Source organism: Bombina bombina, chromosome 2, assembly GCF_027579735.1.
Source record: "Bombina bombina isolate aBomBom1 chromosome 2, aBomBom1.pri, whole genome shotgun sequence".
NCBI lineage: Eukaryota > Metazoa > Chordata > Amphibia > Anura > Bombinatoridae > Bombina > Bombina bombina.
In genome coordinates this window covers 618,958,879-619,103,057 of record NC_069500.1, presented here as the reverse complement: position 1 = coordinate 619,103,057, position 144,179 = coordinate 618,958,879, and positions in this window count along the sequence as shown.

Sequence of the window (144,179 nt, the reverse complement as noted above, 5' to 3'; positions counted from 1 at the left end):
GTGCTGTTGTGGTGCTGCTCCTTGCGCTAGGACGCCAATCCCACCGCTGCCGCCAAATGTTACGGTTGCCTCCCGGCTGGCTGGAAGTTGGACCGTAGAAAAGGATGCTCCTAGCGCTCACCAAAGGAGCAGCAGCACCGTGGACACTCTATAACTGCTGCGTAGCCACCATAAGTAATGCAGACTCTATGAACCAACCGCTGCTGGGCTGGGTATCTCGCCGTCTGCTCTGCGCCCTGGACCTATGACCAGGCTCCAGTAGGCGAACCTCTTCCTTCTGTAGCAATCCCTGTAGTGATTATAAGCTGTCCCCTACAAACATGAGTCAAAGCTGCAAGTTAGAGGGTCAAAAATAGGTCTGATGTGCTGGAGCACACAGCCTGCTTTTTATTCAGGTTACATGCAAACAGGACACTCTCAGGGGGAGGCATAAAATCCCCCATCACACATTTGATATTAGATAGAGAGACACTCCCTTTGACAGGCCACAACATTACTTCAGCAGATAACATTTTACACACAATAAAACAATGCAGTCCACCTTATCACTACTAGAAGTCTGATTAGACAATGGGAATGTTTTATCACTAAACTTAATTAGAGCTGATCCCAGCAAACTTGTATTTAGAGTGCTTCTTGAAGCTGAACAAAGTTATCTCTGTAGTTCTGACCGAAGGGTCTGTCACATAGCACTTAATGGCACACAATGAAACTGAACCAAGTGGGAGAAAGCCAGGGACAAGTCATTTCACAGGTCTGGGGACATAGTCTTAAAGGGGCATTGTTCACAAAAGTCACAATATGTCCCCCAGACGGTTCTTAAAGGGCCACACACACCCAATAAAAGTTAATAGGTTTTCAGCGGCACAATCTTCCAGGGGCCATAGTCATGTGGAAGGAGGCTGGCAAATAGGCTTCTCCAAAATCCAGGGAAGCAGTGGCAAATTTTCCATTTAATAGGGCCAGTTACAAACAGCAGTTTGTAACAGTCTTCTTCCAGGTGGCTCAACATATTCTATCTTCACCCGGAACGAAGGCGGGCGCAGAGCAGAGGCGTGGAGTATGTCTTTTCCCGATGCGTGGATCCTCAGTGGCGGTCCTCAACGACATAGAGGCTACTCTTCATCCGATGTCCATCGTACACTGAAGATTGAATGCAAGGTACCGCAATCAATTTTGGGGACCTTGCATTCCTAGTTGGCTGAAATTTTGAAACCAGCCAATCAAGATTAGAGCTACTGAAATCCTATTAGCTGTTCAAATCAGCCAATAAGATTTCAGTAGCTCTCATCCTATTGGCTGATTTCAAAATTTCAGCCAAAAGGAATACAAGGTACCCCAATAATTATGTGGTATCTTGCATTTAATCTTCAGTGTGCGACGGACGATCGCATGAAGTGGAGTCTCCCCCACTTCGGGGGACGACCACTCCGCACCTCTGCTCCACGCCGCCTTCGCTCTGGATGAAGATAGAAGATGATGGAGCCGCCTGGAAGAAGACCTCTGCCGGACTTTAGGAACAGTGAGTACCTATTTGGGGCTTAGTGTTAGGATTTATTTTTATTTTTAAAGTAAATGTAAAGTCAGCTCTTCGCGTAAATACTGCATTAAAACTTATCTAATAATAAGTGTACTTTAATTCATCATTAATTTACTAACCATTTTATTGCCTTGTATTTTACCTTTCTCTCCCCTTCGCTAGAAATACAATTCGTCCGCCTGCCATCTTTAAGTTTTGATATACAGTTAACCAATCATATAATCCCCCCCAGGGGGGACTAACCCATTTTCATGACGTCACTCGTGCAGATTACGCATGCGTTAGATGACGATTATTGCACTGAGCTCGGACGCGCATTCACGCTTTTGAGCATGCGCTGTAGCTTTATTTTCGGTCTTTCATTTTCTACACAATCATCATACCGCCAGGTAAGTTGCGATCGTACCGGGTCTTATTTTAAACTATTTTGAATGACTTCGTAATTATACTCGCAAATAGTGAACCTTATTGAGCTGTATTTAAAACGTAAATATGATGAAAATATGTTTAAATAGCTTATTGTATTAACGATCAAAGGATTTTATTTCTTACAAGAATTTGATATTACAATTATTTTCCTAAATAGAATTGAGATATTTATTTTATGTTATAAAATTGCAAACATCGATTTTAGCAATTATGTATGCACATATTATATAGTACAATAAGAAATATCTAATTATTTGAAATATTTGCAATTTTTATTTTTTTAAATTTTGCTTTTTTATTTTCATAGGGATTAGGTTTCATTTTTTTAATTTTTTATAATTTTGTTAATTTTGTTCAGTAATAATTAGAGTATTTTGTACTTTTAGATAATTCTTTTTGTAATTTAATGTTAGGTTTTATTTAAGTGTAACTTAGTATTGGTGTTAGGTTAGGGGGGCTCTAGTAATTAAATTAGTTATTTGCGTTGTGGGGGGTTGGCAGTTTAGGAGTTAATAGGTTAATTAGGTTTATTGTGATGTGGGGGTTTAGGGGTTAATAGGTTAATTAGATTTCTTGCGATGTGGGGGTTGGTGGTTTAGGAGTTAATAAGTTAATTAGGTTTATTGCGCTGTGGGGGGTTGGCGGTTAAGGGGTTAATATTTTAATTATGTTATTTGCGGAATTAGGGGTTAGTTTCTTTATTATTTGGCAATGTGGGGGTTGGCAGTTTAAGTGTTTGTTAATACTTCACGTGCGTGAGCTCAATGTTATCTATATGGCACAAATGAACTAATACCCTCTAGTGGTGAAAACTTTCAAAATGCATTCAGATTAGAGGCGGCCTTCAAGGTCTAAGAAATTAGCATATGAGCCTCCTAGATTAGCTTTTCAACTAAGAATACCAAGAGAACAAAGCAAAATTGGTGATAAAAGTAAATTGGCAAGTTGTTTAAAATTACATAACCAGCAAAAGAAGAGTGGGTGGATTCCACACTAAAAAATGAATAAATAAGTAAATAAAGTCCTGGCTCTCGGACTATGGGTATATGTTTACCCTAATAGTGCACACTGAAGAGAGGGGGTGGCTTTCCTTAAAGTGGATAGGAAGTTAATTGGGGACCGACCATTATATATGTAATTTCCCATTTCTCAGAAAGGTAGACAGTAGTAACTCTTTACAGCAGAAAAAGGTATCTCACCACCTAAGCAAGAGTCCGCATAAACTTACTGCAAGTTCCGGACACTCCGTACCTCTGTCTTGTAAGAATCCACAGGACCAGGCTGTGTAGCAGCGGTGACCTTCGATCGGCTCCCAAACCAGGTCGGGAGGCGTGTTGTCTACACGCTGACGTCAATACGTCACGGATCGATCTCTCACGCTGCTCCGATCAGAGGGCCAATCCAGGTGGCAAGGGGTGTATCACTTGCATGCAGTAAGGATGACGGGCTTGATTCGCTGTGTTGTGATGTCACAGGGTATCCTTCCCGAACAGATGAATTGCTGTGAGTTATAATGGTCAAAGTCTTATAATCCGATTCTCACAGGTGGAGGCAAATCCAAGTTCCATATATAGCGTATAGCATATTATGTATTATAGGAAACTTACCCAACATTCTCTCAGATCCAGGAGCCTATTCATCACAGTGGAGAAGGGACTTGGCAGGGAGCCGTTCCGCTAGTATCAGGCTATAGAAAACACATACCATAGTGAAAAAACAAAAGCGGACGGCTGAAATTCAGTGAAATAAAAGTCCTTTATTTGAAAAAAAAAATCTTTAAATCATAAAGATTTTATGGAGGCCTGGAATGACATATTGTCGGACTGCTCTTTAAGACTTATGGCTTTATTATGTGATTTTAAACCAAGCTCCTTAGTCTGGTTAGAGAAGAGATAGGTTTGTTACAATTAGAGTTGAACTCTAGACAAAATGAGGTTGATTTATGGCAAATTGATGTTTGTACTAAGAGATGTGATGATTAGTATCAAGAAACAGGTAATTGATATCAAACATGCTAAGTACATACGTGATCAAACTGATTATAACACCAACTCAGTATACATATGGAATAAAAGTAAACGTTTCCCTCAATAGGAGAGCACAAAATAGAATAGGGGAAATAGGGGCCGTAGAAATAGAAGGGGATCAGGGTAGACAACAACAGGTTAGATTCTCAGACACAGAGGCTGAAATCAGGGGATGATGGGTCAGGTACCAGTGGAGATGAGTGCAGCCTCCACTAGTGGGGTAAAAAGTATACTTAAGAGTACCCCCTTAACACACCCTGTCGCCAAGTAATCAGCCATGGGGAGATTGTTAGATCCGATACTACACCTATACAGACATCTAACATAAATGTGGCAAGTAAATATTGTCCTAGTAATGTACCGACCACCACAATAGAACCAATGGCCACTAATGGTAGTGGCCTACCCCCCAGACTTGAAGGGGAACAATCACAGTTGGAGCAGGTTTTTTCCTTGCCCCAGACCAACCCCGGACAGAGGAGGGAAGACAAGACCGGGGAGGCAGGGGTACACAGCTAAGGGACAACAGACAAACAAAATACAAATGAGTTGATGTTATTAATCTTTCAGACTGTGAGTTGATCTGAAGCCAAATTACGGGTGCTTGGACTACGGATTGGGATTTGTTCCTACAACCTGACTTCAATTTATTTAAAACTATCAAAGATGTTAGACCGGCTTATCGAAACATCACTTTGAAGGTCTTTTTTCCCAGACACTAATACTACCACACTAGAGAACCCCACTCCTAAGAAATGGGTGAACACTGACCTTAACACTGATCTTCCATTTGTGGAATCTTGTGATCTTATTTCTCTCAACAGCCCTAATGAAAGAAAGCACTAGGTCAAATTATCAGGAAAGTGTTATCCGTGTAAAAGGGCTAAAGAGGCCCTCTAAGTTCTACCCCATTACATAGTTGGGGTGGTATCTTGGAGGGCTTCTTTGGAAGGGTTGAAAGAGATCTAACAGCTCTAGCCAGATCAGTACAAGAAATGAACCAAAATTTGAGCAAAGTGAAAAAACAGCACTTGAACAACTGTCTATACAATAGAGATATTGTAGTGCGTAATGCTGACAAGGTGGCTCAGTGGTGATATTAAATAAGATTGATTATATAAATGAAGCTCTAAGACAACTAAACGATGCTGATTCTTATATGATACTCTCCAGTAATCCCACTAAACGTTTTCAAAGGGAGTTGAAAGACCTTCTGGATGATGGGGTGGAACAAGGTTTCTTGGATCAGGAAACAGCAGCATACATTTCCGTGGAATGCCCGGTGATTCCGGTGTTCCACCACCTCCCGAAGGTCCACAAGTCCCTTGAAAATGTTCAAGGCCGCCCTATAGTCAGCGGGATTGGGTCTCTTTTTGAGCACCTCTCCCAGTGGTTGGATATGGTACTCAATCCCTTTGTTGAAGCTTTGCCTAGCTTTTTGAGAGACACTAAACACTTGATCAATTTGATTGATGATGTAAAGTGGGATAGTGACTTGTATAGCTGGGTGACTATTGATGTCACGGCCCTATACTCCTCTATCCCTCATGATAGAGGAGTAGAGGCCATTGCATTTTTCCTACAGGAGTGGTCTGACCTCTCTGAAGATTTTCAGGCCTTTGTGTTGAGAGTTACTCGCTTCCTTTTGACCCATAATTTCTTTGAATTTGAGGGCACGTTCTATCTCCAGAGGCGGGGGACAGCTATGGGGGCTAAGTTTGCCCCCTCCTATGCCAACCTGTTCATGGGTTGGTGGGAGCTGTCCCACGTCTTTGGAGATAGAAATGTCCACAAGTCCCAGATTATATTCTTTCGTCGTTTTATCGACGATTTGATTTTTATCTGGAGCGGAAGTGAGACTGCTATGACAGATTTTATACTAAACATTAACTCCAACACGATAGGCCTCAAATTTACGTATGAGATCCAAAAGATTAAGATTAATTTCCTGGACATAACCCTAAGGGGTAGTAGGGAAGGTAGAATCTATTCTAGCCTGTACAGGAAACCAATCTCCGGCAACTCCTTGTTACACGCAAGTAGTTGCCACCCCAGACATGTTCCATACGCTATTGCCAAAGGTCAGCTCATCAGGGCAAAAAGAAACTGCACTGATGAAATGGAGGGCCAAGTCCAGATGAAGGAGGTTCACAAGCGCCTCTTGCAGAGAGGATACCAACGAAAAACTGTGAACAGGGCCTTTAATGATGTTTCCAAAATACATAGATCAGATCTACTACAAAATAGATCTAAAACTGTAGAGACACATAAAGGTGTCACTTTTGTAACTGATTACAGTTCACAATATGTTGATGTATGTAAAATTGTGAAACATCATTTTAAGATGCTCATAGCAGATGAGAGACTATTAGGATGTGTACAGGAAGGTGTGAGATGCTCCTATCGGAGGAACCGCACATTAGGCAATATATTGTCACCTACAGTCCTTAAGAAATCACCGTCCCAGGCTAGCTCATGGCTCACAAGCAAAGGCTCCTACAGATGTGGCAGCTCCAGATGTGGTGCATGTGACTATTTGATTATATCAGATACCTTTAGGTCCTCTGTTACAGGGAAGGTATATGACATTAATTTCTGTCTCAATTGTACATCTACATATGTTGTGTACTGCATCACTTGCACTCGATGCAGTAAGCAATATGTAGGACTCACAACCAGGGATGTTAGATCACGAATGAGGGAACATCTTTCCACTATACGTGTTGGCAAAGCTAGCACCCCGTTGGTGAATCACTTTGCAGTAGTACACAATCAAGATCTTACCTGCTTCTCCTGGCAACCCATTGACATGATCCCATACCCCAAGAGAGGAGGAGATAGGGATGTGATGTTAGGGAAAAGGGAGATGCTGTGGATCTTCAAACTAGGGACTAGAGTCCCCTATGGACTTAACTCCGAATTTGATCTTATCAATTATTGGGAGTAGGGGTTAGACTGTCCTAGATGAGGGGAACCACAGCACCTTAAACCCTTAAATAACAACATAATATTAATATCACTATTAATATTAACATGTGTCATGATGTCTGTGTTCACACTGTAATATGTTCGTACACACATGTACATCAACATTCCCTTTAACTATATAACTACACTACTAACTACATTTGGTGTTGTATATATGAGTATGTACTTTTCGTTATTAAGGTATTATATTGTTTGATTGAGGTTAAGATAGTTGAATATACAACTCTATATATATACATTTTTTCCTTGGATTAAGGTATCCATGGGAACACATGTAGGAGTATTGCTTAGCAGTTTACGATTCCTTATCATCATGTATGTACTATATATACCCCTATTTGCTATGGTCTGCCCATTTACCATTCTTTAAACCTGATTTATATCATTGACATGTAGTATATATTTTGTTTACTTGATCACTGCATTGTACTTTACATTCCTTGTACAGGACTGTGGCCAGTAACAAGCACTTCAAAATTTAGTTAGCACTTTAAGAGGAGTGACTTTGTTTTAAACTCCCCTTGGTTTTACTGACGTCACTTTAATCAATATGTGTATAAATTGCACCTGGAGTAGGCTCACCTATGCTATGATTACGGCTTACAGCCGAAACGCGTAAGCAAGCCTATCCCTTGGTGCTTATGTGTGCGCTCTGAACATGCACTTTCTGCTCTTTGACCATCTGTTTTTAAAGATTTTTTTTTCAAATAAAGGACTTTTATTTCACTGAATTTCAGCCGTCCGCTTTTGTTTTTTCACTATGGTAAGGTTTTCTATAGCCTGATACTAGCGGAACGGCTCCCTGCCAAGTCCCTTCTCCACTGTGATGAATAGGCTCCTGGACTGAGAGGAATGTTGGTAGTTTCCTATAATACATAATATGCTATACGCTATATATGGAACTTGGATTTGCTCCACCTGTGAGAATCGGATTATAAGACTTTGACCATTATAACTCACAGCAATTCATCTGTTCGGGAAGGATACCCTGTGACATCACAACACAGCGAATCAAGCCGTCATCCTTACTGCATGCAAGTGATACACCCCTTGCCACCTGGATTCGCCCTCTGATCGGAGCAGCGTGAGAGATCGATCCGTGACGTATTGACGTCAGCGTGTAGACAACACGCCTCCCGACCTGGTTTGGGAGCCGATCAAAGTCACCGCTGCTACACAGCCTGGTCCTGTGGATTCTTACAAGACAGAGGTACGGAGTGTCCGGAACTTGCAGTAAGTTTATGCGGACTCTTGCTTAGGTGGTGAGACACCTTTTTCTGCTGTAAAGAGTTACTACTGTCTACCTTTCTGAGAAATGGGAAATTACATATATATGGTCGGTCCCAATTAACATCCTATCCACTTTAAGGAAAGCCACCCCTCTCTTCAGTGTGCACTATAGGGTAAACATATACCCATAGTCCGAGAGCCAGGACTTTATTTACTTATTTATTCATTTTTTAGTGTGGAATCCACCCACTCTCTCTTTGCTGGTTTTGTAATTTTAGGTGTAATCAGGCTACACCTGTGGGGAGATTCCATCATGCAGGGAAACCAAGGTGGTCAATTAGTACAGTTTTACTCGTTACTACCTTCAGAGACTGTTACTGATCCAGGTCCTGAACTATCAAGGATTTTTTCAACAGACAAGTCCTTCTCTACCTTGAGTGAGCTATTTGATGACATTGAAAGACTCAAAATAAAGGAAATTAAACTGCAGTGGGATATCTGGTCTTTGAGCAAATACATTGAAATACAGATCATACCACGTGGCCTGAGGGTTAATAAGTTCCCTACTTTTGACACAGAAGATAAAGATTTTATGGAGGCCTGGAATGACATATTGTCGGACTGCTCTTTAAGACTTATGGCTTTATTATGTGATTTTAAAACCAAGCTCCTTAGTCTGGTTAGAGAAGAGATAGGTTTGTTACAATTAGAGTTGAACTCTAGACAAAATGAGGTTGATTATGGCAAATTTGATGTTGTACTAAGAGATGTGATGATTAGTATCAAGAAACAGGTAATTGATATCAAACATGCTAAGTACATACGTGATCAAACTGATTATAACACCAACTCAGTATACATATGGAATAAAAGTAAACGTTCCCTCAATAGGAGAGCACAAAATAGAAATAGGGGAAATAGGGGCCGTAGAAATAGAAGGGGATCAGGTAGACAACAACAGGTTAGATTCTCAGACACAGAGGCTGAATCAGGGGATGATGGGTCAGGTACCAGTGGAGATGAGGCAGCCTCCACTAGTGGGGTAAAAAGTATACTTAAGAGTACCCCTATAACACACCCTGTCGCCCAAGTAATCAGCCATGGGGAGATTGTTAGATCCGATACTACACCTATACAGACATCTAACATAAATGTGGCAAGTAAATATTGTCCTAGTAATGTACCGACCACCACAATAGAACCAATGGCCACTAATGGTAGTGGCCTACCCCCCAGACTTGAAGGGGAACAATCACAGTTGGAGCAGGTTTTTTCCTTGCCCCAGACCAACCCGGACAGAGGAGGGAAGACAAGACCGGGGAGGCAGGGGTACAAGCTAAGGGACAACAGACAAACAAAATACAAATGAGTTGTGTTATTAATCTTTCAGACTGTGAGTTGTCTGAAGCCCAATTATGGGTGCTTGGACTCGGATTGGGATTTGTTCCTACAACTGACTTCAATTTATTTAAAACTATCATAGATGTAAACCGGCTTATCCGAAACATCACTTTGAAAGGTCATTTTTCAGACACTAACACTACCACACTAGAGAACCCCACTCCTAAGAAATGGGTGAACACTGACCTTAACACTGATCTTCCATTTGTGGAATCTTGTGATCTTATTTCTCTCAACAGCCTAATGAAAGAAAGCACTAGGTCAAATGATCAGGAAAGTGTTACCCGTGTAAAAGGGCTAAAGAGGCCCTCTAAGTTCTACCCCATACATAGTAGGGGTGGTATCTTGGAGGGCTTCTTTGGAAGGGTTGAAAGAGATCTAACAGCTCTAGCCAGATCCAGTAAAAGAAATGAACAAAATTTGAGCAAAGTAGAAAAAACAGCACTTGAACAACTGTCTAACAATAGAGATATTGTAGTGCGTAATGCTGACAAGGGTGGCTCAGTGGTGATATTAAATAAGATTGATTATATAAATGAAGCTCTAAGACAACTAAACGATGCTGATTCTTATATGATACTCTCCAGTAATCCCACTAAACTTTTTCAAAGGGAGTTGAAAGACCTTCTGGATGATGGGGTGGAACAAGGTTTCTTGGATCAGGAAACAGCAGCATACATTTCCGTGGAATGCCCGGTGATTCCGGTGTTCCACCACCTCCCGAAGGTCCACAAGTCCCTTGAAAATGTTCAAGGCCGCCCTATAGTCAGCGGGATTGGGTCTCTTTTTGAGCACCTCTCCCAGTGGTTGGATATGGTACTCAATCCCTTTGTTGAAGCTTTGCCTAGCTTTTTGAGAGACACTAAATGTCATGAGCGCTTCCGTTCATCGCCGTGTCGCCGCGGCTCCCGGAACTCCTCTGTGTCTCTGACGTCATGTTGCTTAGCAACATGACGCTTTCTCTCACACCCCTCTGATGACGGTTACGCTCTGCCCTTTAAATCTCGGCGGGAGATCTGAATCTGGGCCCGTTTGTTGTTTCCCTGGATTGTGAGTACCATATCAGTTTTGTTCTTCTGTGTACCGACTTCTGCCTGCCTGACCAAGCCTCTTGCCTAATCCCTACTTGCTGATATTTGGACATTGACTTCTGCCTGCCTGACCTTGCCTGTAGCTATTACCCTTTTGCTGATACTTTGATGCCGACTTCTGCTTGCCTGACCCTGTCTTTTGCCTATACCTTTTGCTGATATTTGGATGCTGACTTCTGCCTGCCTGACCTTGCTTTGGCCTTTACCTTTAAACCTATTCTTTGTTAAACAACACCTGCTTAAAAGGGACATTTACTTTTACAAGCTGCAAAAGAGAACTTTGCCTTTCTGTTTGTTATACACCTGCTTAAAAGAGACATTTACTTTTACAAGCTGCAAAAGAGAACTTTGCCTTTCTGTTTGTTATACACCTGCTTAAAAGGGACATTTACTTTTACAAGCTGCAAAAGAGAATTTTGCCTTTCTGTTTGTTATACACCTGCTTAAAAGGGACATTTACTTTTACAAGCTGCAAAAGAGAACTTTGCCTTTCTGTTTGTTATAAACCTGCTTAAAGGGACATTATACTTTTACAAGCTGCAAAAGAGAACTTTTCCTTTGTTTTACTAGCCTGCTAAGAGGACCTTTTTCAGAAGCTTCAAGTAAGAGCATTTCCTTTTGTTCTTTGTACTACTTAAAGGGACGTTTTATCCTTTGTGGCTTCTCCTGCATTCTGGAACAATATTCATTTTTGTTATCTTCTAATCTGCTTCCTGAGTGGGTCACGTCCTGGATATTTCTCAGTGTGCTAAGCGTGTGCTTTCAATTCACGCTAGCCAGTTGGGTTACATCCCGGATTGATTCCTGAGGCGGCCTGACATTACAAACGGGCCATAAAAATGACCCCACTGAATTATCTATGGCCGTGGCTCACCAGGGACAGCTCTTGGGTTCTCATGCCACTCACTTGCAGTCTCTGGACACTAAACTTGATCAAATTACTGCTCTATTACAAAATTTGGTTGCTACCACACCCCTCCCAATCCTAATCCCAATTCCAAATCCGATTGAGGCATTACCCTCCTCCGATTCCTAACAATCAGTCCTCAGGTACAACTAAGTCCCAGGATTCCTCTTCCGGATAAATATGATGGGAATTCCTGAAGAATGTAGAGGCTTTTTGAATCAATGCCGTCTTCATTTCCGAAATAGCCCTACTCCTCTTTGCTACTGCCCCTCTTCTAGAATCACGTTTCTTATTTCCTTAATGAAAGGAAAAGCCTTGGCTTGTGGGTGTCACCTTGCTAGAAAAGAATGATCCTATACTGTTGGATGTTGATACATTTCTATCTACATTCTCAAACGTATTCGATAAAACCTGGAAGGTCATCCGCTGCTGAAGCAACTCTCCTGGATTTACGTCAAGGAAATCAACCAGTCTCTCAATATGCAATTGAGTTCCGCACCCTTGCCTCTGAAACCACTTGGAATCAGGGAGCACTCAGAGCCGCTTTCCGTAAAGGACTTTCTGAGCGTCTCAAGGATGAATTGGTGTATCGTGAACTTCCAGAGTCCTTAGAAGCTTTAATAAATCTCTGTATCAGTCTCGACGGCCAGGTGTTCGTGAACGCCAACAAGAAAGGATAGAACACAGAGGACTTCCACTCGAACTCCTTTTCGTTTAGCTCCTCGTTTTCTAATCCAGTCCACTCCAGCCTCTCCTACTACTGATCAGGCTGAACCCATGGAAGTAGGAAGTATAAAATTAACTGAGACTGAACGCTTAAGAAGACGGACTCTTGGCTTATGTCTGTACTGTGGCCTTAAAGGACATTTATTAAGGGATTGTCCTACTAGGCCAGTAAAAGCCAGGGGCTTAACTCTAGTCCAGGGAACTGAGTTAAGCCAAAAATAGTGGTCATTTCCCTATACAAGAAACTCTTTGTTCCAGTAACTCTTCTAATTGGACATAAGAAGATCTATACCCAAGCTCTAATTGATTCTGGTGCTGGAGGTGTGTTCATTGACTCTACATTTGTTTCTACTCATTCTATACCCTTACTAAAGAAGGAGGTATTCCATTTCAGTCTCTACGGTCAGTGGAGATCCTTTGGGTTCTGGATACATTCAGTTTTCTACTCAACCCTTAATCCTCACCGTAGGAATACTTCATTCTGAGGACAATTTGTTTTGATGTCATTCCCACTCCGCAATTTCCCATTATCTTGGGATTACCCTGGCTCCAGATCACAATCCCATTTTTTCTTGGACTTTCGGTGAACTCACTTCCTGGGGATCTACATGCCAGACTAAATGTCTTCAAAAGATTACTAAGTTACCACTCACTATTGCTCTCACAGTTGAAACTCCGGGAATCCTTACCTATGCATTACCATGACTTTGTGGATGTCTTCTCCAAAAAAGAAGCAGAACGTCTTCCTCCTCATCGCCCTTTTGATTGTCCCATTGACCTCCTTCCTGGGGCTGCCTATCCTCGAGGCAAGACATATCCACTTTCTAAACCAGAAAACATGGCTCTGGAAGAATATATAAAAGACAATCTGGCTAGAGGATTTATTCGACCCTCCTCTTCCCCTGTAGGGGCTGGTTTCTTTTTTGTGGGAAAAAAGGATGGCGGATTAAGACCCTGTATTGATTATCGTGGATTGAATCAGATTACCATCAAGAACAGTTATCCTCTGCCCCTTATTCCTGAACTTTTTACTTATCTTCAGGAGCCACCATTTTCACCAAACTCGACCTACGTGGTGCATACAACTTGATCCGTATACGCAAAGGAGATGAGTGGAAGACTGCCTTTAACACTCGATTTGGGCATTATGAATATTTGGTCATGCCCTTCGGGCTATGCAATGCTCCGGCGGTTTTCCAGCATTTTGTAAATGAGATCTTTCGTGATTTTTTGAATATTTTTGTTATCATATATCTGGACGACATCTTAATTTTTCTCAGAACCACCAAGATCATGTGCACCACGTCAAGAAAGTACTTCAACGTCTAAGAGAATTCCATCTGTTTGCTAAACTGGAGAAATGTTCTTTCCCATCAAAAATCCATACCCTTTCTGGGTTATGTAATATCGGCATCTGGATTCGAAATGGACCCTACTAAACTTTCTGCCATTTTGGATTGGCCTAGACCTGATTCTTTGAAGGCTTTACAACGTTTCCTAGGCTTCGCCAATTATTACAGAAAGTTCATCAAGAATTTTGCTACTATTACTTCTCCTCTTACTTCTCTCACAAGAAAAGGACAAAACTGTAAAGTATGGCCGTCTGAGGCTATAGAAGCTTTTGAATCTCTCAAAGAAGCTTTTTCCTCAGCTCCTATCCTTCGTCATCCAAATCCTGAGTTTCAATTTATTCTGGAGGTGGATGCTTCCTCTGTTGCTGCTGGAGCGGTTCTGTCTCAACGAATACCAGAGACTGGAAGGATTCATCCTGTTGCTTTTTTCTCTAAAAAATTCACTCCTTCCGAATTTAACTATGACGTAGGGAATAAAGAGTTGCTTGCCATCAAGATGGCATTGGATGAATGGAGACATTGGCTGGAAGGTACTCTTTGCCATTTACTATACTTACTGATCATAAGAACCTTCTGTATCTCCAAACAGCCAAACGACTAAATTCCAGGCAAGCACGCTGGTCCTTATTCTTCTCTCGGTTTCACTATAATTTGTCTTACATACCTGGATCAAAAAATATTAAAGCAGACGCACTTTCCAGACAATTTCAAGATACCCCAGTTCCTGAGTCTGGTACCATTCTCCAACCTCATGAAGTCATTGCCCAGTTAACAACTTCTTGGTTACAAGAATTACAGTCCGCTCAAGAGCATCTTCCTTTGTCCTGTAAACCTCCCAATGGTTTACTCTTTGTTCCTGAACGCCTTCGTTCCAAGATTTTATTTTGGGCTCATGATAGTCCCCTTTCTGGACATCCTGGCATCAGTATTACCACTCGAAACCTCAAACAACATGTCTGGTGGCCTACACTCTCTCAAGATGTGAAGGATTACGTCTCAGTATGCACACAATGTGCCATGAACAAAACCCCACGCCAACTTCCTTCAGGATTACTCCAACCATTGCCTATACCTCACCAGCCTTGGACTCATGTATCCATGGACTTTATTACCAGATCTTCCCTTGTCCACTGGGAACAATACTATCTGGGTGGTGGTCGACAGGTTCACTAAGACGGCTCATTTTGTACCCTTGCCAGGATTACCATCTGCCAAAAGACTCTCTGAACTTTTTATTCTACATATTGTAAGAATCCATGGATTTCCTCTAGATATTGTTCAGATAGAGGGGTACAATTCGTTTCTCGATTTTTGGAGGTCACTTTGTAAACATTTTGGTACTACTATATCTCTCTCTACTTCTCACCACCCACAATCGAATGGTCAGACTGAAAGAGTAAACCAGTGTCTTGAAACATATCTTAGACATTATGTGGATCATTATCATTCAAACTGGACTTCTTACCTTCCTTTGGCTGAATTGGCCCATAATGCCCGGTACAATTCCTCCCTTCAGACTTCTCCTTTTCATGCAGCTTATGGATATCAGCCTAGGACATTCCCTTTGCATACTTCCTCCACAGTGAATCCTGCTTCTGATCTTACAGCCCGAAGATTAACTCGACATTGGCAGAAGATACATCGTATTCTTTCTGTAACTTCTAGACGTTACAAGTTCTTTTCCGGATCTTCGACGGAAAAAGGCTCCCAAATATCGCCCTGGTGATAAAGTTTGGATTTCCTCTCGATTTCTTCGGCCTGAAACAACCTTCTAACAAATTGGGACCACGATATGTGGGTCCTTTCCGAATACTGGGTCAGGTATGTTCCACTGCTTATCGGGTAGCTTTACCCAAGTCTCTCAAAGTCCATCCGGTATTTCATGTTTCTCTTTTAAAACCTGTGATGTTTAACAGGTATTCTAAGCCTTTTTCTAAACCTCCACCGTTATTGGTGCATGGACATCCTGAGTTTGAGATCAGCCATATTCTAGATTCCAAATTGCGGGGCAAGAAATTGTATTATCTCATTCATTGGAAGGGTTATCCAGTCACGGAACGTTCTTGGGAACCTGCTCATCAAGTAAATGCTCCTATATTGGTCAAGTCCTTCCACAAGACTCATCCTGATAGACCTGGTCCTGTCCCCCGGAGGGGTCCTTGAGGAGGGGGGTGCTGTCATGAGCGCTTCCGTTCATCGCCGTGGCTCCCGGAACTCCTCTGTGTCTCTGACGTCATGTTGCTTAGCAACATGACGCTTTCTCTCACACCCCTCTGATGACGGTTACGCTCTGCCCTTTAAATCTCGGCGGGAGATCTGAATCTGGGCCCGTTTGTTGTTTCCCTGGATTGTGAGTACCATATCAGTTTTCTTCTTCTGTGTACCGACTTCTGCCTGCCTGACCAAGCCTCTTGCCTAATCCCTACTTGCTGATATTTGGACATTGACTTCTGCCTGCCTGACCTTGCCTGTAGCTATTACCCTTTTGCTGATACTTTGATGCCGACTTCTGCTTGCCTGACCCTGTCTTTTGCCTATACCTTTTGCTGATATTTGGATGCCGACTTCTGCCTGCCTGACCTTGCTTTGGCCTTTACCTTTAAACCTATTCTTTGTTAAACAACACCTGCTTAAAAGGGACATTTACTTTTACAAGCTGCAAAAGAGAACTTTGCCTTTCTGTTTGTTATACACCTGCTTAAAAGGGACATTTACTTTTACAAGCTGCAAAAGAGAACTTTGCCTTTCTGTTTGTTATACACCTGCTTAAAAGGGACATTTACTTTTACAAGCTGCAAAAGAGAATTTTGCCTTTCTGTTTGTTATACACCTGCTTAAAAGGGACATTTACTTTTACAAGCTGCAAAAGAGAACTTTGCCTTTCTGTTTGTTATAAACCTGCTTAAAGGGACATTATACTTTTACAAGCTGCAAAAGAGAACTTTTCCTTTGTTTTACTAGCCTGCTAAAGAGGACCTTTTTCAGAAGCTTCAAGTAAGAGCATTTCCTTTTTGTTCTTTGTACTACTTAAAGGGACGTTTTATCCTTTGTGGCTTTCCTGCATTCTGGAACAATATTCATTTTTGTTATCTTCTAATCTGCTTCCTGAGTGGGTCACGTCCTGGATATTTCTCAGTGTGCTAGCGTGTGCTTTCAATTCACGCTAGCAGTTGGGTTACATCCCGGATTGATTCCTGAGCGGCTGACACTAAACACTTGATCAATTTGATTGATGATGTAAAGTGGGATAGTGACTTGTATAGCTGGGTGACTATTGATGTCACGGCCCTATACTCCTCTATCCCTCATGATAGAGGAGTAGAGGCCATTGCATGTTTCCTACAGGAGTGGTCTGACCTCTCTGAAGATTTTCAGGCCTTTGTTTTGAGAGTTACCCGCTTCCTTTTGACCCATAATTTCTTTGAATTTGAGGGCACGTTCTATCTCCAGAGGCGGGGGACAGCTATGGGGGCTAAGTTTGCCCCCTCCTATGCCAACCTGTTCATGGGTTGGTGGGAGCTGTCCCACGTCTTTGGAGATAGAAATGTCCACAAGTCCCAGATTATATTCTTTCGTCGTTTTATCGACGATTTGATTTTTATCTGGAGCGGAAGTGAGACTGCTATGACAGATTTTATACTAAACATTAACTCCAACACGATAGGCCTCAAATTTACGTATGAGATCCAAAAGATTAAGATTAATTTCCTGGACATAACCCTAAGGGGTAGTAGGGAAGGTAGAATCTATTCTAGCCTGTACAGGAAACCAATCTCCGGCAACTCCTTGTTACACGCAAGTAGTTGCCACCCCAGACATGTTCCATACGCTATTGCCAAAGGTCAGCTCATCAGGGCAAAAAGAAACTGCACTGATGAAATGGAGGGCCAAGTCCAGATGAAGAAGGTTCACAAGCGCCTCTTGCAGAGAGGATACCAACGAAAAACTGTGAACAGGGCCTTTAATGATGTTTCCAAAATACATAGATCAGATCTACTACAAAATAGATCTAAAACTGTAGAGACACAAAAAGGTGTCACTTTTGTAACTGATTACAGTTCACAATATGTTGATGTATGTAAAATTGTGAAACATCATTTTAAGATGCTCATAGCAGATGAGAGACTATTAGGATGTGTACAGGAAGGTGTGAGATGCTCCTATCGGAGGAACCGCACATTAGGCAATATATTGTCACCTACAGTCCTTAAGAAATCACCGTCCCAGGCTAGCTCATGGCTCACAAGCAAAGGCTCCTACAGATGTGGCAGCTCCAGATGTGGTGCATGTGACTATTTGATTATATCAGATACCTTTAGGTCCTCTGTTACAGGGAAGGTATATGACATTAATTTCTGTCTCAATTGTACATCTACATATGTTGTGTACTGCATCACTTGCACTCGATGCGGTAAGCAATATGTAGGACTCACAACCAGGGATGTTAGATCACGAATGAGGGAACATCTTTCCACTATACGTGTTGGCAAAGCTAGCACCCCATTGGTGAATCACTTTGCAGTAGTACACAATCAAGATCTTACCTGCTTCTCCTGGCAACCCCATTGACATGATCCCATACCCCAAGAGAGGAGGAGATAGGGATGTGATGTTAGGGAAAAGGGAGATGCTGTGGATCTTCAAACTAGGGACTAGAGTCCCCTATGGACTTAACTCCGAATTTGATCTTATCAATTATTGGGAGTAGGGGTTAGACTGTCCTAGATGAGGGGACCACAGCACCTTAAACCCTTAAATAACAACATAATATTAATATCACTATTAATATTAACATGTGTCATGATGTCTGTGTTCACACTGTAATATGTTCGTACACACATGTACATCAACATTCCCTTTAACTATATAACTACACTACTAACTACATTTGGTGTTGTATATATGAGTATGTACTTTTCGTTATTAAGGTATTATATTGTTTGATTGAGGTTAAGATAGTTGAATATACAACTCTATATATATACATTTTTTCCTTGGATTAAGGTATCCATGGGAACACATGTAGGAGTATTGCTTAGCAGTTTACGATTCCTTATCATCATGTATGTACTATATATACCCCTATTTGCTATGGTCTGCCCATTTACCATTCTTTAAACCTGATTTATATCATTGACATGTAGTATATATTTTGTTTACTTGATCACTGCATTGTACTTTACATTCCTTGTACAGGACTGTGGCCAGTAACAAGCACTTCAAAATTTAGTTAGCACTTTAAGAGGAGTGACTTTGTTTTAAACTCCCCTTGGTTTTACTGACGTCACTTTAATCAATATGTGTATAAATTGCACCTGGAGTAGGCTCACCTATGCTATGATTACGGCTTACAGCCGAAACGCGTAAGCAAGCCTATCCCTTGGTGCTTATGTGTGCGCTCTGAACATGCACTTTCTGCTCTTTGACCATCTGTTTTTAAAGATTTTTTTTTCAAATAAAGGACTTTTATTCACTGAATTTCAGCCGTCCGCTTTTGTTTTTTCACTATGGTAAGGTTTTCTATAGCCTGATACTAGCGGAACGGCTCCCTGCCAAGTCCCTTCTCCACTGTGATGAATAGGCTCCTGGACTGAGAGGAATGTTGGTAGTTTCCTATAATACATAATATGCTATACGCTATATATGGAACTTGGATTTGCTCCACCTGTGAGAATCGGATTATAAGACTTTGACCATTATAACTCACAGCAATTCATACTGTTCGGGAAGGATACCCTGTGACATCACAACACAGCGAATCAAGCCGTCATCCTTACTGCATGCAAGTGATACACCCCTTGCCACCTGGATTGGCCCTCTGATCGGAGCAGCGTGAGAGATCGATCCGTGACGTATTGACGTCAGCGTGTAGACAACACGCCTCCCGACCTGGTTTGGGAGCCGATCGAAGTCACCGCTGCTACACAGCCTGGTCCTGTGGATTCTTACAAGACAGAGGTACGGAGTGTCCGGAACTTGCAGTAAGTTTATGCGGACTCTTGCTTAGGTGGTGAGACACCTTTTTCTGCTGTAAAGAGTTACTACTGTCTACCTTTCTGAGAAATGGGAAATTACATATATATGGTCGGTCCCAATTAACATCCTATCCACTTTAAGGAAAGCCACCCTCTCTTCAGTGTGCACTATAGGGTAAACATATACCCATAGTCCGAGAGCCAGGACTTTATTTACTTATTTATTCATTTTTTAGTGTGGAATCCACCCACTCTCTCTTTGCTGGTTTTGTAATTTTAGGTGTAATCAGGCTACACCTGTGGGGAGATTCCATCATGCAGGGAAACCAAGGTGGTCAATTAGTACAGTTTTACTCGTTACTACCTTCAGAGACTGTTACTGATCCAGGTCCTGAACTATCAAGGATTTTTTTCAACAGACAAGTCATTCTCTACCTTGAGTGAGCTATTTGATGACATTGAAAGACTCAAAATAAAGGAAATTAAACTGCAGTGGGGATATCTGGTCTTTGAGCAAATACATTGAAATACAGATCATACCACGTGGCCTGAGGGTTAATAAGTTCCCTACTTTTGACACAGAAGATAAAGATTTTATGGAGGCCTGGAATGACATATTGTCGGACTGCTCTTTAAGACTTATGGCTTTATTATGTGATTTTTAAAACCAAGCTCCTTAGTCTGGTTAGAGAAGAGATAGGTTTGTTACAATTAGAGTTGAACTCTAGACAAAATGAGGTTGATTATGGCAAATTTGATGTTGTACTAAGAGATGTGATGATTAGTATCAAGAAACAGGTAATTGATATCAAACATGCTAAGTACATACGTGATCAAACTGATTATAACACCAACTCAGTATACATATGGAATAAAAGTAAACGTTCCCTCAATAGGAGAGCACAAAATAGAAATAGGGGAAATAGGGGCCGTAGAAATAGAAGGGGATCAGGTAGACAACAACAGGTTAGATTCTCAGACACAGAGGCTGAATCAGGGGATGATGGGTCAGGTACCAGTGGAGATGAGGCAGCCTCCACTAGTGGGGTAAAAAGTATACTTAAGAGTACCCCTATAACACACCCTGTCGCCCAAGTAATCAGCCATGGGGAGATTGTTAGATCCGATACTACACCTATACAGACATCTAACATAAATGTGGCAAGTAAATATTGTCCTAGTAATGTACCGACCACCACAATAGAACCAATGGGCCACTAATGGTAGTGGCCTACCCCCCAGACTTGAAGGGGAACAATCACAGTTGGAGCAGGTTTTTTCCTTGCCCCAGACCAACCCGGACAGAGGAGGGAAGACAAGACCGGGGAGGCAGGGGTACAAGCTAAGGGACAACAGACAAACAAAATACAAATGAGTTGTGTTATTAATCTTTCAGACTGTGAGTTGTCTGAAGCCCAATTACGGGTGCTTGGACTCGGATTGGGATTTGTTCCTACAACTGACTTCAATTTATTTAAAACTATCATAGATGTAAACCGGCTTATCCGAAACATCACTTTGAAAGGTCATTTTTCAGACACTAACACTACCACACTAGAGAACCCCACTCCTAAGAAATGGGTGAACACTGACCTTAACACTGATCTTCCATTTGTGGAATCTTGTGATCTTATTTCTCTCAACAGCCTAATGAAAGAAAGCACTAGGTCAAATGATCAGGAAAGTGTTACCCGTGTAAAAGGGCTAAAGAGGCCCTCTAAGTTCTACCCCATACATAGTAGGGGTGGTATCTTGGAGGGCTTCTTTGGAAGGGTTGAAAGAGATCTAACAGCTCTAGCCAGATCCAGTAAAAGAAATGAACAAAATTTGAGCAAAGTAGAAAAAACAGCACTTGAACAACTGTCTAACAATAGAGATATTGTAGTGCGTAATGCTGACAAGGGTGGCTCAGTGGTGATATTAAATAAGATTGATTATATAAATGAAGCTCTAAGACAACTAAACGATGCTGATTCTTATATGATACTCTCCAGTAATCCCACTAAACTTTTTCAAAGGGAGTTGAAAGACCTTCTGGATGATGGGGTGGAACAAGGTTTCTTGGATCAGGAAACAGCAGCATACATTTCCGTGGAATGCCCGTGATTCCGGTGTTCCACCACCTCCCGAAGGTCCACAAGTCCCTTGAAAATGTTCAAGGCCGCCCTATAGTCAGCGGGATTGGGTCTCTTTTTGAGCACCTCTCCCAGTGGTTGGATATGGTACTCAATCCCTTTGTTGAAGCTTTGCCTAGCTTTTTGAGAGACACTAAACACTTGATCAATTTGATTGATGATGTAAAGTGGGATAGTGACTTGTATAGCTGGGTGACTATTGATGTCACGGCCCTATACTCCTCTATCCCTCATGATAGAGGAGTAGAGGCCATTGCATTTTTCCTACAGGAGTGGTCTGACCTCTCTGAAGATTTTCAGGCCTTTGTGTTGAGAGTTACCCGCTTCCTTTTGACCCATAATTTCTTTGAATTTGAGGGCACGTTCTATCTCCAGAGGCGGGGGACAGCTATGGGGGCTAAGTTTGCCCCCTCCTATGCCAACCTGTTCATGGGTTGGTGGGAGCTGTCCCACGTCTTTGGAGATAGAAATGTCCACAAGTCCCCAGATTATATTCTTTCGTCGTTTTATCGACGATTTGATTTTTATCTGGAGCGGAAGTGAGACTGCTATGACAGATTTTATACTAAACATTAACTCCAACACGATAGGCCTCAAATTTACGTATGAGATCCAAAAGATTAAGATTAATTTCCTGGACATAACCCTAAGGGGTAGTAGGGAAGGTAGAATCTATTCTAGCCTGTACAGGAAACCAATCTCCGGCAACTCCTTGTTACACGCAAGTAGTTGCCACCCCAGACATGTTCCATACGCTATTGCCAAAGGTCAGCTCATCAGGGCATAAAGAAACTGCACTGATGAAATGGAGGGCCAAGTCCAGATGAAGGAGGTTCACAAGCGCCTCTTGCAGAGAGGATACCAACGAAAAACTGTGAACAGGGCCTTTAATGATGTTTCCAAAATACATAGATCAGATCTACTACAAAATAGATCTAAAACTGTAGAGACACATAAAGGTGTCACTTTTGTAACTGATTACAGTTCACAATATGTTGATGTATGTAAAATTGTGAAACATCATTTTAAGATGCTCATAGCAGATGAGAGACTATTAGGATGTGTACAGGAAGGTGTGAGATGCTCCTATCGGAGGAACCGCACATTAGGCAATATATTGTCACCTACAGTCCTTTAGAAATCACCGTCCCAGGCTAGCTCATGGCTCACAAGCAAAGGCTCCTACAGATGTGGCAGCTCCAGATGTGGTGCATGTGACTATTTGATTATATCAGATACCTTTAGGTCCTCTGTTACAGGGAAGGTATATGACATTAATTTCTGTCTCAATTGTACATCTACATATGTTGTGTACTGCATCACTTGCACTCGATGCAGTAAGCAATATGTAGGACTCACAACCAGGGATGTTAGATCACGAATGAGGGAACATCTTTCCACTATACGTGTTGGCAAAGCTAGCACCCCCGTTGGTGAATCACTTTGCAGTAGTACACAATCAAGATCTTACCTGCTTCTCCTGGCAACCCATTGACATGATCCCATACCCCAAGAGAGGAGGAGATAGGGATGTGATGTTAGGGAAAAGGGAGATGCTGTGGATCTTCAAACTAGGGACTAGAGTCCCCTATGGACTTAACTCCGAATTTGATCTTATCAATTATTGGGAGTAGGGGTTAGACTGTCCTAGATGAGGGGAACCACAGCACCTTAAACCCTTAAATAACAACATAATATTAATATCACTATTAATATTAACATGTGTCATGATGTCTGTGTTCACACTGTAATATGTTCGTACACACATGTACATCAACATTCCCTTTAACTATATAACTACACTACTAACTACATTTGGTGTTGTATATATGAGTATGTACTTTTCGTTATTAAGGTATTATATTGTTTGATTGAGGTTAAGATAGTTGAATATACAACTCTATATATATACATTTTTTCCTTGGATTAAGGTATCCATGGGAACACATGTAGGAGTATTGCTTAGCAGTTTACGATTCCTTATCATCATGTATGTACTATATATACCCCTATTTGCTATGGTCTGCCCATTTACCATTCTTTAAACCTGATTTATATCATTGACATGTAGTATATATTTTGTTTACTTGATCACTGCATTGTACTTTACATTCCTTGTACAGGACTGTGGCCAGTAACAAGCACTTCAAAATTTAGTTAGCACTTTAAGAGGAGTGACTTTGTTTTAAACTCCCCTTGGTTTTACTGACGTCACTTTAATCAATATGTGTATAAATTGCACCTGGAGTAGGCTCACCTATGCTATGATTACGGCTTACAGCCGAAACGCGTAAGCAAGCCTATCCCTTGGTGCTTATGTGTGCGCTCTGAACATGCACTTTCTGCTCTTTGACCATCTGTTTTTAAAGATTTTTTTTTCAAATAAAGGACTTTTATTTCACTGAATTTCAGCCGTTCCGCTTTTGTTTTTTCACTATGGTAAGGTTTTCTATAGCCTGATACTAGCGGAACGGCTCCCTGCCAAGTCCCTTCTCCACTGTGATGAATAGGCTCCTGGACTGAGAGGAATGTTGGTAGTTTCCTATAATACATAATATGCTATACGCTATATATGGAACTTGGATTTGCTCCACCTGTGAGAATCGGATTATAAGACTTTGACCATTATAACTCACAGCAATTCATCTGTTCGGGAAGGATACCCTGTGACATCACAACACAGCGAATCAAGCCGTCATCCTTACTGCATGCAAGTGATACACCCCTTGCCACCTGGATTGGCCCTCTGATCGGAGCAGCGTGAGAGATCGATCCGTGACGTATTGACGTCAGCGTGTAGACAACACGCCTCCCGACCTGGTTTGGGAGCCGATCAAAGTCACCGCTGCTACACAGCCTGGTCCTGTGGATTCTTACAAGACAGAGGTACGGAGTGTCCGGAACTTGCAGTAAGTTTATGCGGACTCTTGCTTAGGTGGTGAGACACCTTTTTCTGCTGTAAAGAGTTACTACTGTCTACCTTTCTGAGAAATGGGAAATTACATATATATGGTCGGTCCCAATTAACATCCTATCCACTTTAAGGAAAGCCACCCCTCTCTTCAGTGTGCACTATAGGGTAAACATATACCCATAGTCCGAGAGCCAGGACTTTATTTACTTATTTATTCATTTTTTAGTGTGGAATCCACCCACTCTCTCTTTGCTGGTTTTGTAATTTTAGGTGTAATCAGGCTACACCTGTGGGGAGATTCCATCATGCAGGGAAACCAAGGTGGTCAATTAGTACAGTTTTACTCGTTACTACCTTCAGAGACTGTTACTGATCCAGGTCCTGAACTATCAAGGATTTTTTCAACAGACAAGTCCTTCTCTACCTTGAGTGAGCTATTTGATGACATTGAAAGACTCAAAATAAAGGAAATTAAACTGCAGTGGGATATCTGGTCTTTGAGCAAATACATTGAAATACAGATCATACCACGTGGCCTGAGGGTTAATAAGTTCCCTACTTTTGACACAGAAGATAAAGATTTTATGGAGGCCTGGAATGACATATTGTCGGACTGCTCTTTAAGACTTATGGATTTATTATGTGATTTTAAAACCAAGCTCCTTAGTCTGGTTAGAGAAGAGATAGGTTTGTTACAATTAGAGTTGAACTCTAGACAAAATGAGGTTGATTATGGCAAATTTGATGTTGTACTAAGAGATGTGTTGATTAGTATCAAGAAACAGGTAATTGATATCAAACATGCTAAGTACATACGTGATCAAACTGATTATAACACCAACTCAGTATACATATGGAATAAAAGTAAACGTTCCCTCAATAGGAGAGCACAAAATAGAAATAGGGGAAATAGGGGCCGTAGAAATAGAAGGGGATCAGGTAGACAACAACAGGTTAGATTCTCAGACACAGAGGCTGAATCAGGGGATGATGGGTCAGGTACCAGTGGAGATGAGGCAGCCTCCACTAGTGGGGTAAAAAGTATACTTAAGAGTACCCCTATAACACACCCTGTCGCCCAAGTAATCAGCCATGGGGAGATTGTTAGATCCGATACTACACCTATACAGACATCTAACATAAATGTGGCAAGTAAATATTGTCCTAGTAATGTACCGACCACCACAATAGAACCAATGGCCACTAATGGTAGTGGCCTACCCCCCAGACTTGAAGGGGAACAATCACAGTTGGAGCAGGTTTTTTCCTTGCCCCAGACCAACCCGGACAGAGGAGGGAAGACAAGACCGGGGAGGCAGGGGTACAAGCTAAGGGACAACAGACAAACAAAATACAAATGAGTTGTGTTATTAATCTTTCAGACTGTGAGTTGTCTGAAGCCAAATTACGGGTGCTTGGACTCGGATTGGGATTTGTTCCTACAACTGACTTCAATTTATTTAAAACTATCAAAGATGTAGACCGGCTTATCCGAAACATCACTTTGAAAGGTCATTTTTCAGACACTAACACTACCACACTAGAGAACCCCACTCCTAAGAAATGGGTGAACACTGACCTTAACACTGATCTTCCATTTGTGGAATCTTGTGATCTTATTTCTCTCAACAGCCTAATGAAAGAAAGCACTAGGTCAAATGATCAGGAAAGTGTTACCCGTGTAAAAGGGCTAAAGAGGCCCTCTAAGTTCTACCCCATACATAGTAGGGGTGGTATCTTGGAGGGCTTCTTTGGAAGGGTTGAAAGAGATCTAACAGCTCTAGCCAGATCCAGTAAAAGAAATGAACAAAATTTGAGCAAAGTAGAAAAAACAGCACTTGAACAACTGTCTAACAATAGAGATATTGTAGTGCGTAATGCTGACAAGGGTGGCTCAGTGGTGATATTAAATAAGATTGATTATATAAATGAAGCTCTAAGACAACTAAACGATGCTGATTCTTATATGATACTCTCCAGTAATCCCACTAAACGTTTTCAAAGGGAGTTGAAAGACCTTCTGGATGATGGGGTGGAACAAGGTTTCTTGGATCAGGAAACAGCAGCATACATTTCCGTGGAATGCCCGGTGATTCCGGTGTTCCACCACCTCCCGAAGGTCCACAAGTCCCTTGAAAATGTTCAAGGCCGCCCTATAGTCAGCGGGATTGGGTCTCTTTTTGAGCACCTCTCCCAGTGGTTGGATATGGTACTCAATCCCTTTGTTGAAGCTTTGCCTAGCTTTTTGAGAGACACTAAACACTTGATCAATTTGATTGATGATGTAAAGTGGGATAGTGACTTGTATAGCTGGGTGACTATTGATGTCACGGCCCTATACTCCTCTATCCCTCATGATAGAGGAGTAGAGGCCATTGCATTTTCCTACAGGAGTGGTCTGACCTCTCTGAAGATTTTCAGGCCTTTGTTTTGAGAGTTACCCGCTTCCTTTTGACCCATAATTTCTTTGAATTTGAGGGCACGTTCTATCTCCAGAGGCGGGGGACAGCTATGGGGGCTAAGTTTGCCCCCTCCTATGCCAACCTGTTCATGGGTTGGTGGGAGCTGTCCCACGTCTTTGGAGATAGAAATGTCCACAAGTCCCAGATTATATTCTTTCGTCGTTTTATCGACGATTTGATTTTTATCTGGAGCGGAAGTGAGACTGCTATGACAGATTTTATACTAAACATTAACTCCAACACGATAGGCCTCAAATTTACGTATGAGATCCAAAAGATTAAGATTCATTTCCTGGACATAACCCTAAGGGGTAGTAGGGAAGGTAGAATCTATTCTAGCCTGTACAGGAAACCAATCTCCGGCAACTCCTTGTTACACGCAAGTAGTTGCCACCCCAGACATGTTCCATACGCTATTGCCAAAGGTCAGCTCATCAGGGCAAAAAGAAACTGCACTGATGAAATGGAGGGCCAAGTCCAGATGAAGAAGGTTCACAAGCGCCTCTTGCAGAGAGGATACCAACGAAAAACTGTGAACAGGGCCTTTAATGATGTTTCCAAAATACATAGATCAGATCTACTACAAAATAGATCTAAAACTGTAGAGACACATAAAGGTGTCACTTTTGTAACTGATTACAGTTCACAATATGTTGATGTATGTAAAATTGTGAAACATCATTTTAAGATGCTCATAGCAGATGAGAGACTATTAGGATGTGTACAGGAAGGTGTGAGATGCTCCTATCGGAGGAACCGCACATTAGGCAATATATTGTCACCTACAGTCCTTAAGAAATCACCGTCCCAGGCTAGCTCATGGCTCACAAGCAAAGGCTCCTACAGATGTGGCAGCTCCAGATGTGGTGCATGTGACTATTTGATTATATCAGATACCTTTAGGTCCTCTGTTACAGGGAAGGTATATGACATTAATTTCTGTCTCAATTGTACATCTACATATGTTGTGTACTGCATCACTTGCACTCGATGCGGTAAGCAATATGTAGGACTCACAACCAGGGATGTTAGATCACGAATGAGGGAACATCTTTCCACTATACGTGTTGGCAAAGCTAGCACCCCGTTGGTGAATCACTTTGCAGTAGTACACAATCAAGATCTTACCTGCTTCTCCTGGCAACCCATTGACATGATCCCATACCCCAAGAGAGGAGGAGATAGGGATGTGATGTTAGGGAAAAGGGAGATGCTGTGGATCTTCAAACTAGGGACTAGAGTCCCCTATGGACTTAACTCCGAATTTGATCTTATCAATTATTGGGAGTAGGGGTTAGACTGTCCTAGATGAGGGGAACCACAGCACCTTAAACCCTTAAATAACAACATAATATTAATATCACTATTAATATTAACATGTGTCATGATGTCTGTGTTCACACTGTAATATGTTCGTACACACATGTACATCAACATTCCCTTTAACTATATAACTACACTACTAACTACATTTGGTGTTGTATATATGAGTATGTACTTTTCGTTATTAAGGTATTATATTGTTTGATTGAGGTTAAGATAGTTGAATATACAACTCTATATATATACATTTTTTCCTTGGATTAAGGTATCCATGGGAACACATGTAGGAGTATTGCTTAGCAGTTTACGATTCCTTATCATCATGTATGTACTATATATATACCCCTATTTGCTATGGTCTGCCCATTTACCATTCTTTAAACCTGATTTATATCATTGACATGTAGTATATATTTTGTTTACTTGATCACTGCATTGTACTTTACATTCCTTGTACAGGACTGTGGCCAGTAACAAGCACTTCAAAATTTAGTTAGCACTTTAAGAGGAGTGACTTTGTTTTAAACTCCCCTTGGTTTTACTGACGTCACTTTAATCAATATGTGTATAAATTGCACCTGGAGTAGGCTCACCTATGCTATGATTACGGCTTACAGCCGAAACGCGTAAGCAAGCCTATCCCTTGGTGCTTATGTGTGCGCTCTGAACATGCACTTTCTGCTCTTTGACCATCTGTTTTTAAAGATTTTTTTTTCAAATAAAGGACTTTTATTTCACTGAATTTCAGCCGTCCGCTTTTGTTTTTTCACTATGGTAAGGTTTAAAATTACATGCCCTATTTAAATCACAAAAGTTTATTTTGGACTTGACTGTCCCTTTAAACTTTAATGATTCAGATAGAGCATGCAATTTTAGGCAACTTTCTAATTTACTCCTATTATCAACTTTTCTTCGTTCTCTTATTATCTTTATCTGAATATAAGCTTAGGAGGCGGCCCATTTAGACACCAATCAGAAAACTCTACCCAGGTGCTGAACCAAAAATGGGCCAGTTCCTATGCTTACATTCCTACTTTTTCAAATAAAGATATCAAGAGAACGAGGAAAATTGATAATAGGAGTAAAATTGCATGCTCTATCTAAATCATGAAAGTTTAATTTTGACTAGACTGTTCCTCTAAGTTAAAATTAAGTAGTTTTTTTTTGTTTTGTTTTTTTGTTGCTCAAGTTATCCTTAAATCAATTTATAGTAAATTATGCAAGCTTTGAATAAATGAAATAACAGAAAATGTTATCATTTTGCAAGGTATTACACCGGCTATTATAATGCTCACCTCCTAGTGGCAATATTTTCTGGGGAGAACACTAAAATGAAAAAACTTACAACATGATAAAAACACATTTTCTGAAATGTTGTTATGATCCTCGTCAGATTTTATAATATTTAGCGCCATTTTCAATTAATTAATTTACTCAACGTTTTGACAGTTAACAATTCCTACAATTACACTTTTAATTTTAAGTCCAAAATTATTCTACCTGCCAGAAAATGAGCTCACTCTGCAAATGTGGAACTTAAAGGGACACTAAACTCAAAAATTTTCTTTCATGATTCAGGTAGAGAATACAATTTTAAACAACCTTCCAATTTACTTCTATTATCTAATTTGCTTCATTCTTTAGATATCCTTTGTTGAAAAAATAGCAATGCACACGGGTGAGCAAAATTACACGAGGCAAGTATGTGCAGCCACCAATCAGCAGTTACTTAGCCTATTTAGATATGCTTTTCATCAAATTATATCAAGATAATGAAGCAAATTAGATAATATAAGTAAATTAGAAAGTTGTTTAAAATTGCATGCTCTTTCTAATTCATTTAAGAACAAATTTGGGTTTTTATGTCCCTTTAACAGAAAATGTATTTTTTTTAACCTTGCATTAACAGTAAAAATGTCTAAACATAGTGTGCTCAATACAACAATGAGGGCTTACTGACAGGAGTTTGCATGTATAGTGGTGCTATGTGTCAGCAGTGTTTGTAGGGAGACCAAAGGAAGACACTATAATAAAAAAACAACAACTCTGACTCGTAAAAAATTATGGCATTTGTTATTTTGTATTTAATTATGCAAATCTTAAAGGGACATGAACACCACATTTTTGTCTTTCATAATTGTATAGAGCATACAATTTTAAACAACTTTCCAGTTTACTTATATTATCAAATTTGTTTCATTGTTTTTGTATCCTTTGTTAAAGAGACATTAAACCCAAAATTTGTCTTTCATGATTCAGATAGAGAATACAATTTTAGACAACATTCCAATTTACTTCTATTATCTAATTTGCTTTATTTTTTTAGATATCCTTTGTTGAAGAAATATCAATGCACATGGGTGAGCCAATCACACAAGGCATCTATGTACAGCCACCAATCAGCAGCTACTGAGCCTATTTATATATGCTTTTCAACAAAGAATATCAAGAGAATGAAGCAAATTATATAATAGAAGTAAAATGGAAAGTTGTTTAAAAAATTGGATGCTCTTTCGAAATCATGAAAGAAAAAAAATTGGGTTTCATATCCCGTTAAAGGAGCAGCAATTCACTACTTGGAGCTAGCTCAACACAGTGGGTGAGATGATGACAAGAGGAACATATGTGCACAGTAGTGCACTGCTGCCCTACGCCTACCCACTTCATCAAAGGATACTAACTAAACAAAGCAAGTTAGGTAAAATTATGGAAGTTTACTTTTGGCTTTACTGTCCCTGTGAGATGGTAAACACATACAGAGAGAAGTGCACTCACAGGAACAAACAACTGGCTCAATACTATTGTTAGCCTGTTCTATGGTGATTTACCACCTGGGTGCAGCTTTTTAGCCCAGTAATGCTTTTCTACATTTCCTATAGCATATCAGTCTGATCCTGCCTATTACGGTCAGTCCAGCGCCGAAATACCAGGCAATTCCTCTCTGAGCAAGGAACACAGCAACCCCAGACGATCGTTTCGGCCTTCATTGGGCCTCGTCAGTGAGGTGTAGCCATATTCCTCTAAGCACATTGAGCAAGGAGTCCACGTCTGGTTTCCTCTTTGACTGATCAATTATTATACCATCATAGTGTAACATTCACCTTAATAGGATGCGCAAAGAAGCTACATTCTGCTACTTTAAAATCAATCAAGGTTGTAATGTGTTCGATTAACATTACCTAAAAGGCATGGGACAATGTTGAAATTTAAAAACAAAAGTACCTATCCAATACTTAGTGATAGCACTAACCCAATCTGTTTTACCCTTGACCCCTGCATAGGGGTGGTAGATTGCTTAGTGGGTGCACATAAAGGTGGTAGTGAACTGGGGAGGGGTGACAAGTTCCCCTATGGTTTAAAAAAAAAATTCACATGAACTTTATTATTTTTGAATTTTTATTATGCTCTTACCCTTACATTTTGTATACTATTTTGTCCTCTGGGGTACTTACCATATCCTTAGAGAGCTCTCTGCGAGATAGGGGTCACCAGTGTGTAAGCATCTCCGCCCTGGGAAGCAGTTTGTGCAGCATAAGCATCTTATTATCTGTCTTATTTTTTCCACCTAGTATTAAAGCTGTTCTGGTCGTCGTCCCTTACTGTCACATTGTCCCTTTGTGGCCCTCCACGGACAGATTAAGGTCATAGGGGTTAGGTCTAGTATACAGCAGGGATAGATATAAAACTTCTTTTTATTTTTTTAACTGAAGGATATGGTCAGGACATATCTGCTAGTCCACTAGTTTCAGCTAGAAAGTTATTTCAGTTGATAATTAATGGGACAGTCAAGTCCAAAATAAAGGTTCATGATTCAAATAGGGCATGTAATTTTAAACAACTTTCCAATTTACTTTTATCACCAATTTTGCTTTGTTCTTTTGGTATTCTTAGTTGAATAAACCTAGGTAGGCTCATATGCTAATTTCTTAGACCATGAAGGCTGCCTCTAATCTGAATGCATTTTGACTACTAGAGGGAGTTAGTTCATGTGTGTCATATAGATAACATTAAGCTCACACACATAAAGTTACCTAGGAGTCAGCACTGATTGGCTAAAATGCAAGTATGTCAAAAGAACTGAAATAAGAGGGCAGTCTGCAAAGGCATAAATAATTAATTACATATAAAACATTACAAATAAAACATGTATTATTATAACTGTGTTGGTTATGCAAAACTGGGGAATAGGTAATAAAAGGATTATCTATCTTTTTAAACAACAACAATTCTGGTGTTAACTTTCCCTTTAAGCAATTTTGCTTTTTCTCAACTGAAGTATAGGTATTTCACCACCCCTGTGTATGGAAGTTTTCCTCTACACTACCTCATTAAAGGATCCTAGAGGTTATTTCTCCCTAGGGTTAACCCCTCCCCACACAAAAAAATCCCCACTACCATAAATCTACACAAATATGTCTCAGGTTTTTGTAAATTCCACACCTGTCCCTTATGCAGGTGGCCTCTATCAGTTGCAAGGGTCTAATTATAGAATTACTACTGGCGATATTATCGGATATCTGTTTATGGCAAATATATTCCACATCTTGAATGTTTCTATTCATATTGATTGTAAAGAATGACCCTCACCTCCAACATTCTCAAATAGGTTATTTTGCGTAAATCTATAACAACATTTGGCACTGGCAATAACTGAAATTACTTGTTCTAGTTCAGAGTGAAGTCTGAACTTCAGAATAACTGGATTCATAGACCACAAGACAAATTAGGTAATCACATCCTCAGTTGTATTTGTGGAGTTGTTTAGCAATGCATTATCCAATTCCAGCTGTGGTAGCTTTAAAGAGACATAAAACCCTATTTTCGTTCTTTCATGATTCAGATAAAGAATACAATCTAAAAAAACTTTCCAACAAACTATCTAATTTTCTTTTACAAGATATGACGAGTCCACGGATTTCATCCTTACTTGTGGGATTAAACCTCCTGCTAGCAGGAAGTGGCAAAGAGCACCACAGCAGAGCTGTATATATAGCTCCCCCTCCAGTCATTCTCTTTGCCTGTGTTAGTGATAGGAAGAGGTAATGTGAGGTGTTAGTTTTAGATTCTTCAATCAAGAAGATTTTTATTTTAAAATGGTGCCAGTGAGTACTATTTTCCTCAGGGAGAAATTGTCAGCTATAACTTCCCAAGAGGAGTGGAGACATCTTATTTTCTGCCCTGATGTTGACGATCTTAGCAAATGTTATCTAAGATTCATGCTGGTTCCCACAGAGCAGTTGAAGGTAGTGTAAAAGAAATATCTTCAGTGTGGAGAACCGTGTCATGCTACAAGCAGCATTGGGGTATGTTCAGTCATTTGTTTCTGGGGAGACTTGATGCAACAGAACAGGCTGACATTATTCCCTATCTGGGGAGGGTAAATCAGTATGCACTACATGTATAGTAATGGTGTACCTGGAATTCCCTGTATACTAACTGCTAAATGTGTCTAATATCATTTGTGATAAATTGTTTCGTATGGGCTGAACGCTGGGAGATGCGGTTGCTGGCTAACGTTTTTTAAATTTAGATCTCAATATTTTAAGTAAAGAACGACTATTATTGCTAGTCTTTTTAACATGTCTGAACTTGAGGAAACTACTTGTTCTATGTGTTTAGATGCCATTGTGGAACCCCCTCTTACTTTTTGTCCCTCATGTACTGAAAGGGCCTTACAATGTAAGAAGCAAATTTTAGGTACAGAGAGTGTGTCTAAGGATGATTCTCTGTCTGAGGAGAATCAGGGTATGCCGCTAAATTCTCCCCAAGCGTCACAACCTTTAATGCCCACTCAAGCGACGCCGGCCTCTTCCACCGCGTCTAATTTACTCTGCAGGATATGGCTGCAGTTATGTCAACTACCCTTACAGAGGTATTATCTAAGTTGCAGTGTTACAGGGCAATCGCAGCAGGACAGAAGTCAATGTGAATACTGAGTCCTCTGATGCTTTGTTAGCAATTTCTGATGTACCCTCACAGGGATCTGATTTGGGGGTCAGGGAATTTCTGATTCAGGAAGTGTGTTACCTCAGACGGAATCGGACGTCATGTCCTTTAGATTTAAGCTTGAACACCTCCGCCTGTTACTTCGGGAGGTTTTAGCGACTCTGGATGACTGTGACTCTATTGTGGTACCACCAGAGAATTTGTGTAAGATGGACAAATACTTAGAGGTACCTGCTTACACTGATGTCTTTCTGGTTCCTAAGAGAATTTCAGAGATTATTAAGAGGGAATAGGACAGACCGGGTATCCCGTTCTCACCTTCTCCTAATTTTAAGAAAATGTATCCCATATCTGACACTGTTCGGGACTCTTGGCAAACAGTCCCTAAGGTGGAGGGAGCTATATCTACCCTAGCTAAGCGTACAACTATTCCTATTGAGGACAGTTGTGCTTTCAAAGACCCTATAGATAAGAAATTGGAGGGTCTTCTAAAGAAACTGTTTATTCACCAGGGTTTCCTGTTACAACCGACGGCCTGCATTGTACCAGTTACCACTGCGGCGGCCTTCTGGTTTGATGCATTAGAAGAGTCTCTTAAGACTGAGACTCCTTTAGAGGTTATTTTAGATAGAATTAAGGCTCTTAAGCTGGCTAATTCTTTTATTACAGATGCCGCCTTTCAGATTGCCAAATTGGTGTTTAAGAATGCTGGATTTGCCATTTTAGCGCGTAGAGCGTTATGGTTAAAATCTTGGCCTGACTTGAAAGAAATCATTTCTGACATTACGGTAGGTAAGGGTCATCTCCTACCTCAGGATAAAACTGCTAAGCTGAGGGCTAAACAAAATAATTTTCGTTCCTTTCGGAACTTTAAAGGAGTCCCCTCTTCTTCCTCTTCTTCCACCAAACAGGAAGGGAATTTTGCTCAGGCCAAGTCCGTCTGGAGACCCAACCAGGCTTGGAACAAGGGTAAACAACCCAAAAAGCCTGCTGCTGCTACCAAGACAGTATGAAGGGGCGGCCCTCGATCCAGGACCGGATCTAGTAGAGGCAGACTTTCTCTCTTTGCCCAGGCTTGGGTAAAAGATGTTCAGGATCCTTGGACACTGGAAATTGTGTCCCAAGGGTATCAACTGGAATTCAAAAATTCCCTCCCAAGGGGGAGGTTTCTTCTTTCAAGATTGTCTTAGACCAGATAAAAAGAGCAACATTCTTAAGTTGTGTAAAAGACCTCTCTACTATGGGAGTAATTCGTCCCATTCCAATACTGGAACAGGGGCAGGGGTTTTTCTCAAATCTCTTTGTGGTCCCCAAGAAAGAGGGCACGTTTCATCCTATTTTGGATCTAAAAAGTCTAGATGGAGACTATTCGAACAATTCTGCCATTGATCCAGGAGGGTCAATATATGACTACCGTGGACTTGAAGGATGCATATCTTCATATTCCCATCCACAAGGATCATCACCAGTTCCTAAGGTTTGCCTTTCTGGACAAACATTTTCAGTTTGTGGCTGTTCCCTTCGGGTTCGCCACAGCACCCAGGATCTTCACGAAGGTTCTAGGGTCTCTTCTGGCGGTTCTCAGGCCGCGGGGCATTGCAGTGGCGCCTTATCTGGATGATATTCTGATCCAGGCGTTGTCTTACCATCTGACAAAAGTCTCATACAGACATGGTTCTGTCTTTTCTGAGGACTTACGGGTGGAAGGTGAATCTAGAAAAGAGTTTGTTAGTTCCACAGACAAGGGTTCCCTTCCTGGGAACTCTAATAGATTCCATATCTATGAAAATTTCCTTGACGGAGGTCAGAAAGTTAACGATTCTAAATACATGCCAAGCTCTTCAGTCCAATCCTCGGCCATCAGTGGCTCAGTGTATGGAGGTAATTGGATTGATGGTGGCGGCAATGGACATCATTCCGTTTGCTCGTTTTCATCTCAGGCCACTACAACTGAGCATGCTCAGGCAGTGGAATGGAGATTATGCAAATTTGTTTCCTCAGATAGATCTGGATCAGGAGACGAGACTCTCTTCTTTGGTGGTTGTCGCCAGATCATCTGTCCTAAGGGACATGCTTCCGCAGACCCTCATGGGTGATAGTGACAACGGACGCCAGCCTACTAGGCTGGGGTGCAGTCTGGAATTCCCTGAAGTCTCAGGGTGCGTGGACTCAGCCGGAATCTCTTCTTCCAATCAATATTCTGGAATTGAGAGCAATATTCAATGCGCTTCAGGCATGGCCTCAGTTGGCTTCGGCCAAAGACATCCGCTTTCAGTCGGACAACATCACGACTGTAGCTTACATCAATCATCAGGGAGGAACAAGGAGTTCCTTAGCGATGATGGAAGTATCAAAGATTATTCGGTGGGCGGAAGCTCACTCTTGTTATCTGTCAGCAATCTACATCCCAGGAGTGGACAACTGGGAAGCAGACTTTTTAAGCAGACATACGTTTCATCCGGGGGAGTGGGAACTCCATCCGGAGGTCTTTGCCACTCTGATCCTCAGATGGGGCAGACAGGAATTGGATTTGATGGCGTCTCGTCAGAATGCCAAGCTTCCAAGATATGGATCCAGGTCAAGGGATCCTCAGGCCGAACTGATAGATGCCTTGGCAGTGCCTTGGTCGTTCAACCTAGCTTATGTGTTTCCACCGTTTGCTCTCCTTCCCCGGGTGATTGTTCAAATAAAACAGGAGAGGGCTTCAGTGATTCTAATCGCGCCTGCATGGCCTCGCAGGACTTGGTATGCTGATCTAGTGAACATGTCCTCTCTGCCGCCGTGGAAGCTTCCATTGAGGCAGGACCTTCTCATTCAGGGACCCTTACATCATCCGAATCTAGTTTCTCTGCAGCTGACTGCTTGGAGATTGAACGCTTGATTTTATCTAAGCGGAGGCTCTCTGATTCGATCATTGATACTTTGATTCCGGCACGTAAGCCTGTTACTAGAAAGATCTAATAAGATATGGCATAAATATCTTCATTGGTGCAACTCCAAGGGCTACTCATGGAGTAGAGTTAGGATTCCCAGGATTCTGTCTTTTCTCCAAGAAGGATTGGAGAAAGGGTTATGAGCAAGTTCATTAAAGGGACAAATCTCTGCTTTGTCAATTTTACTACACAAACGTTTGGCAGATGTTCCAGACGTTCAATCTTTTTGTCAGGCTCTGACCAGAATCAAGCCTGTGTTTAGACCAATTGCTCCACCCTGGAGTTTGAATTTAGTTCTTAATGTTCTTCAAGGGGTTCCGTTTGAACCCATGCATTACATAGATATTAAGTTGTTATCTTGGAAAGTTTTATTTTTGGTTGCTATTTCTTCTGCTCGTAGAGTTTCTGAGCTTTCAGCATTACAATGTTACTCACCTTATCTTATCTTCCATTCTGATAAGGTGGTTTTACGTACCAAACCTGGGTTCCTTCCTAAGGTTGTTTCAAATAAGAATATTAATCAGGAAATTGTTATTCCTTCATTATGTCCTAATCCTTCTTCTAAGAAGGAGCGTCTGTTGCATAACTTGGACGTGGTCCGTGCCCTGAAGTTTTACTTGCAGTCGACTAAGGAATTCCGTCAATCATCTTCATTATTCATTGTTTTTTCTGGAAAGCGTAGGGGCCAGAAAGCTACGGCTACCTCTCTTTCTTTTTCGCTGAAGAGTATCATCCTTCTGGCATATGAGACTGCTGGACAGCAGCCTCCTGAAAGAATTATGGCTCATTCTACTAGGGCTGTGGCTTCCTCATGGGCATTTAAAAACGATGTTTCTGTTGAACAGATTTGCAAGGCTGCAACTTGATCGTCTCTTCACACTTTTTCCAAATTTTACAAATATGATACTTTTACTTTTTCTGAAGCTGTTTTTGGGAGAAAGGTTCTTCAAGCAATGGTGCCTTCCGTTTAGGTTCCTGTCTTGTCCTTCCCTTTCATCCGTGTCCTGTAGCTTTGGTATTGTATCCCACAAGTAAGGATGAAATCTGTGGACTCGTCATATCGTAAAAGAAATACATTTATCAGGTAAGCATAAATTTCCTTTTCTTCATTATTTTGGTATCCTTTACTGAAGAAATAGCAATGCACATGAGTGACCCAAAAACACAAGGTATCTATGTACAGCCACCAAATAGGCAGCTACTGAGGATATTTAAATATGCTTCTCAACAAAGAGATTTGAACAAATTAGATAATAGAAGTAAACTGGAAAGTTATTTAAAATTGCTGTGAAGATTAAAAGGTACGTTTTTTTTCTCAACAGGAGTGAAATGTAAATTTTGATGAATTAAAGTGCCCCTGTTTTTAATCGAATCAAAATTAAACTTGCATGTCATTTTAAGACACTTTTAAATTCACTTCTATTTTCAAATGCAGTTTGTTCTCTTAGTATCCCTAGTTAAAAAAACAAAATGTATGCTTACCTGATAAATGTATTTCTTTCCAGATATGGTGAGTCCATGGCTTGAGCTCTTACTTTTGGGAATATGTCTCCTGGCCAGCAGGAGGAGGCAAAGAGCACCACAGTTAAACTGCTAAGTATCACTCCCTTACCCACAACCCCCAGTAATTCGACCGAAGGGAAATGGAGAAAAAGGAGTAACACAAGGTGTAGAGGTGCCTTAGGTTATAGTCAAAAGAACATCTGTCTTAAAATAAAGGTGGGGCCATGGACTCCCCATATCCGGGAATAAATAAATTTATCAGGTAAGCATTAATTTAGTTTTTTCCCCCTAAGATATGGTGAGTCCACGGCTTGAGTAATTACTGTTGGGAACTAATACCCAAGCTAGAGGACACGGATAAATAGGGAGGGACAAGACAGGCAGTCCTAAACAGAAGGCACCATTATTTGAAGAACCTTTCTCCCAAAAGAAGCCCCAGCCTATGCAAAAGTATAACATTTGGAAAATTTTGAAAAAGTATGTAGAGAAGACCAAATTGCAAATTTGTTCCACAGAAGCTTCATTTTCGAAAGCCCAAGAAGAGGAAACAGCTCTTAACCCCTTAACGACACACGTCGTACAGGGTACGTCTTGCACAAACTGATCTTTAAAGACCAGCGACGTATCCTGTACGACATTCTGGGTTTATCTAGGCATCCTACAATAACCCTTCTTACCCCTCAGGTGCAGAGAGAGCCACTCTGTGGCCCTCTCTGCACCAGACATTGATGGCCGCAATCGTTGGTGGGTGGGAGCCAACGTGGGAGGTGGGTGGGCGGCCATCAATGGCTTCTTGTCGGTAGAGGTGGGCAGGGTAGCCGGGGGTGTGCATGGACGCGGGCACGTGCATGGGGGGGCGACGGGCGGGCGCGTGTACACGGGGAGGGAGTGGGTGGAACCATTACACTATGGAACAATTTATTTAAATTAAGTGAGGAGAGAGGGGGAAATACATTTTTAAAATTCACATCTAAGGGATCTGGGAGGATGTGGGTATTTAGTCTTGGGGGGAAGCTACACTACAGAAAAGTGTAAAATGAAATAAAAGAAATATATTTTTTTGTAAACTGGGTACTGGCAGACAGCTGCCAGTACCCAAGATGGCTCCCAATAATGTAGAGGGGGAGGGTTAGAAAGCTGTTTGGGGGGGATCAGGGATCCTACACAGCAGCATATGTAAAAATGCTTAAAAAAAAAGATACCTTTTATTTTAGTACTGGCAGACTTTCTGCTAGTACTTAAGATGGCAGGGACAATTGTGGGGCGGGGGAGGGAAGAGAGCTGTTTAGGAGGGATCAGGGGGTCTGATGTGTAAAGTGGGAGGCTGATCTCTACACTAAAGCTAAAATTAACCCTGCAAGCTCCCTAATTAACCCCTTCACTGCTAGACATAATACTTGTGCGATGCGCAGCGACATTTTGCGGCCTTCTAATTACCATAAAGCAATGCCAAAGCCATATATGTCTGCTATTTCTGAACAAACGGGATCCCAGAGAAGCATTTACAAGCATTTGTGCCATAATTGCACAAGCTGTTTGTAAATAATTTCAGTGAGAAACCTAAAATTGCGAAAAATTTAACGTATTTTTTAAATTTGATCGCATTTGGCAGTGAAATAGTGGCATGAAATATTCCAAAATGGGCCTAGATCAATACTTGTGGTTGTCTATTACACTAAAGCTAAAATTAACTCTTCAAGCTCCCTACATGCTCCCTAATTAACCTCTTCACTGCTGAGCATAATACACGTGTGGTGCACAGTGGCATTTAGCAGCCTTCTAATTACCAAAAAGCAACACCAAAGCCATATAAGTTTGCTATTTCTGAACAAAGGGGATACCAGAGAAGCATTTACAACCATTTATGCCATAATTGCACAAGTTGTTTGTAAATAATTTCTGTGAGAAACCTAAAGTTTGTGAAAATATTTGTGAAAAAGTGAACAATTTTTTATTTGATTGCATTTGGCTGTGAAATGGTGGCATGAAATATACAAAAATGGGCCTAGATCAATACTTTGGGATTCTTCTAAAATATATATATATATATATATATATATATATATATATATATATATATATATATATATATATACATATCAAGGAATATACAGGGATTCCTGAAAGATATCAGTGTTCCAATGCAACTAGCGCTAATTTTGGGAAAAAAAAGTAGTTTGGAAATAGCAAAGTGCTACTTGTATTTATTGCCCTATAACTTGCAAAAAAAGCAAAGAACATGTTAACATTGGGTATTTCTAAACTCAGAACAAAATTTAGAAACTATTTAGCATGGGTGTTTTTTGGTGGTTGTAGATGTGTAACAGATTTTGGGGGTCAAAGTTAGAAAAAGTGTGTTTTTTTTCCATTTTTTCCTCATTTTTTTATAGTAAATTATAAGATATGATTAAAATAATGGTATCTTTAGAAAGTCCATTTAATGGCGAGAAAAACGGTATATAATATGTGTGGGTACTTTAAATGAGTAAGAGGAAAATTACAGCTAAACACAAACACTGCAGAAATGTAAAAATAGTCTTGGTCCTTAAGAGAAGGAAATTGAAAAATGGCCTTGTCCTTAAGGGGTTAAGGAATTAACCATAATTCTCTCTGCTGTCCAGCAGTCTCATAAGCGAAACGAATTATACTTTGTAACCAAAAAGAAAGAGTAGTAGCAGTAGCTTTCTGACCTTTACGTTTCCCAGAGAAACAGATAAAGAGGGCAGAGGACTGGTGAAAATCCTTAGTCGCCTTTAAGTAGAATTTAAGAGCATGTACAACATCCAAATTGCGTAACAAAAGTTCTTTGAAAAAAGAAGGATTAGGACACAGAGAGGGAACAACAATTTCCTGATTGATATTTCTATTAGAAACAACCTTAGGAAGGAAACCTAACTTAGTACGAAGAACCACCTTATCGGCATGAAAAATAAGATAAGGGGAATCACATTGCAGAAGAGATAGCAACAAGAAAAAAAAACCTTCCAAGATAACAACTTAATGTCTATGGAATGCAACAGCTCAAATGGAGCCAGCTTTAAAACTTTAAGAACAAGGTTAAGGCTCCAAGTAGGAGCAACAGAAAAAAAGATTGCACATCTAGCACATCCGCAAAACGTTTATGTAGTAAAACAGATAAAGCAGAAATCTGACCCTTCAGGGTACTGACTGACAATCCCTTCTCCAGGCCTTCCTGAAGAAAAGATACAATTCTAGGAATACTAATTCTACTCCAAAAGTAGCCCTTGGATTCACACCAATAAAGATATTTATGCCATATCTTATGGTAAATCTTTCTAGCTTGCAAGTCTGAATAATAGTCTCAATGACAGACTCAGAAAAACCACGCTTAGACAGAATTAAGCGTTCAATCTCCAAGCAGTCATCTTCAGAGAAACGAGATTTGGATGAAGGAAGGGACCCTGAATCAGGAGGTCCTTCCTCAGAGGTAGTCTCCAAGGTGGGAGAGATGACATCTCCACTAGGTCTGCAAACTAGATCCTGTGAGGCCACGCAGGGGCTATTAGAATCATAGACGCCCTCTCCTGTTTGACACGAGCAATGACTCGTGGAAGGAGAGTAAACCGAGAAAACAGGTATGCCAACCTGAAAACCCAAGGAACCACCAGAGCATCTATCAGAAAGGCCTGCAGATCTCTTAACCTTGAACCATACCTTGGAAGCTTGGCTTTCTGACGGGATGCCATCAGATCTAACTCTGGCGCCCCCCATTTGAGGAATAAGCTGGAAAACACCTCCGGATGGAGTTCCCACTCCTCGGGATTAAAAGTCTGCTCAGATAATCCGCTTCCCAGTTGTCTACTCCTGGAATGTGGATGGCAGATAGACAGCAATAGTGGGTCTCTGCCCACTGAAGAATCCAAGTAACCTCCTTCATGGCTAAGGAACTCAGAGTTCCTCTCTGGTGAGTGATGTAAGCCACAGAGGTTATGTTGTCTGACTGGAACCTAATAAACTGGGCTAAAGATAACTGAGGCCAAGTCAATAGAGCATTGTAAATCGCCCTCAACTCCAAGATGTTGATGGGAAGAGCAGACTCCTCCCGAGTCCAAAGGCCCTGAGCTTTTAACGAGTTCCAGACTGCTCCCCAGCAGGCTGGCGTCCGTGGTCACGATCACCCAGGAAGGTTTACGACAGCTTGTGCCCTGAGATAGATGTTCCTGAGAAATCCACCATTGGAGAGTACCTTGACGACTGATCTAACTCTATTCTCTGAGATAGATCCGCATGGTCACCATTCCATTGTCTGAGCATGCACAACTGGAGAGCTCTCAAATGGAATCGAGCAAAATGAATCATGTCCATGAAAGCCACCATCATACCGATTACCTCCATACATTGAGCCACTGAAGGATGAGCAGTAGCCTGAAGAGAGAGGCAAGAGGAAATTATTTGTTTTTCCTGACCTTTGTCAGAAAAATCTTCATCAATAGAGAATCTATTATGGTCCCTAAGAACACTACTCTTGCAGCAGGGGAAAGGGAGCTTTTTTCCAGATTCACATTCCATCCGTGGGAACGAAGAAAAGACAACAATATCTCTGTGTGAGATTTTGCTTGTTGAAAAGATGGCACCTGAACCAATATGTCTCCCAGGTAGGGTGCCACAGTAATTCCACGAGAACAGATCACTGCCAAAAGAGCCCCCAGAACCTTTGAAAAAATTCTAGGAGCCGTGGCTAGACCAAATGGAAGGGCCACAAACTGGAAATGTTTGTCCAGAAAGGCAAATCTCAGGAATCTGTGATGGTCCCTTTGAATAGGAACATGAAGATATGCATCCTTTATGTCTAGGTTGGAGTAGAACCCGAGACCCTGTTCATGCACTGGAACTATCACTCCCAGGGAGGAAAGATGTTGTAGATGTTGTAGATGGAATCTGCCTCTGGGAGGAAAAGTCTTGAATTCCATTTTGTAACCCTGGGATACTATATCCACAGTCCAGGGATCTGGGACATCTCATATCCAGACTTGAGAGAACTGAGAACATCTGCCCCCACCTGATCCGATCTTGGATCGGGGCAATCCCTTCATGCTGATTTAGAATCAGCTATGGGTTTCTTTGTTTGTTTCCCCTTGTTCCAAGACTGATTGGGTTTCCAAGAAAACATACATTGTTCCTGCTTGGAAGAAGAAGGGGAAGGCTTTCCTCTGAAGTTACGAAAGGAACGAAAATTACTCTGACATCCTTTAGGCCTATTCTTCTTATCTTGAGGTAGAAAAGACCCTTTTCCACCCGTAATATCAAAGATTATTTCTGCCAAACCGGGTCCAAACAAGGTTTTGCCCTTATAAGGAATCGCCACAAGCTTGACTTTAGAGGAAGCGTCCGCAGACCAGGATTTCAACCATAACGCCCTGCGGGCTAGGACAGCAAAACTAGAAGTTTTAGTCCTTAGTCTAACAACCTGTAAAATGGCATCTGCAATAAAGGAATTGGCCAATTTAAGAGCATTAATCCTATCTTGAATTTCATGCAAGGAAGTCTCTACTTGAAGAGAATCAGACAAGGCGTTGAACCAATAAGATGCCGCACTAGTCATGGTGGCAATACACACCGCAGGTTGCCATTGGAGATCTTGATGAACATAAATCTTTTTCAAATGAGCCTCCAGCTTCTTGTCCATCAGATCCTTAAAAGAGCAGCTATCCTCAATAGGAATAGTGGTTCTCTTAGCCAGAGTGGAAATGGCCCCTTCAACTTAGGGTACAGTATACTAAGGGTCTTTAATTGAGTCCTTGACAGGAAACATTTTCTTAAAAATGGGAGATGGGGAAAAAGACACCCCTATTTTCTCCCATTCCTGTGAGATAATCTCCCTAGCTTGGTTCGGCACAGAAAAAACCTCCAAAGTGGAAGGTTCATCAACTAAACTATTAAGTTTACTAGATTTATTAGGAGGGACAACGACAGGGGTATCGGAGTCATCTAAGGTAACTAAATCCTCCTTAAACAAAATACAAAGGTGTTTAAGCTTAAATCTGAAGGATACCACCTCAGTCTCAGAAGAAGGAATTATACTGTCCAAATCTGAGATTTCACCCTCAGAAAGTCCCGATGTATCTTCTTCATCAGAAGTCTGAGAAAGGGAAGAAGAACTGAGGACAGGGACCTTACTTTCTGAATTTCTAGATTTCCTCTTGCATTTTCCCTGTAAGCCGGGAATGGCAGCTAATGCCTCAGATCCCGCTGAAGATACCTGGGCAGCAGTTTTTGCTTTTAAATAAACTCCACTAGGAGTTATAGAGGAACCGCAGGGCACTGCATGTGAGGCTATTGAGGCTTGGGATGTAGCAGGAGGAAGCTGAAGTATTATTTTAACAGCATCATCCTGAGAGACATTAGACTCGAATAATAGTCTCAATGACAGACTCAGAAAAACCACGCTTAGACAGAATTAAGCGTTCAATCTCCAAGCAGTCATCTTCAGAGAAACGAGATTTGGATGAAGGAAGGGACCCTGAATCAGGAGGTCTTTCCTTAGAGGTAGTCTCCAAGGTGGGAGAGATGACATCTCCACTAGGTCTGCAAACCAGATCCTGTGAGGCCACGCAGGGGCTATTAGAATCATAGACGCCCTCTCCTGTTTGACACGAGCAATGACTCGTGGAAGGAGAGTAAACCGAGAAAACAGGTATGCCAACCTGAAAACCCAAGGAACCACCAGAGCATCTATCAGAAAGGCCTGCAGATCTCTTAGCCTTGAACCGTACCTTGGAAGCTTGGCTTTCTGACGGGATGCCATCAGATCTAACTCTGGCACCCCCCATTTGAGGAATAAGCTGGAAAACACCTCCGGATGGAGTTCCCACTCCTCGGGATGAAAAGTCTGCTCAGATAATCCGCTTCCCAGTTGTCTACTCCTGGAATGTGGATGACAGATAGACAGCAATAGTGGGTCTCTGCCCACTGAAGAATCCAAGTAACCTCCTTCATGGCTAAGGAACTCAGAGTTCCTCTCTGGTGATTGATGTAAGCCACAGAGGTTATGTTGTCTGACTGGAACCTAATAAACTGGGCTAAAGATAACTGAGGCCAAGTCAATAGAGCATTGTAAATCGCCCTCAACTCCAAGATGTTGATGGGAAGAGCAGACTTCTCCCGAGTCCAAAGGCCCTGAGCTTTTAACGAGTTCCAGACTGCTCCCCAGCAGTCTGGCGTCCGTGGTCACGATCACCCAGGAAGGTTTACGACAGCTTGTGCCCTGAGATAGATGTTCCTGAGAAATACACCATTGGAGAGTACCTTGACGACTGATCTAACTCTATTCTCTGAGATAGATCCACATGGTCACCATTCCATTGTCTGAGCATGCACAACTGGAGAGCTCTCAAATGGAATCGAGCAAAATGAATCATGTCCATGAAAGCCACCATCATACCGATTACCTCCATACATTGAGCCACTGAAGGATGAGCAGTAGCCTGAAGAGAGAGGCAAGAGGAAATTATTTGTTTTTCCTGACCTTTGTCAGAAAAATCTTCATCAATAGAGAATCTATTATGGTCCCTAAGAACACTACTCTTGCAGCAGGGGAAAGGGAGCTTTTTTCCAGATTCACATTCCATCCGTGGGAACGAAGAAAAGACAACAATATCTCTGTGTGAGATTTTGCTTGTTGAAAAGATGGCACCTGAACCAATATGTCTCCCAGGTAGGGTGCCACAGTAATTCCACGAGAACAGATCACTGCCAAAAGAGCCCCCAGAACCTTTGAAAAAATTCTAGGAGCCGTGGCTAGACCAAATGGAAGGGCCACAAACTGGAAATGTTTGTCCAGAAAGGCAAATCTCAGGAATCTGTGATGGTCCCTTTGAATAGAAACATGAAGATATGCATCCTTTATGTCTAGGTTGGAGTAGAACCCGAGATCCTGTTCATGCACTGGAACTATCACTCCCAGGGAGGAAAGATGTTGTAGATGTTGTAGATGGAATCTGCCTCTGGGAGGAAAAGTCTTGAATTCCATTTTGTAACCCTGGGATACTATATCCACAGTCCAGGGATCTGGGACATCTCATATCCAGACTTGAGAGAACTGAGAACATCTGCCCCCACCTGATCCGATCTTGGATCGGGGGCAATCCCTTCATGCTGATTTAGAATCAGCTATGGGTTTCTTTGATTGTTTCCCCTTGTTCCAAGACTGATTGGGTTTCCAAGAAAACATACATTGTTCCTGCTTGGAAGAAGAAGGGGAAGGCTTTCCTCTGAAGTTACGAAAGGAACGAAAATTACTCCGACATCCTTTAGGCCTATTCTTCTTATCTTGAGGTAGAAAAGACCCTTTTCCACCCGTAATATCAGAGATTATTTCTGCCAAACCTGGTCCAAACAAGGTTTTGCCCTTATAAGGAATCGCCAGAAGCTTGACTTTAGAGGAAGCGTCCGCAGACCAGGATTTCAACCATAACGCCCTGCGGGCTAGGACAGCAAAACTAGAAGTTTTAGTCCTTAGTCTAACAACCTGTAAAATGGCATCTGCAATAAAGGAATTGGCCAATTTAAGAGCATTAATCCTATCTTGAATTTCATGCAAGGAAGTCTCTACTTGAAGAGAATCAGACAAGGCGTTGAACCAATAAGATGCCGCACTAGTCATGGTGGCAATACACACCGCAGGTTGCCATTGGAGATCTTGATGAACATAAATCTTTTTCAAATGAGCCTCCAGCTTCTTGTCCATCAGATCCTTAAAAGAGCAGCTATCCTCAATAGGAATAGTGGTTCTCTTAGCCAGAGTGGAAATGGCCCCTTCAACTTAGGGTACAGTATACCAAGGGTCTTTAATTGAGTCCTTGACAGGAAACATTTTCTTAAAAATGGGAGATGGGGAAAAAGACACCCCTGGTTTCTCCCATTCCTGTGAGATAATCTCCCTAGCTTGGTTCGGCACAGAAAAAACCTCCAAAGTGGAAGGTTCATCAACTAAACTATTAAGTTTACTAGATTTATTAGGAGGGACAACGACAGGGGTATCGGAGTCATCTAAAGTAACTAAATCCTCCTTAAACAAAATCCAAAGGTGTTTAAGCTTAAATCTGAAGGATACCACCTCAGTCTCAGAAGAAGGAATTATACTGTCCAAATCTGAGATTTCGCCCTCAGAAAGTCCCGATGTATCTTCTTCATCAGAAGTCTGAGAAAGGGCAACTTGGGAAGAAGAACTGAGGACAGGGACCTTACTTTCTGAATTTCTAGATTTCCTCTTGTGTTTTCCCTGTAATCCGGGAATGGCAGCTAATGCCTCAGATCCCGCTGAAGATACCTGGGCAGCAGTTTTTGCTTTTAAATAAACTCCACTAGGAGTTATAGAGGAACCACAGAGCACTGCATGTGAGGCTATTGAGGCTTGGGATGTAGCAGGAGGAAGCTGAAGTATTATTTTAACAGCATCATCCTGAGAGACATTAGATTCAAAAAGTTTACCTTTATTTTGCAAGGTTTTCTTGACACATGAAGAACAAAATTGCATAGGAGCTGCAATTTGTGCATCTAAACATAATAAGCATGAATTCATGAGAGCAGGCTCTTGCTCCATATCAGACATGTTGTGAAACAGTAAATAAACGTGTACAGATAAGTTTAAAATATTTTAAAATTCAATTAAAATAAGCTAAGGAAAAAATACACTTTAAATTTTATCCCAAATTAGGATCGATCCCCAGCTAAAATTATGTGAGAAAAGTTAAGAAAAAACATTTAATAAACATCGAATAAACTTCTAAAATACCCCTCAGGCAACTCCACATCTCAATTACTGAAGTGCCTTACCGCTACCAATTAAGACCAGATCACCCAGAAATGGAGAAAAACTACTTTTTCCTCAGAAACGTTATGAAGTAAAGCCGGTCATGTGACTGCAACCACCAAGCTCAAATTACTGCTGCGACACAGAGAGGTACCACTTCCTGGTACACTGAGTACCAGAAATATCCATTTTTTTCCAAACCTGACAGTTTAAAATGTTGCATCGTTTTATTTTAAAGCAATGGGGAAATTAATAAATTCAGCCTTACTTTCAGTTTAAACTTTTATTGTTTTATCAAGCAAATATGTGTCAGACAATAAAGCCTAATAAAAACATTTTACCCTTTCTTTAAGAAGTGTAAATGTTAGTCTCACACATGCTACAGTGCCTGCTTCATGCCCCAGTGTAACCCATACAACAGGATTATCTATGTCTCAATAAAAAAGCAGTTGGCTAGATTACGAGTTGTGCGTTAGGGTAAAAAAGCAGCGTTAAGAGGTCCTAACGCTGCTTTTTTTTACGCCCGCTGGTATTACAAGTCTTGAAGGTTTATGGTCACCGCACACTTCTTTGACCTTACCGCAAAAATACTTACGTAAACTTCGTTAAGTCTTTTTTCTATGGGACTTCCATAGCGCCGGTATTATGAGTAGTACACCCTACCCCGTCAAGAGTCCTAACGCATTTAAAAGTCAGTAGTTATGAGTTTTATGGTACAACGCCGTAACATAAAATTCATAACTAAAGTGCTAAAAAGTACACTAACACCCATAAACTACCTATTAACCCCTAAACCGAGGCCCTCCCGCATCGCAAACACTATAATAAAAATGTTAACCCCTAATTTGCCACTCCGGACACCGCCGCCACCTACATTATATTTATGAACCCCTAATCTGCTGCCCCCAACATCGCCGACACCTACATTATATTTATTAACCCCTAATCTGTTGTCCCCAATGTCGTTGCAACCTACCTACATTTATTAACCCCTAATCTGCCGCCCCAACGTTGCCGCCACTATATTAAAGTTATTAACCTCTAAACCTAAGTCTAACCCTAACCCTAACACCCCCTAACTTAAATATAATTACAATAAATCTAAATAAATATTACTATCATTAACTAAATTATTCCTATTTAAAACTAAATACTTACCTATAAAATAAACCCTAAGCTAGCTACAATGTAACTAATAGTTACATTGTATCTAGCTTAGGGTTTATTTTTATTTTACAGGCAACTTTGTATTTATTTTAACTAGGTAGAATAGTTATTAATAGTTATTAACTATTTAATAGCTACCTAGCTAAAATAAATACAAATTTACCTGTAAAATAAAACCTAACCTAAGTTACACTAACACATAACACTACACTATAATTAAATAAATAAACTAAATTAAATACAATTCCCTAAAATAAATTAAATTAGCTAAAGTACAAAAACCCCCCACTAAATTACAGAAAATAATAAACAAATTACAGATATTTAAACTAATTACACCTAATCTAATAGCCCTATTAAAATAAAAAGCCCCCTCAAAATAAAAAAAAAACCCCTAGCCTAAACTAAACTACCAATAGCCATTAAAAGGGCCTTTTGCGGGGCATTGCCACAGAGGAATCAGCTCTTTTACCTGTAAAAAAAAATACAAACACCCCCCCAACAGTAAAACCCACCACCCACACAACCAACCCCCCAAATAAAAAACTATCTAAAAAAACCTAAGCTCCCCATTGCCCTGAAATTGCCCTATAACCTTGCTGTCCACAAAGGATCAACATTTGCATAGTGCCTATTATGTTCCTGTACTGGGAAAATAATGTTTTATGCTTGTTATGGATTCATAATGGCCTGTCCTTAAAAGAACAGTAAAGTCAAAACTGAACTTTAATGATTCAGGCAGAGCATGCAATGTTAAATAACTTATTAGTTTACTTTTAGTATCTGATTTGCTTTGTTATTATTATTATTATCAGTTATTTGTAGAGCGCCAACAGATTCCGCAGCGCTATAAACAAATGCGGAGTACAACAAAACAATTATAGGGATCAAATGGGTAGAGGGCCCTGCCAAGAGTTGTACTGTTGTAGTCAGCTCTTAAGAAGGTGATCAACAAACAGCTGGACTCTTAGGCTTACATGCTAAGAGGGTTCAGGGGATAGCAATGGAGGAGAGGAACTGGTATAAAGAAAGGTTAGCGTAGGTTGTATGCATCCCTGAACAGTAGAGTCTTTAGGGAGCACTTGAAGCTTTTAAAACTAGAAGAGAGTCTTGTGGAGCAAGGCAGAGAGTTCCACAAGATGGGAGCCAGTCTGGAGAAGTCCTGTAAACGGGAGTGTGATGAGGTGACGAGAGAGGAGGAGAGTAGGAGGTCGTGAGCAGAGCGAAGGGGGACGGAAGGGAGAGTATCTGGAGACAAGGTCTGAGATATAGGGGGGAGCAGTGCAGTTGAGGGCTTTGTATGTCAGAATGAGAATTTTGTGTTTGATCCTAGAGGCAAGAGGAAGCCAGTGAAGGGATTGGCAGAGAGGTGCAGCAGATGAAGAGCGACATGTAAGGAAGATGAGTCTGGCAGAGGCATTCATTATGGATTGTAAAGGAGCTAGGCAGCAGGTGGGGAGACCAGAGAGGACAGAGTTGCAGTAATCGAGGCGGGAGAGAATGAGAGAGTGGATTAAAATCTTAGTTGTGTCTTGTGTAAGGAAGTGTCTAATTTTAGAGATGTTTTTAAAGTGGAAGCGGCAGGCTTTAGCCAATGACTGAATGTGAGGAGTGAAAGAAATATCTGAGTCAAATGTGACCCCGAGACATTGGGCATGCGGGGTAGGGGTAATGATGGAGTTGTCGACAGTTATAGAGAGATTGGGGGTGGAGAGTTTAGAAGAAGGGGGGGGGGAATAAGGAGCTCAGTTTGGAGGCGATTTAGCTTGAGGTAGTGAGAGGACATCCAGTTGGAGATGTGAGAAAGACAGTTAGTGACACGGGTTAGCAAGGAAGGAGAAAGGTCTGGTGCAGAGAAGTAGATTTGGGTGTCATCGGCATACAAATGATATTGTAAACCGTGGGACTTTATTAGGGAACCTAGTGATAACGTGTAGATTGAGAAGAGGACCAAGGACAGAGCCTTGCGGTACTCCGACAGAAAGTGGTGACGGGACAGAGGAGGCCCCAGAGAAGGCTACACTAAAGGTACAGTTTGACAGGTAGGAAGAGAGCCACGATAGGGCTGTGTCACATATGCCGAAGAATTGAAGGGTTTGGAGCAAAAGAGGGTGGTCAACAGTGTTAAAGGCTGCAGACAGATCAAGGAGGATAAGCAGAGAGAAGTGGCCTTTTGATTTTGCTTTAAGTAGGTCATTGGTAACCTTAACAATTGCTGTCTCTGTGGAGTGATGGGGATGAAATCCAGATTGCAATGGGTCATGGAGGGAGTTTATTGTAAGGAAATGGGATAGGCGTGCATAATCTAGTTTTTTTGAGAAGCTTTGAGGCAAGAGGGAGGAGGGAAATATGGCGGTAGTTGGATGGGGATGTAGGATCAAGGGAAGGTTTTTTGAGGATAGGTGTGACCAGTGCTTCAGTGATGAAGGAAATATACCGGTGCTGAGGGAGAGGTTGAAAGTGTGTGTGAGTATAGGGGTAAGGGTGGCAGAGAGGGAGGGGAGTAGCTGTGAGGGGATAGGGTCAAGGGGACAGGTAGTGAGGTGAGAGTGCAGTATAAGTGCTGAAACTTCTTCCTTAGTAACAGGGGAGAATGAGCTAAGTTTAAGGTTATGTGGGTTGTGGGTGATTCAGAGCATTTGAGGGGGTGAGAGAATGGAATTATGTTGAGAGCTGATTTCATTTCTGATGGAGTCGATTTTGTTATTGAAGTGGTTGGCAAAGTCTTGAGCTGACAGAGAAGTTGTATTAGGAGGTGGGGGAGGGCGGAGAAGAGTATTGAAAGTGAAGAACAAACGTTTTGGGTTTGAAGAAAGATTAGAGATAAGAGTAGAGAAGTAGTGTTGCTTATAGATATTAAGGTCAGAGTAGTAGGAGTTCAAGATAAATTTGTAATGTTGAAAATCAGTTGAACTCCTATATTTTCTCCAGTGCCGCTCAGCAGTACGGGAACATCTGCGTAGGTATCGTGTCAGAGGAGTATGTCAGGGCTGAGGATGAGTGTTTGATTTCCGAGCTATGGTAAGAGGGGCAAGATTGTCAAGGACGGATGTAAGGGTGGAATTATAGTGGCAGATAGATTGGTTAGGGCAGGAAAAGGAGGAGAAGGATGAGAGAAGAAGTTTGAGGGAATTAGAAAGCTGTTGTTGATCTAATGACATAATGCTTCTGTGAAGTTTGGTGTGAGCAGCAGAAGGAGGGAGAGTTGTAGGGAGGAATGATATGTTGCAAGTAAGGAGATGGTGGTCAGAAAGAAGAAAGGGGGAGTTTGTGAAGTTTGAGAGGGTGCATCGATAGCTAAAGATCAGGTCAAGGGAGTGACCATCTTTGTGAGTGGGAGAATTAGTCCATTGTGACAAACCGAAAGAGGAAGTGAGTTGCAGAAGTTGTTTTGCAGAGGAGGCAATGGAATTGTCAAGAGGGATGTTGAAGTCACCAAGAATGAGGGAAGGGGTGTCTGAGGAAAGGAAATAAGGTATCTAGGCAGCATACCTAGGTAGGCTCAGGAGCAGCAATGCAATATTTGGAGCTAGCTGGTGATTGGTGATTATTTGCTTCTTGTTGGCTCAACTCCCAGCAGTGCTTTGCTGCTCTATCAATAAAGGATACAAAGAGAATGAAACAAATTTTATAAAAGAAGTAAAAAGGAAAGATGTTTAAACTGACATGCTCTATGTAACCCATTAAAGAAAATAATTAGGTTTCATATCCCTTTATGGAATAGTTATACAGATACATTAATGTTACCTTTAAAATTAACAGCTTTTCCCCCATTTTTTTTCCAATGAAAAACACACACAGTGTCTCCCCCCCAAAAAATGTTACACAGTGCTTAATATAGCAGCACTATTCTGCCTCTTAGTTTTTTTATGGAGATACTGAGATTTGTGTAATTTACTATCATACATATTGTCAGGGTACCTGTGAATAGCATTAAAAAACTACATATGTATCAAATACATTTTTATATTTTATGTCAGCTAAATGTCTCCCTTGACATGAGTTGTGTGGGCTATAACCACAACAGACCAACCCCCTTTTTCCTGATTACAGAACATCTGAGAAGAAAGGATATCTGTAAAATCTTAGAATGACACTCTCAAGTTTGAACACCCATATATGGATTTCCTGCCCAAGATGTGTAATATAGTTACAGACCCCCTGTGAACGGTAGTCACTCAGTCTGAAGTAATCATTTGAAGCATGAATATATGCTAGGTGTTAAATTGTCCCATACTGAGTTCAAATATACAAAGCTCAGATGTAACGTCTCAATAGAAAAAAGCAAGAGAAAACAGAAAAACATCTTAACCCTGTGAGTGCTGAAAGCATATAAGAATGTAAATCTTGATTTCAAAAGGGGAAATTAAAACTCCATATAAAATGAAATTGTTATTTTCAAATATTCAATATGTGCCTCAGACTGTCCAAATAATAGGTACAAATAAATGGATATGAGATTGTCTGTTTGTATAATATTAAATATGAAGTGAATTGAATAATAGCTGCATTGGTAGATTCATAAATGTTTGACTTATTTCAAAATAACATCTGTTTCTTTACTTTTCAGACATGTAATAAACCAACAAGATACCATATGAATATTGGTCATAAACATAAATCCAGACACTGAATATTAAAATGATATCCACAAGTATACAATATTTATAATAACTGGGAAAGATGACAATATGCATCTTCTAAAATATTATAAGTAGTATATCATGTTTAATATGAAAATACTCAGACTAAATGGTATTAAATGGGCCATGTATGGAACATATCGTTATTAAAACTAGGAGATTATAAGTATATTAAAATAGGCATTTGATAAAAATATATATAAGAATCTGTATTTACTGTTAGTAGTATAGATGGTGAAACTGCATTTCTTGTTGTCTGCTGCCACCAATAGTTCAAAAATGGTATTACAACCAAAAGGTATTTGGCTGCTCTGGGACGCATTTCCCAAATAACCAATGATGGGCGCGATCCGATATAGATCGTAGTTTGCGGCGCAAGCGAGGGAACCCGCGTCGCCCGCAGTTTCAGCTCGCAACTTGAGCTATCCCATATATGGCGCCGTCAGATGCTAGTCGGATAAACCAGCGATGTCCAGAAATCTGCGCAAGTACAAATTTCTGGCGTCGCCAGTGACTTACGGCACGTTAGAAACTACTGGTGCCTACAAAACCTGACTAAAGTCTAAATCACCCGCACTGTCTAACACGCCTCCCTAACATAGCCCGACACGTCTAACCCTCTATCCGCTATCCCCCCTCACTATCCTAACAATAAAATATGTAGTAACCCCTAAACCGCCGCTCCCAGAGCCCGCCGCTACCTAATAAAGTTATTAACCCCTAAACCGCTGCCAGCTATATTAAATCTATAACCCCCTAAAGTGAGCCCCTACCCCGCCGCTATCTATTTTAAAATTATTAACCCCTAATCTAATCCCCCTACCCCGCCGCCATCTATATTAAATTATTTAACCCCTAAAATACTAAACTATCCTTACCACTAAACCTAAGTCTAAGCCTACAAATAGCCCTGAAAAGGGCTTTTTGCGTGGCATTGTACCAAAGTAACAGCTCTTTTGCCAGCCCTTAAAAGGGCTTTTTGTGGGGCAGGCCCCAAAGAATTCAGCTCTTTTGTCAGCCCCTAAAAGGGCTTTTGGCGGGGCTTTGTCACAAAGTAAACTGCTCTTTTGCCTACAATCTACATCCCCCTACACCGCGGCCACCTATAATAAATGTATTAACCCCTAATCTAATCCCCCTACACCGCCGCCAGCTATATTATATATAATATAATATAGTTATTATATATATTAACTATATTAACCCTAATTATATTAGGGTTAATATAGTTAATATCATTATTATATTATATATATATATATATTATATAAGTATAATAACCCTATCTAACTCTAACATCCTAACTAAACTCTTATTAAAATAAATCTAATATTAATATTATTAATTAAAATATTCATATTTAAATCTAAATACTTACCTATAAAATAAACCCTAAGATAGCTACAATATAATTAATAATTACATTGTAACTATGTTAGGGTTTATATTTATTTTACAGGTAAATTGTTAATTATTTTAACTAGGTATAATAGCTATTAAATAGTTATTACCTATTTAATAGCTACCTAGTTAAAATAATTACCCAATTACCTGTAAAATAAATCCTAGCCTAAGTTACAAATACACCTACACTATCAATAAATTAAATAAACTACAAATATCAATCTAAAAATACAATTAAATAAACTAAACTAAATTACAAAAAAAAACACTAAATTACAAAAAAAAAAAAAAATTACAAGATTTTTAAGCTAATTACACCTATTCTAAGCCCCCTAATAAAATAATAAAGCCCCCCAAAATAAAAAAATTCCCTACCCTATTCTAAATGAAAAAAAGTTATTTTAACTAGGTAGCTATTAAATAGGTAATAACTATTTAATAGCTATTATACCTAGTTAAAATAATTAACAATTTACCTGTAAAATAAATATAAACCCTAACATATTTACAATGTAATTATTAATTATATTGTAGCTATCTTAGGGTTTATTTTATAGGTAAGTATTTAGATTTAAATAGGAATATTTTAGTTTATAATATAAATTAGATTTATTTAATAAGAATTTAGTTAGGGTTAGATAGAGTTAATATAGTTAATATAAATACTATAGTAACTATATTAACCCTAATATAATTAGGGTTAATATAGTTAATATATATATAATGTAATAACTATATTAACTATAATATACTTAGGGTTAATATAGATAATATAGCTGGCGGCGGGGTAGGTAGATTAAATTAGGGGTTAATAATTTTAATATAGATGGCGGTGGTGTAAGGGGCTTATATTACGGGTTAATACCATTAATATAGGTGCAGCGGTGTAGGGAGGGCAGGTTATAGGGCAAAAGAGCTGTTAACTTTGGGGCAAAGCCCCGCAAAAGGCCCTTTTAAGGGCTGGTAATAGAGTTTATTACTTTATGGATATTAGATTAGGGGTTAATAATATTAATATAGCTGGCTGCGGTGTAAGGGGTCAGATTAGGGGATAGATCAGTTAGATGGTGGCGGTTTTAGGGGCTCACAGTAGGGGATAGATCAGTTAGATGGTGGCAGTTTTAGGGGCTCACAGTAGGGGGTTAGTTTATGTAGATGGCGGCGGTTTAGGGGTTAAATACTTTATTAGGGATTGAGGCGGGGGATCGCGGTTGACAGGTAGATAGACATTGCGCATGCGTTAGGTGTTAGGTTTATTTAGCAGATCGCGGTTGACAGTTAGATAGACATTGCGCATGCGTTAGGTGTTAGGTTTATTTAGCAGATCGCAGTTGACAGGTAGATAGACATTGCGCATGCGTTAGGTGTTAGGTTTATTTAGCAGCCAGTTTAGGGAGTTACGGGGCTCCAATACTCAGCGTAAGGCTTCTTATGGCTGCTTTTTGTGGCGAGGTGAAAAAACGCTGTATATTGGATACCAAACTGCGCGGGTTTGGTATACCTACCTATGGCCCAAAAAACGGGCGACGGCAGAAATATACACGCGTAACTTCTAGGTTACGCCGTATATAGGATACCAAACCCGCGCAAATATTGGCGTCGCTGACTTTTGCGGGCGCCGATTTTTATCGAATCGACCCCGATATGTTCTGTTCCGAGGGCCTATCAAATTCTTGCGGGAATGATTAAAGAAAAGAAGGAGGGGTTTATCTTGAATAAGAACCCACACACACTAGACAAAGAGACAGACTCAAAGAAGCATAACTTTTTGAGAGAGAAACACACAGATTTTGTGCCAAGTATCTTCTCTGCCATTTTGGGACACTTTCTTGAGAATAGAAAGATAACAATTTTGAGGCCTGTATCCTTGTGAATAGTGGATAATAAACCTTCTTATATGATCTACAAGAAACTCCAGAAGTTGAATTCCCACACTGGTTATTCGGTGATGTATATGGTTGCTCTATATTTTTAATGTTTTAAATCAAGGTATTCTAAAATTATAGTTATATCGTAGTTGTGATTTAAAAGGAGAATTTATTCTTATATTTAATATTAATTAGACCAAGGGTAGTAAGTATACTAGTTTTACATATTAATGTTTAGAAAGAAATTTGTATTTTAATATCATAAGTTAATTACAGTTATTGCTATATAAATATTTTAGAATGTATTTTTATTGTGGCTGAATAAGAGGTTATTTCAGCTCAGATTAAAATTGGCATATAAATTGGCTGTTTGCATTAATAATATATACAATTTGTGGTCTTTTTAATTGAGGTTATATAGAACAAATTGTGGGCCAAATATTTTAACTATATTTGTCTGAAAGTTATCTTAAATCTATTAAAAGTTATCTTAAATCTATTGAGATCTAGTAAGATTTGTGTGAAATATCTTGTTATATTGTTTAACTAAGCACTGTTAAATTAGTGGTCCATATTCTCATATTTTCATTGTGGTATTTTAACAAGTGACTCGTGTGTAAGGCTAATTTAAGAGATATATTTTGGTTTGCTTTGTAAAGAATATTTACAAAGATGTATAATTGCTAGATGTATAATTGATATATAATCTAGTTTCTACATAAAAATAAATCAAGGTGTCTATAAGGATAACTAGTCTAGAGCTAAGGAATAAATATTGATTTTAATAAATATATTGTTAAGTATATATAAACATTTTAATTAGAGGTTACTTTAAAGATAATAATAAATAAATTATATTTAACCCTGGTATAAACCAACATATTATCTTAGCAGTTCTCCAACATTTTACTGGAGATTACAGCTGATATAATAATACATGATATTGTATACCTAGTATATACGAAATTGGAAGAAAAGTCAGCCCCCTAAATGGCAGGGTGTCATAGATAGTGTCAATCACATAAAGAACATGGAAAATTATGTCTTTAGGGAGCGCAGACGAATGACTGACTACTGCTTAATATGGGAACCGTGGGAAACCCTCTGGGCATGCAAACTTTCCCCTCCAGGCTAGGCACTTACATTATAGAAACAACTATGGCAGCTGTTCTCTATAACTCTCACACTCCACATCCCTTAATGAACAATGACTACCCCATGAACCACTCTGCCAACCCACACATTTACATTTGCTAGGTGCGGAGACAGTTGGACAGCTAACGCAACCCTCCGGATCACAGCACCTGGTAAGATGACGTTACTGACCCATTACCCCGCCCCCCCATTAGGAACCGTTATGACGGATAGGCTAGGGACCCTGGTTGACTACTTAGCTACCCCAAAGGTCGCCCTACATCTTTTATGTGAAATTAAAAGGGCTAGTATAGCCCATGCATACCCTTGATGGTGACCTCTGTAAAAACGAGGCAGTGTGAAATTATTGCAGATGAGTTTTTCTTTCTGTTCTGTTGTTATTATATTATGATATGTACACGGTTTTTGAAGTATACATTGTAACTTATGTTTAATACCTCAATAAAAAAATTATTTTAGAAAAAAAAAAAAAAAAAGTGGATCCCAACACAAAAAAGTAGAGACACCCCTGGTCTAGATGTTAATAAAAATATACTTGCCAATAGGTACTCTTCCACTAGCAATCAAGCAACAGACAGCCAAACCAGTACTGAAACATATCAGCAGAGGTTATGGAATAGGAGTATATTGTAGATTCATAGAGGGAGGCAAAAGACAAGTCCCTGTGACCAATTATAGAGGGTTTATTGAAAGATTTCGAATGAGATGAAAAAGGAATCACAAACCACACCCCATATACATCCCTCTGACAAGCACTGTACTCTGAGGGGAAACTGGACCTCAATATAGACTGAAAACCCCTCTCTCTGAAGAATCAAATGCACATCTTCACTCTTCAGCCTCCTCCAGTGGAAGCAAAGTAAACAATAAGGTATGTGTGATGGGTTTTATAGGGCTCTTGGAGTTTGGAAATCTTCCATCATATAGATCTGTTGAAGTTTAAGGCATGTGGTTAAATAATGAAGATAATGGTCTGTAGTTCAGCTACTGCAAGAATTTGCCAGCAGGTTAGGTAAACGGGATAGGACATGACTTTTCTCTACAAAATCTACAATTTAAATTTTATTTAAAAAGGTATATTATGTGTTATTTAATTTTTGGATTACTGATACAAGCTATGTGTTTAATTATTGAAACCGCTTGAGATCAAATCTGAAGCTACAGTCACTCACCAATCACAACAGGGTACTGCTCAGGAACTGGAATGTTTGAGTGGGATTAGTTTAAGGGGGAGGGATTCCCTACACTACAGAAAAAAAAACCACTGAAGTGATCATGGGTGGTGAGAGAAATGGAGCGGGCCCCTACACTGCAGAGTATCCTTTGCCAGTGGAGAGTGAGGGTCATTTTTCCCAGCACTAGAGGAAAAAAAGAAAATGGTTAGTGGTGAGGGTGGGCAGGGATACCTAGACTACAGAAAAAAAATGGTTATTGTGGGAGGGTTGGGGTGGGTCCCTACACTACAGAATAAGGTTTAGCAGGAGAGAGGGAAGGTCATTTTTCTACACTAGAGAAAAGAATGGCAACAATGTTTAGGGGAGAGGTGGGCAGGGATCATTACACTACAGAAAAAAAAAACTACTGAGCAAATAGGGATAAATAAAAAAATTAAAATAAAATGTAAATAAATAGAAATCTGCCTTAGCTACATACTGGCAGACTAGATTAACATGGCTTTTAGCAGTAGGAACAGGGGAAGGAAGATAACTATTTGGGAGGGATCAGGGAGGTGGTAGAGTAATCTCTACACTATAGCAAATTCTAATATATATAATATAGTATCTATTCTGCCTGTGTCATCACCTCACTTCTTCCGGATAGGCAAAATCATTACTATAAAGCAGAGGAGCTTTTGAGAAGGGAACATTGTATTTTCAGTGTTAGATCTGTAGAGCTGCTCATCTATCTATCTAGACACACACATACCACACACACACATATATGTATGTGACACATACATGTATGTGTGTGTGAATGAAACAAAAGCTTTTTAAAAGCGTTTATCTCAGAAAAAAACTTTTTGTTTGACTTTTTTTTTACTGCCCAGTTAGATGCCCATGGATGCCGGCGTTTCCAGTTATTAGCCAGTAGTTGGACTCCCCACTAGCAAAAGCATTAAAACATTTTTTTGTATAATTTAATCATGATTATTTTTAATTTTACTACTATATACAGATCTGTACTGTATTCTGTCAGAACTTTCAGCAAGAAAAAATAGCACAAAAAAGTTTTAGTCCTGAAAGAAGACATATGATCTAATATTTGTTACTACGTCAGATTCAGATAGTGACCCCACTGAATCAGAATACCAGCCTAACCCAGACAGTGAGAAAAGGGATACTAAAGATGAACCTTATCTAAAACAAAGATAAATCCAATTGCTCTTCTAGAAAGCACTTTAATTTGGAACCCACTGAATCATATTGCCTAGAAATGCCTGATTTTGGGAGGTCTGCTGGTATACATATAAAATAGAACTAATTTTACCTCAGCAGATTTTTTTTTCTACCCGATTTACTAGAAGAAATGGTTGTACAAACAAATTTATATGCACAGCAATGCTTTTTCCAAAAATTCCCCAGCCATTTAGATTGGGCCCCAAACATCCTCTACATAACTAAAAAAAATGGGGTCTTACTCTCATTATTGGCAATGTACATAAGCCATATATATCTCCTCAAAAAAAAAGTATGTTATGGCTCTAAATTTTATAAAATGTGAGAGTGTCACAGGATATGTCCATAATTTCAGGATATCTGAAGGGAAAGATTGTAAACTGGATCCATGTGGCTGTCCACCTCATCTAAGTATAAGTGAGATAATTGTCTGGGACCTTGCTAAGCCTTTATTAAACTATGGGTATCATCTGTATGTTGATAGCTAGTACATCAGCATCCCACTCTTTAAAATATTATGCTGTGACACTCTGGCCTGCGGATCAGTAAGACAAATGCAAAAAGCTTTGCCTCAACAGCTAATCTCCAAACAGGAAGAACATTTATTACTAAAGTTTAGTGACAAAATACACAATGAGGGTACCTGTGAAGTTTCAGCAAGAAGTGGATGGTTCAGGCAGTAAAAAACAGTTTAAATGATAGATTATAATAAGTACATAGGTGGAGTAGACCTTTCAGACCAATTAATAAAGCCATACTTTGCCACAAGGAAAACCAAATTTTGGTACAAATAAATTGTTATTCGTTTGTACTGTACAGATCAGCTGCAACATTTAACAACCTTTCTTTTTTAAAATACCAGTTAGAAGTGTTTACCAAACTATGGCCTAGATTTAGAGTTCGGCGGTAAAAGGGCTGTTAATGCTCCGCGGGCTTTTTTCTGGCCGCACCATAAATTTAACTCTGGTATCGAGAGTTAAAACAAATGCTGCGTTAGGCTCCAAAAAAGGAGCGTAGGGCATTTTTACCGCAAATGCAACTCTCGATACCAGAGTTGCTTACGGACGCGGCCAGCCTCAAAAACGTGCTCGTGCACGATTCTCCCATAGGAAACAATGGGACTGTTTGAGCTGAAAAAAAAACCTAACACCTGCAAAAAAGCAGCGTTCAGCTCCTAACGCAGCCCCATTGTTTCCTATGGGGAAACACTTCCTACGTCTGCACCTAACACTCTAACATGTACCCCGAGTCTAAACACCCCTAACCTTACACTTATTAACCCCTAATCTGCCGCCCCCCGCTATCGCTGACCCCTGCATTACAGTTTTAACCCCTAATCTTCCGCTCCGTAAACCGCCGCAACCTACGTTATCCCTATGTACCCCTAATCTGCTGCCCTAACATCGCCGACCCCTATGTTATATTTATTAACCCCTAATCTGCCCCCCACAACGTCGCCGACACCTGCCTACACTTATTAACCCCTAATCTGCCGAGCGGACCTGAGCGCTACTATAATAAAGTTATTAACCCCTAATCCGTCTCACTAACCCTATCATAAATAGTATTAACCCCTAATCTGCCCTCCCTAACATCGCCGACACCTACCTTCAATTATTAACCCCTAATCTTCCGATCGGAGCTCACCGCTATTCTAATAAATGTATTAACCCCTAAAGCTAAGTCTAACCCTAACACTAACACCCCCCTAACTTAAATATAATTTACATATAACGAAATAAATTAACTCTTATTAAATAAATTAATCCTATTTAAAGCTAAATACTTACCTGTAAAATAAACCCTAATATAGCTACAATATAAATTATAATTATATTATAGCTATTTTAGGATTAATATTTATTTTACAGGCAACTTGGTATTTATTTTAACCAGGTACAATAGCTATTAAATAGTTAATACCTATTTAATAGTTACCTAGTTAAAATAAATACAAAATTACCTGTAAAATAAATCCTAACCTAAGATATAATTAAACCTAACACTACCCTATCAATAAAATAATTAAATAAACTACCTACAATTACCTACAATTAACCTAACACTACACTATCAATAAATAAATTAAATACAATTGCTACAAATAAATACAATTAAATAAACTAGCTAAAGTACAAAAAATAAAAAAGAACTAAGTTACAGAAAATAAAAAAATATTTACAAACATAAGAAAAATATTACAACAATTTTAAACTAATTACACCTACTCTAAGCCCCCTAATAAAATAACAAAGCCCCCCAAAATAAATAATTCCCTACCCTATTCTAAATTTAAAAAGTTACAAGCTCTTTTACCTTACCAGCCCTGAACAGGGCCCTTTGCGGGGCATGCCCCAAGAAGTTCAGCTCTTTTGCCTGTAAAAGAAAACATACAATACCCCCCCCCCAACATTACAACCCACCACCCACATACCCCTAATCTAACCCAAACCACCCTTAAATAAACCTAACACTAAGCCCCTGAAGATCTTCCTACCTTGTCTTCACCATACCAGGTTCACCGATCCGTCCTGGCTCCGATATCTTCATCCAACCCAAGCGGGGGCTAGACATCCACTGAAGAAGTCCAGAAGAGGGTCCAAAGTCTTCCTCCTATCCGGCAAGAAGAGGACATCCGGACCGGCAAACATCTTCTCCAAGCGGCATCTTCTATCTTCTTCCATCCGGTGCGGAGCGGGTCCATCTTGAAGCAGGCGACGCGGATCCATCCTCTTCTTCCGATGTCTCCCGACGAATGACGGTTCCTTTAAGGGACGTCATCCAAGATGGCGTCCCTCGAATTCCGATTGGCTGATAGGATTCTATCAGCCAATCGGAATTAAGGTAGGAATTTTCTGATTGGCTGATGGAATCAGCCAATCAGAATCAAGTTCAATCCGATTGGCTGATCCAATCAGCCAATCAGATTGAGCTCGCATTCTATTGGCTGTTCCGATCAGCCAATAGAATGCGAGCTCAATCTGATTGGCTGATTGGATCGGCCAATCGGATTGAACTAGATTCTGATTGGCTGATTCCATCAGCCAATCAGAAAATTCCTACCTTAATTCCGATTGGCTGATAGAATCCTATCAGCCAATCGGAATTCGAGGGACGCCATCTTGGATGACGTCCCTTAAAGGAACCGTCATTCGTCGGGAGACATCGGAAGAAGAGGATGGATCCGCGTCGCCTGCTTCAAGATGGACCCGCTCCGCACCGGATGGAAGAAGATAGAAGATGCCGCTTGGAGAAGATGTTTGCCGTTCCGGATGTCCTCTTCTTGCCGGATAGGAGGAAGACTTTGGACCCTCTTCTGGACTTCTTCAGTGGATGTCTAGCCCCCGCTTGGGTTGGATGAAGATATCGGAGCCAGGACGGATCGGTGAACCTGGTATGGTGAAGACAAGGTAGGAAGATCTTCAGGGGCTTAGTGTTAGGTTTATTTAAGGGTGGTTTGGGTTAGATTAGGGGTATGTGGGTGGTGGGTTGTAATGTTGGGGGGGGGGTATTGTATGTTTTCTTTTACAGGCAAAAGAGCTGAACTTCTTGGGGCATGCCCCGCAAAGGGCCCTGTTCAGGGCTGGTAAGGTAAAAGAGCTTGTAACTTTTTAAATTTAGAATAGGGTAGGGAATTATTTATTTTGGGGGGCTTTGTTATTTTATTAGGGGGCTTAGAGTAGGTGTAATTAGTTTAAAATTGTTGTAATATTTTTCTTATGTTTGTAAATATTTTTTTATTTTCTGTAACTTAGTTCTTTTTTATTTTTTGTACTTTAGCTAGTTTATTTAATTGTATTTATTTGTAGCAATTGTATTTAATTTATTTATTGATAGTGTAGTGTTAGGTTAATTGTAGGTAATTGTAGGTAGTTTATTTAATTATTTTATTGATAGGGTAGTGTTAGGTTTAATTATATCTTAGGTTAGGATTTATTTTACAGGTAAATTTGTTATTATTTTAACTAGGTAACTATTAAATCGTTCTTAACTATTTAATAGCTATTGTACCTAGTTAAAATAAATACCAAGTTGCCTGTAAAATAAATATTAATCCTAAAATAGCTATAATATAATTATAATTTATATTGTAGCTATATTAGGATTTATTTTACAGGTAAGTATTTAGCTTTAAATAGGATTAATTTATTTAATAAGAGTTAATTTATTTCGTTAGATTAAAATTATATTTAAGTTAGGGGGGTGTTAGTGTTAGGGTTAGACTTAGCTTTAGGGGTTAATACATTTATTAGAATAGCGGTGAGCTCCGATCGGAAGATTAGGGGTTAATAATTGAAGGTAGGTGTCGGCGATGTTAGGGAGGGCAGATTAGGGGTTAATACTATTTATGATAGGGTTAGTGAGGCGGGTTAGGGGTTAATAACTTTATTATAGTAGCGGTGCGGTCCGCTCGGCAGATTAGGGGTTAATAAGTGTAGGCAGGTGTCGGCGACGTTGAGGGGGGCAGATTAGGGGATAATAAATATAATATAGGGGTCGGCGGGGTTAGGGGCAGCAGATTAGGGGTACATAAGTATAACGTAGGTGGCGGTCGGAAGATTAGGGGTTAAAATTTTTAATCGAGTGGCGGCGATGTGGGGGGACCTCGGTTTAGGGGTACATAGGTAGTTTATGGGTGTTAGTGTACTTTAGGGTACAGTAGTTAAGAGCTTTATAAACCGGCGTTAGCCAGAAAGCTCTTAACTCCTGCTATTTTCAGGCGGCTGGAATCTTGTCGTTAGAGCTCTAACGCTCACTGCAGAAACGACTCTAAATACCAGCGTTAGAAAGATCCCATTGAAAAGATAGGCTACGCAAATGGCGTAGGGGGATCTGCGGTATGGAAAAGTCGCGGCTGTAAAGTGAGCGTTAGACCCTTTAATCACTGACTCCAAATACCAGCGGGCGGCCAAAACCAGCGTTAGGAGCCTCTAACGCTGGTTTTGACGGCTACCGCCGAACTCTAAATCTAGGCCTATGTTTTGAAAATGCAGAAACCCCCAATATTTACAATATGAGGACATTGTCATACTCTTAGACAGATATTTTCCCAGGTCTCTTCCCTCTTTAGCAAATAAGAGATGGTCCCAGAAATGTTATAGAGTGTGTTACAAAAGGGGTGAGAAAAAATTCCCATTATCACTTTGTTTCATGCCATTCAAAACATTGGGGCCTATTTATCATAATGCGAGCGGATCATGTCCGCTGCACATCGATAAATGCCGACAGCATACACACTCAGCATTTATCATTGTCTCAAAGACTGTTTTAAAATTTACCACATAGTTTTCAAATACTGGTGAAAAATCCTATTTAGAAAATATTTGAGTTCTATGCTACATGTAAAATAATCTTAGTGACAAACCCCAATTTTATATTTATTTTATAATAAAGGTCCTAAAATAACATAATACAATATCAAAGAAGCCATTAACTTTTTGCCTTAACATTTCTAAAAATCCCTTTTCAGAACTATGATTCACAGCTGAAATTAGAAGCCTTCTAAATACCAAAATCAATAACAAGCCCATACACATCAGCTATTTCTGAACACAACTACCCTAAAAACACTTTAAAATCATTTGAATTATAACTAGATATGTTTTGAGTTAATGTCAGGGAGAAACCTAAAGTTTGTGAAAAGATGCATTTTTCCCATCCTAAATTATTGCGTTTGGCATTTAATTGACTGCCAGCTGTTGGCATGAATTATACCAAAATGGGCCTAGATCAATACCTTGGGTTATCTACTCCTAAAATATATATAGCTTATTTGGATAGTTATGCAATAACAAATAAACCATTAACCCTTTGCCTGAATGTATCTATTTCCTAACAAAGAGAATCTTAAAAATTATTTTAAAATCATTTGTATTATCACTACACATCTTCCCCTCGATCACATACTTGGCGACGTGCGCAAAAACCAGTGTCGCCATTTTTTCTCAAAACGAGCAATCACAAACCCGGTGCAGCACACAAGTTACGCTTGTAGATGTTACACAACGTGTGCAGTTATTACTTCCATAGACTAACATAGAACTTACGCATGCAGAATGGACAGGTTTTACTCCAGTTTCAGCTTGCCACACATAGGCAGACGCAGCAACCCTTGCGCACAGTAAAAAAAGCAGCGTAAGTCCCTGGAAGGCTGAACAAACTCCTAACGCATGCGCACTCACATTTCAGGCACACATATCAAACATTTAACCCTTTTATGGCCACTTAATAAATCAAACCAGTATCCACCCTCTTTAAGTGTGTCAAACCTATTACAAACAACACAACCTTACATCTGCAGCCTTAAAAAACCTGGCAGACAATGCACACCCTGATTACCTACCATGTTTTCCTTGCTGTTTGAGACGTGAGAGGGATCATTTGGAAAGACAACGTTTGAGTTTTTACATATGAAGTCAACATAAACACTCCTACTCTTTGATCTCCAATTACACCTGAAAAATACTGGCATGGGGCGTGTCCAAGCAGCGACTGGGAACGGTCGCACTTTCTTAATGCTCCAGCCGATTGCCTAATAACCCGCCGGTTTGGGGTACTTTTTACAGCGACTTACAGCACAATACGATTGGCACTGTTGATGCAGTGGTCTGTTTGAAGAAAACCGGATAGTTCTCTGTATTTGTGACGCCGGAACATAGGAACGGACAGTAAAGCCTGGAGCAGCGGCTCAGGACAGGCAGCGCTACCCCCCTCGGTTTCCCGAGGGTCATTGTCAGGGCTGGAGATCAAATATTACTCTCTCACTCCTATTCAGCTTCTTTGAACAAGCAAAGAGACCTACAGGCCCATTTATCAAAGGTCTTGCGGACCTGATCCGACACTGCGGATCAGGTCCGCAAGACCTCGCTAAATGCGGAGAGCAATACGCTCTCCGCATTTAACATTGCACCAGCAGCTCACAAGAGCTGCTGGTGCAACGCCGCCCCCTGCTGACTCGCGGCCAATCGGCCGCCAGCAGGGAGCTGTCAATCAACCCGATCGTATTCGATCGGGTTGATGTCTGGCGATTCCTGTCCGCCTGTTCAGAGCAGGCGGACAGGGTTATGGAGCAGCGGTCTTTTGACCGCTGCTTCATAAGTTGTGTTTCTGGCGAGTCTGAAGACTCGCCAGAAACACGGCCCTTCAAGCTCCATACGGAGCTTGATAAATGGGCCTGCTAGTATTAGATTTCTACAAAGAAATCTAATACTGCGTAGCAAATATGGCTGCCACAGTGGAAACTACTTATGAGAACCGCATCGACGCCATTATGATGAGACTGGAGCATTGCTTTATGGAATTAATGCATAGAGCTCCTTGGGACTTTTTCACACAATCACACTTGGCATACTTCGACTTAGGGAGCAGAGCAAAAGCTAAAGAAGACAAGGCTGTGGAGGTCGGAACTGCAGCCAAGGGCGCTCCCGCGGTTTCCCCTCTACAAAGCAATAAGGAAATAATAGTGAGAACTGTGTCGTCTTCCCTGAGGTCATACCGAAAAAAGATGCTCCGACAAACTAATAAACTACAAATGACTGATCAGCTACAGGGCAGTCCTGTGCGTAGAGTCCCTCTCAGGGCTGACACAACGTATAAGGACAGTGATGGCGTCGGCACAAACTGGATAATAGCTGCTAACCAAACCAAGAAGCTCAGTTCCCGTGGTCAAGCTGTCCCGCGGCATGAATTCGAAGCACTCCTCCAACAGGGAAATGGAGGCAAACCCAGGTCCGTAGCATACACTGACAATTTCTTGCCTCTCACGGATGCGGCTCAAATTTGGCAGATGGACATGTTTTGCAACTCTGGAAGAAAAGCCTCTAACAGACAGTCTATAATGCACAAATACTGGGACAAATTAAGGCCAGCTTGATAAATCAGTGGTATCGTTAAAGCAGTTTTATATTGTTGGTTTGAGTGGGTTTTAAACTTGTTTCCCTATGTTTATGATTAAGTGATAATGTTAGGTGTATCATTTATATTTGTTATCCCAGCAGACTATTTGCAGCACTCTGTAGCACGCTAGTAGTGAGCCTTTATGGAAAACTTTGCGCTTTTGACACTATGGAGGTATAGCGAATGTATTCATGCCCTTCAACACCTAAAAGTGTTTCCTATGGGGTTTAGGGGGGGCCCCGGGGGGGACACACATATGTAATTGAAAAAGGGATATTGATGCAGACGCGGTCTCAGATATCGGTAAGAAAAGGTGTAAAATAAGGTATAGCAATATCAACACCCCTCTGGTGGTCTACGGCCGGGACTGCTGCCGGGTGTTCATAACATTAATCAATTTCATCAAATTGTGTTATACCCAAAAGAAAACTCTTTGAATAGTTTCATAGTTAATATTACACCACAACTAACTGAAAGTGTATATGGATAACCACTCAGGCTTAACAAGGTGGGTTAGGTTGGCTGGGATATTAGTTCTGAGCAGATGCACTGTTTTCAAATTTGTTATGCATTTCTCTAGTTAGACCATGAGATTGGTTAATTGTTCTCTTTCTTTTAATTTTTGTTTTAGTATAGTGAGTTAAACGCTAACAAAGCATCCAGTCCTGACCGTTGCACCTTTATAAACATGTGATAGAAACAATCAGATTTATGATGTCTTTAAATATGGTGCAAGGCGGTAAATTGTAGATTCTCCTACCTATCACAAGTCTGTTAATAGCCCCGAATATCATTTTTGCATGGATACAGGCCCAAGAGAGGCCTACATTTTAGTTATAGGGGGCCAATGAAAGAGAACTATTGTTTTTGATGTATAGCTATAGTCAGCTCTATGATAAATACTCTGCGGGTTTGTATGTATCATTTAAGATATGTTACCATTACTTTAGCTATCTCTCAAAACAAGGAAAGAAACGGATGTTTTGGTTTCTAATTATCATTACATGAACAGATGTCAGAGTTATGCTATCCTGTAACTTTATCGATTTATATCATGTACAACCGCTTAATGATTTGTATGTCTTACTGACTTTAATAAAGCTCTTTTGAAAATTAAAAGTAGAAAGTAAGATGAAGAGAAAAATACTGGCATAAAGTACTGGCGATGCCAGAAATGGGAAGTTGTGCATATTTCTGAACATCGCCAGTTTGGTCTTCTTACGCCAGTATATCATATGGCGGCATTTGTTATATGATTCACCCGATGTGTGCGGAAGTTTGTGAAAAAGATTATTGCATTTGGCATTCATCAGATTGCCAGCTGTTTGGTTAAAATAAACCAAAAATTGGCCTAGATCAATACCTTGGGCTGTCTTCTCTTAAAATACATATAATTTATTTGGGCAATTATGCCATAACAAATAAGCCATTAACTAAAAAACAATTTATGCTTACCCGATAATTTCTTTCATGGTGGGAAGAGTCCACAATCTATTACTCCTGTGAATTACTCTTCCCTGCCACTAGGAGATTCCCAAAACCCAAAAGCTCTATAAAACCCTTCCCGTCTCAATGGTAAACTAGTTTGAGGTATAGCCACGCAAAAAAGATAGAAGAAGTAATGAGCAAAAAAATAGGAGCTTGGGAAAAAAGATGTGCGCAAAAATAAACCAACACCAAAAAAACACCTACATGAAAGAAATTAATATATTAGGTAAGCATAAATCATGTTTTCTTTCATACAGGTGGTGAGAGTTCACAATCCATTACTCCTGGGAACTAATACTCAAGCAGTAGAGTATACGAATAATGGGAAATAAGAGCGGGATAAAAAGATTAAAAAAACATTTTATCACCAATAAACAAAATCCGCAACCTGCAACTGGAAAAGTTCCCAAAAAATCTGAAATCCTTAGTAGTATCTACATAGTACTTCTGAGGCTCTCACAACATCCAAGTTATGAAGAAGCCTCTCTGAAGAACTCTTAGGATTAGGACATAAAGAAGGGACAGACTTATATTATCGGAAGACACAACCTTGGGTAAAAAGTCAAATTTAGTCTTTAAAACAGCCTTATACTGATGAAAAATATGATAAGGAGGATCATATGAAAGACCAAACAACTCAGAGACTCTTCTAGCAGAAGAGATAGCCAAAAGAAACAAAACATTTCAAGAAAGAAGCTTAGGGGATATTTATCATTGGTATGTCGAACCTGATCCGACAGTGCGGATCAGGTCCGATATACCTCACTGAATACGGAGAGCAATACGCTCTCCATATTCAGCATTGCACCAGCAGCTCTTGTGAGTGCAACGCCGCCCCCTGCAGACTCGCCAGCAGGGGGGTGTCAATCAACCCGGTTGTACTCGGTTATACTGTACTGTATAAATTCCGGCGATCTCTGTCCGCCTGCTCAGGAGCAGGCAGACAGGTTATGGAGCAGTGGTCTTTAGATAACTGCTGTTTCTGGTGAGTCTGAAGACTCGCCAGAAACATGGGCCCTCAAGCTCCATCCGGAGCTTGATAAATGGGCCTCATAATATCTATCTTATAAATAGGCTCAAAAGGAGGAGCCTGTAAAACTTTCAATACCAAATGTGCTATCAGAGACCCCAGGCAACTTCCCAACCTGAAAAACTTGCATCTGTAGTGATCACAGTCCAGGTAGGGCAAGCAAAAGAAGCCTCCTGAATAATGAACTGATAATCCAGCCACTAAGTCACGGACTGACTTGTTCTGTACTGTGATCCAGAAAAAGCTGAATAGGTCTCATGTAAAAATGAGCAAATGCAATTGCATCTGAAGCTGCAATCATAAGACCCAGTACTTCCATACACAGATCAACAGGAGGAAACTGAAGACTCAGACAAGCTGGCACCAATTTTAGCCTTCTCTGATCTGTTAAAGAAAGACTCATGGAGATTGAACTTTTTTTAAAACCCCAGAAAAGTAAACCTTGCCTGAGGCATCAAATAACTCCTTGGAAAGTTATTTTCCAACCATGATGTTGAAGAAACAACAATGATTTGTTGGTGTGAGATACTGATAAATAAAAAAGATGGAGCTTGAACCAAGCTATTGTCCAGGTAAGGAAACACTACAATACCCTGATATCTGGTAAAATACAGAAGGGCACCCAGAACTTTTGAGAAAATTGTTGGAGCTGTAGCCAGACCAAATGGTAGAGCAAAAACGGAAAATGCTGGTCTAAAAAAACAAACCTCAGAAAACTGGTAATGTTCCTTGTGAACTGGAACATGAAGATAAGCATCATTTTAATCTATTGTGGACATAAACTGAGCTAACTGAACAAAAGGCAGAATAGTCTGTATTGTGTCCATTTTGAAAGTAGGAATTCTGACAAACTTGTTCAGAGCTTTTAGATCAAGAAAGATCCCTTCTTTCTTTGGAACAATGAAGAAATTTGAATAATATTTTAAATCCAGGGATCTGGAACAGATTGAAACCAAGCCTCCTGAAAAAGGCATAAACTGCCCCCTTCCAGAGCCTCTGGTTCAGGGGCTGAACCTTCCTGCAGACTTGGAAGTAGGGGTGGATTTTTTTGGCTTGTTTAGATCTGTTCCAATTGCTAATCAGCCAATCACATGGCAGCAACTCAATGCATTTAGGCATCAAGACATGGTGAAGACGACTTGCTGAATTTCAAACTGAGCATCAGAATGGGTAAGAAAAGTAACTTTGAATGTGGCATGGTTGTTGTCAGACGGGTTGGTCTGAGTTTTTAAAGAGAAAATATCCAGTGAGCGGCAGTTGTGTGGATGAAAATACATTGTTGATGTCAGAGGAGAATAGGCAGACAGGATTGAGATGATAGAAAGGCAACAGTATCTCAAATAACCACTTGTTACAACCAAGGTATGCAGAATACCATCTCTGAGTGCACAACACGTCAAACCTTGAAGCAGATGGGCTACAGCAGCAGAAGACCACACTGGGTGCCACTCCTCTCATCTGAAAACAGGAAACTGAGGCTACAATTTGCACACGCTTATCAAAATTGGACAATAGAAGATTGGAAAAACGTTGCCTGGTCTGATGAGTCTCGATTTCAGCTGCGACATACAGATGGTAGGGTCAGAATTTGGCGTAAACAACATGAAAGCATGGATCCATCCTTCCTTGTATCCTTGGTGGTGGTGTAATGGTATGGGGGATATTTTCTTGGTACACTTTGGGACCCTTAACTTTGAGCATTGTTTAAACCCCAAGGCCTTCCTGATTATTTTTGATGACCACGTCCATCCTTTTATGACTACAGTGTACCCATCTTCTGATGGCTACTTCCAGCACAATAATGCACCATGTCACAAATCTCAAATCATCTCAAACTGGTTTCTTGAACATGACACTGAGTTGTTGAATCCATGCCATAAAGAATTAAGGCAGTACTGAAGGCAAAAAGGGGGTCCAACCCGGTACTAGCAAGGTGTACCTAATAAAGTGGCCGATGAGTGTGTATATATTAAAAAACAGAATTTATGCTTACCTGATAAATTACTTTCTCTTGCGGTGTATCCAGTCCACAGATTCATCCTTTACTTGTGGGATATTCTCATTCCCTACAGGAAGTGGCAAAGAGAGCACACAGCAGAGCTGTCCATATAGTTCCCCTCTAGCTCCACCCCCCAGTCATTCGACCAAAGGTTAGGAAGAAAAGGGAGAAACCATAGGGTGCAGTGGTGACTGTAGTTTAAACAAAAAAAATTTACCTGACTTAAATGCCAGGGCGGGCCGTGGACTGGATACACCGCAAGAGAAAGTAATTTATCAGGTAAGCATAAATTCTGTTTTCTTTTGCAAGGTGTATCCAGTCCACGGATTCATCCTTTACTTGTGGGATACCAATACCAAAGCTTTAGGACACGGATGAAGGGAGGGAACAAGACAGGTACCTTAAACGGAAGGCACCACTGCTTGCAAAACCTTTCTCCCAAAAATAGCCTTCGAAGAAGCAAAAGTATTGAATTTGTAAAATTTGGCAAAAGTATGCAGTGAAGACCAAGTCGCTGCCTTACAAATCTGTTCAACAGAAGCCCATGTGGAAGCCACTGCTCTGGTAGAATGAGCAGTAATTCTTTCAGGAGGCTGCTAGCCAACCACATTCACTTTACCCTCCCGAGAGAGACCCTAGTGCTAAGAGACGGCAAAGAGAATGACTGGGGGATAGAGCTAGAGGCGGAGCTATATGGACAGCTCTGCTGTGTGCTCTCTTTGCCACTTCCTGTAGGGAATGAGAATATCCCACAAGTAAAGGATGAATCCGTGGACTGGATACACCTTGCAAGAGAAATATATAATTATATAATCTATCTGGCTAATTTGGCTAGAGTGTTTACATTAAATAATAAAATAAAGTACTTACCAAAAGGTACTTATCTACTGCAAAAAAAAAAATGCAAAAAGCCAAACCAGTGTTGAAACATATAAGCAGAGTGGGTGGAATAAGAATATACTGATGACCCAACAGGAGGAGGCAAAGACCAGGTCCTCGCGACATCAGTGGAAGGCTTGTGATAAATTCCCATGAGGTGAAAAATGTGTCACTACCCATACTCCCAGTTTAACCCTCCATCAAACACTGCACTCTGAGGGGAAATGGGCCTCAACTCAGTCTGAGAACCCCTCTTACTAAAGAAAAACATGCACATATTCATTTTTCCCCTTCCTCCAGCAGAGGCAAAGACAAGACTAGTTTACCAGTGAGCTGGTAGGGGTTTTATAGAGCTCTTAGGGTTTGGAAATCTTTGCCTCCTCCTAGTGTCAGGGATGATAATTTCCAGGAGTAATGGATAGTGGACTCTCACTACCTGTATGAAAAAAATGGCCAGCAGGAATCAGAACTGTGATTCACTTTTGTAATTAGCTGCCTTCTAATTACCAAAAATAATGACAAGCCCATACACGTCTGATATTTCTGAAGGAAGGGGAACCCGGGGAAGCTTTTATGATCATTTGCCTTATGGCTGCACAAGTTGTGTGTAAATAATTTCAGTGAGAAACCTAAAGTTTGTGAAAGTTAACAATTTGTTTTATATGATCCTATTTGGTATACATTTGACTGCCAACTGGTTACATGACATATTCCAAATTGGCTAGATCAATACCTTGGGTTGTCTACTTTATGAATATATATATATTACTGGGGGTGAATTTTGAGAATTCCTGTCACTATGCCATTGCAAATGGGCCCTAGACCATTTGCCATAACGTGTCTAAAAATCCTCTTTCAGAAGTGCAGTGCACAAATGCAATTAGTGGCCTTCTGATCACCAAAAACAATGGTAAACCCATGAATTTCTGCAAATTCTAAACGCAGAGGATCCTAGAGAAGCTTTTGCTACCATTTGTCTTATGACTGAACAAGTTGTGTGTAAATAAATTTAGGGACAAACTCAAATTTATTTAAAAAGTTTATATGATCGAATGTCGCATACATCTGATAGCCAAATGGTGTAATTAAATAACAGAATGGGCCAAGATCATAACTTTAAATATACATATATATGGTTAATTTGGATTGCATTTTGTGCATATTACATTAGGCATAGGGTTATATGACAGTCACGGACTTGATATTCACTGATGCACTATTGTACTGTTCCACCTAACTATATTATTGATATTATGTTATGCCCTTTTGTTTGTGTTCTAATTAATTATCATGCATGGGATCTCTACTTATTGAAAGGGTACTGCTACACACCTAACAAGTCCAGAAATTACTGACTACTCCACAGGCTTCTTGATCTAAAGAGACTATTGCATTTGGTATTTGAAGATTCTTCCATACACATTCCTATATAATCCCCATACACGGTCCATAAACCTAATTTATACTATTAAAGGGTCAGTAAACCTTAAAATTAATGTTATATAATTATGCACATAGTGCAGAATTATATAACATTATATTAGCCAAACTTTCTAACACATAATATTCCCTTTTCATTTTTAACAAAAAATGCAGTTTTACAGACCCGCTCACTGCGCTCTGCTGAGCGGGTCTGCTTTTTTTTCACAGCGCATCGGGCCAGCTGTATAGTCACAGACCGGCCCGACCGCGCCATAAGATTAAGTGCAGCTCGCTCCTGTCACAGCAGAGCGCGGGTCTGTAAAACAGCGTTTTTTGTTAAAAATTAAAAGGGAATATTATGTGTTAGAAAGTTTGGCTAATACAGGGAGTGCAGAATTATTAGGCAAGTTGTATTTTTGAGGATTCATTTTATTATTGAACAACAACCATGTTCTCAATGAACCCAAAAAACTCATTAATATCAAAGCTGAATAGTTTTGGAAGTAGTTTTTAGTTTGTTTTTAGTTTTAGCTATTTTAGGGGGATATCTGTGTGTGCAGGTGACAATTACTGTGCATAATTATTAGGCAACTTAACAAAAAACAAATATATACCCATTTCAATTATTTATTTTTACCAGTGAAACCAATATAACATCTCAACATTCACAAATATACATTTCTGACATTCAAAAACAAAACAAAAACAAATCAGTGACCAATATAGCCACCTTTCTTTGCAAGGACACTCAAAAGCCTGCCATCCATGGATTCTGTCAGTGTTTTGATCTGTTCACCATCAACATTGCGTGCAGCAGCAACCACAGCCTCCCAGACACTGTTCAGAGAGGTGTACTGTTTTCCCTCCTTGTAAATCTCACATTTGATGATGGACCACAGGTTCTCAATGGGGTTCAGATCAGGTGAACAAGGAGGCCATGTCATTAGATTTTCTTCTTTTATACCCTTCTTGCCAGCCACGCTGTGGAGTACTTGGACGCATGTGATGCAGCATTGTCCTGCATGAAAATCATGTTTTTCTTGAAGGATGCAGACTTCTTCCTGTACCACTGCTTGAAGAAGGTGTCTTCCAGAAACTGGCAGTAGGACTGGGAGTTGAGCTTGACTCCATCCTCAACCCGAAAAGGCCCCACAAGCTCATCTTTGATGATACCAGCCCAAACCAGTACTCTACCTCCACCTTGCTGGCGTCTGAGTCGGACTGGAGCTCTCTGCCCTTTACCAATCCAGCCACAGGCCCATCCATCTGGCCCATCAAGACTCACTCTCATTTCATCAGTCCATAAAACCTTAGAAAAATCAGTCTTGAGATATTTCTTGGCCCAGTCTTGACGTTTCAGCTTGTGTGTCTTGTTCAGTGGTGGTCGTCTTTCAGCCTTTCTTACCTTGGCCATGTCTCTGAGTATTGCACACCTTGTGCTTTTGGGCACTCCAGTGATGTTGCAGCTCTGAAATATGGCCAAACTGGTGGCAAGTGGCATCTTGGCAGCTGCACGCTTGACTTTTCTCAGTTCATGGGCAGTTATTTTGCGCCTTGGTTTTTCCACACGCTTCTTGCGACCCTGTTGACTATTTTGAATGAAACCCTTGATTGTTCGATGATCACGCTTCAGAAGCTTTGCAATTTTAAGAGTGCTGCATCCCTCTGCAAGATATCTCACTATTTTTTACTTTTCTGAGCCTGTCAAGTCCTTCTTTTGACCCATTTTGCCAAAGGAAAGGAAGTTGCTTAATAATTATGCACACCTGATATAGGGTGTTGATGTCATTAGACCACACCCCTTCTCATTACAGAGATGCACATCACCTAATATGCTTAATTGGTAGTAGGCTTTCAAGCCTATACAGCTTGGAGTAAGACAACATGCATAAAGAGGATGATGTGGTCAAAATACTAATTTGCCTAATAATTCTGCACTCCCTGTATAATGTTATATAATTCTGCACTATGTGCAGAATTATATAACATTAATTTTAAGGTTTACTGTCCCTTTAATGTTGTTCTTAATCTCACTGTCTACTCTACTCTTCAGGTAGTCTATAAGCTAGAAAGTGTTATATATAGCTGTATTGTCTTTCACTATCCACAATACCCTGATATTGGGCCAGTGTTTTTATGCTGCCGGCGGCCGAGGTGGCGTGAATACATGGAATTAAACATGATTCACTATAGTTAAGTAAGGACTACTAGTTGAGGTTTGATATTTTTAAGTGAGGTTGTGATCAATTTCACACAAAATTAGCATTATAAATTGGGATACTACTGGATCTAGTTTATATCTAAGACACTCTGTATATGTAAACTATAGATAGTGCTAAGATAGTTTGATTTGTTTTCTACATGTGTTTATTTAAACTGTATTCTACTGAGTGTGTTTTGGGCATACTCTGGCCCACAGCCTTTAATATATGGGAAGAATATTGTTCTTGTTAGTTTGCTATACTTACGCCAATATATAGGATTTATTTAATATAATATCCCCTGGTTCCTGGTTTATAGGGCCATCAGCTCCTATAATATTTCTATGCCGACTGTATCTCCCCTCACCCTTTCCCGCTCTACATTTGTGAGCGGGTCATATCCACTACCCCTTACCTGTCTGTGTCCAGTGGTGACAATATTCCTGAGGGGAGATACTGCATAAACACTACATGAGTCTTCTTACCATAGTGATCCAATGGTGATAGGTTCCCTTACCAATCCGGTCTTAAACTTATATTTCTCTGTTTTTTGTCTCAGCCTCACCTCCTTTGATTTTACTCCTGTTCCTCTTCCCCCCCCCATGACACCACTGAGCCTAATTCATAGGCAAAGGAAAATGAGTCCTATAGAAACATTTATTTTCTTTTTGCATAACAACCACCCAATTCATACATCATCATTATTTCCCTTTAGTGATCTTAACAATATTGTGATATTAAATGTACGCAGATGCCTGCTTGATTGCCCTTCTTTAGATAATGAGGAGGTGTTGATGAATGTACCACACTTGTTTTTCAGGTGAGCGATATGTTATTCATGCTGGTTTCATGATTATTGTTGATATATATATCTAATGTTATATATATATAATATATATATATGCAGTATATACTGTATATATATTTATAGTTTTTGGGTCAATTTTGAGAATTTGGGCAGCACTGCTAAATCAAATGAGAGTTACCCCATTGCATTGTTTTAGAACATGGTGTACATAGGTGTAGATAACGACCTAAAATGATAAAAAAAAATAACAAGGCAAAATTTATGTGGTCTTAGCCAACACAGAGGATGGCAATAAACACATTTTGAGATATGTTTTCTACAGTTAGAAAGCTACAGGTTTTTGGGAATGTGCATAATTTTTAATTTTTTTTAAATAGCTAGTTGAACCTGTTATCCACTAAAAGCCCACACATATATTTATGCCAATAAAATATATAGGTTTCATAGGTAAATAAAAAAAAAAAAAAAAAAAACAATGGCTGGGGTGATAGCAAAAAATGCAAAAAAAATTGAGTATGTTTTTCTTTAAAATTTCCTGTAGTGAAGGGATTGACCGTGCAAAGGAGTTAGACTGACAGTAGAAAAACTACTTGAGACTCGCAGAGCACTGCTGGTCCCAAGTGGAAAATTATGCTGATCCCACCAGCAGCGCTAAATGCAAAACACAGAAATCGAACTAGCACTGCTTTTTGGATCAGCTGTGTTTTTTCACTTTGGACCAGCAGTACTCTGTGAGTCCCAAGCGGATTTCTACTGTGTGTTTAACTCCTTTGTGAGGGTTAAAAACACAGTAGTGAAGGGTTGATAGTCTTAAAATTAAATGCTTTAACAGTTTAGAGCATGTAATATTTTTACTATAATGGCCCTTTAATTAGTTTATACTAATTCATGAAATGCATTGTGTTGTGTTGAAATGTAACAAACGTTTCTATTCATTTTGATTTTTAATGGTCGAATTCTAAAGAAAAGATTCATGAATTATTCTCCATTTCTGCTTATTTTAGAAAGCTTACTTGATACAATTATAGATCCACAAATGTGTAGAGTATAGAGGAACAAACACACACATTGTAGTGTGCAATACTATTTATTAAACTTAAAAAAACATAATTTATGCTTATCTGATAAATTTATTTCTCTTGTGGTGTATCCAGTCCACGGATCATCCATTACTTGTGGGATATTCTCCTTCCCAACAGGAAGTTGCAAGACGATCACCCACAGCAGAGCTGCTATATAGCTCCTCCCCTAAATGCAATATCCAGTCATTCGACCGAAAACAAGCAGAGAAAGGAGAAACCATAGGGTGCAGTGGTGACTGTAGTTTAAAATTAAAAAATACCTGCCTTAAAATGACAGGGCGGGCCGTGGACTGGATACACCACAAGAGAAATAAATTTATCAGGTAAGCATAAATTATGTTTTCTCTTGTAAGGTGTATCCAGTCCACGGATCATCCATTACTTGTGGGATACCAATACCAAAGCTAAAGTAGAAGGGAGGGACAAGGCAGGTACTTAAACGGAAGGTACCACTGCCTGAAAAACCTTTTCTCCCAAAAATAGCCTCCGAAGAAGCAAAAGTATCAAATTTGTAGAATTTTGAAAAAGTATGAAGCGAAGACCAAGTCGCCGCCTTGCAAATCTGTTCAACAGAAGCCTCATTTTTAAAGGCCCATGTGGAAGCCACAGCTCTAGTAGAATGAGCTGTAATCCTTTCTGGAGGCTGCTGGCCAGCAGTCTCATAGGCTAAGCGGATTATGCTTCTTAGCCAAAAAGAAAGAGAGGTTGCCGAAGCCTTTTGACCTCTCCTCTGTCCAGAGTAGACAACAAACAAAGCAGATGTTTGACGAAAATCTTTAGTAGCTTGTAAGTAAAACTTTAAAGCACGAACCACGTCCAGATTGTGTAATAGACGTTCCTTCTTTGAAGAAGGATTAGGATACAAAGACGGAACAACAATCTCTTGATTGATATTCTTATTAGATACCACCTTAGGTAAAAATCCAGCTTTGGTACGCAGAACTACCTTATCTGCATGGAAGATCAGATAAGGAGAATTACATTGTAAGGCAGATAACTCGGAAACTCTACGAGCCGAGGAAATAGCTACCAAAAAAAGAACTTTCCAAAATAAAAGTTTGATATCTATGGAATGAAGACGTTCAAACGGAACCCCCTGAAGAACTTTAAGAACCAAATTAAGCTCCAAGGTGGAGCAACATGTTTAAACACAGGCTTGATTCTAACCAAAGCCTGACAAAATGCCTGAACGTCTGGGACATCCTCCAGACGCTTGTGCAAAAGAATAGATAGTGCAGAAATCTGTCCCTTTAAGGAACTAGCTGACAAGCCTTTCTCCAATCCTTCTTGGAGAAAAGATAATATCCTGGGAATCCTGACCTTACTCCATGAGTAGCCCTTGGATTCACACCAATAAAGATATTTACGCCATATCTTATGATAGATTTTTCCTGGTGACAGGCTTTCGTGCCTGAATTAAGGTATCAATGACTGACTCGGAGAAACCACGCTTTGATAAAATCAAGCGTTCAATCTCCAGACAGTCAGCCTCAGAGAAATTAGATTTGGATGGTTGAAAGGACCTTGAAGTAGAAGGTCCTGTCTCAACGGCAGAGTCCATGGTGGAAAGGATGACATGTCCACCAGATCTGCATACCAAGTCCTGCATGGCCACGCAGGTGCTATCAAGATCACCGATGCTCTCTCCTGCTTGATTTTGGCAATCAGATGAGGGAGCAGAGGAAACGGTGGAAACACATAAGCCAGGTTGAAGGACCAAGGCACTGCTAGAGCATCTATCAGCGTTGCCTTGGGGTCCCTGGACCTGGATCCGTAACAAGGAAGCTTGGCGTTCTGGCGAGACGCCATGAGATCCAGTTCTGGTTTGCCTCAACGATGAACCAATTGTGCAAACACCTCTGGATGGAGTTCCCACTCCCCCGGATGAAAAGTCTGTCAACTTAGAAAATCCGCCTCCCAGTTCTCTACACCTGGGATATGGATAGCTGATAGGTGGCAAGAGTGAATCTCTGCACAGCGAATTATCTTTGAGACTTCTAACATCGCTAGGGAACTCCTTGTTCCCCCTTGATGGTTGATGTAAGCCACAGTCGTGATGTTGTCCGACTGAAATCTGATGAACCTCATTGTCGCTAGCTGAGGCCAAGCCTGAAGAGCATTGAATATCGCTCTTAGTTCCAGAATGTTTATTGGAAGGAGTGACTCCTCCTGAGTCCACGATCCCTGAGCCTTCAGGGAGTTCCAGACTGCACCCCAACCTAGAAGGCTGGCATCTGTCGTTACAATCGTCCAATTTGGCCTGCGAAAGGTCATAACTTTGGACAGATGGACCCGAAATAGCCACCAGAGAAGAGAATCCCTGATCTCTTGATCCAGATTTAGTAGAGGGGACAAATCTGTGTAATCCCCATTCCACTGACTGAGCATGCAGAGTTGCAGCGGTCTGAGATGTAGGCGTGCAAACGGCACTATGTCCATTGCTGCTACCATTAAGCCGTTTACTTCCATGCACTGAGCCACCGAAGGGCGAGGAATGGAATGAAGAACACGGCAGAAATTTAGAAGTTTTGATAACCTGGACTCCGTCAGGTAAATTTTCATTTCTACTGAATCTATCAGAGTCCCTAGGAAGGAAACTCTTGTGAGGGGGGATAGAGAACTCTTTTCCTCGTTCACCTTCCACCCATGCGACCTTAGAAATGCCAACACTATGTCCGTATGAGACTTGGCAACTTGGAAGTTTGACGCCTGAATCAGGATTTCATCTAAATAAGGGCCACTGCTATGCCCCGCGGCCTTAGGACCGCCAGAAGCGACCCCAGAACCTTTGTAAAAATTCTTGGGGCTGTAGCTAACCCAAAGGGAAGAGCTACAAACTGGTAATGCTTGTCTAGGAAGGCAAACCTGAGAAACCGATGATGATCTTTGTGTATCGGAATGTGAAGATAAGCATCCTTTAAATCCACTGTAGTCATGCATTGACCCTCCTGGATCATAGGTAGGATGGTACAAATAGTCTCCATCTTGAATGATGGAAATCTGAGGAATTTGTTTAAGATCTTTAGATCCAAAATTGTTCTGAAGGTTCCCTCTTTTTTGGGAACCACAAACAGATTTGAGCAAAATCCTGTCCCTGTTCCTCCTTTGGAACTGGATGGATCACTCCAATAACTAGGAGGTCTTGAACACAGTGTAAGAATGCCTCTCTCTTTATCTGGTTTGCAGATAATTGAGAAAGGTGAAATCTCCCTTTTGGAGAGGAAGCCTTGAAGTCCAGAAGATATCCCTGTGATATAATTTCCAACGCCCTGGGATCCTGGACATCTCTTGCCCACACCTGGGCGAAGAGCGAAAGTCTGCCCCCTACTAGATCCATTACCAGATAGGGGGCCGTTCCTTCATGCTGTCTTAGAGGCAGCACCAGGCTTTTTGGCCTGCTTACCCTTGTTCCAGGTCTGGTTAGGTCTCCAGACCGTCTTGGACTGAGCAAAAGTTCCCTCTTGTTTTGCATTAGAGGAAGTTGATGCCGCACTTGCCTTGAAGTTTCGAAAGGCACGAAAATTTGACTGTTTGGCCCTAGATTTGGACCTATCCTGAGGAAGAGCATGACCTTTTCCTCCAGTGATATCAGCAATAATCTCCTTCAAACCAGGCCCGAATAGGGTCTGCCCCTTGAAGGGAATGTTAAGCAGCTTAGACTTTGATTTAAGCCATAGCGCTCTGCGCGCCTGGATAGCAAAACCAGAATTCTTAGCCGTTAGTTTTGTCAAATGAACTATGGCATCAGAAACAAAAGAATTGGCTAGCTTAAGTGCTCCAATGGAGTCGCTACCTGTAAAGCCTCTTCCAGAGACTCAAACCAGAACACCGCAGCAGCAGTGACAGGAGCAATGCATGCAAGGGGCTGTAGGATAAAACCTTGTTGAATAAACATTTTCTTAAGGTAACCCTCTAACTTTTTATCCATTGGATCTAAGAAAACACAACTGTCCCTCGACAGGGATAGTAGTACGCTTTGCTAGAGTAGAAACTGCTCCCTCCACCTTAGGGACTGTCTGCCATAAGTCCCGTGTGGTGGCGTCTATTGGAAACATTTTTCTAAAAATAGGAGGGGGAGAGAACGGCACACCTGGTCTCCTTCTTCAGCTTCTGCATATTGTGAGGCAGTATCAGACATAGCTCTTAAAGTGTCAGTATGCTCTGTATTTCGTCTAACTTCAGAGCTATCTCGCTTTCCTCTAAATTCAGGTAGTCTGGCTAATACCGCTGACAGTGTATTATCCATGACTGCCGCCATGTCTTGTAAAGTAAACGCTATGGGCGCCCTAGATGTACTTGGCGCCATTTGAGCGTGAGTCCCTTGAGCGGGAGTCAAAGGATCTGACACGTGGGGAGAGTTAGTCGGCATAACTTCCCCCTCGTCAGATTCCTCTGGTGATAAATTTTTTAAAGACAGAATATGATCTTTATTGCTTAAAGTGAAATCAGTACATTTGGTACACATTCTAAGAGGGGGTTCTACAATGGCTTTTAAACATAATGAACAAGGAGTTTCCTCTATGTCAGACATGTTTGTACAGACTAGCAATGAGACTAGCAAGCTTGGAAAACACTTTAAATCAAGTTAACAAGCAAATATAAGAAATGGTACTGTGCCTTTAAGAGAAACAAATTTTGTCAGAATTTGAAAAACAGTGAAAAAAGGCAGTAAATCAAACAAAATTTTTACAGTGTGTATAATAAGCTAACAGAGCATTGCACCCACTTGCAAATGGATGATTAACCCCTTAGTTCAAAAAACGGATCAAAAAAACGATATAGACGTTTTTTAACAGTCACACCAAACTGCCACAGCCTTGCTGTGGGCCTACCTTCCCCAACAAACGATTTTGGAAAGCCTAAGAGCCCTTTAGAGATGTCCTATAGCATTCAGGGGACTCCTGGAGGAAGCTGGATGTCTCAGTCTGTAAAAGTTACTGCGCAAAAAAGCACTAAATTAGGCCCCTCCCACTCATAGTAACACAGTGGAAAGCCTCAGGAAACTGTTTCTAGGCAAATTTAAGCCAGCCATGTGTAAAAAAACTAGGCCCCAATTAAGTTTTATCACCAAAGTATATATAAAAACGTTTAAACATGCAGCAAACGTTTTATTTTGTAAATATAAAGAATATTACCTCAGAAAGTAAAGCATGACACCAGTCGCTATTAAATCACTGTATTCAGGCTTACCTTACATAAATTTGGTATCAGCAGCATTTTCTAGCATTCACATCTTCTAGAAAAAATCTTAACTGGACATACCTCATAGCAGGATAACCTGCACGTCATTCCCCCGCTGAAGTTACCTCTCTCTTCAGTCATGTGTGAGAACAGCAATGGATCTTAGTAACAACCTGCTAAGATCATAGAAATCACAGGCAGATTCTTCTATTTTTCTGCCTGGGACAAAATAGTACAACTCCGGTACCATTTAAAAATAACAAACTTTTGATTGAAGCAAGATAACAGCTACATTTCACCACTTTCCTCTTACTACCTCCATGCTTGTTGAGAGTTGCAAGAGAATGACTGGATATGGCAGTTAGGGGAGGAGCTATATAGCAGCTCTGCCGTGGGTGATCCTCTTGCAACTTCCTGTTGGGAAGGAGAATATCCTACAAGTAATGGATGATCCGTGGACTGGATACACCACAAGAGAAATATATATATTATTTTTATTGCTGTAGAATTCTTCCATATCATAATATATACATAACATAATTGTATATTTTGAATCAGCTAGAGTTCTAAAAAAAATATATAATTTATGACTTACAGTAATGCTTGAACCAGCTCAACGCAGTTGTGTGAAATGGCTCAGTAATGGGAACCATATTAAAAAACACATTATGAGATGCATTCTTGTATTGGTTCTATTCCCCTTTATTTTTGTAGAGGATAGAGGCTATGGAACCCCGCCATTGTCACTACAAAAAAATAAATTTAAAAATGTAGATACGTCCCCACGCTGTTATATACCAATATCACAATGTAGTACATCATGAGCAAGGTTTCTTATATTGTTCCCACTTTTTCATGAGCATGCAACAATCAGTAGAGCATGCACACAAAATAATTGCTCCCCAAGACACAGTTATATTGTGTGCATTAAATAGTTAAGACTGTGGGAACGATATATCTGTCAGGGTATCTGTAAATGTCAGTGGATAATACATATCTATATAATAAGATAAAGTAAGTATGCAATCTATCAAATATTAAGTTTGAACATGCTTAATACCATTTGCTGGATACATTCTGTGTATTGCAAATCTGAGGTTCAGACATGAGATGCCTTGCTATTTACAGGATTCAGCTTAAACCTTTTCTCCCCTCCCCACTTAAAGGGACAGTCTAGGCCAAAATAAACTTTCATGATTCAGATAGAGCATGTAATTTTAAACAATTTTCCAATTTACTTTTATCACCAATTTTGCTTTGTTCTCTTGGTATTCTTAGTTGAAAGCTTAACCTAGGAGGTTCATATGCTAATTTCTTAGACCTTGAAGCCCACCTCTTTCAGATTGCATTTTAACAGTTTTTCACCACTAGAGGGTGTTAGTTCACATATTTCATATAGATAACACTGTGCTTGTGCACGTGAAGTAATCTGGGAGCAGGCACTGATTGGCTAGACTGCAAGTCTGTCAAAAGAACTGAAAAAAGGGGCAGTTTGCAGAGGCTTAGATACAAGATAATCAAAGAGGTTAAAAGTATATTATTATAACTGTGTTGGTTATGCAAAACTGGGAAATGGGTAATAAAGGGATTATCTATCTTTTAAAACAATAAAAATTCTGGTGTAGACTGTCCCTTTAATATGCTAAATTGTACCTTTGTTCAATACATTTGGTTCAGTTAGTAAAGACAATTTATTTCAAAGAGATGTTCACTATATGGCTTTGTTTGAAGTTTAGTTTCCTGATCTTTCCTCTATGTAATAAAAGGTTATCAGGTAATGACTTCATGTGGAGATATGCAGACATAACACCTGGGACTGAACTCTTTGAAGCTTAAGTATATGCAAGAGTTGATTATCTCCTGCTGATTGGGATACACATTCTCAGTGGAAATGGCTGTTGGCTCAGATAAACAGCACATGAGAAACTAGATCTACGATAAAGGGATTCTTTCTAATCTTCATAATAATTTAAAATACACAGATCATATTTAAAACATCTGTGTACATATATATATATATATATAGATAGATAGATAGATAGATAGATAGATAGATGTGATATATATGGAGAGAGAAAGAAATGCCTCACAATAACATATTAGATAAGTATTTGCTGAACTTAACAAGTAGCTGTATTGTAAATGTATAAATGTTTGACTCATTTCAAAATAACAACATCTGTTTCTTTATTTTTCAGACAACAAGATGTCCTATGAATATTGGTCATAAACATAAATCTATGCACTCAAAAATTATTAGAAACGTGAAATATACTGTATTCATTTAAGATACAATACAATGCCAGGATGTTGAATGTTATGATTCTGTGAAGAAGGATGGTTAACAGTGAGCTGCTTATTAATATGATTACTAGAAATATACTTATGTTTCATATTAAAATAATCAGAGAAAATGGCATTATATATTACTATATATGTTGACCAGATAAGTTTATTAATATTAAGAAATTATAGTATATTAAATAAACATTTTAAAAGAACTGTATTTACTGTATAGCAGTGTTAAAAATGAAACTGTTTGTCTTGTCCTGCTGCCCCCGATGGCCTAAATCCAGAATTACAACCAAAAGACATTTGGCTGTTAAAATGACATATCCCAATAGCCAATTTTGGTTGGTGACTGTTTGCAATCCTGCTATTGCCAATTTTGCTTATAAGAGAGACCAGTGTGCGAACACAGTTTCCTGTAAGACAAATACGTTGGGACATTCTTTGTGGATAAGAGACTAATTCTCTTACAAATGTGCATAATTCATCTAAGACATAAGACAATAGACATATTTGGATATTAACTGAATTCTCAAACTGGCTATCTGGTGAAAGTATAACAAACTGTTAAATATATATAATATTTAAATCAAAGGCATTCTAAGGCTATAGTTAGATTACAGCTGGTAAATTTAAAGAGCATACTTTGTATTTTAAGCTTGTTCATAGTCCTGTGCAGTTTAAAACTAGTCATATTTAGTGCCTAAGTAATTTATACAGGGAGTGCAGAATTATTAGGCAAGTTGTATTTTTGAGGATTAATTTTATTATTGAACAACAACCATGTTCTCAATGAACCCAAAAAACTCCATTATATCAAAGCTGAATAGTTTTCGAAGTAGTTTTTTAGTTTGTTTTTAGTTATAGCTATTTTAGGGGGATATCTGTGTGTGCAGGTGACTATTACTGTGCATAATTATTAGGCAACTTAACAAAAAACAAATATATACCCATTTCAAATTATTTATTTTTACAGTGAAACCAAGGATAACATCTCAACATTCACAAATATACATTTCTGACATTCCAAAACAAAACAAAAAAACAATTCAGTGACCCCATATAGCCACCTTTCTTTGCAAGGACACTCAAAAGCCTGCCATCCATGGATTCTGTCAGTGGTTTTTATCTGTTCACCATCAACATTGCGTGCAGCAGCAACCACAGCCTCCCAGACACTGTTCAGAGACGTGTACTGTTTTCCCTCCTTGTAAATCTCACATTTGATGTTGGACCACAGTTACTCAATGGGGTTCAGATCAGGTGAACAAGGAGGCCATGTCATTAGATTTCTTCTTTTATACCCTTTCTTGCCAGCACGCTGTGGAGTACTTGGACGCGTGTGATGGAGCATTGTCCTGCATGAAAATCATGTTTTTCTTGAAGGGATGCAGACTTCTTCCTGTACCACTGCTTGAGAAGGTGTCTTCCAGAAACTGGCAGTAGGACTGGGAGTTGAGCTTGACTCCATCCTCAACCCGAAAAGGGCCCCACAAGCTCATCTTTGATGATACCAGCCAAACCAGTACTCCACCTCCACCTTGCTGGCGTCTGAGTTGGACTGGAGCTCTCTGCTGCCTTTACCAGATCCAGTCCACGGGCCCATCCATCTGGCCCATCAAGACTCACTCTCATTTCATCATCCATAAAACCTTAGAAAAATCTAGTCTTGAGATATTTCTTGGCCCAGTCTTGACGTTTCAGCTTGTGTGTCTTGTTCAGTGGTTGGTTCGTCTTTCAGCCTTTCTACCTTGCCATGTCTCTGAGTATTGCACACCTTGTGCTTTTGGGCACTCCAGTGATGTTTGCAGCTCTGAAATATGGCCAAACTGGTGGCAAGTGCATCTTGGCCAGCTGCACGCTTGACTTTTCTCAGTTCATGGCAGTTATTTTGCGCCTTGGTTTCCACACGCTTCTTGCGACCCTGTTGACTATTTTGAATGAAACGCTTTGATTGTTCGAGTGATCACGCTTCAGAAGCTTTGCAATTTAAGAGTGCTGCATCCCTCTGCAAGATATCTCACTATTTTGACTTTTCTGAGCCTGTCAAGTCCTTCTTTTGACCCATTGTGCCAAAGGAAAGGAAGTTGCCTAATAATTATGCACACACCTGATATAGGGTGTTGATGTCATTAGACCACACCCCTTCTCATTACAGAGAGTGCACATCACCTAATATGCTTAATTGGTAGTAGGCTTTCGAGCCTATACAGCTTGGAGTAAGACAACATGGCATAAAGAGGATGATGTGGTCAAAATACTCATTTGCCTAATAATTCTGCACTCCCTGTATTTGCAACTATATTATTTTAGAATTTGCCTTATTATATGCTAAATAAGATTTATTTCAGCTCAGATAAATTGGCATAGAATTGGCTGTTAAAGTATCTTGTTATATTGTTTAACAAGGCACTGTTAAAGTTAGCGGTCTATATTCTGGTATTTTATGTGATATTTTAATGCAATTCATGGTGAATAAGGTAAATTGTAAAGGTACATCTTTTATGATCTTTGTATAGAATAGTCTAACAGTTTAAGAGTGTATCATTTGATTCATAATCTGGTTTCTATAATTATAATTCAATGTGTATATTAATTTTAAATAATCTTAAATTGGAGGTTACTTTAAATAATAATTATTAAATAAATTGTATTATAACCCTGCAATATACTGACATATCTTTGATTATGGCACAGTTTTCCTTTACACCTCTTACGTAAGAGCCCTGTGACCTCTGGATGGGGCGAGTATACGACGATATTGTGGTTTGTGATTGGCTGTAACGGCAGGTGGAGGCGTTTGTGGACGCAAATATTATCCTATAACTAAATAAATTAACTGCAAATAAAGACCACTAAATATGGAGCCTAAAACATGCAATGATAATTCAGCACTAATAAAATACTTTTTGATGTGAATTAAGAAAGCTATTATATAGCCTCTTTACATCAAATAAGTTTCTTTCATGATTAAAGAGGCTATATATAGCTTTCCTCTTCACATCAAATACATATTTTATTAGAGCTGAATGATCATTGTATTACTAGTTTGTTTAAACCATAGGTAAAGTGTCTTACAGCCATGAAAGTGCCCCTGTAAGTTCTAGATCATGATACCACAGTCAAGCTAACGAGGAGAGGCATATTCCTATACTCCGATTATTAGCCATATATTCATCTGGAGAAACAATGGTTAATCACATACTGTAATTATTTTAAAATATTTCAAAATAAATAGAACTATATTTTTTACGTTAGATATGCATTAAGTCTGTACATTTTTAATAATTATCTTGTCTACAATTATGCTTTATGTTAAAGATCACCAACATATTTGCAACACAGCTCTCTTGTGGTTCTCTTCCTACGCGTCTAACCGTACCTTTAGTGTAGCCTTCTCTGGGGTATCCTCTGCCCCGTTACCACTTTCTGTTGGGGTACTGCAAGTCTCTGTCCCCTTCTCTTCTCAATCTATACGTCATCATTAGGTTCCTTTAATAAAGTCCCACGGGGTTTCAATATCATTTGTATGCGATGACACCCAAAATCTACCTCTCTGCACCAGACCTATAACCTTCCTTGCTAACCGGTGTCACTAACTGTCTTTCTCACATCTCATCATGGATGTCCTCTTACTACCTTAAGCTAAATCTCTCCATAACTGAGCTCCTTATTTTCCCCCTTCTTCCAAATCTAACCCCCCCATTTCTCTATAACTGTTGATAACGTCATCATTACCGCACACTACTATGCCTCGATGTCTTGGAGTGTGACTTAGATCTTTTTTCACTCCCTCATATTCATTCCTTGGCTAAAGCCTGGCTGCTTCCCACCTTTAAAAAACATCTCTAAAATTAGACATTTCCTTACACAAAGAAACAACAAAGATTTTAATCCACTTTTCCCTCCTTGACTACTGGCTACTCCATCCTCTCTGGTCTCCTAGCTGCCGCCTAGCTCTTTTACAGTACATAATGAATGCCTCTGGCCAGGGCTCATTTTCCTTAAACGTCACTCTTCATCTGCTGCACCTCTCTGCTAATCCCTTCACTGGCTTCCTCTTGTCTCCAGGATTAAACACAAAATTTCTCACTCTGACATACAAAGCCCTCAACTGCACTGCTGCCCCCCTACATCTCAGACCACTACTCCATCCCGTCCCCTTCGATCTACTCACCATGCACCATCTCCTACTCTCCTCCTCTCGTTGTTACCCAATCACACTCCCCATTTACAGGGACTGGCTCCATCTTGTGGAACTCCCTGCCTCGCCCCCCCCTTCGATCTACTCACCATGCACCATCTACTACTCTCCTCCTCTCTTGTTACCCAATCACACTCCCATTTACAGGACTGGCTCCCATCTTGTGGAACTCCCTGCCTCGCCCCACAAGATTCTCCCTTAGTTTTGTAAGCTTCAAGTGCTCCTAAAGACTGTACTATTCAGGGATGCATACAACCTACACTAACTCATTGCTTTCCCCTTGAACCCCTTAGAATGTAAGCCTATGATGCCTAGCTGTTTGCAGTTCACCCTCATAAGAGCCGACTATACTTTGCAACTCTCGGCAGGGGCCCTCTACCCATTTGATCCCTATAAAATGTTATCTTCTATACCGCCTATGTTTATAGCGCTGTTGGCACTCTACAAATATCTTATAATAAGCATGTTCAAATATCTGACCAATATAATGATTAATATAATTATGTGTATTAATAAAAAGGTAAAGTTTTTTTTTATGTTCCTTTACCAGTCAATAGAAATGTATCACATGGATTATTTCCCCATTTTAATTCTAATATAATGCATGATTTTGCAGCTGGGCACCTTTTGCATTACAGTAGTTATTTAAAAAATGCTACAAAAACAAAAGAATTAGGACTTTAAAGCAGTGATCTCAGCCATTTAATGGGATATGAACCCCAATCTTTTTCTTTTATGACTCAGATAGAGCATGCAATTTTAAGCAGCTTTCTAATTTGCCCCATTATCAATTTGTCTTTGTACTCTTGGCATCTTTTTTTAAAAAATCAGGAATGTAAGCTTAGGAGCCTGCCCACTTTTGGTTGAGCACACTGGGTAGCCCTTGCTGATTGGTGGCTATATTTAGCCTTCAAAAAATGCCAAAATCTGCCATCCTAAGCAAATGCCTTGTCTGCCTAGGCATTAATACGCCTAATAGTGCCATTAACCATGCAAACTAATGTTTTTCGGAGTTATATCTCTGTTGTATGTTAGCAGGATATGATATGTTAGCAAGCTGTGCTACTTTGTGCAGCAGACACCTAATAGCATATTAAGATTTACCATATCATCTCTGAGTATAGCTTGATGCAAACTCATGTTCCTTGGGGGGTTTATCTCTCTCATGATGCTCTGTTTGCACTATATAAGTAAGGGATTTACAGGTCTATTCACTTAAATGTGAACTAGCCAAGGAATTGGTCAAGTTTGTTTTCAATAAAAAACAGGGTGTATAATTAGAAACTCTTATTGTATATTTCTTTTATTAGCTCAGACAGTTGTATCAAGTGTTTTGTCTTAAAAATAAAACACTTCAGTATTCAGGTTTTATTGCAAGGTTGGCATTTTGAGATAAACGTTGTTGCAGTTTGGGCACTCAAGCATCACTGTCCTAGAATGGTTAATGGATAAATGGCAGAGAGGCTTGTGAAATCAGATATAATTATTGTTTTGCATTATCAATGACTTTTGTTGCTGTAGCATTGATTCATTCATGTAATAAAAACAAAGATAAGAAGAAAAAAAAGATCACATGAATCTATTGCTGTATTATATCACTAAATTGATCTTTTGACTAATTGATCTAATTGTATTGTAGTATTTAGAGATACCTTTTATTACATCATGATTGCATCGTAACATATAAGTATTATAGAGTCCCTGTATTCCCCAGGTCTTAATTTATTGTTCAAGAAGTGGGAATCTCTCAAAAGATTGTCCTTAATATGAAACCTTAGTCCTATAATAAATGCACCTGTATATACAATACTGATATTTTGACATCTAAATTTCTAAATTTACACAAATATTATAGTTTAATGCTTTACCTAGTCTGCCATCTAGTGGCTATATACAGAAACAACCATATGCTGTTCTACTGAATAAATAACTAAATCAAGCAACCATAATTTAAAAATGTACCTTGTAAAATGCTTAACCATTCGAAAATTAGTAAAATTGTGCAAGTAAAACAAAAATGGCTGCCTTTAAAAGTAGCTCATATGATTATTTATGATACTGGACCAAGGAAAGCACACTCCTCTTGAAAGGAGACACTTTCTTCCTCAACTCAATCCTAAAGTAGGTGACATACATCTAGTTTATGAGTTTTGCTTTAACAGGGGTGTGGTGCTAACGAGCAGTTTTCCCTCACCGCTCACTTGCAGACAACGCTGGTATTATGGGTTTTTACAAACCCGTTGTTAGCCGCAAAAAAGTGAGCGTAGAGCAAAATTTAGCTCCACATCTCACCTCAATACCAGCGCTGCTTACGCTAGCGGTAAACTGGTAAAACGTGCTCGTGCACAATTTCCCTATAGCAATCAATGGGGGAGAGCTGGCTAAAAAAAAAAACTAACACCTGCAAAAAAGCAGCGTAAAGCTCCTAACACAGCCCCATTGATTCCTATGGGAAAATATTTTTAATGTCTACACCTAACACCCTAACATGAACCCCGAGTCTAAACACCCCTAATCTTACACTTATTAACCCCTTATCTGCCGCCCCCGACATCGCCAACACCTACATTATATTATTAACCCCTAATCTGCTGCTCCGGACACCTACACCACCTACATTATACTTATGAACCCCTAATCTGCTGCCCCCAACATCGCCGAACCCTACATTATATTTATTAACCCCTAATCTGCCGCCCCCAATGTCGCCACAACCAAACTACATTTATTAACCCCTAATCTGCCACCCACGTCGCCACCACTATATTAAAGTTATTAACCCCTAAACCTAAGTCTAACCCTAACCCCCCCAACTTAAATATAATTTTAATAAATCCAAATAAAATTAATACAATTAACTAAATTATTCCTATTTAAAACTAAATACTTACCTATAAAATAAACCCTAAGATAGCTACAATATAACTAATAGTTATATTGTAGCTATCTTAGGGTTTATTTTTATTTTACAGGTTTTTTACAACTTTGAATTTATTTTAACTAGGTACAATAGTTATTAAATAGTTATTAACTATTTAATAACTACCTAGTTAAAATAAAGACAAATTTACCTTAAAATAAAACCTAACCTATGTTACAATTACACCTAACACTACACTATAATTAAATTAATTCCCTCAACTAAATACAATTAATTACAATTTAAATAAATTATCTAAAGTACGAAAAAAACAAAAGACTAAATTACAGAAAATAAAATAATTACAAGTTTTTTAAACTAATTAAAAGCCCTACCCTATACTAAATTACAAATAGCCCTTAAAAGGGCCTTTTTGCAGGGCATTGCCCCAAAGTAATCAGCTCTTTTACCTGTAAAAAAAATTACAATACCCTCCCCAACATTAAAACCCACCACCCACACACCCAACACTCCCCAACTCTAAAACCCACCCAATCCCCCCTTAATAAAACCTAACACTAACCCCTTGAAGATCACCCTACCTTGAGAAGTCTTCACCCAACCGGGCCGAAGTCCTCAACGAAGCCGGGCCAAGTGGTCCTTCAGACGGGCAGAAGTCTTCATCCAGACGGCATCTTCTATCTTCATCCATCCGGCATGGAGCGGGTCCATCTTAAAGACATCCGACGCGGAGCATCCTTCCTGGCCGACGACTACCCGACGAATGAAGGTTCCTTTAAGTGACGTAATCCAAGATGGCGTCCCTTCAATTCCGATTGGCTAATAGAATTCTATCAGCCAATCGGAATTAAGGTAGGAAAAATTGAACTTCAATCCTATTGGCTGATTAGAACAGCATTCTCTTGGCTGTTCCAATCAGCCAATAGGATTGAAGTTCAATCCTATCCGCTGATTGCATCAGCCAATAGGATTTTTCCTACCTTAATTCCGATTGGCTGATAGAATTCTATCAGCCAATCGGAATTGAAGGGACGCAATCTTGGATGATGTCACTTAAAGGAACCTTCATTCGTCGGGTAGATCATACACAAAAAAAAAGAAAAAAAATAGAAAAGGGGAAACAGGGCAGCCATATATATCTTCTTTGGTGTATCCTATAACTTAAGAATTGTTAATCTAGACAATCATAATACATGGCACCATTAATGCCACAGTAACAATGCTGTGTCTTGTTGATACATGCATTGACTGCAGTACCCAGACAGAAAAATGTTAGAAATTCTCTTTTCAGGTTGAAAATATAAACAGATACTATTCTTCTTTTTTTTTTTTTTTTTTTTCTTTTTTTTTTTGATACAGTGTGTTTGACCTGGTTGACAAGCAACAAAATGTTAATAAAGAGTTTCTACCGAGAGCCAGGAATGTTCCCATACTTGTTTAGTTTTTAAGATACTTAATTGCATTTGAGGGAAAAAAAAACAACTAGACCTTGTTCCCCATTTGCATTTTAAATATATATATATATATATATATATATATATATATATATATATATATATATATATATATATACTGTATGTGTACAGTCATTATTAACATTATATTGAATTTTATGTTTACATATTTACTGTTTTTTTAAGATAATAACTGAAACAGCTCCAGTTTTGAATTTAGTATAGATGGTATTGTGTCTTTTGATTGGTTGACAATTATGAGTAATATTTATTATAAATATATATATATATATATATATATATATATATATACAACTTTTTTTTTTTTTTTTTTACACACAGTTGGGTAAAATTATGCCTGCACTGACAATGTTGCAATTAATTATGCTTTTATTCTACACCAGTTGTTCTCAAACTACACTTAAAGTAAATTTATGCTTAATGCTGGACTCTTGTATAATAAAGCATAAGTGTACAGTACCTCACACTCACACTACATTGACTATGTTCCAATTTTATTACAACATACACTATTTGGCCAAATGTATGTAAACACCTGATCATTACACCTATATGAACTTGCTAGACATCCTATTCTAAAACCACTGGTAATAATATGGAGTTGCCACTGCCCTTCTATGGCTATAACAGCTGCAGATCTTCTGGGAATGGTTTCCACAAGAATTTGAAGTGACTCTGCCAGAATTTGTGCTCATTCACCCAAAAGAGCATTTGTGAGGTCAGGCAATGATGTTGGATGGGAAGTTCTCGCTCACAAATCCTTGTTCCAATTCATCCCAAAGGTATTCAATGGGTTTGCGGTCAAGGCTCTGTGCAGGCCACTTGATTCTCTCCACATCAAAGTCATCAAATCATGTCTTCATGGACCTTGCTGTGTGCACAGGGGCAAAGTCATGCTGAAAAAGGAAATGACCTTCTACAAACTGTTGCAAGTTGTAAGCAGCCAATTGTCTAAAAAATCTTTGTATCTTGTAAAATGAAGATGACTCCTCATTGGAACTAGCCTCTGAACATTATCTATCCCCCACAAAACTACAGCAGGCACTGGAAAGTACAGGTCTCCTAGCATCTGCCATACCCAGATTCTTCTATCAGACTGCCAGATAGTGAAGCGTGATTCATCTTTCCAAATAATATGTTTCCACTGCTCCAGAGTCCAGTGGTGGTGTGCTTTACATCACTCCAGCCAACTCTTGGCATGTTGATGCAAGGCTTGTGTACAGCAACTCAGCCATGGAAACTGATGCACACTTGTGCTAATACTCTACCCCTTCAAGGCCAGGCTGTTAATGATTCAATTTCACAATATTAGCAGTTATAGTTGACCTGGCAGATGTAGTAGGGTAGAAATTTCTGTAAGGGCCAGTAAACCTAGCAAATAATGTTATATAATTCTGCACATAGTGCAGAATTATAGAACATTAGCTTAGCGCCAGGTTTTTAAAGCAAATTGTTAGATAGATATTTAGCAAAGAAAACAGAACGCTGCTCCTGGCTCTACAGAGCGGGTCTGTTTTCTACTGCTAAGCACATCGTGGGCACGCTGTCTAGTCACAGCGTGACTGATCGCACTATTAAAATCAATGTGGCTCGCTCCCGCTCTGGTAGCGAGCTACATTAAGTTTAATAGCCTGATCGGGCCGGCTGTGATTAGACAGCGTGCCCAGATATGCTTAGGAGAAGAAAACAGAGCCGCTCAGTAGAGCCAGAAGAGGTGTTCTGTTTTCTTTGCTAAATATCTGACAATTTGCTTTAGAAACCTGGCACTATGCTAATGTTATATAGTTCTGCACTATGTGCAGAATTTTATAACAGTATTTGCTAGGTTTACTGGCCTTTTAAATGGACTTGTGGCAAAGGTGGCATCCATTAACAGTATGACGTATAAAGTCACTGAGCTCTTTAGTATGACCCATTATACTGTTGTTTTTGTTAATGGAGATTTCATAGCTATGTGCTGGATTGTATGCACCTGTTAGCAATAAGTGTGGCTGAAACACCTGAACTCAACAATTATTAATGGTGCCCACATACTTTTGGCCATAACAAAAAAAATTGTCAGTGATGAATATTTATCCATAGAGATGTCTTTTAACCTCTTGAGTGCTAACTACGGCTCTGAGCCGTCGCAGGGTTTCCCACTCTGGTGCTAATGACGGCTGAGAGCCGTCGCTAGCACTCTCCCACCTTGAGGGAGATCTGGGGGCTCTCACCGCTCCTACCCCGGCGATCGTGCCTGTAGAGTGACAGGTATCGCCGGGGCTTCCCGTTTTGCGTGGTGACGTCACGCGCAATAACGTGATGATGTCACTGTGCAACTTTATTTATACTTAACAATGTTAAGTATAGGAGCAGGGGGCATGCTGCTTAGAAGCCTGTATCTCAGGCATCTAAGCAGCTACAGACCCCCAAGACCCACCATTGGAAAGGTAATCGCCTAACCTTTCCAACAGTGTAAGTCTAAAAAAATAAAAATAAAGTTTAAAATAAAATTGATTAAAACATAAAAATAAAAAAAACATTAAAAAAATCTTAGCACCCAGGTGGGAAAGTGCTTATCACTCAAAGGGTTAATTTACTTTTTATTTTACACTAATTCAAAAGTGTCTCACCACATACAAGACTTTGCTCCAAATGCATGCACATCATTTATATTAATATATTATTCTAGGTCAAGCTCTCATAGCCACACAACCATAACCAACCATGTTAACCCAAAGAGCCTGTGGTACTTGATGTTGTAATCGTTGTCATATTACTAGCGATTGATGGTTGGGCATTTACATTAGGATTTGTAAAAAAAAAAAAAAAAAAATGTCATATAGATATTAGGCTGGTGAAACCTTATCTACAAATATAATTATATAAATTGGCAAAAGTGCACTGTAATTTGCACAAAAATATTTATTTAATATCATAATTTGGAGGCTCACCTATGGCTCTCTCGCCACACCTTTTTAGAAACACTGTACTAGAATAAACTATTAGTTGCAAGGTATTATTATCAGAGAATGGTTTAGTCTTTATTCTTTAGTGCAGTATGTGCTGGATATATATTTTTTCTTTCATTAATAGTTGGTCAAGAGAGATTGGTGGTACAAGCATTGTACATAAGCGAATAGTTATGAAAATCACCAAATACCATTATATTGTGACAGCTACATGGCAATCTGTTCTTTCATTAATAGTTGGTCAAGAGAGAGATTGGTGATACAAGCATTGTACATAAGCGAATAGTTATGAAAATCACCAAATACCATTATAAGATTCTCTTTTCAACAGAGGCCAAGCTTGAAGAGTCCTGAAAACTGCCTTCTAGAACATTTATAGGTAACCTCGCCTCCCGAGGATCTCAAACTCCCTGGGCTCTCAAGGACAGCCAAACAGTTACCCAAAGTGAGAGACTTCCATCTGTAGTGATAACTGTCCAGGTAGGATGAACAAAAGAAGCCCACTGGATAATAAACTGATGATCGAGCCACCAAGTCAGAGACTGACTTTGATTGGGATCCAAAATATATTTTGACACAGCTGAGTATAGTCTCTGCCCCCTTAGTGAAGCATACAAAGCTGAAGAGGTCTAATATGAAAATGAGCAAATGGAATTGCATCTGAAGCTGCAATCACCAGACCTAGAACTTCCATACAAAGAGCAACCAAGGCTAAAGAGAGAGACTGAAGGTTCAGACAGTTGGACACCATTCTTAACCTTCTCTGCTCTGTTAGAGAGTGACTTATAGAGACTGAATCTATTTGAAAACCCAAAAAAGTTACCTTTGTCTGAGGAATCAAAGAAGTTTTTTTAAAATCGATCCTCCAACCATGTTGTTGAAGAAACAACAAGTCGGTTGGACTGAGATGCTGCTAAAGGAAAAGATGGAGCTTGAACCAAGATGTCGTCCAGGTATGGATACACTGCAATACCCTGAGTTCTGATTACAGACAAAAGGGCACCAAGAACCTTTGTGAATATTCTTGGAATTGTAGCCAGACAAAATGGTAGGGCAATAAACTGAAAATACCTGTCCAAAAAGGCAAACCCTTAGAAACTGGAAATGTTCTCTGTAAATTGGAACATAAAGGTAAGCATCCTTTAAATCTATTGCGGACATAAAATGACCTTGCTGAAAGAAAGGCAGAATAGTCAGAAAAGTTTCCATTTTGAAAGATCTAAATTTTAAAAATGTGTTCAGAGCTTTCAGATCCAGAACTGATCTGAAAGTACATTCCTTCTTTGGAACAATGAAGAGATTTTAATAAAATCCAATCCCATGTCCCTGCAAAATAAAACTGGAACACTCTCATAGATTCCAGATCTGAGACAGACTGCTTGAGCTTGTAATATGGGACAGAAGAAACCTTCCTCTTGAAGGCCTTGTCCTGAATCCTATTCGATATCCCTGATAAACTATATTCAGAATTTAGGAATCTGGAACAGATTAAAACCAAGCCTCCTGAAAGAGGCTTAACCTGCCTCCTACCAGATTTTCTGTATCAGGGGCTGCATATTCATGCAGTTTTGGAAGTAGGGATAGATTTCTTACCCAGATTTGACTTGTTCCAGTTAGCACTAGGTCTCCAGTCTCCTGAGCCAGAGGTGCTTTTCTTTTGAGCAGAGGAGTCAACCTTTTGTTCCTTATTCTGACGAAAAGAAAGAAAGCAATTCGAAACTTTAGATTTCCCTCTGGACTTTTTGTTTTGAAGAAGAAAACCCCCTTTACCTCCAGTAACAGCAGATATTATAGAATCAAAATCTTTCAACTTCTTTCCCCCGAGAGGAAAGAGAAAATAATCTGGATTTTTGACTCAGTATCAGCAGACCAGGATTTAAGCCATAAGGCTCTGCTGGCAAGGACTGCAAAAGACATGCTTTTGACATTAATCTTCATAATATCAAATACAGCATCAGAAATAACAGAATTGGCACTTTTGAGTTAAACTTTAAACAAAAAAGAGGAAATATCAGGTTCAACATCAGTTGAAGATTCCTCCTCAACAGAGGAAACTTCACCATTGGAAGACATACCAGTACCCCTTGTTTCAGGGCACATAGAACTTGTAGAAGCTAAAATCTGAACTGACCTTTTACACTTGTTTGAAGGCAAGAGAGCAGCCGGCACCTCAGAAACTGCAGCCTTAATTTAATTTTACACAGTAGGTGAAACATTAATATTCTCCTGTAATGAACAAACAGAAGGTGCATTAATACCCAAAGAAACAGCATTAGGTTGGTCTGATTGCATTAATAAATCTAAACATGAATCACATAAATGAGCTTGAGAAGGCATCTCAGCTTTTTTACAATTACCACACCTAATAATGGTAGAAAGGTGTTCAGGGGACTCAGTCTCTCAGGTAGATTTAGGGACAGAATCAGACTGCTCCATTACAGCATATGACAAAGCAATACAATAAACACTATAACCCACTTAAAAAGCTCTTGAGGAATGGAAATCACTTACTCCCTACTAGGTAGCTTTTTAAATAAACCCACAGGTACAATGCGCTCTAAGCCTAAATGAAAAACAGAGCAGGAGATATTAACATTATATCCTAAGGGCAGATAATGCTAATCAGAATGAAGAAAACATGTGTGAAAAAAAAACCTAACAGTTATAAGGGATTTAGCATGCCAAAACCCAAGACGCACACACCCGAGGATGAACACGCACTATCCCATAAACAAACCAAAGCACGAAAGTAACTATAATAATAGAAAAGAGACATGCAGGTTTGTGAATCTTTGCCTCTTGTTAGTTGTAGAGAAGAGTAACTCCCAGCAGTAATGGATCATGGACTCTTACCACTTGTATGAAAGAAATGTGTGTTCTTACAATAAGCTCGTCTGAGCAGTGAGGTTTTGAATATCAGGGAAGACTACCTTTCTGTTTTGTTTTCATTAATGGTGACCAAAACTGATTGTATCATATGCAGTGAGAAGCACAACATGAAGCAAAAGGATTTACTCTGGCAGACAACTCCTGTTGTCTCTACCATTTTAATTGCCTATAATGCATTGCACACACATTGCCTAGCTTCCCAGTAATGACCTTTTCTTGTCAAAGGCTTGGGGACATGCCAAATCACTTCTGTCCTCTTCCCCAAGTTGGATAAGGGTTCTCACTGGTGACTATCATCCAGGGAGAGCCAAGAAAAAAATATATCTGTAAAAGAAAAACAATTAAACCAGTTTCTATTAGCTTAAATCATCAGATAAATGAGCACAGTTCACAATGTGTGAGAAAAAAATAATGAAGAAGAAATATCCTCATAAACTGAAGGCCTTTCCCTCAACCCCTTCAAGGTTGGGGGGAACTTATCTTCCATCTAAGAAAATATTATCTCAGCAATACAAGTATCACATAAACCCGCTTAATACCCTATATATGTTTCCATGAAAATAATGCAAGCCTAGTAAGTTATGAATGAACTATTTTTTTTTTTTGTATACCACCATATGGGTTGCTGAAGTATCTTGGTCTTCAGTTTACTGTGAAATAGCAAAGGAACATCAGCTTATAGGCCAACTACTATATTCAAAGAAAGACAGGTAGAATAACTATAAGAGCTAAAGAAGGAACCCTGGAGTTGCTTAAGAAGTGCACTTTCTTTTTTACAAAATCCAGCTGACCTACTGCAGATTCCTTCTCTACCTCCTGTATTGTGAGCTTTACCTCAAGTCTTGGTGTCTTTGAAGAGCAAAAGAAAAGGAGGGTATTGAAGCTGCAAAAAAGGTATCCATCCTGTGTCTAGTAAGATCCTAGACACAGGATGGATAGAAGAGTATAAATCCCTGAACACGTTAACATTTAAAAGTATTTAAGTGGTTTTACATGTGCTCGTATTGAAATAATTGAAGAAATACGGGTACAATCCCTACTGTTGGTTGCCTATTGTGCAAGGAAGCTGCAAAGCTAAAAACCACATTATAAAAGAGCAAAAGAGTTCCAATAACATAATGCTTAAACCAATGAGGAAGATGTGTACAGTTCAACGAACTAGCTACATGTTGGCCTTATGTGCAGAACCAGCAAAGCAAAGATCAATTCCTATAGGTGATTGAGGAGCTGTTAAAAGTCAAGAAAGGTAAACTGTCAGCTAAAGAATCTCCTTCCGCTGAAGTACTAAAAGAGCAGATACATGGGGGGTGTGTCTAGGCAGCGGCCATGTTAGGTTGCAATATCTGTAGCTCAGTGTATGATCTTCCTAACCCACCGGTTATGAAGCCTATCCTGCTACCCCTCTTATAATAATACTGGGATCTGAACGGGTAGTGAAACACTGACCCGACTTCTACCAAAATTTGCAAAATTCATGAACACCGGATCCAGATCTGGACCGTTGGAACGGTCTTCTACAAAGAATCAGCACCCCCCCCCCCCATACTTGGGGTAATGCAGTCATCCCTTAGACTGTTTCAGGTTCACTTAAGCACTAATGCTAGCTACAACAACAACATTTAACAACTTTGAATAACATCGGAGCTGGAATTATGAAAAGAAAGGATGTCATAATAAGCTGAAAAATAGTCAAATAATAGCCGATAAAAGTCATAATGGAGGCGACAGTTCTTACACTCTTACACTCTTGAAGGAAATGGAATTCATACTTGATAATTACTTCTTCAAGCTCCATGCATTGCACGCAGAGCAATTGAGTTCCTTAAGACCTGTTGGCGGTCCCTCATTTGATAAGTCAGGGCGGGCAGCGGAACTCCAAGTGACTCACCACTTACCTGTTGAACTTGAGCTTCTGCTATACAGATCCACTAACTCCATTTCCCTTAGCAGCTCTACATATTGTCCCGTAACAGAAAAGGCTATCCCAGAAAAGCCACTGATTGCCGCACTATGTGGTGACATTTTAACACAGGAATATTGGAATATAGCTTACAGATTTTATAACTGGCAATTCATATAGCTGGTTTATTCAAGTAGTTCTTTTGTCTAGTGTCTGTCTAGGTGGGACACTCCCAATGGCCTGTGAGTGGCATTTGAAAGGCCACTCCCTTTTGAATTAAGGTATAAAATACTGTAACACCAGAACCTCTGTCTCTTCTTATCCTGCTCCTGCTAAAAAGATGAATGATGTTGGACACAGAGAATCTGGCAAAGTATTTCTGGGATAATATTCTGTATAGTAGTATTGCACAAATTGGGGTTGTAGTAGAGTTGCCCTGTATTAATTAAATTTTGCACTGTTTATCTGTAAAAAAGATGTGTATATACCTGTAAATAGTTCTCTTATTATTAACATATATTGATTCCTAAATAAACTGTTTGGAAATAATGGAGACCCTCTCATAGAGTTTATTTCACAAATTATTTGTGTTGGTTTTAGTGGTTTCACAATAGAGATTTAGTATATTATATTTAGTAGAAAGTAAAGATATTTTAAATAAATAAATAACCACATTTTGGCGGCCATGAAGTTGTAGACAAATCCATATGCAAATTAGTCTTGCAGGAATTAAAAAATATGTTGATTTAATTTTAGAATATTGCAGGATATATAAATATATATATATATATATTATTTATTTTTTAAAGTTTTCTCAAGAAAAAAAACATGGTTTTATAAACCAGGATTTCTGGTCTGTATAAATTTGCATTTGCATAGAATTACATGAGGGGAAGCACATAAAGGTTGGTTTCAGCAGGCCTGTTATTTTTACTGCTGGGATTTATAAATTGTATGCAGCTTGGAATTAGAGTTTACATTTGACCTGCATTTTATTTGAGAGTAAATATTTTTGAATTTTGTTTTCTGTAAAAAGCTAATGAATTTTAGAGACATATTTACTTGTTGTCTTGGTCCCATACAGTACCTTGTTTTCTTACAAAGAAGATGGTTGGTTGCTGAATGGACCTAAATAAATGTTGATTTAATTTTAGAATATTATTGCAGGATATATATTTTTTAAAACGTTTTCTCAAAAAAAACATGGTTTTAAAAAGCTGGATTTCTGGTCTGTATAAACTTGCATTTGCATAGAATTACATGAGGGGAAGCACATAATGGTTGGTTTCGGCAGGCCTGTTGTATAAGATATTAGTTTTTATAGATTGTTTGTGGCTTGCTAAATCTTAAATAACCCATGTGCAAATAATGGTTGTTTTCAGCAGGCCTGTTGTATAAGATATTAGTTTTTATAGATTGTTTGTAGCTTGCTAAATCTTAAATAACCCCTGTGCAAATAATGGTTGTTTTCAGCAGGCCTGTTGTATAAGATATTAGTTTTTTTTTGTAAACTTTGTTTATTTTCACTGCTGGGATTTATAGATTGTCTGCAGCTTTACATTTGACCTGCATTTTATTTGAGAGTAAAATAGTTTAAAAATCTAATGAATTTTAGAGACATGTGTTGTGTTGGTCCCATCTAAATGTTTTTACAAACAAAAGCTTTACAGTACTATTTAATAGCTGCCATAGTAAGGTTAAAGTGATTGACTTCTGCTCCTTTATAAATCGAATATAATGCCCATTTTATAAAGATTGTAATTTTCTTGCACATTTTTTTTTTCTTTTTTTTTTACAAAGGATTAATTTCTGTGAATGTGTTACACCCAGAGCTGTAGATTGCCCTATACATAAATTTCATTCTGAATTGTTCTGGAATCTGTGTTTGCTTTTATTTGCATTGGATTTGAACTTTAAATTTATAGTCTAGTACAATTCAAATTTGGTTTTGTTTGAATGTTCACTTTTGTGAGCAAATGTTTCAGATTGTATGGGAAATTGTGTAGAATTTAAAGTTAAGAAATTACAGTTTAATTTTGGGAATATGCTAAGCCATAAGCAGTTTAAAGCATATTTTGTTTTTCCCTCCTTCTTCTTCCATTTCTTTGTTTGTAAGTAGATACTTCAGATTTTTAATTAAGTTTGTATGGAATACAAAAAGGTGTAACCTTTGTTTGGGTAACAAAGTTAAAAATGTGCATTTCCTGTGTTTGGAGCAGATCCTGGAACCAAAACTACAGTTGAAATTAGCATTTCAAAAGTTCTATAAAAATTTCCTGTACTTACCTGAAACCAAATAAATGTGCAATTTGCTTACAAACTAGTTTATGGGGTTTTAAGCCTTAATACATTTATTTGCCTTAAAGGGACAGTCTACCATATAATTGTTGTTGTTTTAGAGGATAGATAATCCCTTTATTACCCATTCCCCAGTTTTGCAAAACCAACAGTTATATTAATATACTTTTTATCACTGAAGAATGTACCTTGTATCTAAGAACATTCTTCCAACCCCCTGATCACATGACTGTGACTGTTTATTATCTATTGTCTTGCAGTTAGCATTGTTTTGGGCAAAATCTTAAATAACTCCCTGTGTCTGTAAACAGTGTTATCAATATGGCCCATGTGTACTTTTAGTCTCTTTGTGTTGTTAAAAAGCCTGTGATAAGAGGCAGCCCTCAAAGGCTTAGAAATTAGTATATGAGCCTACCTATGAAACTAAGAATACCAAGAAAAAAAAAGCAAATTATAATTTTTCCTCAATTTGGGAAAATATCAGTAAAAAGGCTTCCTTGCTTTGCTTTGTTCATTTATTTTATTTAGGTTAGTATTATTGATGGTTTACGCCTTTTAAAAGAGAACAATATTTATTTATTTTAATTTTGTTCTGTTTAACTTCTGTTTAGTCTGGTGTTTCATTGCCCTATATATATGATAATTCCTTGCATTTGGGGCAGGTAAAATAGTCTGGCAAACTATGCTGTGAGAGACACACTATTCTAAGTCTGTTCCCCAGATTTAAAATAAAGAATAATGAGCAGTGGTTAGGAAAACTAAATGTAACTATATTACCACCACTGACCTGCTTATAAACAGATCTAATTACCACCCCTTCTAGATGGCTTAACTGCTATGTCCTTTGTTGTGTAAAATTAGCATCTCAATGGTATCTTGTACATCCTGTGTTAACATTTAAAAAAAAAAAAAACCAAAAAACTACTATGCTGTGAGAGACAAACTATTCAGAGTCTGTTCTAGTATATATATATATATATATATATATATATATATATATATATATATATACAGGGAGTGCAGAATTATTAGGCAAATGAGTATTTTGACCACATCATCCTCTTTATGCATGTTGTCTTACTCCAAGCTGTATAGGCTCGAAAGCCTACTACCAATTAAGCATATTAGGTGATGTGCATCTCTGTAATGAGAAGGGGTGTGGTCTAATGACATCAACACCCTATATCAGGTGTGCATAATTATTAGGCAACTTCCTTTCCTTTGGCAAAATGGGTCAAAAGAAGGACTTGACAGGCTCAGAAAAGTCAAAAATAGTGAGATATCTTGCAGAGGGATGCAGCACTCTTAAAATTGCAAAGCTTCTGAAGCGTGATCATCGAACAATCAAGCGTTTCATTCAAAATAGTCAACAGGGTCGCAAGAAGCGTGTGGAAAAACCAAGCGCAAAATAACTGCCCATTAACTGAGAAAAGTCAAGCGTGCAGCTGCCAAGATGCCACTTGCCACCAGTTTGGCCATATTTCAGAGCTGCAACATCACTGGAGTGCCCAAAAGCACAAGGTGTGCAATACTCAGAGACATGGCCAAGGTAAGGAAGGCTGAAAGACGACCACCACTGAACAAGACACACAAGCTGAAACGTCAAGACTGGGCCAAGAAATATCTCAAGACTGATTTTTCTAAGGTTTTATGGACTGATGAAATGAGAGTGAGTCTTGATGGGCCAGATGGATGGGCCCGTGGCTGGATTGGTAAAGGGCAGAGAGCTCCAGTCCGATTCAGACGCCAGCAAGGTGGAGGTAGAGTACTGGTTTGGGCTGGTATCATCAAAGATGAGCTTTTAGGGTTGAGGATGGAGTCAAGCTCAACTCCCAGTCCTACTACCAGTTTCTGGAAGACACCTTCTTCAAGCAGTGGTACAGGAAGAAGTCTGCATCCTTCAAGAAAAACATGATTTTCATGCAGGACAATGCTCCATCACACGCGTCCAAGTACTCCACAGCGTGGCTGGCAAGAAAGGGTATAAAAGAAGAAAATCTAATGACATGGCCTCCTTGTTCACCTGATCTGAACCCCATTGAGAACCTGTGGTCCATCATTAAATGTGAGATTTACAAGGAGGGAAAACAGTACACCTCTCTGAACAGTGTCTGGGAGGCTGTGGTTGCTGCTGCACGCAATGTTGATGGTGAACAGATCAAAACACTGACAGAATCCATGGATGGCAGGCTTTTGAGTGTCCTTGCAAAGAAAGGTGGCTATATTGGTCACTGATTTGTTTTTGTTTTGTTTTTGAATGTCAGAAATGTATATTTGTGAATGTTGAGATGTTATATTGGTTTCACTGGTAAAAATAAATAATTGAAATGGGTATATATTTGTTTTTTGTTAAGTTGCCTAATAATTATGCACAGTAATAGTCACCTGCACACACAGATATCCCCCTAAAATAGCTATAACTAAAAACAAACTAAAAACTACTTCCAAAACTATTCAGCTTTGATATTAATGAGTTTTTTGGGTTCATTGAGAACATGGTTGTTGTTCAATAATAAAATTAATCCTCAAAAATACAACTTGCCTAATAATTCTGCACTCCCTGTATATAAAAAATATTTATTTTAGTTCTAACGGCTATCTGTTAAAAATGTCTGGAAAAAACTATATTTCACAGGAAATCTGTGATTACTTTAACAATTACATTCATAAATATAATGGTCCATTCCTCATCCCAGAAGCTAAAAACAACAAGTGTGAAAGTGTTTTAGATATACTAACACAGGTATTAACTCTTAAAAAGATTAATAATAATAAAAGAAAATGTATGATAGCGCAGGCAGTGATTTCGAAAATAAGGGGATTAACGAACATTATTGGAGACCTGACAGAGCAAAATAAAGACCTTAAATTAAAGTTAGCTAACACACAGACTGACAGAGATTGTATTAAGCTTTCTGGTTTAACTAACACCATACAGATCAGTAAATTACAACGTCAATTAAAATTAACAGAACACAGCAGAAACGAATACTCAAACAAAATTACTGAGTTACAAATGAAAATAAAACAAGAAGAAAAAATAATTAGTGATATTTCTGGGAAAATTGCAGATAGTGATCACTTACTGCCACAAAGGAAAGAGCCAAAACAAGTAATAAAACAAGATACAATGCAAATGGGCCCCACTAAAAAAATAACTGTGAATGTGGTTTCTACTGCAGATGGAGTGTTAGTGTGAAGTAAATATATGCCTGGTTTTAATCTTTTTTCATTCCTTTGAGGGTCTTGGAAAAAACAAAGTGGTTCAAAGAGAGAGATTTGGTAAAGCAAAAGCAAGGACCAGATGCCAAAAGCAAGGACCAGATGCCAAAAGATGACAACAAAGAACTTCAGTGAACCATTATAACTTTTGTTTTACAGGCACAATTCACACTTTATTAATAAAGATTTTACTACACGCATACCCATCTAGAGTACCCACACTCACACACTCATACATAAACGTTTCCCAATTTTTAAGACCATTGTATAAATGTTGCTAATGGGGTTTAGCATAAGATTTTGTGTTTCTATGTATAATTTTAAATGCATTTTTTTTAATGAATTGTATAAAGTTAGACTAGGAATTGACAGTCCTAGGAAAGTACAGAAGAGCTCATATCGCCGAGTCTTAAGGGATGGTGGGAGAATTTTTCCTGTAAGGTTTTCGCTCCCACTGTGTTCTTCTGTACTAGTGGGTATAACTAGAAAACGGGGCAACATAGTAGAAGAAAAAGTGAGGGAATGTGGTGACATTTTATCACAGGAATATTGGAATATAGCTCACAGATTTTATAACTGGCAATTCACATAGCTGGTTTATTCAAGTAGTTATTTTGTCTAGTGTCTGTCTAGGTTGGACACTCCCAATGGCCTGTGAGTGGCATTTGAAAGGCCACTCCCTTTTGAATTGGGGTATAAAATACTGTAACACCAGAACCTCTGTCTCTTCTTATCCTGGTCCTGCTAAAAAGATGAATGATATTGGACACAGATAATCTGGCTAAGTATTTCTGGGATAATATTCTGTGTAGCAGTATTGCACAAATTGGGGTTGTAGTAGAGTTGCCCTGTATTAATTAAATTTTGGACTATTTATCTGTAAAATAGATGTGTATATACCTGTAAATAGTTCTCTTATTATTAACATATATTGATTCCTAAATAAACTGGTTTGGAAATAATGGAGACCCTCTCATAGAGTTTATTTCACAATTTATTTCGGTTGGTTTTAATGGTTTCACCATAGAGATTTAGTATATTATATTTAGTAGAAAGTAAAGATATTTTAAATTAATAATTAACCACACACTAGAGATCAAGGACAGCGGAGGTGAAGGTCAGCTTACAGAATCTAGTAGTGCAAGTGACCTATTGGCTAGCGGAGAGCAGCAGACAATTAAACTTCAGGTAAATGAGAAGGAAAGCAGTGTTTGGGAAATACAGCCTCCAGGCCCCTCGACCATTGACAAACCTATACTGGAGAAAAAGCCCTTACACCTATCACTATGGCTAGGCTTACTGAGCGCTACCATCTCCATTAGGCAGGCTGATTGTCAGTATTATCTACGCTGTAGACTCTATTAACTATAGCTACCAGTCACCAAAGGCTGGTATAGGCTGACATTATGGACACGATCTCCTGATGGGTATGGTGGACTACTGGAATTCTGCTGCCCGCTATACAATATATACAATATATAATGCGGTTTAATATTTGTTAGATGGGACCATTGAGGAAACAGACATTGATAATAAGCTTATTTTGTGAGGTGTTTATATATTGGTCTGCCAATGCTGTGTGTTATATATATTATTTTTTTAGTCCTATTGGTATATACTGATACAAATTCAAGACCTAGTTAATCTTTAGTGATCCTATATATCATGGGTATTTAAGCTATAAGCTTCTATAACTGTTACTCCAGTCATATTACACTAGTTTGGGAATCTATAATAGACTGTAAAGCTATCTAATGGGAACTCCAGACTAGGGTTTAAGTTCCCTTATTTACCATATAAGGATCATATTCGAGGTACTAGATCTCCATGTCAGCGGCCAAGACTATGGAGTATAGTTACTTTTAAAGTGAAACTGACTGGTTCTAACATTACTATATCTAGAGTAGATCAATACTAGAAACAGCAATATGATTAGTCCCCTCTATTCCTTTATAATTATTATTGCTAACACACAACTTTTGATAAGGAACGTTTGTATTTTATATAACAAATAATGTATCCACCTCCATAAGGCCCCTGGTTTATATCACTACTGCCTACTTTTAGCCGCTTTATATTTACTATACCTTAACTTTTTAAGTCCAGCACGATTCCATTAGAGAATTCTGTAAGGTCTCTCAATTCTGCTTATGCAGGGGGCATATAGAAATTCTGTTTCATGTGATATATGTACTATGTCTAACCAGCTCCATACTCATCTGTCTATCCCACCAAAGTTATTTACATACAGTGCCATGCTAATCTAGTCCTAAGAATTGTTGGATATCTCTGTAATTATTATGATATGATTTCATATAGTGCATTTATCATAAGCTATTATATCTTTAAATGTTGTGATATCACATATTTTAGTAACCTTTGTTTTGCACTAACTAATGTTATAATATTCACAGTGCACTATATTGTTTATACCCTCTATATTTATTTCAGAAGTTGGGTTCAAGCGAGATATTAAGGCATTTTCTAGGCACTACATAATTGATTTTATGCTAACATAGGTTCAATAGTGACCATATACATATCATTCTATTCCCTCTAGATACTATTTTATATAGGATGGGTCCAAGAGTGACTCATTGCAATATGAGGGGGATTTAAAGCATAAAAAGCTAGCTCTAAGAATTGTTTGATATCTCCGTAATTATTATGATATGATTTCATAAAGGGCCTTTATCATAAGCTAGTATATTTTTAAATGGTGTGATATCACATATATTTTTGTTACCTTTGTTTTGCACTTACTAATGTTATAAGATTCCCAGTGCGCCATATTTTCATACCCTCTACATTTAGTTCAGAAGTTGGGTTCAAGTGAGATATTTAAGGTGTTTTCTAGGCACTACATAATTAATTTTAAGCTAACATAGGTCCAATAGTGACCATATATTTAATTCTATTCAGTTTAGATGATAGTATAGATAATATGGGTCCAAGAGTGACTCATTGCAATATGGGTGGGATTTTAAAACATTAAAAAAATTGATTTCTTCTACGATACGAGTCCACGGATTTCATCCTTACTTGTGGGATATTATCCTCCTGCTAACAGGAAGTGGCAAAGAGCACCACAGCAGAGCTGTATATATAGCTCCTCCCTTCCACTCCACCCCCAGTCATTCGACCGAAGGTTTTAGGAAGAGAAAGGAAACACTAAAAGGTGCAGAGGTGACTGAAGTTGTTAAATAAAAAATATAGTCCGTCTTAAAATGACAGGGAGGGCCGTGGACTCGTCGTATTGTAGAAGAAATCAATTTATCAGGTAAGCACAAATTTTCTTTTCTTCTACAAGATACGACGAGTCCACTGATTTCATCCTTACTTGTGGGATACAATGCCAAAGCTACAGGACACGGATGAAACGGGAGGGACAAGACAGAGACCTAAACGGAAGGCACCACTGCTTGAAGAACTTTTCTCCCAAAAACAGCCTCAGAAGAAGCAAAAGTATCAAATTTGGAAAATTTGGAAAAAGTATGAAGGGACGACCAAGTCGCAGCCTTACAAATCTGTTCAACAGAAGCATCATTTTTAAAGGCCCATGTGGAAGCCACAGCTCTAGTAGAATGAGCCGTAATTCTTTCAGGAGGCTGCTGTCCAGCAGTCTCATATGCCAGGTGGATGATACTCCTCAGCCAAAAAGAGAGGTAGCCGTAGCCTTCTGACCCCTACGCTTTCCAGAATAAACAATGAATAATGAAGATGATTGACGGAAAACCTTAGTCGCCTGTAAGTAAAACTTCAAGGCATGGACCACGTCCAGGTTATGTAACAGACGCTCCTTCTTAGAAGAAGGATTATGACACAAAGAAGGAACAACAATTTCCTGATTAATATTCGTATTAGAAACAACCTTAGGAAGAAATCCAGGTTTGGTACGTAAAACCACCTTATCAGAATGAAATATAAGATAAGGCGAATCACATTGTAACACTGAAAGCTCAGAAACTCTTCGAGCAGAAGAAATAGCAACTAAAAACAAAACTTTCCAAGATAACAATTTAATATCTATGGAATGCACAGGTTCAAACGGAACCCCTTGAAGAACTCGAAGAACTAAATTCAAACTCCAGGGAGGAGTAATTGGTCTAAATACAGGCTTAATTCTAGTTAGAGCCTGACAAAAAGACTGAACATCTGGCACATCTGCCAAACGTTTGTGAAGCAAAATTGACAAAGCAGAAATTTGTCCCTTTAAGGAACTTGCTGATTATCCTTTCTCCAATCCTTCTTGTAGAAAAGACAGAATCCTGGGAATCCTAACTTTACTCCATGAGTAACCCTTGGATTCACACCAATAAAGATATTTACTCCATATCTTATAATAGATTTTTCTAGTGACAAGCTTTTGAGCCTGTATCAAAGTATCGATGACCGAATCAGAGAATCCTCGCTTAGATAGAATCAAGCGTTCAATCTCCAAGCAGTCAGCTGCAGAGAATTTAGATTTGGATGTTGGAAAGGACCTTGAATGAGAAGGTCCTGTCTCAAAGGAAGTTTCCACGGTGGCAGAGAGGACATGTCCACTAGACCCGCATACCAAGTCCTGCGTGGCCACGCAGGCGCTATCAGGATTACTAAAGCTCCGGGTGGCGTATTTAGGTTTTGTGCTGCCCTAGGCACTCAGAATCCTGCTGACCCCCACCCCCCCTACCCCCTCCCTCGGATTGTGGCCAATTTTTGGCATATAATTTTTTTGGTTAGGGAGTTGTGTTTTTTTTTTTTTTTGACTGACTCTTAAATATCTTTGTGCTCACTGACGCAAGTGGAATTATCAATAAGGCACACGCATGTCAACTAACACCCTATAGCCGTGAAAAACTGTAAAATGCATGATTCAGATAAGAGGTGGCCTTCAAGGGCTTAGATTAGAAGGTAGCATGAGCCTAACTAGGTTTAGCTTTCAACCAAGAACACCAAGAAGAAGAGAACATACATGGGCCTATCTAGGTTTAGCTTTCAACAAAGAACACAAGAATAAGAGAACAAAGAAAATATGATGATACACGTAAATTTGAAAGTTGTTAAAATTGCATGCCTTATCTGAATCTTGAAAGTTTAATTTGGAGTTTACTGTGTGCTGTGTCCCTTTAATACGAAACATACATTTTTTCTTTTAAGATTCAGATAGATCATAGAGCATTTAATATTAAACAAATTTCACATTTAATCCAATATAAACTTTTAGTTGTTCTCTTGGTATCTTTAATTGTAAAATAGGAATGTAAGTTTAGGATCTGGACCATTTTTGGTTCAGAAACTGGGTAGTACTTGCTGATTGGTGGGTGGCAAAATGTAAACAGCCACCAATCAGCAAGCACTACCTAGGATACTGAAACAAAAATGGTCCTCTGTCTCCTAAGCTTACAGATTGCATGCTCTATCACAATTTTACAGCAGCTCAGCTGCACTCCACTACCACACAGCTCCATTGTTTGCTGGATCCCACTGGTAAAAGCTGCTGTAACGTATGTGTGTATATAACTAATACATACACACAATAATACCATTAGTAATAGTATTTACACATACACACAGAACACAAACAATATTACCATTAGTAATAATTAAATTGCCATATAAAAAGCAGAATGTGAGTTCTGCACGGGCACATTATTAATATTATGGTATTTGAAAAGATGGATAGCTGATTAATTAGCCCCATGGGATAATTTAATATGAAGTGGTCTGTTTCTCTTTAGATAAATGTAAGGTAAGATTAAGATGTATACCCACACCTTTGAGTATATTTGTGCAAGGAGCATTTTTTCCCAGTATCCTCTTCATGTGTGCATCAGGTCCCTCAGTATGACAGGTTACTGAGATGCAGCATGAAATCAGATACAAAATGTCCCCTTATTATTCACTTCAGATAATAATGGTTTACTGAATGGTGTTTGTGTGCATTAATTACCAGCTATTGCACTCTCTCCCTGTGAAAATGTGTTATGCTGTTTCCTTGACCTTTGAAACAATGAGATATACAGTCACTGTATACCATTAAATATTTACTGTATGACAAAAAAAAAAAACTATTTGGTCATCTGCTTTTACTTTTTTTTTTTATAAATGTATTGTTATGTATTTATTTTAGTAAGGATTTCTTATGGATTTTAGTTCATATTTTACTTCATCCCTTTTGTTTTTGGTTGTATATACTGTTAATATGTCTAATGGGATAATAGTATTTAAATATGCCATTTCCTGTTTTTCATTCAAGCATAGTAAACAATATTTAGAAAAAAAAACACTTTCACAGCTGCACAGCAGCTTAAATGGAAAGTCATAGTGCAATACAAAATAACTACTGGTGCGAGAATATGCAAATACAATCAATAATAAAGCATTTTCATTGGAACTTTATGCTATCCCAAGCTCCTATAACTGTCACCCTCCTGCTGATTTGAAGATAGATAATATCTTATAATATAATAATGTGAAATTAATTTTTTTTTGGAGTGATACAGTATGCTTATTTAGTAGCACAATATGCTTATTGTTTAATACTATCAGAGCTGCATTTTGTGGGGATATCTTAGATTAGGAGCTTTTTCCTTGACATGATAGGTCTCTAGGGGGGAGCGGGACTGGTTGTGCACAAAAGAGTAGACTCAGTTTCAGACTCAATTTAAAACACAGCCATATGGCATATTAGCAATAGGTGAGGTGACCCCATCAAAACCTAACGGTTCTAAACTTCAAAAGTTTGTATGTTCACATCACTTCTAACTACTTCTATCTTAAGTTCTTTAACACAGTCAACTACGAGCTGTTACTCACTCAGGTCAGACTCAGTGTCAGTGAAATTTCACTCTCAGTCTCAGGCTGCCCGGTGGTTCTCTATGTCACTCGTCGTGAGTCCGGTTTACCTCCAAGCTCCAAGGCGGCTATGCTCTGCTGCGTCCGACTAACTCTCTCTCAGTCTCACAACAACAATCAACATTGTCACATGATCTTCCGACCTCAGTCACTCACTGACTCACACACACACTGTTTACTTACGCCGCCCTGCCCGGGTACCGCTGCTGAGCAGGGGTCATGGTGAGTCTAAATGCCTGCGACGCGTGCCTGGCTTCATCACGTGTGTGCACGTGTGTTGCTCCTGCTGCTCCCTCCAGTGCGGGCGGCGTGTGAGGCGGGCGGAAGTAACGTACGTCAGCAAAAGCCGGGTCACATGACCGCAGAACGGGGAAATTTTATTTTATTAATAAAAAATAATACAGGCCATTGCCAACCTAATGCCAACATAGTGCCAGTGCTGCCGCCCCCTCAAATCTGCCGACCTAGGCACCGGCCTTGTTGGCCTTTGCATAAATACGCCCCTGCTAAAGCTCTCTCCTGTTTGATTCGAGCAATCACGCGTGAAAGGAGAGGAAATGGTGGAAACACATAAGCTAGGCTGAATGACCAAGGCACTGCCAAGGCATCTATCAGTTCGGCCTGGGGATCCCTTGACCTGGATCCATAACGTGGAAGCTTGGCATTCTGACGAGATGCCATCAGATCCAGTTCCGGTCTGCCCCATTGGCGAATCAATGAGGCAAACACCTCCGGATGGAGTTCCCACTCCCCCGGATGAAAAATCTGACGACTTCGAAAATTCGCTTCCCAGTTTTCTACTCCTGGGATGTAAATTGCAGACAGATAACAAGAGTGGGCCTCCACTCATCGGATTATCTTGGAGACTTCTATCATCGCTAAGGAACTCCTTGTTCCCCCCTGATGATTGAGATATGCCACAGTCGTGATGTTGTCTGAATGGAATCTGATGAATTTGGCCGAAGTCAACTGATGCCATGCCTGAAGCGCATTGAATATTGCTCTCAGTTCCAGAATATTGATTGGAAGTAGAGACTCCACCTGAGTCCAAACACCCTGAGCCTTCAGGGAATTCCAGACTGCACCCCAGCCCAGAAGACTGGTGTCCATTGTCACTATCACCTACGAGGGTCTGTGGAAACATGTCCCCTGGGACAGATGATCCGGCGACAACCACCAAAAAAGAGAGTCTCTCGTCTCTTGATCCAGATTTATCTGAGGAGATAAATTTGCATAGTCCCCATTCCACTGTCCGAGCATGCACAGCTGCAGTGGTCTGAGATGAAAGCGGGTAAACGGAATGATGTCCATTGCCGCTACCATTAATCCAATGACCTCCATACACTGAGCCACTGATGGCCGAGGAATGGACTGAAGTGCTCGGCAAGTATTTAGAATCTTTGTTTTTCTGACCTCCATCAGAAATCTTTTCATGTCTACCGAGTCTATCAGAGTCCCCAAGAAAGGAACCCTTGTCCGTGGAACTAGTGAACTCTTTTCTATGTTCACCTTCCAACCGTGAGTTCTCAGGAAAGAGAATACTATGTCTGTGTGAAATTTTGTCAAATGATAAGTTGACGACTGAATCAGAATATCGTCCAGATAAGGCGCCACTGCTATGCCCCGCGGTCTGAGAACCGCTAGAAGAGACCCTAGAACCTTTGTGAAGATTCTGGGTGCTGTGGCCAACCTGAAGGGAAGAGCCACAAACTGATGATGTTTGTCCAGGAAGGCAAACCTTAGGAACTGATGATGATCCTTGTGAATAGGGATATGAAGGTATGTATCCTTCAAGTCCACGGTAGTCATATATTGACCCTCCTGGATCATTGGTAAGATTGTTCGTATAGTCTCCATCTTGAATGATGGAACTCTGAGAAACTTGTTTAGACACTTGACATCTAAAATGGGTCTGAAAGTTCCCTCTTTTTTGGGAACCACGAAAAGATTTGAGTAAAACCCCTGCCCCTGTTCCAGTTTTGGAACGGGACAAATTACTCCCATGGTAGAGAGGTCTTTTACACAGCGTAAGAATGTCTCTCTTTTTATCTGGTCTACAGATAATCGTGAAAGATTAAATCTCCCTCTTGGGAGAAAATCCTTGAATTCCAGTTGATACCCGTTAGTCACGATTTCCAGTGCCCAAGGGTCCTGAACATCTCTTGCCCAAGCCTGGGCAAAGAAAGAAAGTCTGCCCCTTACTAGATCCGGTCCTGGATCGGGGGCCGCCCCTTCATGCTGTCTTTGTAGCAGCAGCGGGCTTCTTCGATTGTTTACCTTTATTCCAAGCCTGGTTGGGTCTCCAGACTGACTTGGATTGAGCAAAGTTCCCTTGCTGTTTTGTGGAGGAAGAGGAAGCAGAGGGTCCTCCTTAAAGTTTCGAAAAGAACAAAAATGATTTTGTTTACCCCTCATCTTAACAGACTTATCCTGAGGTAGGGCATGGCCTTTACCTCCAGTAATGTCAGAAATGATTTCCTTCAATTCAGGCCCGAATAGGGTCTTACCTTTAAAAGGAATAGCTAAAAGCTTAGATTTTGATGACACATCAGCAGACCAAGATTTGAGCCATAATGCCCTACACGCTAAAATGACAAATCCTGCATTTTTTGACGCTAGTTTAGCAATTTGAAAAGCGGCATCAGTAATAAAAGAATTAGCTAGCTTGAGAGCCTTAATTCTATCCAAAATGTCATCTAATGGAGTCTCAACCTTCAGAGACTCTTCTAGAGCATCAAACCAAAAAGCTGCTGCAGTAGTAACTGGAACAATGCAAGCCGTAGGTTGTAAAAGAAAACCCTGATTAATAAATAATTTCTTTAGAAGACCCTCTAACTTTTTATCCATAGGGTCTTTGAAAGCACAACTATCCTCAATATGTATAGTTGTACGCTTAGCCGGGGTAGAAATAGCTCCCTCCACCTTAGGAATCGTTTGCCAAGAATCCGAATGGTGTCTGACATTTTCTTAAAATTAGGAGGGGGAGAGAACGGTATACCTGGTCTATCCCATTCCTTTTTTACAATTTCCGAAATTCTTTTAGGAACTGGAAAAACATCAGTGTAAGTAGGTACCTCTAGATGTTTGTCCATCTTACACAATTTCTCTGGTGGTATCACAATAGTATCACAATCATCAAGAGTCGCTAAAACCTCCCAAAGTAACATGCGGAGGTGTTCAAGCTTAAATTTAAAGGGCATCACGTCAGAATCTGTCTGAGATAACACATTTCCTGAGTCTGAAAGTTCTCCCTCAGACAGCAATTCCCTGACCCCCAACTCAGAGCACTGTGAGGGTACATCGGAAATAGCTAATAAAGCATCAGAGGATTCATTAATACCTGACCAACTGCGTTTACCCTGCAACACTGGTAATTTAGATAATACCTCTGTAAGGGTAGTTGACATAACTGCAGCCATCTCCTGCAGAGTAAAAGAATTAGACGCACTAGAGGTACTTGGCGTCGCTTGTGTGGGCGTTAAAGGTTGTGACACTTGTGGAGAATTGGATGGCATATCCTGATTCTCTTCAGACTGAGAATCATCCTTAGGCACACTTTCTTCACCTAAAATATGCTTTTTAGAATGTAAGGCCCTTTCAGTACAAGAGGTACACAATGTAAGAGGGGGTTCCACAATGGCTTCCAAACACAGAGCAATGAGTTTCCTCAATGTCAGACATGTTGAACAGACTAGTAATAACCACAGTAGTCGTTAAACACTTTATTTATTGAATTAAACAATTTTTAGAAAAATGTGTACTGCGCCTTTAAGGAATAAAAAAGCGCACAATTTTTCCAAACTGCCTAAAAAACATTAAATAACGCTATCTAATTAGCTACACATATACAATAATGCCAAAAATTATTGCACCCTGAGGCAAAAGGGCAAAATTAACCTCTAAACGTTCTTTATAGCAAAAAAAACATAATTTATGCTTACCTGATAAATGTATTTCTCTTGTAGTGTATCCAGTCCACGGATCATCCATTACTTGTGGGATATTCTCCTTCCCAACAGGAATTTGCAAGAGGATCACCCACAGCAGAGCTGCTATATAGCTCCTCCCCTCACTGCCATATCCAGTAATTCGACCGAAACAAGACGAGAAAGGAGAAACCATAGGGTGCAGTGGTGACTGTAGTTTAATTAAAATTTAGACCTGCCTTAAAAGGACAGGGCGGGCCGTGGACTGGATACACTACAAGAGAAATAAATGTATCAGGTAAGCATAAATTATGTTTTCTCTTGTTAAGTGTATCCAGTCCACGGATCATCCATTACTTGTGGGATACTAATACCAAAGCTAAAGTACACGGATGATGGGAGGGACAAGGCAGGAACTTAAACGGAAGGAACCACTGCCTGTAGAACCTTTCTCCCAAAAACAGCCTCCGAAGAAGCAAAAGTGTCAAATTTGTAAAATTTTGAAAAGGTGTGAAGCGAAGACCAAGTCGCAGCCTTGCAAATCTGTTCAACAGAGGCCTCATTTTTAAAGGCCCAGGTGGAAGCCACAGCTCTAGTAGAATGAGCTGTAACCCTTTCAGGGGGCTGCTGTCCAGCAGTCTCATAGGCTAAGCGTATTATGCTCCGAAGCCAAAAGGAGAGAGAGGTTGCCGAAGCTTTTTGACCTCTCCTCTGTCCAGAGTAAACGACAAACAGGGCAGATGTTTGACGAAAATCTTTAGTAGCCTGTAAGTAAAACTTCAAGGCACGGACTACGTCCAGATTATGCAAAAGACGTTCCTTCTTTGAAGAAGGATTAGGACACAATGATGGAACAGCAATCTCTTGATTGATATTCCTGTTAGAAACCACCTTAGGTAAAAACCCAGGTTTGGTACGCAAAACTACCTTGTCTGAATGAAAAATCAGATAAGGAGAATCACAATGTAAGGCAGATAACTCAGAGACTCTTCGAGCCGAGGAAATAGCCATCAAAAACAGAACTTTCCAAGATAAAAGTTTAATATCAATGGAATGAAGGGGTTCAAACGGAACTTCCTGAAGAACTTTAAGAACCAAGTTTAAGCTCCACGGGGGAGCAACAGTTTTAAACACAGGCTTAATCCTAACCAAAGCCTGACAAAATGCCTGGACGTCTGGAACTTCTGCCAGACGCTTGTGCAAAAGAATAGACAGAGCAGAGATCTGTCCTTTTAAAGAACTAGCTGATAAGCCTTTGTCCAAACCCTCTTGGAGAAAGGACAATATCCTAGGAATCCTAACCTTACTCCATGAGTAACTCTTGGATTCACACCAATAAAGATATTTACGCCATATCTTATGGTAGACTTTCCTGGTGACAGGCTTCCGAGCCTGTATTAAGGTATCAATGACTGACTCGGAGAAGCCACGCCTTGATAGAATCAAGTGTTCAATCTCCATGCAGTCAGTCTCAGAGAAATTAGATTTGGATGATTGAAAGGACCTTGTATTAGAAGGTCCTGCCTCAGAATCAGAGTCCATGGTGGAAGAGATGACATGTCCACTAGGTCTGCATACCAGGTCCTGCGTGGCCACGCAGGCGCTATCAGAATCACTGATGCTCTCTCCTGTTTGATTTTGTGAATCAGTCGAGGGAGCAGAGGAAACGGTGGCAACACATAGGCCAGGTTGAAGAACCAAGGAGCTGCTAGAGCATCTATCAGCGTTGCTCCCGGGTCCCTGGACCGGGATACGTAACAAGGAAGCTTGGCGTTCTAGCGAGACGCCATGAGATCCAGTTCTGGTTTGCCCCAACAATGGACCAGTTGACAAAAACGAAATTTTTACAGTGTATGTAATAAGTTAGCAGAGCATTGCACCCACTTGCAAATGGATGATTAACCCCTTAATACCAAAAACGGAATAACAAATGACAAAAACGTTTTTTAAACAGTCACAACAACTGCCACAGCTCTACTGTGGCTTTTTACCTCCCTCAATACGACTTTTGAAGCCTTTTGAGCCCTTCAGAGAAGTCCTGGATCATGCAGGAAGAAGCTGGATGTCTGTGTCTAATTTTTGCTGTGCAAAAAAACGCTAAAATAGGCCCCTCCCACTCATATTACAACAGTGGGAAGCCTCAGGGAACTGTTTCTAGGCAAAGTTCAAGCCAGCCATGTGGAAAAAAACTAGGCCCCAATAAGTTTTATCACCAAACATATGTAAAAAACGATTAAACATGCGAGCAAACTTTTTAAAATACACTTTTATAAGAGTATGTATCTCTATTAATAAGCCTGATACCAGTCACTATCACTGCATTTAAGGCTTTACTTACATTACTTCGGTATCAGCAGCATTTTCTAGCAAATTAAATCCCTAGAAAAATATTTTAACTGCACATACCTTATTACAGGAAAATCTGCACGCTATTCCCCCTCTGAAGTTACCTCACTCCTCAGAATATGTGAGAACAGCAAAGGATCTTAGTTACTTCTGCTAAGATCATAGAAAACGCAGGCAGATTCTTCTTCTAAATACTGCCTGAGATAAACAGTACACTCCGGTACCATTTAAAAATAACAAACTTTTGATTGAAGAAATAAACTAAGTATAAAACACCACAGTCCTCTTACGACCTCCATCTTAGTTGAGAGTTGCAAGAGAATGACTGGATATGGCAGTGAGGGGAGGAGCTATATAGCAGCTCTGCTGTGGGTGATCCTCTTGCAACTTCCTGTTGGGAAGGAGAATATCCCACAAGTAATGGATGATCCGTGGACTGGATACACTTAACAAGAGAAATGTATTTGATTTAAAAAAAACGACCCCTGCACCTCACCACAGCTCTGCTGTGGCGCCTAACTGCCCCCAGGAAACTGCAAAAAGACTTGCGAACGATCCGGTTAACAGGACATCAGTGTAGACCCATCCGGAGCTAATGCCTGCTGCCTTCACAACCAGAGTAACTGCGCGTCTGAGCGTGCGAAAATAGGCCCCGCCCATCATGGACGACGTTTACCTCAGCCTGTACAACTGCATGGGAAGCGGTTTAGGCAAAAGCCATGTGGTCCCCAAACATAAACCTCATAAAAACAGGTCTACTGCTTACCCCTTCCCTTGCAGGGAAAAACATGTCAGACAGCTCTGATACACCAAGTCTCCTCAGAAGGAAAGGGCTGAATATACCTCAATGCTGCTTGTAGCATGAAACCGTTCTCCACACTGAAGAACTCTCTTGTACTACCTTCAGAAGCTCTGTGGGAACCAACGTGGATCTTAGTTACATCTGCTAAGATCATTAATCTCAGGGCAGAAATCTTCTTCTATATCCCCCTGAGGAAAATAGTACTCCCCGGTACCATTTAAAATAAAAAAACTTCTTGATTGAAGAAACTAAAACTAACACCTAACTTTACCTCTTCCTAGTACAAAAACAGGCAAAGAGAATGACTGGGGGTGGAGGGGAAGGGAGGAGCTATACAGCTCTGCTGTGGTGCTCTTTGCCACTTCCTGTTAGCAGGAGGATAATATCCCACAAGTAAGGATGAAATCCGTGGACTCGTCGTATCTTGTAGAAGAAAATGAGGTTTTAGTTTAGCTTCTTATGCACATCCACCGTGATTTTACTTATTGTCTTCTTTGAAAAATGTTCAACTACATGTGACTGTAACATGTTTATTTATTCTACATACATGATCATTGACTTTGGCTACTGAAAATGTAACCATGCCAATCTGGATACAAAGCAGAATATCTGAAATAGATAGGAAAGCCCAGTTAATATTATTTTCTTCACTTAATTTATAAGGAACAGCCCTTTACACTCTAGCAGCTGTTGGCCATAACAGGTTTAGAAGCCAGTAAGTAAAATATTCTTCCGATTCTGAAGTTCACTAACAGGGGAAGTAACTAATATTTCAGTCTACACAAAAACTACAGTAATTAGAACCAAATTTTTGTATTCTAGGCTATTGTATTTTGCTTGCCTTAAAGGGACACTGAACCCAAATTTTTTCTTTCATGATTCAGATAGAGCATGCAATTTTAAACAACTTTTTAATTTACTCCTATTATCAATTTTTCTTCGTTCTCTTGCTTTCTTTCTTGCAAGCATTTTTTTTGGTTCAGTACCATGGAAAGCACTTGTTTATTGGTAGGTGAATTTAGCCACCAATCAGCAAGAACAACACAGTGTGTTCACCAAAAATGGGCCGGCATCTAAACTTACATTCTTGCATTTCAAATAAAGATACCAAGAGAATGAAAATAATTTGATAATAGGAGTAAATTAGAATGTTGCTTAAAATTGCATGCTCTATCTGAATCACAATAGAAATTGGGTTCAGTGTCCCTTTAATTGATTGATTCGAGTCACTCGCAGAACACAGTATACAGTATATTGGTAGTGTAAAGCTCAGTATGGGCTAGTAACAGGCTTAAGGGTTAAGGTTTTGAGGGTTGTGAAATGTAGTAGTGGTTGCAACAATGTTGCAGTGTTAGGGGAGGAAATTTATCTTACCTTTATAAGGTCTGGAAGGGAAGTACAAAGCCTCTTTTTCCTGTCACCTGCCGGCTGAAGATTCCTGTTTGTCCCACACTCCCTCCCTGTGTTTTTTGATGTAAGGAAGGCGGCGACGAGTTATGTACAGCTCCATTCGGGTTTTAGGTTAGCATGGCGGGGGTAGGTTTACTCGAGCTAGCCTTTGTAAGCCCATGTTTGTAATATTTTCTCTTCCCGGTGATAGCTGGTTTGTGCGGTCAGCGGAACTGGGATCTCTGTATAGGGTAGGAGAGTATCATCACACTCTGGTGGCCTGAGGTCATGGGCCCTTTGCTACATCCGTATGCTGAGGGGCCTATAATTGTAGGTGGCTGCTTAGGGTGTCCCTCCTATTAGGTGAGCCAAGGGAACTTCCTACAAACCCTGTTTTTTCAGATGTGGGTGGAGCATGGGGCTCCGTCGCACCTTCCAATGAGGGCCTTGACCTCTTGTCTATCTTGAGGAAATTTTAGGGGACTCGTCTTGCCGCCATCCACAGTTAAGTCGGTTTACAGTGTTATGTTTTGAATAAACGCGACCTGTCACTGTCTTTTCTTCCATACCTGTTTCTGTGTTTATTAATGGTTAAATGTTTGGTAACTACACTTGGAAGCCCAACTAAAACTTTTAATCCCTTATGATTTCTAATGGAATAACTCTTGCATCAACATCAAATGTTACGTTATTCAACTATTTATAAAACACTTTATCATGAAAATCTCCTGTTTGACCTATGAAGAAAAAGATTGGATAAATGTAGAGGAGGTCCTATGTCTTTTGTTCCTATATTTGAGAGCACTTTACAACTCAATCAGGAGTATTCTGATTATCAACACTACAGAGCAACTATGATAACATTAAGCATAGGCATTATTTTGAGGAATTCCAGACTAAACTGTAAATTTGGACTGACCTTCCATTAACTATTACAGCCCGTATCATGTTCAATAAAGTTATTCTTTTCCCCAAATTGTTATATCTGCTCTAGAACCTGCCACTTTTACTGTATAGAAGGGATATTGCCCTACTTCATAAGATTTTCAATCATTTATCTAGCAAGGGAAAAAACCTTGGATTTCATTATTTACCCTAACACTGCCTAAATCACAAGGGGGCTTAGCATACCCGAATATTAAGTTCTTTAATTACGCAGCTTTGTGCAAATTTGCACTTGACTGTATTATTGAGCAAGACTATGTTGCTTTCCATGAACTGGAATCTAAAATGATTGCTCCTTTTACATTCAAAGCAATTCTTCACTGTCCTGTCACTAAACTTCTGAGTAATATAACTCAGCTTATTTCCTTTAAGCATATCATTAGTGCCTGGCAAAAGATGTGCTTAGAGATCAAGATAAATTTTTGATAGTCAAAGTTCCTTCCCTTGTTAGGCAACACCTACTTCCCACCTGGGTTAGATATATCTGTGTTTTCGTTATGGGCATGTAAAGGACTTTAATTTATAAGCCACGTGTGTGAAGAGATCTTTGACCATGAGAACCTTTGAAGATTTAAGATTGACTTATAATTTGCCAAGAACTACCTTCTATGCGTACTTACAGGCCAGATACTGGGTAAGGAACCTGAGACTGGAAACTAGTGCTGACCTAGATATAGGGAAACTGGGTCAGGTGATTAAGGCCTATCAAGAGGGGGTAAATACCATCTCACAGATTTAAGAATTGCTGGTCAATTTCCATGGGGAATTACATATCACTAATATAATAATGAAGTGGAACAGAATAAAGATACACATAACTAGGGAAACGGCCATAGGTAGCGTTGTACTTGTAGATAAGGCTGCTGTCTCCATTAGTTGGAGAGAGTCGCACATTAAGTTAATAAATATGGCTTATCTCACGCCATCTAGAATAGTGAAATGGGTGCAAGACAAAGGGAAGTGCCCTAAGTGTGGAATAGATTGCGCGGACCTAGTCCACTGCTTTTGGTCATGTCCTAAAGTATACCAATTTTGCAAAAACTTACAGCTAAATAAACCTTTTAACCCCTAAAACTGCCTGGCCCCCCCACATCGCAAAACACTATAATAAAGTATTAACGCCTAAACCTCCAGCCCCCCACATTGTAACTACTAAACTAAACCTATTTACCCCTAAACCGCCGCCCCCCCCTCATCGCAAAACACTAAATTAAACTATTAACCTCTAAACCTTAACACCCCCCTAACTTTAAATTAAAATATAACTATCTTAAAATAAATAAAAACTTACCTGTGAAATAAAATAAACAACTAAGTTTTAACTATAAATTAACCTAACATAACTATTCTAATAAAATAAAAAAAGCTACCAATTAAAAAATCTAAATTACAAATTTTAAAAAACCTAACACTACGAAAAAAGTTAAAATATCTAAAATTACAAAAAATAATAAACACTAAATTACGAAAAATAAAAAAACTAAGCTTACAAAAAATTATCAAAAAAATTATCAACGGGGGGCGGAGCTAGCCACGGACTAGAGCAGATGTATAGTACAGGAGCTCCGTAGCCAAAGGGGCATAAAATTACCTTTCTAGGCAAGAGAAAGGGATTACAGAACACCTATATTGCGAGACAACATACCCTATAGCACCTAGGAGAAATCTATCTAAGCAAGGAAAGTTATTTACTGAATTATCCGGATTGAACAGCTGAGTGTAGTGGAGAGCAGCCATCTTTTTTTCCCCGAGTGGCGCAGCATAATCTGCTGATATGGAGGTTCTCTATAACAAACTGGATGCTATACTTAAAAAAGTCGAGAGGAAGCTTACTCTTGTGGTAACGGGGTATGACTCCCCTCAACAGCTATCTAATATGGAACAAGAAAAAGTAGTATCAGGCTGGTCCTCTGCTGACAGAGAAGGGGACGCAGAGCAACAAACGTAACATGCTAAAACTTCTGAAGTAGAGCAAGTGATTATTGCGGTGAGTGCGACAGGAGATTTCACATCTATCTTACAGATGCCTATTTTCTACAAAGTCGAGTCTCTTCATACCCCAATACGATCCCCAGATCCACATGGCAGTGATGATGATGTCGGAGCGCAGCGGCTCTGCAGGACTGTGACACTTAGGCCTAGATTTAGAGTTCGGCGGTAAAAGGGCTGTTAACGCTCCGCGGGCTTTTTTCTGGCCGCACCATAAATTTAACTCTGGTATCGAGAGTTAAAACAAATGCTGCGTTAGGCTCCAAAAAAGGAGCGTAGGGCATTTTTACCGCAAATGCAACTCGCGATACCAGAGTTGCTTACGGACGCGGCCAGCCTCAAAAACGTGCTCGTGCACGATTCTCCCATAGGAAACAATGGGGCTGTTTGAGCTGAAAAAAAACCTAACACCTGCAAAAAAGCAGCGTTCAGCTCCTAACGCAGCCCCATTGTTTCCTATGGGGAAACACTTCCTACGTCTGCACCTAACACTCTAACATGTACCCCGAGTCTAAACACCCCTAACCTTACACTTATTAACCCCTAATCTTCCGCCCCCGCTATCGCTGACCCCTGCATTACAGTTTTAACCCCTAATCTTCCGCTCCGTAAACCGCCGCAACCTACGTTATCCCTATGTACCCCTAATCTGCTGCCCTAACATCGCCGACCCCTATGTTATATTTATTAACCCCTAATCTGCCCCCCACAACGTCGCCGACACCTGCCTACACTTATTAACCCCTAATCTGCCGAGCGGACCTGAGCGCTACTATAATAAAGTTATTAACCCCTAATCCGTCTCACTAACCCTATCATAAATAGTATTAACCCCTAATCTGCCCTCCCTAACATCGCCGACACCTACCTTCAATTATTAACCCCTAATCTTCCGATCGGAGCTCACCGCTATTCTAATAAATGTATTAACCCCTAAAGCTAAGTCTAACCCTAACACTAACACCCCCCTAAGTTAAATATAATTTACATATAACGAAATAAATTAACTCTTATTAAATAAATGATTCCTATTTAAAGCTAAATACTTACCTGTAAAATAAATCCTAATATAGCTACAATATAAATTATAATTATATTATAGCTATTTTAGGATTAATATTTATTTTACAGGCAACTTGGTATTTATTTTAACTAGGTACAATAGCTATTAAATAGTTAAGAACTATTTAATAGTTACCTAGTTAAAATAATAAGAAGCAGGCGACGCGGATCCATCCTCTTCTTCCGATGTCTCCCGACGAATGACGGTTCCTTTAAGGGACGTCATCCAAGATGGCGTCCCTCGAATTCCGATTGGCTGATCGGAACAGCCAATAGAATGCGAGCTCAATCTGATTGGCTGATTGGATCAGCCAATCGGATTGAACTAGATTCTGATTGGCTGATTCCATCAGCCAATCAGAAAATTCCTACCTTAATTCCGATTGGCTGATAGAATCCTATCAGCCAATCGGAATTCGAGGGACGCCATCTTGGATGACGTCCCTTAAAGGAACCGTCATTCGTCGGGAGACATCGGAAGAAGAGGATGGATCCGCGTCGCCTGCTTCAAGATGGACCCGCTCCGCACCGGATGGAAGAAGATCGAAGATGCCGCTTGGAGAAGATGTTTGCCGGTCCGGATGTCCTCTTCTTGCCGGATAGGAGGAAGACTTTGGACCCTCTTCTGGACTTCTTCAGTGGATGTCTAGCCCCCGCTTGGGTTGGATGAAGATCTTGGAGCCAGGACGGATCGGTGAACCTGGCATGGTGAAGACAAGGTAGGAAGATCATCAGGGGCTTAGTGTTAGGTTTATTTAAGGGGGGTTTGGGTTAGATTAGGGGTATGTGGGTGGTGGGTTGTAATGTTGAGGGGGGGGGGTATTGTATGTTTTCTTTTACAGGCAAAAGAGCTGAACTTCTTGGGGCATGCCCCGCAAAGGGCCCTGTTCAGGGCTGGTAAGGTAAAAGAGCTTGTAACTTTTTAAATTTAGAATAGGGTAGGGAATTTATTATTTTGGGGGGCTTTGTTATTTTATTAGGGGGCTTAGAGTAGGTGTAATTAGTTTAAAATTGTTGTAATATTTTTCTTATGTTTGTAAATATTTTTTTATTTTCTGTAACTTAGTTCTTTTTTATTTTTTGTACTTTAGCTAGTTTATTTAATTGTATTTATTTGTAGGAATTGTGTTTAATTAATTTATTGATAGTGTAGTGTTAGGTTAATTGTAGGTAATTGTAGGTAGTTTATTTAATTATTTTATTGATAGGGTAGTGTTAGGTTTAATTATATCTTAGGTTAGGATTTATTTTACAGGTAATTTTCTTATTATTTTAACTAGGTAACTATTAAATAGTTCTTAACTATTTAATAGCTATTGTACCTAGTTAAAATAAATACCAAGTTGCCTGTAAAATAAATATTAATCCTAAAATAGCTATAATATAATTATAATTTATATTGTAGCTATATTAGGATTTATTTTACAGGTAAGTATTTAGCTTTAAATAGGATTAATTTATTTAATAAGAGTTAATTTATTTCGTTAGATTAAAATTATATTTAAGTTAGGGGGGTGTTAGTGTTAGGGTTAGACTTAGCTTTAGGGGTTAATACATTTATTAGAATAGCGGTGAGCTCCGATCGGAAGATTAGGGGTTAATAATTGAAGTTAGGTGTCGGCGATGTTAGGGAGGGCAGATTAGGGGTTAATACTATTTATGATAGGGTTAGTGAGGCGGGTTAGGGGTTAATAACTTTATTATAGTAGCGGTGCGGTCCGCTCGGCAGATTAGGGGTTAATAAGTGTAGGCAGGTGTCGGCGACGTTGAGGGGGGCAGATTAGGGGATAATAAATATAATATAGGGGTCGGCGGTGTTAGGGGTAGCAGATTAGGGGTACATAGGGATAACGTAGGTGGCGGCGCTTTGCGGTCGGAAGATTAGGGGTTAATTATTTTAAGTAGCTGGCGGCGATGTTGTGGGGGGCAGATTAGGGGTTAATAAATGTAATATAGGGGTCGGCGGGGTTAGGGGCAGCAGATTAGGGGTACATAAGTATAACGTAGGTGGCGGTCGGAAGATTAGGGGTTAAAATTTTTAATCGAGTTGCGGCGATGTGGGGGGACCTCGGTTTAGGGGTACATAGGTAGTTTATGGGTGTTAGTGTACTTTAGGATACAGTAGTTAAGAGCTTTATAAACCGGCGTTAGCCAGAAAGCTCTTAACTCCTGCTATTTTCAGGCGGCTGGAATCTTGTCGTTAGAGCTCTAACGCTCACTGCAGAAACGACTCTAAATACCAGCGTTAGAAAGATCCCATTGAAAAGATAGGCTACGCAAATGGCGTAGGGGGATCTGCGGTATAGAAAAGTCGCGGCTGTAAAGTGAGCGTTAGACCCTTTAATCACTGACTCCAAATACCAGCGGGCGGCCAAAACCAGCGTTAGGAGCCTCTAACGCTGGTTTTGACGGCTACCGCCGAACTCTAAATCTAGGCCTTAATGATTTTGTTTTGAATTACCCTGCTTCTAATGGTCTACAGATATTCTTGAATTGTTGTAGTGACCAGGGTCACTTACTTTTTGCGATCTGTTGTGCCCCAGGCGTCCACCACATCAGTGAGACTGAACGGAGCGTCATAAAGGGGAGAGAGTTTAGACCCTCTGCTTGGAAACTCTGGCCTTCAGATTTTGTAAGCCCAACGCAGCAGACTAAGCAACTGCTTTCCCACACAGAGGGATTCCACATCAAGTCTCTTGTTGGCTCAATTTCAATGGACCTGGAACAGGACAATATAGTGCAGTTGCAGTTCAGCATGAATAAGTGCATGGCTGGGATTGGATAGATATCCTTATAACAGCATACCTCCATAGTCAAGAATCGTAATTCTGCTTTTTTCTATAGTTATGTACCCACATTTTATGTGTTTCAGTGTTTATTGTTGTTACCTGAACTTATGCAAAATGATACTTTAACTATTAGATGTTGAACCTATGTATGTGAGTTAGTGTGACTGTTCTTTTGGATTCTGCTGTATAACATAGCTAATTCAATAGAGGTTGATTAATGATTTAGGTCGACACCTATTATAAATCTCACTTTTTACCTCTGGATGGAGGATGGACAAAGACCAGTGGATATAAATATTTTTATTTATTCATGTAAATGCTGTCCTGGGACTGTAATAATATATTTGGACTCTAGAGCCTTTTTTTCTGTACCCCTTTCAGTGCTAAGATAGTTCTGTCATGTTTATTTTGCTAATATCTATGTGCCTAATGCTGGGGAGTTTATTGTTTCTATATGTCTTATATGATCCTTAACTTCCATATCTAGCTATAATATAGTCTAATATTTCAGTACGAATACCTCTGGGTACTACAGACCAATGCTAAGTGTTAATGCTTTGCTATGCCCCACGTTTTGTGCCTTATGCTCTCATCAAGAATATACTGTTTAATTGCTTTGCATTTTCAATGTTTGGGGGGGACTACTAGAAATGCCTGTGGGGCTACAATTATATAGGTTTAGAGCTCTTAGTTTGCTTACAGTATTTGTAACATTTTATACACCCGTATACTATCATGGTGCCAGTAAAGGAGAAATTACAGGTTTATGTTAGGTCCGGCAGGATTTCTATGCAGTATATTAAATGAGATCATCTAGGGAATTTGGAGTGCTACTGCGTTGTCAGCGGCTGAGACGACGCAGTTTGGAGTTTATTCTGATCTAGTGTTAAGAATCTCTATAAAGTGTAGTCTTCTAATCTGCCTTGGACTTTACCACTATATATACTAACCATTAAGCTAACCCTGATAGTCCTGATGGCGAACTGATCATAAGGCCTAATGGGATAGGATGTACAATCTACATAAATACGTTGGTTGTAATTAGCTACAGGCCCATGATAGTGCTTAATCTGTGATATCCACTGTCCACCGCAGGAGACCAGATATTGGGCAAAATATATGGGATTATGGAACCTTAGTTCATTCTGTAGTCCACCTTTTGTACTCTTCTTGAGGTATAATCGCAGAATTATTCTTTATATATCGCCCTTGGGTGTTTTGTGAAAACCTTTCCGCATTGATCTCTATTTAGCCTTATTGCTCATTCACTCCTGCAAACAATTATTTTATTACTTTTATACTTAAAGATATAGCTTATACGTCTATAGTGTTTGCAGGCTCTATCTGCAAGTCTGATATGTTAAGAATCTATTATTTAAGCCATCAGTACTCAAGGTTAGAAATGTATTATTATTGTAAACCTGGAAATAGGACATGGTTTTATATTATTCAGTGTATTAAGGGTATAGCACATCTACACACGTTACTCTTCCTTCAGGCTACTAGATAAAAGCCCAGTGCGGATGATTGAACAAGAATCCCATATTATTCTCTTGTCTTATAGCTATTTTGTATTATTTGTTCCTCAAGGTTATTTGATAAAAAACACAATTTATGCTTACCTGATACATTTATTTCTCTTGTGGTGTATCCAGTCCACGGATCATCCATTACTTGTGGGATATTCTCATTCCCAACAGGAAGTTGCAAGAGGACACCCACAGCAGAGCTGTAATATAGCTCCTCCCCTAACTGTCATAGCCAGTCATTCAACCGAAAACAAGCCGAGAAAGGAGGAACCATAGGGTGCAGTGGTAACTGTAGTTTAAATTTAAAAATTTACTTGCCTTAAAATGACAGGGCGGGCCGTGGACTGGATACACCACAAGATAAATAAATTTATCAGGTAAGCATAAATTGTGTTTTCTCTTGTAAGGTGTATCCAGTCCACGGATCATCCATTACTTGTGGGATACCAATACCAAAGCTAAAGTACACGGATGAAGGGAGGGACAAGGCAGGAACTTAAATGGAAGGAACCACTGTCCGTAAAACCTCCCTTCCAAATATAGCCTCCGAAGAAGCAAAAGTATCAAATTTGCAAAATTTTGAAAAAATATGAAGCGAAGACCAAGTCGTCGCCTTGCAAATCTGATCAAAAGAAGCCTCATTTTTAAAGGCCCAAGTGGAAGCCACAGCTCTAGTGGAATAAGCTGTAATCCTTTCAGGAGGTTGCTGTCCAGCAGTCTCATAGGCTAAGCGGATTAAGCTTCTTAGTCAAAAATAAAAAGAGGTTGCCGAAGCCTTTTGACCTCTCCTCTGTCCAGAGTAGACAACAAACAAAGCAGATGTTTGACGAAAATCTTTAGTAGCTTGTAAGTAAAACTTTAAAGCACGGACCACGTCCAAATTGTGTAACACAAGGATGGAACAACAATCTCTTGATTGATATTCTTGTTAGATACCACCTTAGGTAAGAACCCAGGTTTGGTACGCAGGACTACCTTATCCGTATGAAAAATCAGATAAGGAGAATCACATTGTAAGGCAGATAGCTCAGAGACTCTACGAGCCGAGGAAATAGCTACCAAAAAAAAGAACTTTCCAAGATAAAAGCTTGATATCTATGGAATGAAGAGGTTCAAACGGAACTCCTTGAAGAACCTTAAGAACCAAGTTTAAGCTCCATGGTGGAGCAACAGGTTTAAACACAGGCTTGATTCTAACTAAAGCCTGACAAAATGCCTGAACGTCTGGAACATCTGCCAGACGCTTAACTAGCTGACAATCCTTTTTCCAAACCTTCTTGGAGAAAAGATAATATCCTAGCAATCCTGACCTTACTCCATGAGTAACCCTTGGATTCACACCAATAAAGATATCTACGCCATACCTTATGGTAAATTTTCCTGGTGACAGGCTTTCGTGCCTGTCTTAAGGTATCAATAACTGACTCGGAGAAGCCACGCTTTGATAAAATCAAGCGTTCAATCTCCAGGCAGTCAGCCTCAGAGAAATTAGATTTGGATGGTTGAAAGGACCCTGAAATAGAAGGTCCTGTTTCAGAGGCAGAGACCATGGTGGAAAGGATGACATGTCCACTAGATCTGCATACCAGGTCCTGCGTGGCCACGCAGGTGCTATCAGAATCACTGATGCTCTCTCCTGCTTGATCTTGGCAATCAGTCGAGGGAGCAGAGGAAACGGTGGAAACACATAAGCCAGGTTGAAAGACCAGGGCGCTGCTAGAGCATCTATCAGTGTCGCCTTGGGATCCCTGGACCTGGATCCGTAACACGGAAGCTTGGCGTTCTGGCGAGACGCCATGAGACCCAGTTCTGGTTTGCCCCAACGATGAATCAGTTGTGCGAATGCCTCCGGATGGAGTTACCACTCTCCCGAATGAAAAGTCTGACGACTTAGAAAATCCGCCTCCCAGTGCTCTACACCTGGGATATGGATAGCTGATAGTTGACAAGAGAGAATCTCTGCCCAGCGAATTATTTTTGAAACTTCTAACATCTCTAGGGAACTTCTCGTTCCCCCTTGATGGTTGATGTAAGCTACAGTTGTGATGTTGTCCGACTGAAATCTGATGTACCTCAGAGTTGCTAACTGAGGCCAAGCCTGAAGAGCCTTGAATATCGCTCTTAGTTCCAGAATATTTAATGGAAGGAGAGACTCCTCCTGAGTCCACGATCCCTGAGCCTTCAGGGAGTTCCAGACTGCACCCCAACCTAGAAGGCTGGCATCTGTCGTAACAATTGTCCAATCTGGCCTGCGAAAGGTCATACCTTTGGACAGATGGACCCGAGATAGCCACCAGAAAAGAGAATCCCTGGTCTCTTGGTCCAGATTCAGTTGAGGGGACAAATCTGTGTAATCCCCGCTCCACTGACTGAGCATGCATAGTTGCAGCGGTCTGAGATGTAAGCGTGCAAACGGCACTATGTCCATTGCCGCTACCATTAAGCCGATTACTTCCATACACTGAACCACCGAAGGGCGCGGAATGGAATGAAGAACCCGGCAGGAATTTCCGTCAGGTGAATTTTCATTTCTACAGAATCTATCAGAGTCCCTAGAAAGGAAACTCTTGTGAGTGGGGATAGAGAACTCTTTTCCTCGTTCACTTTCCACCCATGCGACCACAGAAATGCCAGTACTACGTCCATATGAGACTTGGCAATTTGGAAGTTTGACGCCTGTATCAGGATGTCGTCTAAATAAGGGGCTACTGCTGAGCCCCACGGCCTTAGGACCGCCATAAGTGACCCTAGAACCTTTGTAAAGATGATGGGGCTGTAGCTAATCCCAAGGGAAGAGCTACAACTTGTAATGCCTGTCTTAAAAAGCATCCTTTAGATCCACTGTAGTCATATATTGACCCTCCTGGATCAGTGGTAGGATGGTACGAATAGTTTCCATCTTGAACGACGGAACTTAGAGGAATTTGTTTAAGATCTTTAGATCCAAAATTGGTCTGAAGGTTCCCTCTTTTTTGGGAACCACAAACAGATTTGAGTAAAAACCCTGTCCCTGTTCCTCCTTTGGAACTGGATGGATCACTCCCATAACTAGGAGGACTCGTACACAGTGTAAGAATGCCTCTCTCTTTATCTGGTGTGCAGATAATTGTGAAAGGTGAAATCTCCCTTTTGGGGGGGAAGCTTTGAAGTCCAGAAGATATCCCTGGGATATAATTTCCAATGCCCAGGGATCCTGAACATCTCTTGCCCATGCCTGGGCAAAGAGTGAAAGTCTGCCCCCTACTAGATCCGTTCCCGGATATGGGGGCCGTTCCTTCATGCTGTCTTAGAGGCAGCAGCAGGCTTTTTTACATGCTTAACTTTTTTCCATGTCAGGTTTGGTCTCCAGACCGTCTTGGATTGAGCAAAAGTTCCCTCTTGTTTATTATTAGAGGAAGTTGATGCCGCACCTGCCTTGAAGTTTTGAAAGGCACGAAAATTAGACTGTTTGGCCCTAGATTTGGACCTGTCCTGAGGAAGGGCATGACCTTTTCCTCCAGTGATATCAGCAATAATCTCCTTCAACCAGGCCCGAATAGGGTCTGCCCCTTGAAGGGAATGTTAAGTAGCTTAGATTTTGAAGTCACGTCAGCTGACCATGATCTAAGCCATAGCGCTCTGCGCGCCTGTATAGCAAAACCAGAATTCTTAGCCGTTAGTTTAGTCAAATGAACAATGGCATCAGAATAAAAGAATTGGCTAGCTTAAGTGCTCTAAGTTTGCCAAGTATGTCATCCAATGGAGTCGCTACCTGTAAAGCCTCTTCCAGAGACTCAAACCAGTACGCCGCAGCAGCAGTGACAGGGGCAATGCATGCAAGGGGCTGTAGGATAAAACCTTGTTGAATAAATATTTTCTTAAGGTAACCTCTAATTTTTTTATCCATTGGATCTAAAAAAAAAAAGCAAAACTGTCCTCGACAGGGATAGTAGTACGCTTTACTAGAGTAGAAACTGCTCCCTCCACCTTAGGGACTGTCTGCCATAAGTCCCATGTGGTGGCGTCTATTGGAAACATTTTTCTAAAAAAAGGAGGGGAAGAGAACGGCACACCTGGTCTATCCCATTCCTTATTAATAATTTCTGTAAACCTTTTAGGTATTTGGAAAAACATCAGTACACACCGGCACTGCAAAGAATTTATACAGTCTACACAATTTCTCTGGCACTGCAATGGTATCACAGTCATTCAGAGCAGCTAAAACCTCCCTAAGCAACACGCGGAGGTGTTCAAGCTAAAATTTAAATGTAGAAATATTAGAATCAGGTATCTTTCCTGAGTCATTAACATCACCCACTGACTGAAGCTCTCTTTCCTCAGCTTCTGCATATTGTGAGGCAGTATCAGACATGGTTCTTAAAGCGTCAGTATGCTCTGCATTTTGTCTCACCCCAGAGCTATCTCGCTTACCTCTAGTTCAGGTAGTCTGGGGCTAATACCGCTGACAGTGTATTATCCATGACTGCCGCCATGTCTTGTAAAGTAAACGCTATGGGCGCCCTAGATGTACTTGGCGCCATTTGAGCGTGAGTCCCTTAAGCGGGAGTCAAAGGGTCTGACATGTGGGGAAAGTTAGTCGGCATAACTTCCCCCTCGTCAGATTCCTCTGGTGATAAATTTTTTAAAGACAGAAAATGATCTTTATTGCATAAAATGAAATCAGTACATTTGGTACACATTCTAAGAGGGGGTTCCACCATGGCTTTTAAACATAATAAACAAGGAGTTTCTTCTATGTCAGACATGTTTATACAGAATAGCAATGAGACTAGCAAGCTTGGAAAACACTTTAAATCAAGTTAACAAGCAAATATAAAAAACGGTACTGTGCCTTTAAGAGAAACACATTTTTACAGTGTGTATAATAGGCTAACAGAGCATTGCACCCACTTGCAAATGGATAATTAACCCCTTAGTTCAAAAAACGGATCAAAAAAACGAAATAGACATTTTTTAACAATCACAACCAACTGCCACAGCAAGCTGTGGCCCTACCTTCCCCAATAAACGACTTTGGAAAGCCTTTGGGCCCTTTAGAGATGTCCTATAGCATTCAGAGGGCCTTTGAGGGAAGCTGGATGTCACAGTTTGTAATTTTAACTGCACCAACTGTAACTTTTATACTACAACAGTGGAAATTGTTTCTAGTTAAAATTTAAGCCAGCCATGTGGAAAAACTAGGCCCCAATAAAGTTTTATCACCAAAGCATATATAAAACGATTAAACATGCCAGCAAACGTTTTATATTGTAAATATCATAAGGGTATTACCCCTGGGAGTAAGCATGATACCAGTCGTTATTAAATCACTGTATTCAGGCTTAACTTACATTAATCCGGTATCAGCAGCATTTTCTAGTGTTTTCCATCTCTAGAAAAAATTATAACTGCACATACCTGATAGCAGAATAAACTGCACGCCATTCTCTCGCTGAAGTTACCTCATCTGTGTAATCCCCTCAGACATATGTGAGAATAACAATGGATCTTAGTTACAACCTGCTAAGATCATAGAAACCTCAGGCAGATTCTTCTTCTATTTACTGCCTGAGATAAAATAGCACAACTCCGGTACTATTTAAAAATAACAAACTTTTGATTGAAGAAAATAAACTAGCTATATTTAACCACTCTCTCCTACAACGTCCTAGCTTGTTGAGAGTTGCAAGAGAATGACTGGCTATGACAGTTAGGGGAGGAGCTATATTACAGCTCTGCTGTGGGTGTCCTCTTGCAACTTCCTGTTGGGAATGAGAATATCCCACAAGTAATGGATGATCCGTGGACTGGATACACCTTACAAGAGAAACCCAAGATTCAACCTCTATGTCTCAAAATGTTACAGTAAGGATGTTTTTCAGTATAGAGGAAGATGGACAGCCCTATCAACACTCCTAGTACTAGCTCATGTCCAATTTTACTAGTTTCTGTTTTATGTTTCTAGATTGCTCCTACCCTAATGGGCTCTGCCCCCCCCCCATTTGTGGGGCTTATGTTTTAAGCTACGGGGCACAGATCCCATTTAAAACCCCCTATAAATCATTCACGAGTCCTTTAATATAGTTATGGTTGATAAACCTTCCCTTATATATGTTTTTAACTACAGTCCTGATGGCCCAAAAAGGGTCATATATGTTTTATAGTTAAAAAATCTGAGGCCAGTTTCTATGCCCTTTGACCACATAGGAGTATTTCAATTTTAGAATTATTCTTGACTATTAGTCCTCTATTATATATTGTTTTTGAAATTTAAGATCTCATTTATGACTTTGTTTATGATCTGTCATGCTCCACATATTGATAGTGATGTATATGTTTGATAATTGCCTTTACAGGCTAAAGGCCTATGATTGTGGTTGCTATGTGCTATACTGTTTTATTATTTGCCTCAATAAAAATATTTAAAAAAAAAAAAATTATCAACAAAATTATCAAAAATAAAAACAATTACACCTAATCTAATAGCCCTATAAAAATAAAAGTCCCCCCAAAATAAAAACACCCCCTAACCTACAATTAACTACCAATAGCCCTTAAAAGGGTCTTTTGTAGGGCATTGCCCTAAGTCCCCCCTAAAAGTAAACCCCCCACCCAACCAACGCCCCAAAATAAAAAACCTAACTCTAAAAAATCCTAAAATCCTAAAGGGGCATGTGTATGGGCATTCAGCTATTTTACTGCCCTTAAAAGGGCATTCAGCTCTTTTACAAGTGCCCAAAGCCCTAATCTAAAAAAAAAAACACCAACCCCAGAAGATCTACTCACAGTTCCTGAAGTCTGGACATCCATCTTCATCCAGGCGGCGAGAAGTCTTCAACCAGATGGAAACACCTTTATCCATCTCGGGGACGTCTTCTATCTTCATCCTGTTGGCGTGGAGCGGAGCTATCCTGGACGGCGAAGACATCCTGCGCGAAGAGTCCTCTTTATACGGTCACCACTGTACACTGAAGTGTAGGTAGCCGTTTCAAAATAGCGTACCTTGCATTCCTGTTGGCTGATTTGATTCTTCAAATTTAAATCAGCCAATAGGATGAGAGCTTCTGAAATCCTATTGGTAGTTCAAAACAGCCAATAGGATGAGAGCTACTGAAATCCGATTGGCGGTTCAAATCAGCCAATAGGATTTCAGTAGCTCTCATCCTCTTCGCCGTCCAGGATAGCTCTGCTCCGCACCACCGGGATGAAGGTAGAAGACATCCCCGAGATGCATGAAGGTATTGCCGCCTGGATGAACACTTCTCGCCGCCTGGATGAAGATGGATGTCCGGACTTCAGGAACCATGAGTAGATTTTCTGGGGTTAGTGTTAGTTTATTTTAAAAATGTTTTGGGTGTTTTTTTTGCTAGATTAGGGCCTTGGGCACGTGTAAAAGAGCTGAATGCCCTTTTAAGGGCAATGCCCATACAAATGCACCTTTAGGGGCAATGGGTATCTTAGGATTTTTTAGAGTTAGTTTTTTTTTGGGGGGGGTTGGTTGTTTAACTTAGGGCAATGCCCTACAAAAGGCCCTTTTAAGGGCTATTCGTAGTTTATTGTAGGTTGGGGGGGGGTTATTTTTATAGGGCTATTAGATTAGGTGTAATTGTTTTTATTTTTGATGATTTCGTTTATTATTTTTTGTAAGATTAGAGTTTTTTTATTTTTCGTAATTTAGTGTTTATTATTTTTTGCAATTTTAGATTATTATTTTTTTCGTAGTGTTGTTTTTTTAAATTTCTAATTTAGATTTTTTAATTAGTATTTTTGTTAATTTTATTAGAATAGTTATGTTAGATTAATTTATAGTTTAAACTGTTTTTTTTTTTATTTCACAGGTAAGTTTTTTATTTATTTTAAGATAGTTATATTTTAATTTAAAGTTAGGAGGTGTTAGGTTTAGGGGTTAATAGGTTTATTTAAGTGTCGTGATGGCGGATTAGGGGTTAATAACTCTTATTAGTGTCGGCAGGGCCGCCATCAGGGGGTGACAGGGGTGACTCCTGTCAGGGGCCCAATGAGCCAGGGGGGCCCCATGAGGCAAGAACTAAAAAAAAAAAAAAAAAATTTTTTTTTTTAATTTTGGCAGCCACCAGTGGGTACTACAGCAGAGTGCTAATTGATCATGGGAAATGTTATTACAAGTAGTAAAGTATTAGCATTTGAGAGGATTTCTTAGTGTGCACTAAAGCACTATGCTCAGTGTGAGACAGACTTGGCACTTTGTACAGTGTGTGCCTGAGCCAGACGGCAGATCACTTTCATTTGAAGAGGAGGTAGGACTTACTTAGCAAATGTTTTTTATTTCATTGTGCAATTTTGGATTGTAACTTCAGTGTGGTAGTAGTTGTATGGTGGGGCCAGGGGTCCATAAAAACATTTTTTTTTTAGCAGCAGTGTATTTATGATTATTTGACAATGCTGTAGAAATTCTATATTTAAAACCATGCAGAAATGTTTCCTCCTCAATACACAAATGGTAGATGCCCTTTTGGCAGATATGCATTATATATATATATATATTACATTCCAGTTTACTGCCCCTTTATGCAAGGACTTTCCAGATGCAAGGAGGCTTTTTATATAAGGTTTTTACATCTGCATAAAATTTTATACTCTCAGACTAAGATTGCTTAGTGTTAGAAATGAGACAGGTTAACTTAAAACTGTTCAGTTTACACTACAGCTGACTGTTTTGAAATACATACCAACAAGCCTAAATCCTGCATTTAACCAGATCTAATGGTATGAGTACCACAGCTTATTGTCCCACCAAGACCATATAGAGTACAGCATTTTCAAAATCCATAAGTACAGCTGACAGATGGGAAAATATGTACACTATATTTGAAGTGGTGCTCTTGGTTGGGGAAAATGGGAAAAAAACAAACAAACATATGTCAACCTTTTAAAGGTACTTTTCTTCATCTAGCCATCTACCCAGCTCATTAATGTACAATTTTGAATTCACATAATTATTTTTGTTTGCACATTTACAAATATGATTCTTTAAAAAGTGATCTCTTAATTTCTGCATTTTTTTTTATCATGCATGTCACACACTGTTGATTAAGGGGATGCAAGGTGCATAAATGTTTCCTCCTGTGAGTGTTTCTGTGGGTGTATGTGTTTATGTCTTTGTGCTTTGGTTTGTGTCTCTATGTGTATGTATTTTTTATCTGTGGGTCTCTCTGTGAGGGTGGGTGTGTATGTCTTTGTGCATTTTCTGTGGATGTCTGTGAGGGTGTGTGCATATGTCTTTGAGCTTTTTCTATGGGTGTTTCTATGAGGGTGTTTGTGTGTATGTATGTATGTCTGTATGTCTGTGTTTTCTGTGGATGTCTCAGTGAGGGTGTGTGTATGTATGTCTTTCTGTGTTTTTCATGTGGTTGTCTCTCTCTGTGTGTGTGTATGTCTTTGTGTGTTTTCTGTGGGTGTCTCTGTGTGTATGTGTATATATGTATTTATGTGTTTTCTGAGGCTGTCTCTGTCAGTGTTTCCTTGGGTGTATGTGCAAGTTTGAGTTTGTGTGTGTGTGTCCATTGTCTGTTCCTTTTTAGGACATTTTGACCTTACTACTAATTATTCACATCTTTCTACAGACTTTGAGACTAACAAGACCTTTCCGGAAGTAACCACTCCACCATTTAACCTTTAAATTATTGTTTAGGCAGTTCAGGGCCCTTCCTTTCAGCCACTACATGCTGTTGTCATAATTTAGTTATCATCTTCCTTTACAAAAAGATAATCAGAACTCCATATTTTGTTTTCTAAATCTCCTTTTTTTACAAAACTGTAGTTTACCTCATTACTTGTCAGGTCAATGTAAACAAGTGCTAAGTGTCTGTTTGGGTTTCTTTGCGTGTCTGCTAGAGTGTCTATATGTGAATCCTTATGTGTGAGTGTGTTTGTGTGTTTCAGTGTATGAGTGTGTCTGTGTGTGTGTATGTTACTACCTTAACAACATTTCCAAGTTTAAATAGACAATTAAGAATAAAGTGCATATACGTTTTAGTCAATTGGTCAAAAAACATAATTTATGTAAGAACTTACCTGATAAATTCATTTCTTTCATATTAGCAAGAGTCCATGAGCTAGTGACGTATGAGATATACATTCCTACCAGGAGGGGCAAAGTTTCCCAAACCTTAAAATGCCTATAAATACACCCCTCACCACACCCACAATTCAGTTTAACGAATAGCCAAGAAGTGGGGTGATAAGAAAAAAGTGCGAAAGCATATAAAATAAGGAATTGGAATAATTGTGCTTTATACAAAAAAATCAAAACCACCACAAAAAAGGGCGGGCCTCATGGACTCTTGCTAATATGAAAGAAATGAATTTATCAGGTAAGTTCTTACATAAATTATGTTTTCTTTCATGTAATTAGCAAGAGTCCATGAGCTAGTGACGTATGGGATAATGATTACCCAAGATGTGGATCTTTCCACGCAAGAGTCACTAGAGAGGGAGGGATAAAATAAAGACAGCCAATTCCTGCTGAAAATAATCCACACCCAGAATAAAATTTTAATGAAAAAACATAAGCAGAAGATTCAAACTGAAAACACTGCCTGAAGTACGTTTCTACCAAAAACTGCTTCAAAAGAAGAAAACACAACAAAATGGTAGAATTTAGTAAAATTATGCAAAGAGGACCAAGTTGCTGCTTTGCAAATCTGATCAACCGAAGCTTCATTCCTAAACGCCCAGGAAGTAGAAACTGACCTAGTAGAATGAGCTGTAATCCTTTGAGGCGGAGTGTTACCCGACTCAACATAGGCATGATGAAATAAAGATTTCAACCAAGATGCCAAAGAAATGGCAGAAGCTTTCTGGCCTCTTCTAGAACCGGAAAAGATGACAAATAGACTAGAAGTCTTTCGGAAAGACTTAGTAGCTTCAACATAATATTACAAAGCTCTAACAGCATCCAAAGAATGCAATGATTTCTCCTTAGAATTCATAGGATCAGGACATAATGAAGGAACCACAATTTCTCTACTAATGTTGTTAGAATTCACAACCTTAGGTAAAAAATTCAAAAGAAGTTCACAGCACCGCCTTATCCTGATGCAAAATCAGAAAAGGAGACTCACAAAAAAGAGTAGATAATTCAGAGACTCTTCTGGCAGAAGAGATGGCCAAAAGAAACAAAACTTTCCAAGAAAGTAATATAATGACCAAAGAATGCATGGGTT